The sequence below is a fragment of the Diplotaxodon limnothrissa genome, linkage group LG6 (assembly GCF_057381915.1).
Source record: "Diplotaxodon limnothrissa isolate DT_005_m linkage group LG6, D_limnothrissa_male_GT1.1, whole genome shotgun sequence".
Taxonomy (NCBI): Eukaryota; Metazoa; Chordata; class Actinopteri; order Cichliformes; family Cichlidae; genus Diplotaxodon; species Diplotaxodon limnothrissa.
In genome coordinates, this window is record NC_140601.1 from 32,132,974 (window position 1) to 32,264,710 (window position 131,737).

At 39.1% G+C, this 131,737-nt stretch overlaps 4 protein-coding genes and 1 long non-coding RNA gene across 7 annotated transcripts; 1 reads left to right on the plus strand and 4 right to left on the minus strand.

Moving 5' to 3' along the window:
• Positions 1 to 12,364: 12,364 nt before the first annotated feature.
• On the minus strand, positions 12,365 to 13,682 carry adra2a (adrenoceptor alpha 2A). The gene has a single exon (XM_085356179.1). The coding sequence runs from the start codon at positions 13,649 to 13,651 to the stop codon at positions 12,365 to 12,367; it is 1,287 nt and encodes a 428-aa protein (XP_085212305.1). The 5' UTR covers positions 13,652 to 13,682.
• Positions 13,683 to 24,005: 10,323 nt separating this feature from the next.
• Positions 24,006 to 38,065, minus strand: shoc2 (SHOC2 leucine rich repeat scaffold protein). The gene is made up of 9 exons (XM_085356180.1): positions 38,011 to 38,065; positions 28,740 to 29,782; positions 28,095 to 28,232; positions 27,863 to 27,993; positions 27,522 to 27,710; positions 26,648 to 26,770; positions 26,205 to 26,342; positions 25,822 to 25,939; positions 24,006 to 24,812 (listed from the first exon to the last, which is right to left on the minus strand). The coding sequence occupies exons 2-9, from the start codon at positions 29,404 to 29,406 to the stop codon at positions 24,604 to 24,606; spliced, it is 1,713 nt and encodes a 570-aa protein (XP_085212306.1). The 5' UTR covers positions 29,407 to 29,782; positions 38,011 to 38,065; the 3' UTR covers positions 24,006 to 24,603.
• A 2,465-nt stretch (positions 38,066 to 40,530) lies between these two features.
• LOC146630901 (uncharacterized) lies at positions 40,531 to 42,204 on the plus strand. Its single transcript, XR_014906262.1, has 3 exons — positions 40,531 to 40,596; positions 40,941 to 41,005; positions 41,563 to 42,204. It is a non-coding gene; the product is annotated as an uncharacterized LOC146630901 (long non-coding RNA).
• A 478-nt stretch (positions 42,205 to 42,682) lies between these two features.
• pdcd4b (programmed cell death 4b) lies at positions 42,683 to 51,033 on the minus strand. Its single transcript, XM_085356181.1, has 12 exons — positions 50,995 to 51,033; positions 50,439 to 50,544; positions 49,858 to 50,175; positions 47,933 to 48,027; positions 47,678 to 47,791; positions 47,296 to 47,517; positions 46,072 to 46,169; positions 44,323 to 44,437; positions 43,430 to 43,537; positions 43,136 to 43,246; positions 42,904 to 43,043; positions 42,683 to 42,809 (listed from the first exon to the last, which is right to left on the minus strand). Exons 2-12 carry the CDS (start codon positions 50,479 to 50,481, stop codon positions 42,749 to 42,751), a joined length of 1,425 nt encoding a protein of 474 aa, XP_085212307.1. The 5' UTR covers positions 50,482 to 50,544; positions 50,995 to 51,033; the 3' UTR covers positions 42,683 to 42,748.
• Positions 51,034 to 54,948: 3,915 nt separating this feature from the next.
• rbm20 (RNA binding motif protein 20) lies at positions 54,949 to 105,820 on the minus strand. Of its 3 annotated transcripts, XR_014906241.1 has the most exons (15): positions 105,250 to 105,820; positions 70,748 to 71,792; positions 70,293 to 70,357; positions 69,857 to 69,966; positions 68,286 to 68,386; positions 63,434 to 63,580; positions 62,459 to 62,590; positions 62,296 to 62,375; positions 61,503 to 62,199; positions 61,336 to 61,422; positions 60,655 to 61,243; positions 60,264 to 60,329; positions 57,172 to 57,293; positions 55,525 to 55,760; positions 54,949 to 55,237 (listed from the first exon to the last, which is right to left on the minus strand). XR_014906241.1 is itself a non-coding variant. In XM_085355024.1 (14 exons), exons 1-14 carry the CDS (start codon positions 105,369 to 105,371, stop codon positions 55,692 to 55,694), a joined length of 3,429 nt encoding a protein of 1,142 aa, XP_085211150.1. In that variant the 5' UTR covers positions 105,372 to 105,820; the 3' UTR covers positions 54,949 to 55,691. The 3 variants fall into 3 exon arrangements, 2 of the variants coding, with proteins under 2 accessions (XP_085211150.1, XP_085211149.1); XM_085355024.1 differs by having other exon boundaries at positions 54,949 to 55,760; positions 60,655 to 61,240; XM_085355023.1 differs by having other exon boundaries at positions 54,949 to 55,760.
• Between the last annotated feature and the right edge of the window lie 25,917 nt (positions 105,821 to 131,737).

A 131,737-nucleotide genomic window follows, 5' to 3' on the forward strand; every position in this document is an offset into this window, starting at 1 on the left:
CTTGAAGGTATCATAAACTCTCAAATATTACAACTTGCAGTCAGAAGCCCATCCAGGAACTCTATGTTTGGTTCTGATCAGCGAAATTCTGTTATTTTACTAACCTGTACTAACTGGCAGCTCTTCGCGTCTCTGTGTTGCACAATCTGCTGGAGTCCAGAAACCAATGTGTGACTTCTCAGCACCTACATTTATATCCAATCTATGTTTAAACTGTATCTTTCTAAGGAAATAGTAAAATAATCATGTGACTTGGCTCCAAAACTACAGAACAGCTTACCACCCTCTCTTCACACCTTAAAAAAATAGCTTAAAAGTCATCTGTTCAGAGGTGTGTGTGTGTGTGTGTGTGTGTGTGTGTGTGTGTGTGTGGTTCATGTGCATTCACTTTGTCCTTGGACAATTTGTTTTTTATTGATACTTCTCTAAAGCACTTTTGTAGCTATTTTTTACTTTAACATACAAAGGTTCAAATGCTTACTATAAAACAGTTAAGTGACAACATTTGTTACCCTCAGAGTGAGAACAAGCTAAAAAGAGTGACTGCATTTGCAACCTGAACTTCTTTCATCAACACTATAAAGTAATTCTGCTGTAATTTCAAAATAAGAAAATGTTCATCCATGTTTCCTTTCCAGTTATTGTGATTATAAAAGCTGCCTAAAACACATGCTATTAACTTACAATCATGGTACCATGAAAAAAAAAGATCAAACATGTCCAAATGTATACCGCACATAAAAAGCTGCTATTCATGAACCGACTGCTTTCATTAAGTCATCGTTATTAAGGCCTGCAGCAATGAAACAGCAGAGTGCTCAGGTATAATCTCCTTCAAACGCCCACCGGCCTGTCCATCAGGACACACTAGACAGTCATTATAGACACTACAGCAACCTACTTCAAATGCCCTCTCTGCCTCCCATTCACTCTGCTGTTCCCGTGTCACCGTACAGATATTCTTCTCGGCTGTCAATCACTCATGGAGAGATGGGAATTTCCAGCACAAAGACCTTAAATAATGGTGAGAGAGAGATCAGCCATTTGTTGCTTTTGTCTGTGATAATTAGCGGGCCGCACAGTTCGCGCGGGGCTGGAAAAGTATTGGTTGTTTTTTTAATCTTCCACCCCTGTTAAACATTCTTTCATGAAGCTTTTTCAGCCATCATTTCTTCAAAATGCTACTCTCGCTTATCAGCTGGTTCTCTTGTGATTGATGTGTGACAGGTGCGTGTGGTGTGTCCATCAGGTTAAATAGCTCTTCAACAGGAAGCTCTGCTTGGACAGACAGTATACACATGCACATGGACAGAGACTGCGCAGAGAGTGCTGAATGGATTACACAGGAAATCAATTACAAATACAGAAATATCAAATTTAACAGCTACTTGTTTCATTTTCTCGTGGTCTTGGGTCCTTAACACAATCTTTTTGTGTTTTGGGGGCTTTGACTCTTTGGATTCTGGTTTATTTTAATAATAATAATGGATTGGATTTGTTTAGCGCTTTTCAAGGCACTTTACAATACCACTATTCAGTCACTCTCACATGCATACACTGGTGGAGGCAGCTACTGTTGTAGCCACAGCTACCCTGGGGCAGACTGATAGAAGCGAGGCTGCCATATCTGGCCAACACCAGCAGGCGGTAGGGTAAAGTGTCTTGCCCAAGGACACAACGACCAGGACAGAGAGCCCAGGGATCGAACTGGTGACCTTCCGGTTACAGATGCGATTCCCAACCCCCTGAGCCACGGTACCCATGTGTTTCCACTTTTTTTTTTTTTATTTATTTTTATTCTAGTTTGTATTTGGTTTCTGTTATCATGCCTCCCCTGTGTTCCACACTTCATGTTTAGTGACTCTTGACTTCATGTTTTATCTCTTGTCTCCATGTTTGGTGTTCCTTTTCTGTCTTGTGTCTTTTCTGTTTCTCCCTCAGTCCCAGTGTCAAGCTTGTGTGTCTTAGTCTCCCCCTCGATGTGTTTCCTGTTTTATTTTAACAGTCGTGTGTTCAGCGTGTTCAGTTTTGCTTCCCCAGTTATGTCTATTTGTTGCAGCTGTGTACCCATGTGTTTCCACTTTTGTTGGTTTGTCATCCTGTACGTTCTGAGTCTCAGGTTTTTCATGTTTCTTATGTTTAGTTTCACCTTGTTTGTTAGCAGTGCATTGGTCTCCTTTTCCCTTGTATTTGCATCTTTACTCAGCCACAATAAAACGACTCGCTTGGCTCCCTGCGTCTGCTTTTGGGTCCTCACCACTCTTTGCTCCACACAATCATGACACATTTGGCTGTTAGGATGTTAAGGATGTTTTTAATGTAATGTGTGTGTGTGTGGGGGGGGGGGGTGTTCACAGGTCACACAGATCCATGAGTAGAAAGAAATTCCAGAAATCGAGTGTTTCGAGCAGTCTGAAGCCTCAACCTAATTATTTAACGTTTTGGCTATGTTTAACATGAACATACACCGTTGTAATAGTGTATGTGGCATAGCAGCACAACTGGATACTTACAGAATGAAATTTCCTTTCCAGAGATGAGGAAGTTGAACTGCACAACTTAAAAACCTTGCTAAAAGAAATATAGAATATAATATAAATGTATATAAACATATACATGCCTAATATCTACTACTACTTGTATTGCATTTATATGAATAAGAACATGTGTGGATTTTTTTAACTAGTTTCATCCCTGATGTAATGATGCATCTCTGACATATGTTTTGTTACTTGTGGCGATTTATTCTGTCTCAATTATAATTTTTAATTCATTAATTATTTGTTATACTATTTACTTTAAAACCAAAGTAAAGCAACTTGATTTATGTTAATAAAACTCTTGTACTTGTGTGCATCACAATACAACATCTCTGTCTATGTTTAGGCTCTAGTCAGGTGAGATGAAATGAATATACAGGGTGCACATCATAACAAAATATCAAATTTAATGTGTTACAAAAGTAAAAAACAAACAAACAAAGATTTAATTTAATTTAATTTAAAAAACAAAGTGTAAGATGATATTAGTTTGTATCAGAGAGCATTTAACTGCATGGTATGTTGTGTATTCAAGATAATTATATAATAAATAAATATATTTACATATTGGATGATTTTTCTGTTTGTTTGTTTTTTGTTGTTGTTTTGTTTTGATGAGGAGGGGTTTTCTACATGCTGTATTTCACTGTTACTAAAACTGGGTTTGACTGGCAAAAAATAGAAACACATGTTTTGATTCTGTTGCTAAAAATTGCTGCCAAAATCCACACAGCTGTTAAAAGTGAGATGATGCATGTGCACACTTGTGCACTCTGGCTCAGTATGATTCTTAAATGGTAGAAGCTTAAATGTATAAATGTTTTAAGACTGCTTTTGTGCTTTTCTTTCCTTGACTGCATATTTCCAGTCCACTTTGTTCAAAGATATTTTAGACACATGAAAACTGATCTGCTGCGCCAACATTTTTATGTGCATGACTAGAACACTAAATCCTGCATGCTATCCTTTCTCCAATGCAGACCAAAGTACCTCACAAGTTTAATAACCACGTTGCATATTGCTGTGTGGTCTCTGGGACGATGGGAGCTGATTGCACTCAATCATAATGAGTTCCTGGAAAATAGATTTGTCGCGACAAATTATTCTTCAAGGGAAATATCCATTGCCCTGCGTTGTTTTGTTTCTCCAGTCTGACAGATAATCAGCTTGTCGTTAATGAGACTGGAATTTCATTTTAGATGACACCTGTGAAATTCTCTCTTTCCTCAAAGAGGAGCTGACAGCCGGCTAAGACTGCTAGAAAATATGATCCTTCTCTAGTCGTTTGTTCGTGGTGTAAATCGTAGTTAAGATGACAAGTACAGGCCTCCTGTGAAATCGCAAAAAGGAAAGCAGGCAAATCAAAGTAGGAGGAGGAAAAAAACACAGTGAGTCATCAGTAACACTGTGAATAATCATGTATATTAAAGCCACCTCAAATAGGCGGATGTCACTCTGAAAAAAAGCTGTACAGGTTGTAGTACGTGGGTGCCTCAGCCAACATTCGCTGTCATCATGACCTTTTCACCCCGGCCACCTACAGCATATGTGCACAACACACAGACACACCCATCCTCCCACGGCCACTTATAAGCACTCATCTCAAAACAAAGCAGCCAAGTAAAATGCAACTTTATCCCCACATGCATCCTCCATCTATCACTGATTATTTGTCCTGTAGGATTTTCGAAGCATACTGACATTTTGTTCCTGTCATTTTTAGTGGTAGCTGCACTGAACCACACTTTGCCTTTAGAGACGGATGTGCACTCTAACCTGATGATCCATGCCCTGATTCCCAGAGGCTAAATGTTTGTGTGTGTCTATGTCTGTGTGTGTGTATGTGTGTAGAGGGTCTGCTGACTTCGACAGCTGGCTTCCTCCAATAGGCAGTCAGCGAGTACATCCGCCTAATGATATCACTACTGCTTGTTGATGTGAAAGGTGCAGCGGGAGAGACAGAGAGGAACAGGAGGACGAGACGAGGTAAACACACAACACATATATATTAGTTAGTATCCATTCACAAACCCCTGTGACCTGCTGTGCAATATTTCAGCTCTGTCTCAAAGGAAGAGGATATCACGACGACACATACATTTAAATCAGCTATAATTGATATAGCACTAATCTACACTGTAAAAAAAAACGTGCTGTTTTTACAGGAAAACCCTGGCAGCTGGGGTTACCAGGGACTTCCTGTAAAAACGCTTTACAGATGCAACTTGTAAATTGATTTACAGTGAATGAATCTCAGATTAAAACTGTTAAATCTACAGGAAAAAGAAGTTAATTTCACACATAGATGTGATATATAAATACACTATTTCCTGTATCTTTTACAAGTAATAAATGCTTTTTGTGGATCCATAAACTGCAAAATTAACAGGGAAATATCGTACAAAGAACTAATTTAAAATGGTAGAACTACGGTGAAACTGTGCATATTAAATGGAGCTGCTCTGTAAATTATACATAAAATCTATGCTGAATATTATATGTTTTAATGTAAAATTTTAACCATAACCCAGCAAATTTCTTACTGCTACGCCTACACCCAAACATGCAAAAATACACATGAGAAAACACAAGAGAGGAAAATATCACTTTTGGGAAATTTATTTTGCAGCCACATTAGCAAAATGACAGCAAATGGATCCATTTTTCCAACTAACACAATATGCAAGGCACACAGCAACTACACAATTCAATCAAAATATAGGCTATAAAAGCTGTGGAACATTCCTGCAAAGCAAGAACCATGTTCATGAAACAAGCATTTGTTAGACCCTCCACCAGAAAAAGTTAAATAACCTGTTAAGACTTTAAAACAAAAAACACATATTGTGCCAAAAATGATCATAATCACCGTGCAACGCAACACGCACCCTGCTGTCACCACAACCATGGCCCTGGTCAGAAAACATCAGCAAAACCACGTGGTGAAACAAACCTACACATGTGGTCTAGAAACACTGCAGTAGCAGCATGTTGTTTTTTTTCTTTTCTTATGTAAATAAAGAACATTCCTACAAAGAAAGAACATCTTCATGAATTGGCTTCATGCATTCGACCAGTAAAAGGTTCCAGTACACATTGTGGAACAAAATTAACAAAGTAAAACTAACAGTCCACAGAGAGTCAAGATTTAGGCTTAGCGCCACTCGTGGTCGGCGAGATCCTAAATCAGGGTGAGGACTCGAGGGTTCACACTGAGACGACGCTTTGAGTTTTTGTTCTCTACTTTGGTTCCTTTTTCTGGGTTTATGGAGAAGAAACACCTGTAGAATAACAATCATATAAAAGTTTATTAAGCATTTTTATAATTGATCAGTTAAAATACACATACAAAGTAAGTAAAAATTAAGTATATACATATATATACAGTCATGGCCATGACCACGTTCAAGACAAAGTATAACCAAAATGCTGTGGGGAAGTGAACAATGCATGGTCACCCTTCACGAGTGTCTTCTGCAGTGATATGTCACACTTTAGCATTGTTAAAATCCAAAGCAAAGGTTATAGGTAGTCAGACGTCAGTTGACGCTTGGTCTAGCCCTGAGTCTCGGCCAGGCTTGGACCCAGATTCAGACTGTTAATGTATTTAAAAAAACCAAACAAACAAAAAAAACAACAACAAAAAACAGAAAAAACAACTGAAACCGGCTCCAAAGCCGACCGAGACTCAGAGCCAGACCTGGACTCGAACCACATCAAAGCCAGACTCCAGATCCCAGAGTCTCAGTTATAAGAAATAACAAAGCCATATTTGTTCACCTCTGAAGAAACTCTAAAGTGGAAGCCAGCTCAGATGGATAATGGATGTTGAAATTGTAGTAGCTCCCGAACATGAGGCACAGTGCAGAAATGAAGGAGGATATGTTTGTGCTGACGAGGTGCCGATCAACACTCAGCATGTATCTTCTTGAGGAATAGCAGGACTGTCCTGTGAAGAAATTATTTAACAGGTTATATCAATAAACACGGCAGTCACATGACATTCTATAAAAAATGCACTTAAAAAAAAAAGAGAGAGAGAGAGCTATGAAACAGACTTACCACACATGATAATAGTGGGTGTCAGAGGCACTTGCTCCAGTTGTACCTCATCTGCCAGACATGTATCTTCAACACAGAGAAGCATGGACTCCTCCTTCTCTTCAAAGTAGCTGAGTAGCTGTTTAAGGTAAAAGAGACACATGTTTCTGAGATAAGAATGACTATCCTTCTCTGGCATATCCCTGGCTGAACTAGCAGATGCCATGGTTTCATGTGTGTTTTCTGAATATTCTGTACTGTCATTTGGGGGCTGAGGACGAGATTCCTTGTACATGTCATCAATACCATCTGGGGAACAAGCTTTATGCTTCCTACACATGTGAGAAGTAAATGATGACTTTTTTGTAAACATATGCTTACAACCACTTACTGGACATGACACAGACCTGCCCCCTGCAATATGATCATTTAAGTGAGACACTAGTAGTGATGGGACTTCCGGCTCTTTTTACAGATCCGGCTCTTTCGGTTCGGCTCACTAAAAAGAGCCGGCTCTTTCGGCTCCGAACCGGCTCTTCAGGTTGTTTTGTTGCTTTAATTAATTTATTATTAACAATAATATAAAATTATGCACAAAAGGAATTACTAACGTAAAAAAAGTGGTTTTATTTATATATGTTTATATATAAATATATGCGGTGGCCCCTAGAGACAAAACACGTACAAACTCCAAAACACATTTCTAGCATGAACTGAACTTCCAAAGCAGAGCTACTAGATCACTTAAATTACACAATTGAAAGAATGTGTGTATTGTTTGTGTATTTATACACAGGCACTCATATATATTCAAATAATTTAAAAAAAAGTTCATTTACCTGTTACTACCACACACCAAATCTGGTCGTTGGTACTTGCTGGCTTGTGTAGCCACAAGATAACAAAGGCTCAACACTGCGCCCAGCATCCTGGAGCACTTCTGTTGTCTTTTGTATGTGTTTTGAGTTTTTATGTGCTTCTGAGTTTTTATATGCTTCTGAGTTTTTACGTGCTTCGGAGTTTTTACGTGCTTCGGAGTTTTTATGTGCTTCGGAGTTTTTACGTGCTTCGGAGTTTGTACGTGCTTCGGAGTTTGTACGTGCTTCGGAGTTTGTACGTGTTTTTACGTGTTTTTACGTGTTTTGGAGTTTTTACGTGTTTTGGAGTTTTTACGTGTTTTGGAGTTTGTACATGCTTCAGAGTTCGTACGTGATTTGAAGTTTGTATGTGCTTTGTCTCTAGGGGCCACCGTAAATATACTTTTATTTATTCACTCCACATAAAATGTAATAAATAAATCACATAATACAAAAATCAACTATTCACATTTCAAGTTTTAACTATTTAAATTTTCAGCTTTTTTCTTTTACAAATTTAAAGTGAAAACAACACAAAACACTGCAAACCACAACACAATTAAATATAAATTATAATATGAAAACAAAAAGAACATGCATATTCTCTGTCATATGGGCCTGCATGAATAAACTTTCTGAATCCTTTATCATCTGCAACCGAAAATAGTTGTGGATGATTACTATACCTTTCTAATGTTGTTGTCCCTGCCTCTCTTTCTCTCTCTCTGGCTCTGTTCCTGTGCTACTGAGTGTAACTACCGCCCCTCCCCCCCTCTGCCCAGCGTAAAGCACAAGGCTCGCTTGCAGAGTGCAGCGGAAAAAAAGTGCGAGAGAGAGGCTGAGAGAAAGAAAAAAAAAAAAAAAAACAAAAACACGTGACGGCTCGCGATAAGGAGCCGGCTCGCGTCGTTCACGTCAAAGAACCGGCTCTAAGAGCCATTTCGTTCGCGAACGACCCATCACTAGACACTAGCTCTTTCACTGTTTGAAAATGGCGGGCACATAATGAAACTGCACATTTTAAATCTGCAACAAGAGCTTTAGGAGTAGCTTGAAGTGCAGGTGCATTGTGCACACGATAAAAATGCCCCTTGAAAGCAGAGTACGTGGTGAATGTTTGGCTGCAATTGGCGCCAACACATTTAAAAATACAACAAGGCTCATTCTTATGCACTCTGCAATGTAGTACATAGCCTCTTAATGTGACCAATACCTTTTTACAAAAGACGCAGATGATCATTTTTAGTATTTCTAAAGTTTGCCTGTGCTTTTCAGCTGAACTAGCATGCTAGCGCTAGGTTATGAGCCTTGGTCTAAATATCAACTGGTGCTTTTATCTCGAAAAAACGTCGCCAAGATATTGAACTTACCGTGCAGACTTTCTGACGAACAAACACAGATCCTCAAAAAACACTTGAAATCGTATGTTTGTAATTTGTCCTAACAACGTAGTTGCTGAAAGTTCGATGTTTTCTTCTCCCGTCTTCTCTCTCGTGCTGGCTCGTTAGCTATAGTCGTGAACTAGGCGCTCTTCTCCTCCCGCCCTCACGTCATTATCCAATCAGAGACGAGCTTCAGATGCACATTCAAAATTAGGCGCGCTCAGTGCAACTGTGAGTGGCCTGAAGTAGCTTACAGCTCTGTGGAGATGAGGCACCATAGAGATCCTATGGGAGGCACTGTAAGTTTGTTTAGCCTTTAATAATGAGACATTGCTGACCTAACCCAAAAAAGTATTCTAGTCTAAGTATCACATTGCAATTAAAAGAAACATAAAGAATACAAGCATTATGACAGAAGCATTACTTAGTCGTTAAATAATAATTTCTTATTGGTTACCCTACAATAGGCTGCAAATGATTTAAGAAAAAAACATGATGTAAACAATTTTAATTGTATATTTTTATATAGCCTATAAATGGAGAGGCAACCTCTCAGGTTCACAATGACATCTTCTGTGAAAACATTTTTATTAGTCCAATCCATGACTTTGCATCATTTCATGAATCATGTTAAAAGTAGGCCCAGTACATCCATGCAGTTGTAAAGTGACTTACATATACGTCATGTGTTTTTAAGAAAAACTGACTAAAACTGTGATTTTTACAGTATTTGCATGTCAAATTAACATGATTGTTTGGTTATGAGTATTACGGTGTTTCACTGTTTTTATTCACAGTATTTGTAGTTTTAACCAATAAATTTGATTATAATCACACATTCATGTTGTAAATATAACAGGAACATTCTGTTTAAAGGTTTACAATAATTCACTGTGATCGAAACAGGAAAGTTGTGTTTTGGGGTTTACTATACATTTCTGTAGGGGTTTTACATGGTTTTTATGTCAATTTCACTGCCCTTTTTTACAGTGTATAAAGTGACAATACGAAAGCACTGCAATCTGCTCAGCGCCAAAAAGCAGATGGATACTGTAACTAGTGATATTTCTCTCAGGAGTTAGCTAGAATCCAAAAACAGAGCAAAAACGACAGTAAATATTGGATTATGTTCATCAGCTGTTCCGCAACCCAGCTTCAGTTGAATCATGTTCCTGTCACACAGCTGCCGTTTGCATAAATAAGCAACTAAAAGGGTTGCCATATCAATTTACAGGGCAATATGTTGGTTTTGTTTTGACCTTCCCACTTATTAATGTCAGTAATTCCCAGTTTAGAAATTTAATTAATGTTTATGTTAAGCAAAATGACTTTAGTTACACAGGATTGTGTATCTATTAATATTAGCTCATACCAGCATGCTGGTCACACCACATCAGTGTATATATACTGTATATATGTTACTATAGCAGTGTGCACACTGTCCATATACACCAGCAACAGTATGCAGTATTTATAAAAATCAATATTATGGTAATTATAAGAAGAAGCAAAAAAAAAAAATAGCATGGTTCAGTTCAATTTAATTCAATTTTATTTATATAGGGCCAAATCACAATAATAGGTGCTTTATACTGCAAGGTAGAGACTCAACAATACAATATAGAGAAAACCCCAACAATCAAACAACCCCCTATGAGTAAGGACTTGGAGATAGTGGGAAGGAAAAACTCACTTTTGACAGGAAGAAACCAGAACCAGGCAGAACCTGGTAAAGTTTTCTTTTCTTTTCTACAACATAACAAAATCTCCCAGAAAATTTCTCCTCACATTCAAAATGAGCATGGAGTATCAGCACGACTGCAAACATGTCTGTCCAGTGGGAGCTCACCCCCTGTGTTTATATGTGCTGCAAATACACTTGCACATTCTCACACACATGCACTGCCTTTTTCTCACAGACTCACCACACTTATACATGTTGTAAACGTGCAGAGAAACACTCCCCCGGCTAAATATAAGTGTACATCAGGCTGTGTTGGATAAGGTGGATACACAGTTAGAAAAACTCCCAAAAGACCATTTAGCTTTCTGAGGACTGTGCTGCTCAACTGCCTTCCTGACAGTCAAAAGGAATCCATTTACATACTCCTCCTCTGCGGGGAAAAGCTATGCTCTCTGTTTTCGATGCACAGATTATAGTTACTCAATTGTTTTTTTTTCACCTGCTCTTCGAAGTCTGATGGAGGGAAGACAGTGAAAAGACAGAGAGAGAGCAAAAGAGAGATGAACCAGTCAATCAGGATCTGGTTTGACAGGCTGCGTGTCTTTATTTAATGACGCATACTGTGGTAGCACAAGACAGCAAATGAACCGTTACTTCTTATCATCCAAAACGAACTCTGAAATCTAAAGCTCCACAAGACAGACTTGGGATGGGAAAAAAAGATTAGAAGGGTAATTTAATTTGACATCTTCCCAAAAAGAAAAAAGTCGAGCATCTTATCACAATCTTTGTTAATTCAAAGCGCAAAAGAACATTTGCACATGTTCTGTTCAGGCTCATTAAGAGCTAAGCTCTTTGTTAATCTCTTGCAAAGGTCAGATTCAACAGACCTGCGTATTTGCACTTTTCTGTTGGAGTATCCAATTCACTGTACAAGAAGGTTTTCACACCCTTGCACGGGTGGCACGTAGGACCGCTTTATTTTCTCCTTTGGGAACTCTTTAACCTGTGATCATTTTCTGAGAACAAATTCAGACGTTTTCTTTTGTTCGTGCTGCCTTTGTGCCATTTTATTACACGCCTCTAGTGTGGTTTGTGTGAAGTAAACACACAGTAACATACTGTAAATTATAACATGTCATCACCAGTCTGAAGTTTTATATGGCTCCTTGAGACTGCTTCAGGAAATGGCCTTTATTTACTCTTTAAAAGGGTCTGCATTTTTTCCCACACCGCCATCATCATCATCATTATCTTAACCGTCATCGTCATCAACATCATATCATAAAAAAATGCAGAATACTGTATCCATAACAACAAAAATAGAGACAAATATTCAGACAGATCATTTTGTACAATACACGTTCATAAAATACAATACATATCATGGACTTCACTGTGTTTGTTTCTTTTATAAAAATACAAAGAGCAGTTACAATAAAACATGTTCTCGCTGTGGTGTTTGGTACTTTAAGCCTCTTTTTTGTGTGAACTTGGTCAATGTTGAGGCTGTGGGTGGCAGACGTTTCGAAAAGATGCTGCAAGACATGAGAGAAGTTAGCCTTCAGTTCTTTCTGTTGTATTTCATAGAATGTTTCTTAACCCAAACAACAATCTTTCTGAAATCTTACCAAATATTTGTGTTGCTCAAACCTAGAAAAGCATAAAAGAAAACGAGATTTTCTGCCAGAAAGTTCTAAAGGCAAATTTTTCCCACTAGTGCACAGGAAGCTCATCCTGGCAAAGCTTTTCCAAGCAGTAACACCTAGAGCAAACTGGTGATCCATGCACAAAGATCAATGTCTTTTACAATTTATGTACAGGATGGCAAAAAAGAATATATGTACAAGATCAAGTCCATCATACATATCTCCTAGTGTCCCTCCTGCACAGAATCTTTTTGAATGACCTCCGGAAGTCGTTGTTGAAGATGGTGTAAATGATGGGGTTCAGTGCACTGTTGCAATAGCCGAACCAGAAGAAAAACTTGAACAGTTTTTCAGGGACACAGCAGGACAGACACAGTGTCTTCAGCATGTATGTAAAGAAAAAGGGAAACCAGCAGATCACAAATGCTCCAATGACCACTGCCAGGACGAAAGTGAAGCGTTTCTCTCGGTTCTGACGGCCTTTCCAGCGGCTGCCTTTGGTGCTCGGCTCGCGCTTTCTGACATCATCTTCCCCTGGTTTGATTTGACTCAGTCTGGGTTTCCCCTTGGTCGATTTTTTTTTAATTGAGCATGGATTGTGCATATGATGATCAGAGGAGGATGAGTCCTCAATGTCCACCCCGTTGGCCTCACCTTTCTCATCCTCTGCACCATCGCCTCGTTTCACTTCCTCCTTCAGTTTGATGACCTGTTCGCCATTCAGCTTGTCGTGATCCTCATCATCCCCCATGCCGTTCTGCTTCTGGTTGGAAGCAGCGACGGTGGCAGCCTTTGGCAGATCCTTTCGCTTTCTGTCTCCGGGTGGTGCTCGTGTCCTCTTTTTGGCAATCTGGTAGATCCGAATATAGACCAGAACCATGATGATGCAAGGGAGGAAGAAAGACCCGATGCAGGAGGAGATGACATACCATTTCTCATCATTGATCCTACACGAAGGTTTAGTAACATTAGTAAAACTGTTATTATTGTTATAATCATTTTCAGTATTCTTGTCTTTCTTCATGGTGATTAGAGGTGGGAAGGATATAACTGCTGCAATAACCCACACAATGAAGATGATGCATTTGATGCGACGCGGTGTCCTTTTCAGGTTGTACTCGATGGCCTGGGTGATGGACCAGTAGCGGTCTAAGCTGATAGCACAAAGGTGGGCAATGGAGGCAGTGCAGAAGAGAACATCAAGTGCAAGATAGATCTCACACCACACTCCACCGAAGTACCAGTATCCCATGAGCTCATTGGCCAAGGAGAAAGGCATCACAAGGGTAGCCACTAAAATGTCTGCTGATGCCAGAGACACCAAGAATAAGTTCTGGGGAGCCCGCAGGGCCCGGCTTGTAAACACAGCTATGACCACCAGGACATTACCAAACACTATCAACAGGATCATGATCGCCACCAGCACTGTGAGTGGCAGGGCAATCTGGAGGGTGTAAACTTTCATGTCTGTCTGGTTGGTCTCCATAGCACACTCCATTGGAGCAGGTTGACCCACTGCCTATCTGAGTTCACCTGAGGTTAACAAATATCATCCACCAGGAAGGACAGAGCTTGTAGCTCACAGCAGGGATGAGGAAAGGAAGCAAATGAATCACTCCTCTGGGGCTTTCCTCAGCTTTTTCTCTTTCATTGTGCACTGCCTCCTCCAAGAATTAGCCCTTATTATTTATAAGGCTGACAGTTCATCTGAAAATATGAGGCAACACAAAGAAACAAACATCAGATCCTTCAGTGCTAACAATTCTGTTCTCGCTTAACTATGACATGACTTATGTACTAATTTCACCTGTCTGAGACATTAGGGAGTAACACTGAGAAAAGAGCGTAAAAAAGAGCGGAGCAGCCTTACCTGAGATGAAGGGCAGTGGCACAACGTGTCCAGTGCATGAGAGGCACAGGCATTAAAAAACTGTCAGTGGGTAACTTCTTCAGGCAGACCGTTTGAAAGAAAAGAGGCTCCATGAGGCAGATGAAGCGTTTCCTCTGCGTCTCCTCTCTCTCTCCTCACACAATGATCTCTGTGCTGCATCTAGTTGTGCTCAGTAGCGGACCTAATAGAGCGCTAATCACGTTATCCCGGGCGCTGCAGTGCTTCTGTCTGCGTGTGGAGTTTCTCTCCTCAGTGTTAACCAGTGCGCCACTCCCTCTCTTTATATTCCGCACGCTGCAAAAAGTGTCCCCATCACCGGGCCACTGTGCTTCCGCGGAGTGTCAACACTGGCGTTTTGCCATGCCATGTTTACCTGGCAACATATCGCACACAAAATACGGTCTGCAAGCTTAGTGCAACGGGGAGGCGGAGATGGAAAAGAAAAGAAATGAAAAGAAAAGAAAACTTGTGCAACTTCTGAACGAAATAACTAGGGGTGGGTTTTTATAATCGATTCATCGATTAAAATCGATTCTGGCTTGGATAACGTAAAATCGATTCATTAAAATCCTGAATCGATTTTTTAATATAAATTTATTTTGTCCGAAATGCCAGAATCTCTGGTGACATCTCACAAAATTTCAAGAACCACCAAACAGTAAATGAGAGCAGGTACAGGGATTCTGCACATAGACTTAAACACACAGCGCAACCCGCGGATCAGAATCAGTTAGATGTCGCCTTTCTCACAGTCGGGGCTGAAAGCCGACAGCTCGCTGATCCGGGTCCGCGCTTTGTGTTCACGCCCTTTATGCGCTGATTCTAAAGCTGTTAGTTTGATCTCTCTCCAAACAATATTGACCGAACCAGCAGCAAAAGAAGATCCAAACATCGTCATGAATTCACTCTGTTTTGCTTCCATTGCGATGCGCAGCTCTCTCTCTCTCCCTCTCTCCCTCCCCCCCCCTCTCTCGAACAGTTTCGCTTTCTTCATTATTCGCTTGCTTGTTTCACAAGTCTACTGTTGTTTACAGCGCTGTCGGCCGCTGTTTTTTTCCCTTTTACATTCTTCCGAAAAGAAAACCTCATTTCTGCTGTTCAATACTGAACAAATTTAAACTTTTTAATATTATTCAAAATGCAAAATGCTTAGCCGTGTGTCTAATAAAACCGCTGTAACGTCAGAGGTAATGTTCATTAATTAATGGTTTTCTTTCGTTTTTGATGTACTGCAGAATATTTTTATAAAATCCCAGGCCAGGAAAACCTTCATGTTTTTCTGTGTTTTATCCTCAGCTACTTTGACACAAAGGCATCTGCTGTGATGCTCACACCTTGGATAAAGTCTTGCGAGTGTCAGCTTCCTTTTTATAGATACAAAAATATGTAAATGTTCTGATCTGAATTATACTTCTGACTGTCAAAATTTCCCAGATTTAAATCGAATCGAATCGAATTAAATCGAATCGTGGATCGAATCGATTTGGGACCTTGTGAATCGGAATTGAATCGATTCTAGAAATCAGTGACGATACCCAGCCCTAGAAATAACAGGTATATCTGGATCATGCGATGTTGTTACATTTTTGTTTAATTTAATTTGTTCCCCTTCAAGAATTACTGCTCCAGGTGTTTGACATGACGCCTCGCGATCCTGATTTTTAAAACGAAAAAACAGCCAGAGTAAATAGATACTAAAGGCAGAATTACTGCAAGAGAAAGAACGCTTTTTTGTGGCAAAGTTATGGAGGTTTTAATTCAGGTCACTGAGTAAGAAGCCACATTTTGCAGTTCAAAAAGAGACTATTGAAAGCGTAAAGTACAGGCCGTGTTGGGACAGATATTTTTTGCAGTGCAGCTGCTAGACTCTGTTGCTAAGCAGCTGCCATGGACACACCATGTGGATATCAGAGAAGCATTTTATTACCCACCAAACCTAATTTATTTGGCCACCTTTCACACTCCATGTAGAACACACAAGGGAGTCCCCAAACTTTTTCGAGAGCGGACCTCCGACTGACTCACAGACCTGTTTGCCTGAAGGATACATATAACAAAGTGGCCAATGGTAGCAGAGGCTCAGGCAGATGTAGAGTATTAGCTCTGTATTCCCAACAGAATCTAAAAAAAATACAACCTGTTCTATAAGGAGTCCTCTCTCTGTGTGTGTTTCTCTGTGGCCACTTATTGAAGCAAATTCAGTGATTAGCAGAACTTTTTTTTTATTGGCACAGACGATCTTATCAGTATCTCGTGATATAAACAGATTGCTGCCAAGTAATATTTTTCTTCAAACATGCAGGTGGTTTTCTTCTTCAGTGTAATCTCATGGTGGCTGCTGACTTATAGGGCATTAAAAGTGGATAATGAGGATAAAGCTAAAAATTAAATTAAAATGGTTCAAATTAAATAAATATCAAACATATTTTTGCCTTTCTATTTATTTTCTAATGTGTCCTGTGTGACTGTCTTGCCATGTAATGAGAATCGAAAGCTGTTTCTTGTGAAAAAGTTGTATAGTGGGACATGTATCACAATACAAGCCTATTAGGAGTCACTGTGCAATCCACTTTGCAAGACAAATCCTGCAAAGTGATAAAAAGTTACCCAGTGACCTGAAATAAACCTGCCCAAATATTCCTTTTCAGCATTCTGACATCATGACAAACCTTATCTCTCAACCTCCTAATTAACAGTCACTCCGAGTCACACCCAAACACGCAGAAATTTGACTATAACTATGAATAGAAACCCTTTGTCTCTTTACATGTCATGAACTCTGTTCAGTAGTTCACCTGATGTTTGAATTCAAATATTTAACTTCACCTGATGCTTGCATTACTCTGCCCAGTCCAGTTTACTTAGACTATATTTACCTGTCATATGATGCATTGCGTCCATAGACTAAGGATGTGCCAGGTAATCACACAACAGCTGCAACAATTTAACACTAAAAACATATTTATCAGTATGAAAAAAGGATAAAGACTGGATCTTTACTGAACTTTAAAATAAACCAACAGTGCGCCGAAGCCGGAAAATGTTTTTCATAAATCTAAGACAGCAAGGGAACATTTAAAAAGAGAGTAATAAAGAGTCAGTTTTAAGTATTACTTAAGTCAACTAGAAAGTAGTTATTTTCCTAAATCTGACACATACAGTGTGGGCAGTATTCCTCTGACATTAGATCAAAAATCTCACAAGACTTCGCAAACCCCACAAATGCTAATCCCCTCTTTTTATGTATACAATTTATAGCTGGAGAAGCCTGCGCTTTTGTTTGGTTTGGACACTTTTAGCATTTCTTTAGATTTCATCCACTGGGGGATTCATTATGGTCCAAACTCCCAGACTCTTCTCAGAAAGTCTTTCTTACCACAGAAACTGTGCTGAATGCATTGTTTGTGTTCCACTAAAAAAAATCGCTCCAGCAGGGTGACTCGAAGGAGGGAAATCTCGAAGAGAGGACACAGAGTACGCTGCTTATCATCAGTGTGTGCCGGGCGCGCTCAGAATGCAGGAGTCAGCAGACACACTGAAAAAAGTGTTGTGATAATCTTGACTTCAGTTGTGCTCGTCTCTCACAAACTAAAGCTGCAACAGTTAATGGCGACTTCAGTGGGTTTAACACCCTGTTGGTGTCTATGCTGTGGAGCGGCTAAAACTACAGCTCTAATTATGAACCAACCATATTTTAGTTTGTAATTTTAGCTAATAATACACTGATTTTTACAGTCACGTGCTTACATGTAGTGTCAAATTTTCTGATGTTTTTTCCGGGGATCTTTTATTTTCTATTCACCGTTAATTTGATGATTTGGATCACGGAAACAGAAGTGTGTCTTTGACCCTGTTCACTCCAAAGCAGGAGCAACAAGATGTGGAAGAGAAAATTGACATGATTTTAGTCAGAAACATGTAACCCAATAGCTTAATGGATTATTAGAAATTTTGGTTGCTCTGTGAGTGTCTTCTGTTGAAGCCATAAACCACAAACTATCCGATAAATGTGCGGAAAGCTTTTAACGGGAAGTCAGTGAATATTCAAAGTGCCCACCTGCGAATCGCTGCTCACAGGCAGGACCCACAAAAAAGCCTGACAATCCAACTCTTATCTGTCCTGGCTGGTGAAATGATAGCAGCCGTACAGGGAACTGGCTGACTGTTTTTGGGTAAACATTGTCTCGTGGCGCCGGTTGATGCATGAGGGCGCGCACAAAGCGCAAGGATACAGTGACACCTATCGTCTCCAGCAAGAGCCTCCCAGCTTCGGGAACCAGCTCCGTGGGAAAAAAGATATTTATGGACAACACAGACGATGAGGAAGTGGAGGAGTTTATGATTTCCTTTGCTAAAGACAGATATGTGGGAGACAGCACTCTCCCACAGTACATACTGTAACTAGACGAGTTACAGTAGTAGTTACAGTACATACTGTACATACTGTTACATAGTAGTTACATACTGTTACATACTGTAGTTACATACTGTTATAGTAGTACATACTGTTACATAGTAGTTACAGTACATACTGTAACTAGTTACTAGACTGTAACTAGACGAGACGATGAACTCGGTTGATCGGGTTGATTTTCAGATGGTGTTGGTAGCTCCATGGTGACATCATGTGAGTATTATTATAGATTTATTTAAAAAGATGAAATGAAGACAAGAAAAAAGAAGAAAACCCCGTTTCGAGCTTAAGTTAGAAAACAATTTCATCTCCCCAGCAGGGGGCGGTGTTGCACTGGACTGATGACACCGATACAGCTTCAGGCCGTTAGAGAGACTGTGATTACTTAAAAAACAAACAAACAAACAAACAAACAAACAAACAAACAAACAAACAAACATTGTGTAAAATGCACCTGCTGCTCTTTTACCATCTTTCGTTACACATTATGTAGCATAAATGAAACCGTATTAACCTCAAAGGCAAGGTGAAAATAGCCAGTCTGAAAGTGAATTATAGATATATGGTGAGAACATCTGTGGCAATGCTGCATGTCATCAACCTGACAAGTGAGAAATGCTGGATGCAGACAAACCGCGGGCAATACTTAAGATTAGAGCAACCTATTTCTTTCCGTTATCATCAGTGGCGTTTGCAGCTGTATTCTCTGCACAGGTGAATAATGAATCACATCAGCACTTCCAAGATGAGCTGTGAATGAGAACAGACTCAGCTCTGGCACAGGTCAGCAGCGATGCAAAACAAACAGGAAACGTGTTGTGCAGTGAGTACTGAAATCGTCCCCGGGGGTGACACACAAAGACTGCTTCCACTGCTTAAGTGGAACCAGTGGAAAAACATTTGTTTATTTCATTTAGAACATTAGAAGAGTGTACTTTTATTACAAATTAATAAATAGATTTTTCTTTCTTTGTATTTTTAGACGGATTGCATTTTGGGCTACGATAAATCTTAATGATTTGTTATTGAAGAAACTACTAGCTCTTACAAAAGTTTCTTATCAAGGCAAAGTCCCACACCACCAGTGATGAAGCCCCAGTGCATGTCCCACTAACTGGAACTGTTTCTCTGTACAGCTGCTTGCTGTTGCCACATTTTAACAGCACAACCACCTCTTAAAATTGCCACTGTGGTTACATAAAAAAAAAATTTGTGTGTGTTTATTTGGTTGGTTGGTTTCTGCTATTTTAGAAATTATTGATGTTGTGTTTTAAAGGTGAGTAGCCTATAGTAAGTTTTGATTTTCAGAGCATGATGATTGATGACGATTAAGCACGATGAGTTTTTACTTGCACTTTCCTTTAATAAATCATGTGGATGTTTTGGATTTGCTCTCATGTTTTTTCATCATGGTGGGGAAAAAAACAGCTTATTAATTTCAAGTCTCTTTTAACTTCTGATTACTGTTACCCTTTAACATTAGGGAAACGTTAATATTAACTTAATATTCCCATGCTGTGATGTCTGTCTGGAATACAAAATGGAAACAAAACGATAGAAAAATGGGGGGGGGGGATCCTGACTCTAAAAAAATTTGAAATTTAAATACAAGCACATGAATTTGTAAATATTTATCAGTTTATTACAGTTAAAAAGATGTATGTACATACAGAACATCACCAAACATGGTCATTTTCACTCATTTGCAAAGTAGTACTCTGCAGCTAGTTGGTATCAGAATAATTTTCTTACAATGGGGCGGCATTGATTAAGTTTGTCATTTACAACCAAGCACAAGAGTCGGTGTATTTCTCTTCTTTTCCAATTGCCAAATAATGCTTAATAAAGGCATATATATCCAAACAAATAAAACATCGGAGGGGGGTGGGGGTGCTTAGTAAAACAGACTGTTGTTTAATTGCTGGTCCAGATTTCCTGTTTCAAACACACAGCTGTACACAGGTGGAAACACCTCAGACTGGATCTTGGTCACTGGTTAGCAATGAAGACTCACATAGAGGTAGTCATGTCTGCGTCTGCTCGTCCAGTCAAGAAACAACTCATCCAAAATCTGTTATGTCCAAGGACCCGCATCTCTTTACTGGCGTAAAAAGGAAATAAAAGAAAAAATGACTGTTTTTGTGGATTAAATCAAGCGGTCATAAAGGTTTTGCTTGGTGCACATAAGGCAGTCAAGTAAATGTATGGAGATACTACAGGAGGATGTGTCAGTGGCTGGGTGCGATTCAGATAAGTATGCACTGGGAAAGATTGGACAGCTTCACATTAAAGGGCCATTCCACCAAAGCTGACTCGGTTTATATACAAAAAAGATGAGTAATTATGAATCCATGTTCCCTCATGTGGAAACAAACCTGGAATTTTTTTGTTGTGTTTCTGAAAACATGTCCAAAACTACCTAATCTCAGTATAGATTTATTTTTAAGAAATTAAGTTTAGTCTCTCTGCAAAACTCCTGAATTAAACCTGATATAACTGCAGAGATAAGATATTAAAAAAATAAATACGTTGTTCTTTCGCAAAATAACAATGCAAGTCAGTGTTGGTGGAATTCCCTTTTAATGCCAAAGACAAGGGAGACGTAAGCTAATGCACATCCACTTGGTAGCATAATGGCATCATCTTCCATTGCGCTGTTTTCTTGAAAAACTCATCACATTACAGATTTTGTAATACTGAGCCTACCATAACGTCAGATTACTGTACAGAGTAAAAGGAAAAATAAGACAGAAGAAACTAGACCCAAATTTACATTGTAACAACCAGTTGCTTGTCATCAAGTACAGTCAGTGGCCATAGACACAAGGAATAGCCAAAACAAACACATAAAAAAAGACCATTAAGGCTGCTTGTCAATGTAGATTAAGTAGGATAAGCATTGCCACACAATGCTTCGACACCCTTTGCAATATACAAAAAGGGAGCATTTGCAGATACACCAAATAGCCACTAAATCGAAATCTTCTATGCAAAAACGCCCGATTCTGACCCAGACAAATCATGTCAAATGTGTTCAACATGCTTGTTTCCTGTACAAAATAACAAGGCAAGAAAATGATGACTCATGATCCAGAAACAAAAAAGCAAAAGGAGCAAAATGACTGATTCTGTGATGCTCTCGATGGCCTAAAATCACAAACGATAGAAAAATAAACAAAATACTCCAATTATTTTGGATGCACCAGTACGCAATACATCATCACCACCTGCAGCAACAAGTCAGCACCTGGAACTGAATGGACAGGTCGGTGATCTCCATCTCCTCCTCAGAACATTAAAACTACATTCCACGATCTGATAAATGCTCTCCAGTCGATCAGCCCCGCTCAGTTCGTGCCTCACCTCCCGTCATCTCGTCTCTTCATACCCTGGCATTCTCAGCCTTGCAAAATGGCACATGAATAAAGTAAAACAGAGAGACTGAATGTAAAAATGGGTCACAGCGCTCACGCTGCATACCTAATGCACATCTCACTTTTGAGTACTCGTTGAAGGCATTTTTCACACAATTGTTTACAGCTAAAAGTAAATACACACACAAAACAAAAGAAACTTCCAAAGCTTTTATATAAAACCCAGGAATGCAATGCCTCCGGTGTGTTGTTGAGCGTGAACACAGAAAGCCCTTTTTACAATTTTTTTTGTCTTTTTCCGACAGTCTTGTACTGTAACTGCGTTAAGCTCAAATATGCACCTTGTGTTGTCTCATCGTTGTGTCCGAACGATTTGATCTGTGTGAAAACCACCGGGCCTGATGCTTAACTGAAAAGGTCAGTGGATTTGTCCCTTGTCAGGTTTTCGAGTGAAGTCTCTATCGTTCTTGGGAGTGGATCGTTTTCCCTTCTCCTGCCCTACTCGGCTCCCTCTGTCTCGGAACAGCATATGTTTAAGTCCATGAAAAGCAGCAACAGGTTCTGCTGGTAAATTAGAAGCAGCGTTTCATTGTTCCCCCAACCCTGACCCGACCCAACTCCAACGTGAGCTGTGGTGCTCACGTCACTTGGGCTTCCTGTTGAGAAGAGTGGCCAACACAACCCACTAAAACACACCAAGCTGCTGCAGAGAAAGTAGGCCCACACATGTCAATACAAAAAAAGATCCATGATTGAATATAGAATTGGGATGCAAAACATCTTAAGGAAACAAAAAAGGTTTGGTTTGATTTCCTTTTGTTGGATTCTTAAAATGCACAGTCACAGGAGATAATACTAACTGAAAGCACATTTTATCATTTTGAATAAAAAAAAACAAACAAAAAAAACCCCAAAACAAATTGATTTAAAATAAACTGGGCTCATTTGAACTGCAGTTAGCTGTTATGCTTGCAACAGAGAAAGCAGGATATGTGAATATTAAAACTGTCTCACACCCAGAGACCTTTTTTTTTTTTTTTACAGTTCAAGAGAGCAGGTTCCTTTGCGACTGAAAGGAAAACCTTCCCCAAAGAAAGTTACCATTTATTTTGAGCCAGTGAAACTCAGCATTTATATTTAATTGATACAAATTTACAACCGTTTAACAAATAAAATACTTCTGAAACAAAATGCCCCCATTCAAAAATAATCAATGAGAGACTACTGATTTTTTTTTTTTTGTCTTAATATAGAGAATGCAAATAAAAAGTGCATACAAGCAGCAGCATTGCTGGGACAGTGTGGGACAACAAAGATATCTTTAAAAAAAAATTAAGTTACAAATCAATACAAATCAAGGGAATAGTTTGCATGATGCTATTAAGATTCTTAACTCGACCCTGTGAAAACAAACTACAGAAAATTAAAGACATCTTTTAAAAAGAAAAAAGAAAGAACTTTCAAGAAGTTACCGGCCAATGTTTTATTATAAATGTTTTTCTTCTTTTTTTTTTTTTTAAACTCTCATACACTCACCACTTGCTCCAGAAGCTCAAAACGTCTTTTAAAAACGCTTGATATGTTGGTCAATGATCAACTGGATGACAGCTATGCAACCCAACACTGAAGATAATATCAAACAAGTAAACATAACTAAAAATTGCACTCAAGGCAACAACCAGTATTTGTATTAATATATAAAAACATCATTTATCCCATCACCTATGTATGCGCTGATGTTTCTCAATACCTTTTTGTCACATAAAATCAATATAGACAGGGCCCACAGCACTGCCTGCTTTGGAGAAAAGTCCAAGTTGCTTCTGTTTTTCAAGCATGTGTGATTGGCATTTCTCTATGTATGCATTTACTATCTCCTGCTGCTATTTATTTTAAAAAAAGACCCTAAAAAAGTAAAAACAAAAAGTAACAGCAGTAATTTAAAAAAAAAAAAAAAAAAGTTACCGAAATAATTTATGTCTTTGTACTCTTGTGGTCAACCGTGTTTAGAAATAAACCACTGGTTCACTCTAGACATAGGCACATTTAAAAAAAAATTAAAAGGTTAAAAAAAGAAAACAAAACAAAATGCCAAAAAAAAAAAAAAAAGAACACCATCATTAGACCTTTGTTCTCTATAGTCAAGAAGCAATTAACACAATTTATGTCAAGGGAAGATGAGGTTTAAAAAAAATGTTTTAAAAATGGGAGAGTCAAAAGAATATATAACAAGATGACGTTAAAAATCACGGCAGCAGCAGTAAATTAAAAGTTCCAAAGACTTTTTGTTTGTTTTTGCATACAATTGTATCCTTGCTCACATAATAGATGCTTGTAATTACCGTAAATACATTGGCAATGGGAGCATGGTTTATATGGTTGAAAGACTTGCCACTTAGCTCACAGTTACTCAATATATATAACTTTATATATCTTCAGTTTTGGCAAATAGATGGAAATAATTCCTCTTGTATGATTCGGAATGAAAGACGAGTTACGGGTGATGGACTGGCGTCCTAAAATGACCGTGATAAACTGGAGAAACACAGAAGTCAAGTCTCCAAAGGTTTGCTTTGCTTCTGCCCAAGGATGATAAAAAGAAACATTTTCCTCCTCAGTATCCTCTTTTTATTTGCCCCACCGACACCTGTTGTGACGAGTGTGTTTTCTTTACAGTGTATGATACACATAATGAGGGTGGGCAGGCAAAAGGGTGCAGAGCAAGTGGAGGGTTTGCAGTTAATCAGGACTGGCATTGAGCTGCTCTTGGCTCAGACCATGGCACGGTATGGTCCCTGCATCTTGAGGAACTGAATGATGAAGGAAGGGCCTCCTGCGACAATCTGGGGTGGCAGATGGGTGAGGGGACAGTTCTCTATGCTCATGATGGACAGTTTACTGCAGAGGGCCAGCTCAAATGGAAGGCTGTGCAGGTTGGGGTTGTCGTTGAGGTACAGTTCCTCCAAGTTCTCCAGTGTGCCTGAGGACAGACATTATGCAGTGTTAGTTGAAGCGTATACTGTCATCCAGGGAAACTGTGTCAATAAAATAATTTTTTTTCAATGATAGCTCCTTTATTTAGTATATTAGATTTGATGCACTTTAAGCACTCATGAAATAGCAAATGAGGTACGCATAAGTGCAATTAATTCCAGCGCGCCAAAAGCTCAGGTCAGATTAGGTTCTGGTCATCTCCGCTAGACACCCCTGGCTCTGAGCAAAACAGCATCACCAATCTATTGTTCAAAGAGACAGCCAATGAGAATAAACTTGGGCTAAAAGCAGGGCACCTAAGTGCAGTTAAAGATAATCCAGGATTATTAAGAATGAAACTGTGCAAAGCTGCTGTAGTAACTACCACGTCAAGAATAAAAGTATTTTATTTATATTGCAAGAGGTTTCCTTGTAATGTTTTGCAATAAACTTTACTGATCATGATACCTAATGCTGCAACTAGTAATAATACAAACTGCCAGTTAGTGTCCTTTTGAAAGGCTTCACATGTTAGTGAATATGAAGGGCAACAACATAATTCATTCATATTAGAAAGGCCAAATTAAACCAAGCTCAGAAAAAATCATTAATGGCCATTAAGATGGTAAGGGCAAAACCTCCAATCTTCATTAGCTATACAAATTTTAAGTCTTACAAACTATAAATGTTGCACTGTTACTTCTTCAAAAGAAAATCCAAATACCTCTATACCACATCTATAACCTACTTCTTCTCTCTGCCTAAACACTCTAAAAATACACTAACCTTATCTTCTTTCCCCACTCATTTTAATCTCTGGCTTAACGCAACACTAACAAAGCTATCCAGATTGGTCCAGTCACTGGGAGGAAGGGTCAGAGGTGGCACATACTGTGGACTGTTAAGCTCTTGAACTCTAATGGTTACGCTTAGCCTTTATGGAAAAAAATAATGGTTACATGTATTTTCTTTGTCATAAAGGAGATTTTCAGAATGGGTATAAGAGGAGTACTGACCAATCTCCTCCGGAAGGTGTTGCAGCTGGTTCTCCCCCAAACCCAGATGAGTCAGGTTGAGGAGGTGGCCGATTCCTCTGGGTAACATAGTCAGCTGATTATTTGTCAACACCAGTTTCTGAAACGAAGGTAGAGACAGCACAATGAAACTGTAAAAAGGCTTCTGATTCCACTGTATGCCACAGCATTTACCAGCTGGAGACCAACTGTGGATGATTATCTAATGTGTAGACAGGCTGTGCTGCATCTGCTCCTTAAAACTAAAGTGATTTCTATGATAAAGGATTAGGATCTCAGTTTTTAAGATTGTTAAAACAACTGATTCTGATTCATATACAACAGAAATCAGAGCAACCAGACAATTTTAGCAATGGTAGGCTTACCTGTAAATCTTTCAGATAAGCGATTTCATTAGGTAGACATTCCAACTTGTTTTCCTCCAAGTCAAGCTCCCTTAACTTTCTCAAATTCCCAATACCATGTGGTAACTTCTTGAGAAGATTATTGGACAAAATTAACACCTGTGAAGACAATGAGGGTTTTTTTTAATAAGGAACAATCAGACAGCTTGGCACTATTAAATATAATGATTCACAGAATTAAACAATTAAACATCACAATTAAACCAAAAAATAAACCCAGAAAAAGCAACAGCGGCTGATATGAGTTTATTTAATAAATCACTAGCCTCAAAGATAAGTTCCCAATGTTCATAATTTATTATAAATCTGTACCAAATATCATCTCTTAGATATTGTGCTGAGATACTAAAAAAAATAAAAAAATAAAATAAAAATCACCCAACATTTATGTATGAAAGACTCACCTCCAGAGAAGCAAGACCACAGATATCCTCTGGGATCTTAGTCAGCTGATTGGTGGCCAGGTTAAGTTCAACCATGCTAGTCCATGTACCAAAATCCAAAGGCAGTGCTGTTAACTGGTTGTCCTGAGCGAAGACAAAGGAAAAGCGTTATTAGCAATATAACTGACTATTCAGTGAGTCAACAAAATAGGGTGAGCAGACTGATGGATTACATTAGATATGCTTCTTACAATAAAACATATTCTTTTGAAATGACACTTTAAGAGTACTCACCGTGTGTTTTTTTCCACGTAACAGATATTTGACTTCGATATATTTAATGATTCCATGAACTTTTATCGTTCTACCTCACTTTTATTAGAACTACTGTAAAAGCAAACTTTCCAAAAGTGCAGAATGTTGATTTGTTGCTTTGTTAAATATCAAAATTTTCTATGAATTCACAGGAGTGCATAACTTTTTGTATGTGACTCCATATTGCTCAGGTATAACAAAGCTTCAGTTCAATACCTGATGTTCCTGTGGTTTTTCTTCTCTGAAGATATTTTAACATGTCACAGCACAGATTCAATAATGTTCAAATTCAATTTAGCTCCCTCAGTTTCAGCCTCCTAGTATTGCTCATGCTGGCTCACAGTCACAGCTTACTGGAACACTTGACAATAACAGAGCCATTGTCCACCTGGACCTTTCTTTTTACGACAAGTCAAATATGTCTGCGGTAAAAACCAGGCTTAATATTCACCCGTTTTATCCTCTTGTGATACCTTACTACCACCAGACTTTGGCAAAAATAAAACAACAGCAGATAAAATGGAGATAATTTAACCAAAAGATATTAATTGTATATTGTATTACAAGCGTGTAACTATACCTTCATGTTAAGCTTGCTTAACACTTTTGCCCTGGAAAAGATGCCAAAGGGTATCTTGTTGATACGGTTGTGCTCCATGTTGAGAGAGTAAATGGTTGAGAACTGGGATGGCCCACCCACAGGGTACGACTGGAAGCAGTTTCTTGCCAGTGTTAAACTCGTCAGATTGACCAAACTTGACAGCAGACCCTGGCCAAATACAGAAACAGTAGCATGGCAGGAATCATATGAGCAGGACAAGGCTGTTGGTATATGCGGTTGGGTTTTACACTGGATATATTCACAAGTAGACCACAAACATATCATATTACATTTGTGATAAAAATCCATGGTCTACTTACCTCTGGCAACACTGAAATGTTGTTGTTTTCAAGATTTAGCTCCTCCAGTTCTCGACACAGCGCTAAAGATCTGGGAATAGCTGACAATCTATTGTACCTCAGACCTAAGCGATTTATGCTTGCCAAGTTTCCTGAAATAGTAACCAAAAACATTTTTTGCAGTCTTTTTGTATCATTATTAAATGTAGCTGGATTCACAAACTGATGAATACAAATGATGTAGTTATATTACCTATAGTCTCTGGGAGGTCCAAGAGCTCATTGTGCTGCAAGTCGAGGTTAGTTATCTGTGTGCAATTTCCAATCTCCCTCGGTAGGTGTTCCAACTGGTTATGGGCAACGTCCAGAGTAATGAGGCTGCATAGCTCCCCTGCAAGAAGATGCATACAAAATACAAAAACTACTAATTCAACAAGGGTGTTTTCAATATTATACACTGGCCTCACTGACAACTTCTAAGCCTTTTGTCTCATTCCACATAAAGAGAATTAAAATACAGATTTAAATGTGCAGAACAGATTTTTTTCCCCCCGAATTGGAACAGCCAAGTTAACAGCAACAATTTTTAAATGCACTACAGTACGTTAGAGAGAACATTGACAATTACAACGCTGTTATTAGTTTGGGATTTTGGAATTTAGTAATGGTCTATGTAGTACTGCTGGAGCTGAAGGAGACTGTGTATAGGGGTGTTGTAGAATCATATACATTAAAAAAATGGCCATCACAACGTACACCCTGATTGAAAATTAATACAGCTAAATATTTCAAATCCATGGTCAATCACTCCCTTACACTGGAATCTTCTTACAGTCAGTGAAAAAAGGCTGTCTTTTGTCCTTCCTTCACCTGAAAAATTCATTTCCATTTTACTCACCTATCTCAGCGGGTAGCTGTTTGATCTTGTTCTCACGAATGCTGAGCATGGTGAGTTTGGATAGGTTTCGGATGTCCTTCTCCACTGTTGTAATGCGATTGAAGCGCAAGTACAGCGTGGTCAAAGATGTCAAGCGATAGACGACTGGTGGTATCTCTCTTAGCTTGTTATGTCGGAGGTCAAGCATTCGAAGCTTCTTCAGGGAGTCCAGGGAGTCAGGCAAACTGGTCAGGGAGTTCTCACTGAGGGCCAAAGTGACCAGGCCTGATAGGCAACCCACCTCAGCTGGCAGGCTCTGCAGCTTATTGCTGTATAGGTAGAGTTCAGTCAACTGTGTCAACTCCTTAATGGAAGTGGGCAGAGTGTGAATGGACCGCTTGGACAAATCCAGTCTCGTCGAATTCTCCTCCCGACATTTGTTAAGCTCTTTGATCACCTCTGCATTACTGGACTTCTTGCGTGTACCTGTTGCTGGGTTTGGCCGCTTTATCGTATTGTCAACGGAGAAGGCAACACCTGGTGTTGAGCTGCTGGTGTCCTTCTTTCCTTCTTTGGCATCTTTCCCTTTGGTCTTCGGGTCTTTGCCCCCATCCTTCACTAAGCCGGCCGGACCACCTTTGGGGTCCTTTTCTTTCGTTTCTTTATCTTTACCTAAAGTACTACTCATGTCGACGTTATCGGGGAACCTACAAGATTGCTCATGGGAGTCTCTCTTGTCAGGTCACTTATTCCAAAAAAACAGGACAGACAGCCAAAGAGGCTTTTAAAAAACACATTCCTGTGCAGGCCCACACATTTACAATTACCCTTGGAATAAAGGCCTTTGGATCCAAAGACTTTTTGGATACTTATGATACTTTGTCCCTTTGTTAAAATGCCATGGGAGAAAAAATCCTTTGAAGTAGCTGGATTGTGGCATCCATAGGCCACATGCTTAAGTGTTTGAACAGCACACGATCCCAGGACCTTCGGATGGAAGCTCTTTCCCGTTGCAAAGGTTAATGAAGGTTTGTTTTTTTCTTTTAAAATTCCTTCGACGTTTGCTGTGGGAGAAAAACAGAAATTTTGTTTAAATTGGCAATTTTTACACTTTACAAATATAACACTTTGGATTTTGACAGTAAATTTTAACTAGCTGTCAGTCACTTTCTCACACAATTTTTGTTTTTTTTAACTCTTTCCTGGCAGTTCTGACAAAAAGAAATACCCCTTTTTGAAAGAACTTCTAAGAACAAAATGTTTAGAAATATTTTCTACTCTGATGATGAATCTTAAAAGTGTTTCCTACTAAAAGAATGCAGTTCTCATTACCATTTAAAATAAATCTTTAGTCCTCTTGTAGTGGGCAAAGATCAGAATATGTGTATATGAAAACTGAGAAAAAAAAAGAGAATAAAATGTAAACATGCTCCTTAGAGTTGTGCTGATATATGACAATGTCGAGATCAAAGATTGTAAAAATGAGCGGCGATAGCATAGGTAATTTTTATTGCATTTCCTCTTTAATGCATTAAATCATTATTACCATTATCATCATTATGAAAGTTTAATAAATTGGATCTGCCTTCACTATCATTTCTCCATAGAATCAACACATGCAACACAGAGATGTCTGGGTTTGCAAAGGCACGAAATTAATGTGAGTGAAGCAGCTGTAGCGAACCATCATCATCTACTGACAGAAAACAGGAGGATATTTCTGACCGCCGTACTGATTTTTGAATTAGAGCTTAATGTGACTACTGAGATGCTCTTCTATCTTATCTCATTAGGCCTTAGTCATCTAGGTCTAGAAACCAGGCAGTGATCCCCTGAAAACATCTGGCTGCTAGGGAGAAGCGTGTATTCCCAGACCGTCTGACAACAGGCTGCTGGCTGCCAGTGTGTGAATTTGCAAGAACTGAAAAGAGGGTGATTGATTTGATCACTAGCAGGTTGCTGCTGTTAACGAGTGTAATACAAATAGGAAATTCAGACCACTCACCCTCAAAGTAAAAAGTTGCAATTTTTGAAACATGGTGGTTTGAGTGTTAAGGACTTTTATTTTAAATGAAAAAAACTGTCCATTTCGAGTTTGTATCACACTTTCACAACCGCTTGAAGGTCAGCAAATGTTTTCAGACATATTTGTGTATTTCATACAAACTACAAGTGACCACAGCAACCTACTGACCAAAGCAATTGCACAGAGGGTTTCAGTGCAGCACCGTATAGCTCTTTGCAACCAATTTCACTTGGCGATAGCAGCAAGCAGCCTCCTGAAACCACTTGCCAATGGTAAGGAATACTTAGTCAATTTCACAGAAACCTCACGCAACCAGTCAAAACCGGTTGAGCAACCCTCCACCCACCTCCTCTGTATCTTTTATCAGACATAACTGGTTACCGGGAGATTGCAGACCAGTCTCTCAACTTATGTGATTGGAGCTGTGACTTTTTTCTTCATCTGGTTTTTCTGTCAGTGGAAAAACTCAGCTGTGTGAGAAGGGTATGGAATAGAGGTCAGGCGAGATGGGTAAGATAGGTGAAATGTTTTATTCAAGGGGGGGAGGATGATGGATGCTACTACAGCTCTACGGTTAACAAGTCAAGAGTCAGCAAAGGTTGACTTTATACCGTTTTAGCTGTTCAGCTGATATCTACCCACTTAAGTTAACTACTTATAGTAGACTCATTGTTGTACTGAACATGCGACATTGCTAGAAAACTGCCGGAACATGTTTCTCTTATTGTGTTTCACTGGCATTTAAACAAGATACACTGACAATATTCTTCCTTAAAAAAACAGGTTTCATATGCTGTCATTATAATTAAGATATTGAGTGTGCTCTGCCAGATCAAGAAATCTGTTTAATTCACTCAAGCATAACCTCACACCAACTACAAAACAAACATTGCATTGTTCTAAGTCTAACACCCCACTTAACCACCCCATACAAAATTTACAACGAAATGATCATATTGACTCCTGAGGCAATACTTATGCCCTAGATGTCCAGAGCAAACAAGAACGGATGTTAAAGAATATACATGTGTGGTACTTGTCTCAAATACTCCCAGACAAAACACAGTCCTTTGGATCTTTATGTGACAAACTAAGACAGCCTCTCTCTGGCAGCCGTCTCTGTTTAGCCTCTTGCTGGTGCACCTTGATGACTGTGTAAGCTCTCCAGCACTAGTACAGGCTAAGCTGCAGCAAAAAGAGAGGCAGGTTTGGCTCAGGATCAGAGCTAAGTGAAAAGGTTAGGACTGCTGAGAGTAATCTTTAGAAGTGGTTTTCAAAGCATGAAGTTCCCACAACAACAGGTCATATGACCTTTTGGGTAAAAGAAATGTTTGGTCAATAGTAGCACCCCTTACATGAGAGAAAGCCTTGTAGTGTGTTTCTGTAAATAATAAAATGATGTATCCACTGCTCTTTTTCCCTGTCATAAATAAGTTAAACAGCTAATACTGTCTCTAACAGGCATACCTGTGTACTACATATTTAAAGAAAATGAGAATACCCAGGCCAGTCCAACTCCTAGAGCAATGTAAACCAAACTGTGCAAGCAACTTCCTTTTATGGTTGTACTCTCTGTACCTGTCCTTTTACTTCTTTATGGCTATAACAAACTGCAAGTAAAAAAAAAAAAATTATCTGTATAGATTTGAATGCAGTTATAGACTTATAAGAGTTGTTGTATGTTATGCACACAATATGCACACTGATTTCAAATCAGTGCAGTTAAGAGTCCAATGCATTCTGCTTTCATTTAAATCTGTTTCTCTCGTCTCTGTGAATGGTAGACATGAGCATTGATCAGTGGTCACGACTATTTGCATAGTAATGATCGTGAAACTGAGCTCATGGCTCACTGTTAGTCAGTGGTGCTAGTTTTCGTCATTATGCGAAAGTACTGTTTATAAGGTTAGGGAAACCTACAGTGAACTGAGACTGAAGAAGTCACGTGAATGTGTAACAAAACATTTCTCCTGCTACATCCAAATGAATGGAGAAAACTTTCTCTGATTTTTCTCCACTCCTTTGCTTTTTTTGGTTCACCATGTGTGTGCCGATAAAAAAAGAGTTTAAGGTAACTTGTCACATTACTGGAAATGAAATTCCAGTACAACTGTGGATGCTCCTTAATCCAAAAATGAACCAATATCAACCCCAAATTTTTGGAAGACAGCTGCCAAAACAATCCTGAATATGATGACAAAGGTCAGAATGCCACAAGCTCTGCTGCTGATAGTGGAGTTAGTCGTGTCCGAGGCACTGGCTGGTCTCTTGCTGATATAGTTGAAGCACAAGAAAGAGATTAGGGCAACTCCTGGCTCCATAAGACCAACATTTAGGCTACATACAAAAGTAAAAGAAAACGAAAATGAAGCCAAGAGAGAAAAGCAATGTTGTCCCCTCCCTTTGAGCTTTGCTCCACTTGATTTTACCTGAATACAGTCAACTAAGGAGAAATATACTTTTATTTCATAGGTATTCTGCTTAATTTGTCCTTGGGACTAAGCACCAAAGAACAGTTGCCTCATAGATAAGGCAAAGACTGTGTCTCATTTATGGCAATCTGATCAACTAGAATGCATTTTATGCTTCAATGAATGAAACAGTCAAAAATATTTTTATTCAAATCCTGGAGCATTTCCTTTGGGAGTGACCAAAACCTCTCTGGTGGGACCAAAATTCTTTGTATGCAGGATAAACCCTGAATTTGTGATTATCGTATCATCATTGTCAGTAGCAATGACAGTAAAACATTTCCCTAAGCAAAACAAGGGTATTATGATTTGTATGTGTCAAATAAATGCAGTGGTTTCTGTAAAAATCACTAAGTGGCTTAATATTTAAATGAGCAAATACATTATCACTTCAGAAGGATAATAACAGAACACATTAAGAAGAAGCACCAACAGGTAAGAGCGCTGTTGAACAACCACAGATTCAAGATATTCAGCCACTAGGTTAAGGCAAGTCCCTATTTGCATGAATGTAATGGTTGGCTATAAATACTGGAGTCCTGCTCAATTTGGATCATTTTAACATTGGCTCTAGCAGGCAGCATTCAAAAGCCCCTCACTTGGCTAGGTTCCTGCACAATGATAAATGATGATAAATAGAATCTAACAGCAATACATATATTCAAATACTAAAGACTGACAATATGTGACACAAACCTTTCAAGTGGGGATATGCTATAGCCAATACGGGTGGGAGAAAAACTGACACAAATATGAGAGATTTTGATATTTCGACTGCCAATACCCTATCGATACAGGGACACCAAATATCAATAATGTATTACAGAAATTAAAATACTCTTGTGCACCACCAATCCTGAGATAATTTTAGCCCAACAATATTACATTTTGTTACAAGGAAACTACAAGGAAACAAATCTGAACACACTCAGCTTGACAAAGCTACCTCCTAATTCAGAACAAGCTAACAGCTCACTCACAAGTAAAAATAGGATAGCAACCTCACTGCATCTACTAAAATTGGTGATGGCATCAATTTTTTTTTGCATACTGTAGTGTCTGAATGGTTGCTCAGATTTTGAGAGTGTTTCACAATCACAACCACTTTTGATCGCAAGGCAACTGCACAGGTGGCCAGATAGGAGGCAACCTTTCTGCAAACAGTCACAGTCTTACTTAGACTTACTGCAATCACTCAAGTGAGACTGCTAAAGGTTTGCAAATAATTTCTAAGCTATAAATGCAGACACATTGCCAATATGTTACCACCAGTCTGAATGCGTTTCCAGGAGACTCGACTCAGCTGGCTTTGAGCTGGATGTATTCTGGTTATAATCCTTTTTATTAGGAAAGTTGTTGAGTGTAAATGTAGCAGTTCAATATGAATTTCTGATAAATGATACAAATATGTGATAGCAATAGATATTTGATTTTTGACCATTTATCACAGTTAATTGTTGTATTAGCATAAAAAGATTGCATGCAATTGCCAACTTGAACCATTTGAATCACACACTGATAGCAAACTGACTCCACCTTAAGATAACATTTCTGGCAGTGTTGATATGCCTGAAATCTCATTTTGCACCAAAAAGAAAAATAACTTATCAAATAAGGTCATCTTATTGAATGAAAAAAAGATCAGTGATATCTAGAGAAAACTGCTGTTACTTGAAATCTTTTTTTCAACATAAACTTTCTCAACAAATAACATTTAAACTCATCTCTCAGAAGAAATTATATACATATTATTAAGGCTTATTACAATAAATATTACATAAATTAAAACACTCCACTGTAAACTAATATCAGAGTAGGTCTTCAGCTGGTTTAGCATGTAAGACAATGTCCTATCCTATCCAAGTCAACCTAATTGTATTTAAATAATGCTAAGTCACAACAACAGGTCCCCCAAGGTGCTCCTAAAAGTAAAGAAACTCAGACACCATGTAGAATGATCAGTGTAACTTTTCTTCTCTATGTGCATCACTCTAATTTTGCACTTTGAACATTCCCTCACATCAGTTCTGATAGTTTCAGTAATCTACATCCAGCAATTTGCTGAAATCTGTGACTCCTTATATTGATGTTATGCTTATTATTTTTTATTACTGAGACAATGATTGTTATTCTCTCAATGATAAATATAAAACCTGCGGTGAAAAAGTAGCCAGAAATGCACAAGAGATATTGCTGCATCGACGCAAAGTGTAGTTACATTTCTAGGAAGGTACACGTCAGGTTATGGTGTAGAGTTTCAGAAGGGTTTGTGGTTATGATGTAGCTACAGAGCAGATTTCCTGCTGAGCCATAATTTCCCAGTCAGCAGTTAGCAATAAGCTAGCTAGTTTTTTTTTAGCATCTGTTACCCCATGGCTCACTATAGTACCTTTGTGTTAATATAAACACATTACAGCAGACAATCTCTTTCTAAAAAGACTTGGATAAGGGTTCATTTGTTCTTAAACAACAGGAAAAAAAAAAGTGCATTTATATTCAGGAAGCAGACACTGAAAACAGACAAATCATAACCAGGTTAGCAATTAATATGTTGTTATGTGGTCTGAGTTATGTGTAACCAAAAGGTTCTATATCCCAGGCTTAATCCTCATAGTGAAACCTTACTTGGCTCATCTGTAAGCCCCAAGGCTCTAGTATACACAGAGATTATTGTTATTATTTTACACCTCATTCTAAACATGTTGTACACATACTGAAGTCTAAGAAAAAGCCATAGAACATGTAAAATGACAACATAATTCTTGGGGGACTGTTCAACCTGAAGACACCACACACATACGGAAAAGGTTTGGTCGGTTGTCAGAACTAGGTTACTGTTAATGCTGTGGTATTGGGTGTGCTTAGTCAGACCAAGAAAGTCTAGTGTACCAAGGATAAACTCAAACCGACTTGCTCCTGCTACGCAAACATGGCCCAGTGGGTGTTAACATTGCAGTAAGCCTACAACCCCATCTAAGCAATCGTTCAACTACTTAGCTAAACCCTACAAAATCCACAAAAGAAAGACAATTTTAACTAGATACGTATGACTGGAAAACCTAATAAGTCAACAAAGGACATAACTCATGTGAAATTATGCAACTACTCAGCCAAACCTGTTTGACCAGAACGGTAAATTATGGATGAGCCTTTAGATCACCCTTCACAACTGACTGATATGCTCATGTGTGACTGTGTGTAAGCTGAAACTACTTGTTTAGCCAATGTAAATATGAGGCTGAACTCAAGCAAGGTTTTGCAGAAAAAGCTAATGCATTTGTCCATCAACACAACCACAACACCACCATAAAGTGCTATTTGAACTTCCCACATAGACTAATGAAGTTATCCATTAAGGATATCTTGGGCCCATCTGCTAATGTCAGTACATTCAGGCATGAGTGGAACTGTTCTCCCTTGTTTGTCCATTATAATCCCTTTAGGATCAGATGATACATGTGCCGATATATCAGCTAATTAGAGAATGCAATAAAGCACGTCCGAAGCAAAGAAATGTTTCAGAGTCAGATTCAAGAAATATTCAGTCATCTGCTTGCTGGTACTTCACAGTAAGTTGAGGCCTGTCAATATAGAATCTCCGTATGATAGAAGGACGCAAAATTGCACAACAGGGGTGAGGTGGCAGCTATCGCTGTTGCCGCTAAACAGAACTCCACATGACCCCACTAGGTTGAGGGGGGTCATGTAGGCTACGTGTGCAAATGGCAAACCCCTGGAAACAGACTACCGACAGAAACGGTAGCTACCAGGTCGAGAAGTCGCATTTCAATATCACCCAATTTCCATGATATGAACACCTAATATGGGTATGACAGTGTATTATCAGTAATGTGAGTGTAACACCTTGACGCTAATAATGCTACGTTGTGACTGTTAACCTAACTGCACAAGCTAGACAACTATTTGTCGTAAACCAACTCGAGTAAGCTAAAATGTCTTCTGTTAGCTAAGCCACTTATAAAACTAAGACATATAATACACGTCTCAAAGTCTTTTCTAAACTGGGAGAAACTGCAACCTGCTAAGACGACTGACAACAAGGCAGGAAATAAAAACAGCTAAGCTGAGCGTCAACGGCACGGCAAACGTCAGTTATACCAGACTGCTAAATTGCTACCGTCAGCTAGCGAGCAACTTAGCTTACAAGCTAACGGTACTTTTTTTTTCCCAAACAAGGAAAATCAAAACAGCTGTCATTAGCACATAATGAAATAAAGGACCATTGGTGGGTGTTTGCTAGACCGTGCAGAGAGGGTGTCGAGATTTGCCCTTAATACTCACACCTAGCGCTTAGCTTAATCATTAGCAGAGGTGTGTGTGTGTGTGTGTGTGTGTGTGTGTAACGCAGGCCCGAGCGGAGCGGCTGTCGGACGTAGACCGACCCGACCGAAGGGGGGGAAATCTCTGCTGTAGCCAGCTGAGTGCATACGGGTAGCAGATACCCAAAGAGAACATCCTGTGAAGGCGTGAAGGCAGCTGATATCCCGACCCGAGCAGCCACGCAAGGCCACAGAAGAGCCGACAACCTGTAACGCTGAATCTAAGCGCCGTTCCCGTTGTGAATATGAGCCGAGAAAAAAGAAAACAGTGAAAAACAGCGGCCATTCCGAAGCTGAACAAAAGAGTGCGTTCGTACTCGCCACCGCAAAATGACACATCGCTGTTACACACGCCTTAACGAGAGGCTGACAAGTACGTTACATCTAGAGCAATGCGTTTCCGTGCTGTGGGGATAAAAACGTCCAATGTTAATGTACTAAAATAACTGCTTTACCTTCAGAGGTGTGACTCCGCCATCCTTGCTGCTTCCTCCTCTTTTCCTACACTGCTGCTCTGCTCCCCTCCCTCCCCCGGTCACCAAACTGCGTCATTCACACGCCTAACCAATGTTATCACGAGACTTTGAAATGCAATCAAACGTCCATTATTTTACAAACATTTATCTGTGAAAATCAATCTGAGACAATAATAATGATTGATTACAAACCGGAGCATTAAAACAATGTATTGAAAAGAAAATTAAAAAAGAAAACGAACTCATACAAATCTCTGACTTTTATTAACTGTAAAACTGTGCAAATACATTCTACAACTAAAAAGAGATGAATGTCCTTAAAAAAGCAAGCGGATTTGTTTTCTAATTTATGTCATGTCTCTTCTTCTTTTTTTACACTTATGAAAGTTTTCTGAGTTTTCAGCTCCTGAAAACGCCCCCTCCTGAAAACGCCCCCTCATAAGTGTAAAAAAAAAAAAAAACCTGCAACCACTTGGGGCTGTGTCCAAAAGTTATTCGCTCCCATGTTAAAATACACACAGCAAAATGTGTAGACTTGCAAAATAGATGCAAAATAAAATCCAATGAATAAATAAAATTGTTCAATGTACATTTAAAACAGTACTACAACAGGCAATTCTATAATTATAACCTATACACTGGGCCACCTTTACAAATACAAGACAGATTCAAGCATCAGCAATCTAATTTAAACCACATCATGAACCCATCTGCATAATAAACAATACAAGCATGGTACAATCACAGAGAAATATAGTCAGAGCTATAAAGGTGCAAAAATATCTGTAGTTATGGCTTAGTGCACAATATATGAGAGACTTTCTCTGCAGAAATGGGTTAATGAACTCACCAAACACTAGGATACTTGTGAATCCAGAATATATAAAGGCTGCAGTTTGTTTTGCAATCTTTGACTGAGCTCATGCTTTTAAACCTTGTTGCACAAGCTAAAAAATTGCCTCTTTTTTAGTCTAATTTAGACATATGGGGGTTAATCCAAACATTCCGAATTGCATAAGCCCATGCCCCACAAAACCATTTCTAGTGCAATTGCTGTAGATCCACTACGGAGCTACTGTTAACCAAATAATTAACATGAGTGTGATTGTTACTGCAATAACTTACTAGTGATGCGAGGGGGCAGAGGCCACACAGTTATGGATGGGACTGATAATGCCACCCTTTCATTCTATATGATAACTTCTGGCTTCAAAAACAATAACATGGCAGCAGACAAAATGCTTATGTTAGCTTTCATAATGGGGAGTACAAAAACCAGTGGTCATGTCCATGTTTTATATACAGTTTGTTATCTTTACACATTTAATTTACAGTGAATACAATTTACAGATGACAGTGGAAATACACTGCTCAAAAAAATAAAATTAAAAAATAAAGGGAACACAAAAATAAGACATCCCAGATCAGAATGAATGAAATATTCTTATTAAATACTTTTTTTTTTTTACAAAGTTGAATGTGCTAACACCTGTGGATGTCGGGCCCTAATTTACATTGTGTTGTTTAAGTGTTCCCTTTATTTTTTTGAGCAGTTTATAAAAGATCCAAAACCCATCGTTGTGTTGAGTTTTTGTGTTGTATATATCAAACAACTTGTCTAGCTCTAAAAATATTTTTAGTTTCATATAGATCCTAAGTGAGAGTAGATCATTCTAGAACATATTTTCACTTCATGTTTATTGTGGCAATAAAAAATAAGAAGAAAGAGATTATGCACAGACAAAATCATCTATATATTTGTTGCAACCATGACATCCGTACTTGAGAGTGGTTATACTACAAACTAATAACGCTGTCAAGTATTCATTCAAAATTGTATTTTAAGGTACTCATTTTTTATATCCCACTGAAACATATATAAAATACTTGAAATATATACAAAACTCTGAAGGTGAAATAATGCTTTTCATCTGCAGTAATTTCCCCTGACAGATCTAATATTTTTTGTTTAAAAATGTGAGTACTCGACACACCCCTTAGCTATTTTCAAGCCAACCAGAAGCCATCTCTCTGCATATACAGAAACATTACCAACCTATATCAGTGCAATAAGTGCACATAATTATTTTCCTTCTCTGGCTGGTCCCTTTATGGTTCACCATAGTGGATCATCTGCCTCCATCACATCCTACGCCTAGCATCCTCTTCTGTCACACCAACTATGTCCTCCTTCACTACATCAACAAATCTTCTGGTCTTCTTTTCTTTACTCCTGCCTGGCAGCAGTCTTGTCTCTATAACTTTGTCTCCAATATGCTTAAACTCATCTACCTCTGCTCCTTACAGCTACACTGTCACACATGTGTCTCTCTCATCCATACACATGTTCTGTCCAAAAATAAAAGTACAAAAAGACGCTCAATGACCCTGTAAAGCCTGCTTCATAGCGTCAAACATTATTCAAGTTATTGAGTTTTGCTATTCTGCTAGCTGCCTATAGGTGCCAGTAAAACACTGTTCAAATTAAATAGACAACAGAAGAAAATCACGTGATTCTTGCGGACGCGTTGGCTTGACAACTGTAATCTTTACCTGGTGCTGAAGGTGAGAAAAAGATTTCCATTTTACACATGCCCGAGTGGGTGAATAGTATTGATTTGTTTATACTGTTGTGCATTGGTGAGACATTGTGTCTTTGGATTAGAGAGCGTTCGCTAAAAGCAAAGCTATCGTTAGTGTAGCTAGCTAGCTAGCACTGTGTACTGACCTGTGGCTAACCTTCTGACCAGTTTATTATAAACTATGTAATACCCACTATAAAACTTAACAGGCTCCTTGAATTTTGCATTCCCTCTCGAGCGGAGAGCATTTAATGATGCAAAAACTATTCGGAATTTATGAATATGTGTCAAAAAGTCGTGAAATGTCCAAATATGCTTACCTTTCAGCGAGCACTCAGAGGACACCATGCCAGAGATCAAATCAATATTCAGAGAAGTTCTGCCTAAACAAGGTTTGTACCAAAGCTATGTGGACAGCAGTAGTTACAAAAGGTTGTTTGTGTCTCTCAAGACAACACGTGAAGTGAACTGAAATTTCACAATAGCTTGGAGATTTAATCAAGATATGCTCTGTGGTCTCTCCTGAAAGTCTTTTCTGGCTTAAAAATATAATTCGGGTCAACATTTGGGACAATATTGCTTTTCTTTAGTTAAAGGTGTACGGGTTGTTAGTAAGAACAAGCTGTTCAGTGGCTCACAATCAGATGTGTAAGATGCCAGATTGGTAACTAGTTGACCAGATATCAAAAATATTGTTGAATTCTTCCGGAGTGGTTGAAAAGATATAAGTTTATAGATGTAGCATCGTATATTTGAAACTCCTTTAAATAGAACAGTAGCTCTGTTTGCAGTACTATAAAGGTTAAAGTGTAAAGAGAACATTTCTCACAGCTAATGTGCTGCAGACTTTTATGAGAAATAGCAGACATGCTAGGTTTTTACATAATATTTTCATTTATGCTTAAATTAAAATTTAATCATTTGTGGATTGTTTGAATGCACCTCACAGGACAGCTCTCCATGGAAGATGTCCCTACTATGGTTTTGTGTAAGCCAAAGCTGCTCCCACTCAAATCAGTCACCCTTGAGAAACTGGAGAAAATGCAAATGGAGGCTCAAGAGGCTGTTAAACAACAGGAACTGGCAATGAAGGAGCAACTACAGTAGATACCCAGTGAAGGATTGGAAAAAAACAAATGCCTAAACTGGCAAAAGTCCTTCAGATGGATCAAGCAAACACACTGATTCCAAGCACTGGAATGTATTTGTATGGACTTGGAGGGAATCTGGCGTTACAGAGTTAAAAAAAAAAAAGTGTTTAATCCCTCTTTGTCCCTTTTGAAAGTCTTGCTGTTCTGTGGTTAATGTTGAATGATCTATAGCATGGAATTAGCAAAGATTATATCTGTTACTTGCCAGTAGGGGTAGTGAGCTACTTAGGTACTACTTTAAAGTGTTATATTATCATTATTATTATTATTATTTTATATTTCAGATAACTGCTTATTTAAGTTGCAGTATGCAGTTAGTACTGTGTGTTAAACAGACAAAAACAGATTAAATGATTTCATAGTGATTTAATCAACAATCAAGGAACGTCAGGGTGTCTCTCACACTCCTTATTCCCCAAATATAAAAATAAACACTCTTAACACACCACTTTGTGAAGTTACCTGATTGGTATTCGTTTTTGCACAGAACTCGTGCCACGGATGTGTGATTAAAGACTGAAAACCTAGCACAGCATAGAAACAGTAGCTAGTTTGGAAGCTAATATTGCATTGAACCAACAAACTCTCTTTTATTTTATTTTTTTTTTAATACATTTTTATAAAGCTCTTGACACAAACCAGTCATGTCAATACAAACACTGCTTTCTAGAAAACACAAAAGGAGTGGCAGTGAAAACAAGAAAATACTGTACAAAACAATGTGGAATGACTGACACGGAGAGGTGTGGCACTTTAAGAGCTAGCTTATGTAAATGTTTATATTGAAACACCTTGGAGAGAGTGATCTACTTTAGTTTCAATCACAAGTGCATTTTTGTTTAAATTACCCTTACCTCAATTTTGGAAATGTACCTTATTTTGACCATTAGAAAGGAGAAAAACCATTTTTCAGGTACTTTGAAAAATATGCAAGTAAAAAAGTAGCTTTATGTTTTTTGGGGTAATATGGCACACAAAGTCTTCTCAGTAGCTTTCAAGTTTGACAACACCACCGTCTCCCTCGCTGACATACCTCTTACGGCCCCTGAGAGAAGATGAGAGCAACAACATGATTAACAAAAACAGAAGCACATCTCTGGAGACGAGTGTCAGATGTGTGTGAAAACCAGCGTGCTTACCGACAGGGACAGAGATCCCTCAACTTTACATCAATGATTCCCATGCTGAAGCTCTTGTCAACAAACTGCTCCAAGATAAAGTATGCACGAGGGACATCAATGTTGATCTCAGCGATGTCCATGTAAACTCTTTGGTAGCCCTACAAGAAAAAGACAACCATTTTACAGGGCTACAAAAAAAAAAGAAGAAAAAAAAAGCAGTGCATAATTCACACACCAGGTGGCACCATACCCTTCTCATTTGGTCCACAGTAATCACAGAGGACACAGAGAGTGACTTGAGTAGCTGCAGAACCATTTTGAAAGTTTTCTCTCCATTAGACTCCAACACCATCACTATCGCCTGCGAGAAACATTCACAATCCTGTGTTTAATTTAACTGAAGACCACACAATGCAACATTAAGGGTGTAAAGCTAAAGAAATCCCCTCAAAACAGATAAAATGTTTCAGTAGTTTTATAACATTTTACATTTAGACTGCATTTAATGTGTCTGCTGCTACATCAAATGTAGCCATGAATTTACCTCATAGGCAAACTCGTGATGGAAATGGGGAACCTCAAGATCTCTGAGGCATCGCTCAGCCTCCTTGCTGTCACCAGATAGGATGTACTCCTTCAGAAGAAGGTTCATCTGGCATGACAGAATACAAATGAGAATTTTTGTTATGGCAATATCCATACAGTAACAAAGAGCTACACAAAGAAAAACAAAACGCAAGTCTGCTGCCATCTGCTTTCCAATTTCACTTGAAAGTGATGAAAACAGACATATTTTATGGTAAATGGCCTGTATTTGTATAGCGCTTTACTAGTCCCTAAGGACCCCAAAGCGCTTTACATATCCAGTCATCCACCCATTCACACACTGGTGATGGCAAGCTACATTGTAGCCACAGCCACCCTGGGGCGCACTGACAGAGGCGAGGCTGCCGGACACTGGCGCCACCGGGCCCTCTGACGACCACCAGTAGGCAACAGGTGAAGTGTCTTGCCCAAGGACACAACGACCGAGACTGTCTGAGCCGGGGCTCGAACCGGCAACCTTCCGATTACAAGGCGAACTCCCAACTCTTGAGCCACGATCGCCCATGTGCCCATTTTACACACAACTGCTCAAAAGTTGTGAAAAGTTTTTTTGGGATACTTTTACTTCACCAATTCCTCGCTTTCAGACCTCTTAACGTTTCTCCCACATATGACTGCTATTTTGAAAACAACAACGAGACCAGGCAGGACCGGTTCATCAACATGGCACGGTTTGCATTTTAGGAAGAAGTTCTACAACCCCCCAAATACATGATGAAGACTGTACAGTGCTGCTTCAATTTTATTCGAGCTTTATAATAAGAACCAATTACAATTCAGAAAAACTGCTTTCATTTCAGAGTGTACTTGATTCTGCTTCATATAACCTACCTCTTTGATGAGCTGTATGACTGGTTGCTGGCCTCCACCTGTCCCCCATTGGCTATCTATGCGAAGCCCACCCATACTCATCTTCAGTAGCACAGCTGCTCGGTCCAGAGCCGCCCTGAGAAGAAAGCGATACACACAAGGTTTATAAAACTTTAACCTAAACTCTCTCTCCTTGTTTTGGAGAGTTGCTTGTAATGTTTAAAAGAGGTGGTGCCTGAGTAGAGCGTGCTGGAGTCAACACACATGATGCACACTTCCTCATTGGGAACTTTAAATCCTCTACCCTCAATCTACATTTCTCCAAATAGCAAGCTAGCAAGGAAAATTGGACATTTGCATTCTTAGATACAAATTAGACAGGCAACATGTAGTACAAACTCTTAACAAGAAGAAGGAAAAAAAAGAAAAAAAAAAAAAAAAAGAAGAAGAGTCCTGCAACAGATGGTCTGGTCCTAACAGAGCCCTGATCACAAAAAACAAGAGTCAGTCTGGGATTACATAAAAACATGGGCACTGAGGCAGTCTTCATTCAACCAACCTGCCCCAAACACCTTGTACACTGTGAGAACTGGTGCAGTTTCAAAAGCAAATCATGATCCCAACATTTTATTTTTATTAGATATTGTTTTGTTGTCCTTTTTTATAAATGCACACTTTTATTCAGTTTCTAGATAAACAATATAAATGGCAATATTTTTGAAAGCATCCTCACATCACTGGCAAAAACGTTTTAAACAATACTGTTCGTGTTAACCTGCTGCTCTCCAATTAGAGGACAACAAGAACAGCTGATCACAAGGCTAAACTAAATCCTCTTTTCTCATGAATCACATTGACTTATTGCATTATTCCAACAGCTATAATTACCCTGATCTCTCAAAATGCAAATGGTGCAGACAAACATGTAACTAACCATTAAAGCAATATAATAAAAGCAACCTATTGTGGGTTTGAAATCAGTTTATTGCTAAAAGATCTGGCTATATATGAAGACATTTTTAATTTCTGTGAAAAAACACAAAACAAACATTCCTTTTTGACTCCATGAACTTTTTAAAAACAAAGTTAATGATTTGGACATCTTTGTGCCATTTAAAAAAACAATAATAAAAAACTAAATTTTCAACCGTCCATCCTAACTATTACCCCACATAGGCTACAGCTGGCAAATATTATGAGTTTCAAGAGATTTATACAAATTTATTTTCTGAGACAGAAAAAAAAAACAAAAACATTTTTGCTATCATTTTATTCGAGCTCCAGAGTAAAACCCAAAGAAAATTTTTGTAAAATATTTACTGCCTATTTATTTAGCAAACTTTGATCTAACCCAAAATCTGAAATACAGATTTTGTATACAGTTTTTCGTATAGAATTACATATGGTATAGCTAAAATACAAACTTAACATGTACCCTGATCCTTTCAACAGAAATTATTACGCTCATTATTATTTATAGTTAGGTGCTCATATTTAACATGGTCAACGTTTAAAATAATGAGGTCAGTGTATGAACAAGTAATCCCTGTGAGCCAAAAGCTTCAGACTCGCCAGATTAATTGCTCTGTTTCTGACGGCAGAGAAATGTTCCTAATGTGGTAATACCAGGCCAACAGCTCCCCACCTACTGCCACAAACCTTCTGTTTGCTAAGGCTAGCAAATTAGAAGAGATTATTTAAAGGGAGAAAGAATAAAACTCCTTGTTTCATCATGCTAAGCTATTGTGGTGGAGTCCAAGAATGACATACCTTGCATATTCACAGTCAACTTTTCCTTTGTAGCCTTCGATGTAGGTCTTTGATAATATTTGGTCACTTACAGCTCGTGCAATGAATTGACCCACCAACTAAAAGAGAGATACAAAGATGGGAAAAAAGCAAATAATTTTAAACACTCTTGCACCATGTTCCTGTTTCTTAGAGCTGCTAACCCACTAAATCAGGAGATATGATTGGCTGGTCATTTATTTTCGGCATAAATAAAGTCGGCTTTCCACAGCCTGCAACAATAAGATTATTCGTAGTTTACAAGCTTCAGTTTGGAGGCCCCACAAAAACACTGACTGGACAGATGACTGACTGTTGCTTCACTTGCACGTGTCTCTTTGTTTACAGTAGTGTGAGCACGTGTATGAGGAAAATGAAAGAGCTGCCTTTGCTCTTCTGGCCTCCACAAAGCCTGGGCTCACTGTTGCTCATTGTTCCTGTACAGACAAGAGGCAGCTACATCTCAGCTGACCCACTGCTGTGTCTAGACCGACAGGCAAATGAGGAGTAAGGGGGCGTGTGCGGGCTTGTGTGTGAAACTGAGAGAGCGAAAGCGCGAAGGGAAGGAAGTGGGGGCAGGGCGCTATCATAATGTCCCTTTAAACCCACTGAGAATTTGGAGAGTGGGACAGACATGACCAGCGAGACCCAATGAGATGGCGAGAGGAGGGGTGCGGGGGGAAGTACGCAGAATAACCCTTTTAGCGTCCTTTGCTGAGCTTGCTTTTTGCGAGCACAGTTAGACAATAGCCACAGATCTCATGTCTGTGCAGGCCGAAAGGGAAAGAGCTCTAAAAAACACACCGGCTCTCTCTCGCACACCAACACACAAGAAAAAAAAAAGAAAAGAAAAACCCCACAGCGTTGTTCCCCTGTGCTCAACCACAAGCTATGTTAACACTTCAAACAAAAAGCATACTTCTAGCTGACGAGTGTTAAAACTGTTATCTTCTTTAAAGGGACTGACTTGAAATAATTATTCTTCAGGAAGTCAGTTTGTTAAATGTCCTTTACCACTTGTTTTATCTCGATTATCTTGCTCCAATTATCGCTGAAAGCCAGAATTATAACTGAAGTTCTTTTGTTTAACTGCAAAGACCTAGTTTGGACTCATATCCTCAAGAAACAAGTAACTAGAAAACACACAAACAGAATAAGTTGCTATCTGGGGACTAAGTATACACACATTTGTCTCCAAACACTCACCTGAGCAGCCCCAGGTGTGTCTAGTACCAAATCAGGCAACTCTCTGAGGAGTTTGTCAAATGACTTTTCCATGTCGCCGTGGGATAAAACAGGCCCACAAAGGTCAGCCAGCAGCCTGGAGGTGAGCTCTCGGTGGCTGGCTTTGGCCTCCAGGGCCAGTGCTACAGCCAGTGAGGGCACCACGCTCCGCATAGGCCCCAGGTTCAGCTCTGCAAGCAGCTCCTGGAAAAGGAAAAGGACACCAACTTGTCTTAGAATTCATGGTTGTGTTAATATCAGTTTTTTTTTTATTTTTTTTTATTGTGTGTTGATCTCAGCTTCTGTAATAGAGTAGCTCACCTCAACTGCCAGTATGCATCTACATTAACTTGGTAACACTCACCGCTACTTCATTTGTGTCTCCATGTTCAAAATACTCTTGCACTATGGGGGTAACAGTCTTCTCGAAGTCCCTTTCATCCAACGGGGGGACCACCGTCTCATACACACAGTTTTCCTGACAAAGCAGAATCGCACTTCAGTCACACTTGTTTGTGGAACATGTATCCTTTTTTTTTTACATTTGTAGAAGAGCCTGTGTTAATAATAATAATAATAATAATAATAATCATCCAGGTGATGTCAGCACAACAATTACCTGATCTTCATCATAGTTGGGGTCTCTTTCATCTACTGCCTCTGGTTCATAAACTTCACCAGATCTGCCCCATACACCTTTTCCTCCAGCCCCACCTGGAGACAAAGGGCAGTGACAATATGAATTGTGATGCGTGACATTGTCAAAGTGCTTTCTTTTTCTCTTTTAAAAGCTTTAGTGCCCCACATGTAGTGGCAAATCTTATTGTTTCATTATCAAGTGTACAAACAGGTTTGACAACAGGACTGAATTTAGTCATAAGCTTAAAATGTGAAATGCATTTGGTGCTCTACTTTGAACTAAAACAGCTACTGATACTTCATTTACTGCATGTTTCCTGAATATCCTGACTTGCTTTGGTCATAGAGTACAAACTTCCTTTAAGAAATGGGCTTCTAGTCATAAAAAAAGGGAAAAATACTCTTGTTTTTCCATTAGCATTTAGTCTAAATTTAATCAATCTGTCTGCATAATTTGTACCAATCCAAAAATCACTTCACTCCAGTCAAGTTCCTGTATGTTACATGCATCACTGTGTTGGTATATGGGGGTCTACTCGCTAAATACTTCCTATGCAGATACATGCAGAGAACTGAAGCTGCTGCCAACATGCTTCCCAGGCTACATTTTCTGTGTAGACACAAGCAGCAAACATCTGCCAGTTCTGAGGTCAGCACTGGCAGATTGCAGACGGTTTAAGAAGCTGAATGCCAAAGCAGCTTGTGAGACATCCCTTAAAACCTCCATTAGTCTCCCACCCAGTATGTGGCATACGACATGTCACTATATTTAGCAGAGTCCACCTTGGTTGTGAAAACCGCCAAGCTTTAGCATTTAAACATTACACTTTTTCCAAACCTTAAATGCATAAAATTTTCCATGCAGGAAAGCTACAAGCTCAAATTGCCAGGCTCTGATAGTGTGGCAGTTCTGTTACGCAATCGAGGAAAAAAAAGAAAGAGAAACAAAAGAGGGCAGGCTCTGCGCAGGGAGAAACTAGACATGCCCATGGGGAGAGTCAAGTGCCTGAACTGTACTGCAGTCTGCAGGGACACATACTGTAACCGAGAACTGTATGCTGACATCACTGAAGATCTGCAGCGAGAGGTGGCCGAAGGATTGGAAAATGCTGACACTTTGCTAAACTCTCATCTACTTATAGATCAACAATTATCTATACAACCTATACAAGAGGCAAAACGTTGGCAGGTCAGAGAAGCCATTATGCAACATTTCCAGCTGATTGAAAAAATTATATTTTCAATAGCATAATTATCTATAGCGTTAATGTTGCTTTACACCCAAATAGATAGACAACAAAAACACGGGAAATCAGATGCTCTATAAGCCTTGTGACTGTAACTTTAAACAGCACCTGTGCATCCAATAGTTATCTTAAAGATGGACTATTCATGTCACATCCTGTGCATTAATATCAACAACGAAAGCAGTTAGTGGTACATTATACACAAAATGGTACCAGGATTGTTTTTATTTTAACCTTCTCACAACAAAATAAATAAATAAATTAGACCTCCTATTAACAAAACTAGTTACAACGAACGATTATGTTACAATGCTATTTTTGGGGAAGGGGGGCATTCACCATTCTGCAAAGAAGCCTGGAAATTTCCAGAAAGGCTTGGCTGAGCAGATGACAAGGGGAAAAAAAGGATACAAGTGAGTCGGAGCCATTTGTTTACTTGTTAATTGGTTTATGGCTTCCATAAAATAAAAAACAACAACGACAACAACAACAAGAATGGATGACAGCACTACATGAATGTGTGGATGTAGCACCTTCCCTTTGAAGTCCGGGAATCTGAAATACAAATGGCTCTTTGATAAACATTCACATGCCTTTGATAACGACCGTGCTTTGGTTACAACTGTGCTACGTTCTTCATTTAATAATATGCTCTTACCTTTCTTTGGGAGGCCTCTGCCCTTCCCGAGCCGGGACTTTCTGTCTAACAGCTTGCTCTTGGGACTTGTGGGTGCCACTGAAGTTCCCCTAACCACATCTCCATTATCGCTGAGCGAGTCCCCCCTGCCAGAGTCCCTGGAGGAGTTCTTCCTCAGCCTCCGCTTGGCCTTGGCCTTCAGACGTGCCTCATGGATGCTGTTGCTAGAGGAGGCCACCCAGTTGCCATTGATCTCGTTGTTAATATTTTTATTAGCGATAATGAAACCTCCATTGTCTTCCTCCCCAGATACAAAAGAGTCACTCAGGTCTCCAATCTCTGTTGGTTTACAAGAGAAAATTGTGGTGAGTTCGTGTTTGGTTTGATTTGATTTGATTGACAATATGCATGCATGCAGTTAATTTCTATCTGCACTTAAACACAGACTACAGCTGAGGGGGAGTAAAAAAAGTAACCGAATCTGTACAGTGCAAGATAACATACTTTCACCCACTTCCGCATGAAAAAAAACCCCCACTGCCCCACATCCTATCCAGCTGATGAAGCACAATACTTAAATGGCTCTAAATGCTCACACTTACCCACGGGGTTTGCGTTCAGCCAGGCCTCGCAGTCAGCTGCCATGATTTACAGTAGAAAATAAGCTTTTGCGACAGAACGGCGCAAAAACAGAATTTCAAGCGATACCTGCAATAACGAACAAGAAACTGTCACCTTATGTGTGGACGTGCGTCGATAACAAGCCCAGACAAGATTCAGTAACACCACGCCTCCCCCCTCCCCCTGTTCATTCAAAGTCGCACTGTTGATAAACAATGCCTAACGCTACATTAGCTTAAATATTCACTGCTAGGAGATGTAACTGCTTTAAAAATCTATCTCCGTGCGCGTATCAACGAATAAAACGCCCACACCGTCCAATATCCGCACTTTTGTAGGCGTTTTATGCGTCGCTAACGGTTATCTAGCTCTTCTTCTCGAAGCCCGAACGTCAATTAAACATAATGTCAAATTGCAAAGTCGCGAGCTCGTTCTCCATCTTGAAATACATCTATAAAATCCTAATATCTTTATCTACGCTGTCATATAAATCACAGCATTGGGAAAAAAAAAAACAACAACAGAAAAATCTCCGACCGTCTGCTGTGTCCAAGCTCCAAACTGTGACACGAACACTGTTGTTTTTGTTTTACTGACAGGTAACGCTGGCACTTAGGCCAATGTTTTTCCTTTGCTCATTGGCTGGGGGAAAGGTTTTTTAAAGAAAGAGCCAATCAGCATGCAACACGGATTTCCTTCTCGCAATTTCTGTGAGGCCCGTGTGCTTTATTAAGTGCTGCCCTCTGTCGGCGATGTCGCGGAGCTGCACTTTCTATACATAGAAGTCATTTATTGGCAAAAATGGCATGTACTGGCAGCTGCAACATGCAGGTTTCCAAAAATAATAATAATAAAGCTATGGTCTTATTGACGTTACATTATCGATAGCCTAGGATAAGACATTATTAAAATATAAACTATTTGTGTGGTACTTTATACATTTATATTTGTATTTTTTTTTAAATAAAGATTAAAGTATATGTCTAAATTTATATAAATGTCTTTTATTTTCACCAAAATCGTCTAAAATCAATAATGGAGGAAGAATATTGAGATGCTAGTGCTAAAACTTTTGCTTTTTGACAGTTTCTAATGCAAAATATGCATAAATTCTCTACCATTAAATGGCCCTTCTTCCTCATCAACCTCTCTATGTATCAGAGAGAGTGATGAAAAAGAGCATAAGGCTGTGGTGGACAACTTGGTCACAAGGAGTGAGTAAAACCATCTGCATCTTAATGTGGCAAACACTAAACACTAAAAAGTGGTTGTGGATGAGGTAGCCACGAACACCAGTGACCCTTATTTTCATCCACTGGGTCTGTGTGGAGAAAGTAGATGATTACAAATACTTTGGTGTTCATGACAATAAACTGGACTTCATCAAAAACACAGAAGGCCTCTGTTTCTATTTTCAGAGATGACTGAGCTCCTTTTACAGCTGTTCAGGATCTTTTATGAGTTTGTGCTGGACAGTACCATGCTCTTTGCTGTTGTGTGCTAGGGCATTACACTGAGTGTGGTGGAAAAATAACAGATTCAGTACACTAATCCGAATGCCAGTACCGTTGTGGGTGCGGAGCTTGACTGTCTGACAGAGGCTTCAGAAAGGAGGAGGCTATCCAAGTTACAGTCAGTATTGGAGAGTCTGCAAAATGTGGCCACCAGACTTTATAATTCACATTTATAATTCCTTACTTTCATTTCTGAACATAAAAATTGGTTTAAGTGATTGAATGTTATACTTGTTCTGGCTAAGATTTGAGTGTAGAAACATGAATTCATTTTATATGGCTAATAAATACCAATATAATTTTTAGTTTTAAACAAGACTGTGACAGCTTTCAAAAAATGTGTTATGTTTTTTATTGTTGGTTTTTTTTCATGTCAGGTGGTCTAATAAATTTATTACGTACTGTATAGCTCACTTCCAGTTTCTAGTTCCAGACCTATTGATATAAAGGGATGATGCATTACTTTAACAAAAACGTTTTGTATGTTAACACCAGTTACATTGGGACAACTGATGTTTAATTGATATTAAAAACTGATTTTTTTCCACCATGGCAATATTATACTTAATTTAATGTAATGATAATTTCACTAAACGTTATAAAAAAAATACATGTAGTTGAAAAGTGGGGTACATGGCCAATCTTCCATTTTTAAAATTGGTATTTTAAGTGAATAACTAAAATTCTGAAAACCTCGTGTATGAACAAACTTAAATTATCATTACAACATTTTCATTATAAGGTCACTCAAAAGGATTTTTGCAATTGACAGCATTTCCAGTTTTTGTAGTGCGATCCGGATTTTTGCATATTGTGAGTAACCAGCAGATTCAAATTTATCACAGTAAACAAATAATGATGAAATAAAAAACACGCATCTGCATTTAAAAACTTTCTCTGGGTTTTACATTTCTGTTTACAGCAGTAGATTTATTGCAGAATTACATGGATGTAGTGGGGTTTTTTTTTTTTGCCTCAACACTTGGTGGAGCTCTTTCACAGCGCTGCCTTTCAAGGTTATTACACACAAAAAAGCTGCTAAAGCAAAATGATCGAATCTGTTTTTTGTTCAAGAAAGGAAGATGGCTAATTTGAGACATTCACATGGTTTATTCAAGTGTTTTCCATCAAAAAGTCAAGAAGTCTGTCAAAGAAAAATAATACTATATTGCTGAAGTCACAGGATCAGTATTCACAGTATACAAAAACAGAGTGTGAGCTTGATAATCCCTCCGTAACAAATTGTCGTAACATGAAACAGTTCATGTTTAAGTTAAACACATGGTCCAGTTGAAGTTTCATATCTAAGGCATTACATGTCTTGGCAAATATGACTGGGATTGTCCTATGAATTACATTCAACATAAAAGAGAAAATAAAGATCTTTTGTATCACTGAAACATTATTAATCTAAAGGACGTATAGTCGTATAGTTGAAAGGAGGTGATCCATCGGTGTTGACTAATTATAGGCCAATATCAAATTTGTGTGTTTTATCCAAAATCCTGGAATCTCTAGTTTGTGACCAGTTGAAAGAGTTTTTGTACTCTAATAATATTGTCTCCAAATTTCAGTCAGGCTTCAGGAAAAAACACAGTACTAACACTGCCACTATGAAAGTGATAAATGATATTATTGTGGCACTTGATAAGAAATTGTACTGTGCGTCACTCTTTATTGACCTCTCAAAAGCTTTTGACACTGTTGATCATGCAGTCCTAAAAAACAGACTGCTCAGCCTTGGATTGTCAGAACATGCATTAGCGTGGTTCTCAAATTATCTGAAAAATAGAACCCAGTGCATTAAACTTGAAGGTCTTTGTTCTAAATTTGTTGCTGTCCACAAGGGGGTGCCACAGGGCTCAGTTTTGGGTCCCCTTCTGTTCCTTTTATATATCAATGACTTGGGTCAAAATGTCTCAGACACAAATTTGCATTTTTATGCTGACGACACAGTTATTTACTGTTATGGATCATCTCTTGCTCAGGCCATTGAAACTTTACAGAAAGCCTTTGTTGCTTTCCAGCATTCACTTATTCAGCTAAAATTAGTTCTCAATGCTGACAAGACTAAGCTAATGTTGTTTTCCAAGTCAAAGAAGGTCCCGGAGCCTATTCCAGTGGTGTCCACCCTTGAAGGAAATGTCATAGAGATAGTTCATGAATATAAATACCTTGGTGTCTGGATTGATGACTCCTTCACCTTTAAACCACATATAGAGAGACTAGTAAAGAAACTGAGACTTAAACTTCGTTTTTTCTTCCGTAATAAACAGTGCTTTTCTTTTGCAGTAAAAAAACGTCTTGTCACTGCAACCTTTTTATCTGTGTTAGATTATGGTGACATTCTGTATATGAACGCTTCTTCTTCATGTCTTCTAATGTTGGACACGATGTATCATGCTTCCTTGAGGTTTATTACCAATTGTAAATACCTGACCCATCACTGTGATTTGTACTTAAGAGTAAAATGGCCTTCTTTGGCCATTAGAAGACAGGGGCATTGGTACACTTTTATTTACAAAGCTATGCTTGGATTGCTGCCTCCTTAAATTTGTACTTTGGTCACAAGGACAAATAGTGGTTCTTACTCCTTGCGCTCAAATGATCAGCTGCTGTTGTCTGTTCCCCTTGTCCGCACAGAGCTGGGTAAGAAAGCCTTTGTCCACTCTGCGCCTTTTTCATGGAACATGTTACAGAAAGACTGGAAACTAACTGAATTGTTGTCTTTAAATGTTTTTAAAACTAAACTCAAAGGCCTACAGGCTGCCTCAATAATGTGTAATTGTTTTGTGTAATTTTAACTTTGTTTGTTCGTATGTATTTGTCTTGAAATGTGCTGCCTCTTGGCCAGGACTCCCTTGAAAAAGAGGTCTTTGATCTCAACGGGACATTCCTGGTTAAATAAAGGTTAAATAAAATAAAAATAGTTTTCCCTGACGGATACTGAAGTTCACAATCGCATGTGGGGGGGAAAGGGAAAAAACAAAACAAAAACAGCCTTAGATATAAATAAAAATGTTAATTTTATTATTTATACAGTGAAATTTGTTTAACAAGAACAATAAACCTGAGAATCTGCCTCAGTTTTTAAACCGAGGGGGGGAAAAAACACAGTGGCCCTGAGAGCTCACGTCACAAAGACGTACGAGAAGATAAAACACAAGCAGATGAAGAAAACATCCTCACTGATGATGCCACAAATGCTTTTTGGGTTTTTTTGTTGTTATTGTCCAGTTTTCTTAAATACACATAGCTCTCAGGCTCTGTAACAAAAAAAAAAATCATAAACTTAATACCCAACATATTCAAGTAATTTAGCAGACCTAAGTCTGTCCCAGTTGTTTCAGTGATGACGAGACAAAATTCAAAACACAAACTGTAAAAGACTTTTTTCTAGATAATTTAAGATAAATGTAAATGCACTTTTATTCCAACAATATAACTTAATTTCATTTCACACAAACCATTAAAGTAAACTGTAAGAAAAATGATAAAATTGAAGTTAAATTTTAAAACCTTACTATACATTTCACTTCATGTATGTACAAACCTGAAAGCCTCTATTGCCTGCGCCATTCAAACATTGCTCTCCCATAAACATCAGCATTCTTGTATTTGTCCGCATGTTCCATGTATGGCATTATCCGTGCTTTAGGATCGTTTAGAAAATCCTTCCTCTGATGTTCGTTTTGGAGTAGGTGAGAGGTCGAAGTATCGTCACTGTGCAGCTGGAGGTTCGGTCAGCATGCTCGATAGACTGACCTCTGCCAGCTGGGAAAGGTATTTCTGTTAAAAAGAAATCAAAGCAGATACCTGCTTAATACCTGCAAGTTGTGTGCTAGCCGTCTCATAAGTCGGTCTTGCTCCAGAACATCCCTCAGCACCCTAAAACCCATCCATGCTTTGGTTTTTCTTCAGACACCCTTCACAGGAAAGCACTTCACAATTGATCGATATAATCCCAGGAAGAGACACATTATACTCAGTAAAATTAAAGTAATCTAAATGCTGATATAAAAATCCAGCCTCATTCTGAGAAGTGTCAGCACGATGGCTTAAATCATTTATTTTGTACTGTCTCGAGATGAGAAGAGTAAAACAAGAATCAAAACAAAATCAAACAAAACAAACTGCTAAACACACAGAGCTTTGACAGACAGCACAACTGTTTAAAACTGTTTTTTTCCTCCTTGGAATGTAATGCATCAAATGTGAAGGAAACACGCTCCCCGACCTCGCTTCAGCTGTGCTGCAAAGGACGAGGGAAATGTAAGATGGGTCGGTGCTGACTGGCCAATAACGGGAAACCTAATACAGTCGCAAGTTTACATGCGATGCCTATGTTCGTGCGTATGTGTGCGCGTTAGGACGTGACAGCAAGCTGTATATTTATGTTCGATTTCAATTTACGATTACGATCCATTGATTTTGTTAAAAACTTTTTTTTGTCATTTAAATTTGAGCTGTTATGAAATGAACTTAGAAACTTAGAAAGACTTAGAAAATGGGTTCAACGATTTGTCAAGCCACAAACGCCCATTAGAAAAGTAAATCCTCACATTTCAGGAACTCGAATTAGCAAATTTTCTCTCAATAAACAATAACAAAAGAGACAAAAGAGTTATTTATTGCCAAAAGTGTCTTTGTGCTATCTGATCATTTAATATCTGTTATGTCTTCCAAACGAAATTTTGTGAAGAACATCTTTCTGAGAGCAATGGAGTCTGAATGAATCATTTGCTCCATGCATTGATAGGTAACACAGCCTCTGCAGTGGGGTTAGTGCTGAATTAAAATATAAAGATAAGTCATTTTTATCATTGCAATCCTGTTTGGAGAACAGAATCCTACTTAATAAAAAAAGAAAAGAAAAATAAGTTTTATCCTCATGTGACAAAAGCAAGGCAAATTAATATAATATGCACGTGCTGACTGTGGAACAAAGAGATTACTCTCTAGGCTGAAAACAGCTGGTGTAATCTTTCGTTAAGGCCACAGTTGATGTGGCCTAATGAATCCCTCAGTAAGGAGTGTGCGTCACACAGATCGACTTTATATGGGCATGCGGGAATGCCAGCACACACGGGTTTATGTCAGATACACTATCTCCCGCCATAAAGGCTTGATGTGTTCATATAATTAATTTCTCAAAGACTGGATAAAAGAATGGAGGTGTGTGCCGTCTCGCAGTTTGTACCTGTAGGTTCCTGTAATGGACGGTGCTGCGGCAGTGAGTGGTCTTTGCAGTTTCCTCACTGGTGTAGAAAAGTCCGCAGAGTTTACAGTAGAAGCCGGTTCTTGGCACAACAAACTCCACTCCTATGAGAGAGCGAAAACAAGAATTACAATTTAATCCTTGTCAAAAGACGAGACTCGCATGGTATTTAATAATGAAACCTTTTTTAGAAGGATTTTGATCCAGAACCACAGTCAAGCCTCATCCCACTAATTTGAGTCATTCTACAAATTTGCATACATTTTTTCTAGATAATAAAAAAAAAAACAATTATAGAAGGTCAGTTATCAAACGTAAATTAACTACTCTACTGGGACTGGCTCGTGGGTTTTGCGGCTGACTGAAACCATCATGCTGCTGGTCTCAGATTACACATTTTCTTCTCTCTCCCCCGGGTGCCCTGATACCAAATTAACTTTGAACTAACTTTAATTGTAAATGTTTTTTTCCTGTACTGACTTCTTTCAACTCATAGTCTCCATCATCCTTTCTTTTCTTTTTCTCCATAGAAAATACATAGTATTCTTTATTCTAACAAACATCACAAGGTTTTAAAATTTATTGTCTTTTAATCCAAATGTATCTTGTCCAGACGTGTTTTGTTTTTTTCTGCTTTCTAATATTTGTTCTATTTCCCCCCGTCTGCATAGGTTATAGTAACAGATTTAAGGGCACCAGATGGGTTGTAGCTGAAGGTAAACAGAGGCTTGGTTAAAAATTAAACATGGTTGGACCAATGAGCACTGAATAAAGCACACTGGGAGTGATGGGGTACGTGGAGACCTTAACAGTTGCTTGAATATTCTGTATGTCAGTTGTAAACAACTATGAATTCAGTGGGATTAAGGAACTTTACACTCTCATTGCAAAATGTCTTATAATAAACAAAACCCAGAAACTAAAGTAGTTTTCCGTCATGAACAATGTCAGGGGAATCAATTTGTTTGATTTAGCCGAGGGAGAACCTGGATCAAGTGTATGGAGCAGGACACGTGACATCTAATCATTTGTTCTGACTCCATCGGGCAATTATCTGAGCTATTTGCACATGGGCACAATCAGACATCACGCAGACTGAATGGAGCTGGCAAGGCAACAGCTGTTTAATGTCCAATATAACTCTACTGGACATTCGATGATAGATTTCCAAAGGGTAATGTAATAAAATCACAATCTGATTTTGTGCGGTTAAATTCAATTGAAAGAATGGGATTATATTATCTAACAATAAAAGCGATCATACCCTGCTGGCAGTGAGTTCTTATAGTCTGCCCACTGCATTCATTTCAGACTCAAAGACACGGCAAAGCCCTATTTTTAATACCAGGATTAATTATGTATAACATAACTGTATAGGTTCTCAGTCATCTGTAATCTTAAGAGCTTGCAGAGAAGGTGACTAGACTCCTTTAAGTTTTTTGAAGATGTTTCACCTCTCATCCATGAGGCTTCTTCAGTTCTGGACTTTAAAAGAAGTCCAGTCGCCTTCTTTTCAAGCTCTTAAGAATTATTTATAACCAAAACAACTAAAAAAAAACAACAACAACACTTTTAGTTAGCGGGAATAAAATGATTGCTGGACATATATAAAACATAAGCGCAATGATAATGTGCTCTTAAATAACTAAAAGCTAAATGTATTAAGAATGTTCTAAATGGTTGTTTGAGGCTTTGTTACATATTGACTCAGTGACTCAGAAACCTTTGTAAATTTGTTTCTGACTGGGTCCCACAATGATCCACATTTATTACAAATAAGAAAAAGGCTAAGAAAAAAACTAAATTTAAAAGCTGGAAACTAACAGGAGCCAAGCTGAATTGAAAACACATCCACCACACACACCTATTTTCACTTTCAGGCTGGTAAAAAATGAACAAGATGGAAACAATCAGAAGACTTATCAGTATTCCATTGGTGTTTATGCACACGGTTTTTTTCTGGACACACATGCAACAGAAATAGCTGCACAATGCTTGTGTGTGTGCACTGTGCACTGAGCTCTGTTGTTGTTGTGCCACTCCAGGGCTTTTGTACAGTAAGTCTCTGCACCGCAGGCTGAAAACTGGCCATGTGCTTTGGCTGCGTCATTCTAGCTCTAATGATGATATAAATACTGATCCCTCAGGGGTGCATTTCACAACCTGCTCACAGAAATAGGTCAGCAAGTAGCCAAGCAGTTCCAGGCAATTAGAGTGCTAATGCAACAGATTGTCAGTGCCCTTACTAATGGTGAAAAAGATAATACTTTATCTTTGGGACTAAGATTATGGGCTCAAGACTCCCGCAGCTTTTGTCCACGATAATGAATAAATATAGCTGTGATAAGCAGGTTTTAAGCACACTGCTTTGAAATATATGGACTAAAGAATTTTCAGAACTGAGAGCAGACAAAAGCATGAGGATGCACGCTGAGACTTCTGTTTCAAACCTTATTCTCTGACCATCAGGATATACATTTTTTTAACAGCAACGGGTGTTAACTGGCCTCTAACATACAACCAGGTTAAATTAAATGTAAATCTTTTACAAACAATTGTGCAGTTGATCAGAATGAGGTTGTTAATTATTAACAAACTCGTTAGGAGCAGAGGAGGTGTGTGTGAGCTTGTGAATTTCTAATGCAATGAAATCTGATGGTAAACAATTTTTAAATTGCCAGCTCAATAGTACAAAATCCTTTCTCCTGCGTGCTCTGTGCAGGCTCCCTCACCTAAACCTAAAGTATTTCCAGTAGTGCAAATGCATTTGAAGCTGACCATACCCTGTTGTGTGTTTTATCTGAGCAGCAGATTTTTTTTTTTTTAATTTAATCAGAATGTCACACGTAAGAAGTCTAGACTAGATTAGAAAAAAGGTGTTACTTTTCATTTGATACTGCTGTAACTTAGTGGGTTATCTACCCAGACATCCAGTCTTCTACTGGTGACTTTTTTAGGTTGTGGACTTTATTCCGAATTATTGGAAAAACTTTAGAATGAGAACCGCTCGCTTTCAGTGATTTTATCAGTTCAACAGTAACAGTAACATGGTAACAAAACTGTGTTATGCTTACCCAAAGGAATGCCGTGTTCACTGACAGCTCTATCTTGTTCACGAGATGGTGAGCGGGCCTCAAAGTCTATGAAAGGCATATGAGTTATGAGAAAGAAACGTACTTACTTCTTGTTTTGTTTTTTGTATCTGGGTTAAGACAACTAAATAAAACACTTGTAGAAAAAATCTTCTCAGGTTACCCATCACGTAGCTCTAATTATATTTATAACCATATTGGTGACTTATTCTAATGAGGTACAGAAAGAGGAATAATTTTACAGGTCTCACACTAGCTAGATGCTTTTGTCCAACAAATGATTAACAAAACTGTATAAGTTTAACAAAATAAGCTTAACAGCTACACTTGTTTGTTTTTTTAATGAACATTAATGTTCTCTTGTAAGCAGTACCTTTTTTATGAACATCATCCTGGTGTTGCACTCCATTATTGACTACTTCCATGACCTGTCCTACTTCTGGGGTCTTGCTGTCCTCTAATACACAGATGTGATTTTCCATAGTCTCTCCTGGTGGCCCGTTGTTGGCTATTTCACTACCTTCAAAGCATGTCTCCTTCAATGCAGCTTTAAACTCCTCACTGGGGAATTCACTAAGGTTAGCAACTGGTAACTCAGAAGTCACTGGATTCGTTTTCTGTTCTTCTGGTTTGGCTGAAGTCGTAACAGTCTCTTGTTTCTCAGTTACAGTTGTTGCTGCCTGGTCTCCAGCATCCCCACAAGACTTTTCAGTCTCTGGAGATTTCTCATTAGATGTTGGCTGCACCTCCAAGGATGAGGAAGACGGCAATATAGACTCCTCTACTGATGGCTCCCCTGCTGAGTCTTTGGGGCAGGATGCAAACTCTTCCAGCTCAGAAAGGTCTGGCTCAATAATGGAATCATCTTCTCCTCCCACTTCATCTACAGTGACCAGTTCCTCCATGTTCTTAGGATACCAACACTCTTCATCTGTGTCGTCACAACTTTCCCGATCCTTCTCCTAAGAAAACGGGTCAAGAAAATTGTTTTTAATACCCTACTTCCAGCTGGAACCAGAGCTTATAAGGTGTCATAAACATCATGTTTACTTACAGCGTCCCTGTCTTTACCACCTTCATTAGTTTCTTTTGTCTTACTGATTCGCTGAGGTGAAACTGATTTTTCTTTTGACTCGCGGTCCTGAAAAATTCAATCTCTTTAGTTACAAGAAATATTTGGCAGATGTAAATAAACAATGTACATTTACAGAAGTTACTCACAGTATTTTCAGTAGCATTTTCTTTCTCTTTTTTCTCCGCAGCCGTGTACCTCCTGCTTGTTTTCTTACTCCTGCCCCTGCCTGGTGAACTCTGCCTCTTATTTTCAGGTGTTCTGCAAAGTGTCTGATCAGCCATCTCAAATTCTGAATGCCTGGACCTAGAGTGGTAGTCATCACCATCCCTCCTCTTTGGCTTTGTGTCATGTCGCTGGTATGGAGGTCTGAGCGGCTTGTCTGATTTGTACACTTGTTCCTTGTAGAAATCCTCTTCGATGTTCCTGTACGAATTATAGGATGAGCCTTGAGGGCTTCCTCGTGGGTGCCAGTCTCTGCCCCTCATCCCTTCTCCTCCACCTCCTCGCTCATCTGTAGATCTGAAACTAAGATGATCTAAGGATTTTTGGTAGGTCTTTCGACGGTCAGGCGCCCGTCCACCATTAGGTCGATCATCATCCACGCTGCCCCCATTCCTCCACGGATCATCCCTCTCCCTTTCATCCTCACCCCTTCTTAAGTGTGACGACCACTCCCATGAGCCCCGGTGGGGGCCCATACCGTCTGAGCCTCTCTCCGGACCCCTGCATGGTGGCCCTTGGGGGCTGTGGGCTGAGCTGCATGATGTAAAACTGGGGCTGTGGGAATGAGGACTTAGAGAGTGGCTGATAGGGCTGCGAGAACGTGCTCGCTCTGGTACAAAGCTAGGAAGAGAAGATGCACGTTTTTGAGATTGCATTTTCCCCATTAGCAACTCAAAGAAGTCTGCTGCATGAAAACAAACATTTGAGTTTTCTTACTGTTCATGTTGTTGCATCTCATCCCTTTCCCGCTGTGAGGTAATATCCTGGATGATTGATTGAACATCTTTACCTGGTTTCTAAATTAAAAAGACTTATGGGTTTAGTAAATGCCCAACAGAGTGTATAACTGATTTTTGAAAATGTTTCTCTTTAGTTTTACCTTGAGTTGCAGCTCCTTGTACCTCTTAGACATTCGTATTAGAAGTTTTTGGTTGTTAATCATAGCTGGAGTAAGTTGGTAGTACTGAACCATGGCATGAGCTGCCTCCACATATGCCATTTCTAGAAAGGCCTGATGGAGGAATACAATGTTAGAAAGTTGCAATAAACATGAACCCTGTTACGAGAGGTTCTTTTTTCAGGGCTAATCTTCTCAAACATATATACGTTTCAGATGACAGAGTAGATGGAAGAAAATCTGAACATCATCATCCTCCAGTATCGTATTTCATTAACGTAATAATTCACTGAAACATTTTCTTTAATCTTTGCAACTAATACAGTGATTTTAGAGTGAATGCTTTAAATTTGATAGGGGTGATATGAATGCTGCAGGTCTGTTAAACGAAACCCTGGAGCCTAAGTGAGCTGTCAAGTACTGGTAGTTAAACAGCCAGTAAGTTATGACTAAGTGTTTGGTATCATATAACAGCCGTGGCAGAAAAGAAGATGCAGATAATAAAAAAGAAAAAAAAAGATCATTGAAATTTTACACATGTGCTCCATATAAAGGTAATCATCCAATCCGCAACTTTTCTGGCGGTAACCACTAAAGAAATCTGTGCAAACATAGCAAGATGCTTCATATATTTTAAAGTTAAGTTCGGGGTATAATTAAACACCCTGCCACAGGTATTAAAACCCCAGCGGTCAACTGTATGTATGACAAGCAGCTGCAATCAATCAATAAATGCTAAAATAAAGAAAACTGTAACCATGTGTCCTGCATGGTGCACATTTTAAGCACAGAAGTTACCTTTTTATACTAATGTAACAAAGAATGTACTGATCTGAATGAGCAATGGCCAAAAGTATAGTTTTCTTTTTATATAGACATGTAATTGAGACCTAAACAGTTTCTGATAAACATGAACAACAAGTTACTATTCACTGATAAATAATCATTTTGTTTTACCTGATGTGTAGATCGCATGAGAATGTAATTGGTAACTTTGCCAAAGGGTATTCCCAGGTTGATGACATCAGTCTCTGTGCAGCTGCCCTCAGGGAGGTTGCATATGTGGACGACTCGACCGACGGAGGTGTTTCTGATCGGAAATGGCTGCAAATATGAAACAAAAATGCAATCTTTGAGCAACTTTAAATACTTTATCTGATCTTTATTTAGATCGTCAAACTTTAAAATAGCTTTATTCTATTTGCAGCACTTGTAACCATGACCAGGATACAGAGAGCTGTGTTTATGTGTCAATTTTAGTGTGTCCCACAATGAGCACACGACTTCCCAAATGCAGAATGCAGACACTGAAGACAGGTGTCAGCCATGGAATTCAGTTACCCAGCGTCTCAAAGGTAAATATAAAAGATATCACATGACATTTCATAGCTTTAATTTCCCCTTTGACAAATCTTAGCAAGAAGTTTTTTTTCCTTCCTTCCGGAATTATGTGAAGCTAGGCGTAGGAATTGTTATCGATCCTATCATCTAATTTTGGCTGATAACAAAAAACATATCTTCAAAACTCTGTGTCAATCTCTGCAGTATATGAAAATCATGCATACTGTGTAAAATGAGTCTAAGACTGCTAAGACACTAACAAACAAACAATGTGTAAATTTCCCTCCTTCATACAGCCCACCTTAGCGCATTTATTAATAGATCCTTGGGAGCCATCCAGCAGTAAAAATTACATTTTGTTATTTTTTGGCATTAGAGACATGTCAGTTTACTAGGCCCAGACACACACATCTCTCCAGGCTGTCAAGTATTGTGACCTGCACTGCTCAGCACCCACTTGTAATTCCTTTTTTAAATCTGACCTGAGAGGGGGTAATACAGAGGCACAATACCCTCTTTTGTTATGGAAAAACACTAGAACGTGCTCTCTCCGGTATAAAGCTGGAGAAGGAAGACAAGTGGAAGCTAAAGTGCTTCCTTTAGTAATTCTCACATACTTAGAGTTTGATAAACCCATCAAATAGAGTTTTATAACACGATATATTGTAATTGATAATACAGATACCTGCAACTCTTATGCACCTTCTTTACTGTGACGGAGAAGAGTGAATCCTGCGTATTGCATCTTGCAAATACGAAGCGCTATATTCACCATCAGACTAGCTGGTGACATGCCGTCATGTTCCTTTGACATCACTGCAGAAAGCAGTTATAAATTCAACTTGTTATATCACAGAGTCTTAATTCTGCAACCATTGTGCTGCAACTGCAACTTTTCCAGCACCCCTCCTCTTCTTTCTGTGTCTCTGGTTGACAAACCTGACCGACAGTTCCATGTGTTAGCCAGACCGGGGTCTCGATTCGACCCGGAGCATTTTTAATTTTGTCCAAGAAAAGCCCAACAATAACAAAGACTTTACTTTGCTTGAATCTAGAGTGTATATAAGTCTTCGTAAAAAGTAACCTTTAAAATTTACATGTCAGTTTGGTGCATATTCTGTGCATACACAAACAGCCCAAACACAACATGTGCCATGTGACTATATTTTAGACAACAACAAAAAAACATTTGATAATGCTATTAAAAAAAAAAAAAAAAGATATTATAACTTAATAGTTTCTGGCCAGCACAGTGACATTAACAACTTCAGATGCAATTATGATAATTCTATTAACAGCCACATGCCAGTTCCACCACCAGAACACATAAAGGTCAGTTCAGGATGGGCTCAATAAACAGATCCAGGAATAGGCTGTTTATGTCCCTGGGATATTAGTGAGAACAAGAGGCTCAGTCGCTGCTTGCTTTAGTCACAAATGTGTGACCTGTAAAAGTCAGGCCTGTGTCTGATAGGCCAGACAGTTTGACCACAGCATTAAGATCACTTTCAAGGTTGGCTCAGGCTTTGAACAGTAGCCGTTTCCGTGGTCCGCAAACCAGAAGTGCAGAGTTATGCCGTGTCGTTGACTACTCACAAGGAGACACTTTACACACAGCCTGGACCTCCTTAATGTGGTTTATTTATTTAAAAAAAATAATTTGAATAAATGACAGAAGACCTTTGGTAATGTTCAGTGTTCACTAAAACTTAATTATCAACAATTAAAATGCACAAATACATAAAGAACAGGAATGGAAGGACTTCAAATAATCTTTTAACTGAACTGGCAATCAACCCTGACTGAAATTGTTTAATTAAACCCTTGCGAGTTTCTTACAGTTTCTTACAATTCAGCGAAAGGAAACAGTCCTAAAAATATAGCTTTGCAATGTGTTCAGTAAATTGCAGTGGAATCTCTTCTGAGGATACGTCTGCTTTTTTTTACAAATCAGGGTTCATGCTGCAAGACGGTCAGTTTGGTTTCACAGTTTCTCCCCACGTTCCTACGCAGAGTGCTCACAAGCCGATTCCTCAGATCACTTTACCAGTCTCTCACCAGTCTGAAACTTAACACTGCTGCCTGGGGGGTGTGGCCCTAGGGTCTTTAGGTCTGTGCTCCATGCAGCGGTTAGCTGTAATCCTGTGTTTATCTCTGTTCGAGTTCTGTCGAAAGAAGCTACTGTGTTACGTCAGGCTGGACAGCTGACACTGCAGTGCAGAAGAACAAAAGTTGTGCATGCTTCTAATGTATGTATGAACCCACATTATTATATGTTGTGGTATCTTCACAGTGTAGTGGTTTACAAATTCCCTCACAAGCAAAAGATCCCTGGTTTGAGCCTTGGATGGGGCTGTGTCTGGAGGGACTTTGGTGAAAAAGTGTCAGATCCAACATTTGGTGGTACCTAAATCCCCTTTTGAATATAGAGCAGCTGAAAATAGCTTTCATCTTTATACTGGTAATTTTTTTTCCTTTTAGTCTGGTTTGTATCTGAGTTACTGTAGTTTTTATTTTTTATTTTTAATTAAACTTTACTCACATTTCAGTTTAATTCCCGTTTGCTTTTAAAGCGACCATATCAGCTTAATTTGTGTTACTTCTAAATGCTTAGTTTTTATTGTAGTTTTTGCCTTAATATGGTAAAATGGTGCACTTTTGCATTTTGGTTTTGTGACTCTTGCCTGTGAAAAGCGCTTTTCAAAATTTTTATTCACTTACTAAAGTGTAGTTTTTATTTTTTATTTCAGTTAACTGCAACCACAATTTTTTTTATTTAGTTAAGTGAAATTAATGAAAACAATTTATGTAACTTTTAAATTTTTTTCTGTGCATATCTAACAACTAAATTGCTGTTACACTAAAAATGACACAGAATATCAAAACTTGTATGCGTGTGTGCATTTGTGTGATCCCTGGGATCTCGCAGGGCTTTAAAAACAATAAAACCTCACATGTTAGGCTTGGACAGGTGTGTGTTTATTGCAACCAACATTAGCTCATGTAGCACACCCTATAAATACTTCCACGCTAATAAAATCAAATCCTTTGTCAAAAACCAACCAAGGACGCACACGGCTTTTTCCATCACTTACTTCAGCATTCTGTTATACAGTTACCCTGGCAACAAAGAACAAACAGCGGCTTTAGCGGCGAAGGAATCTAGTTTAAACATTAAGGCATCCATCTCTGGATCGGCCTGTCTTGTCTTTGAATTTGACTTTGAATTTGTCACAAATTAACTTTAATTTAAAGTTACAAATTTAACTTCAAAATTTAAGGGAAATTATAGAAAGTGAGAAAATATAATCTAACAAGTTGAATGCCATGCTTTATGCATTATAAAAAACTGAAGCTAAAATAAAGTATAGAGCACACGAGTCTGTATAGTGTGTTTGTGTAACCATATTAATACATATCCATGCACTGGGTGTGTGTTGATGCCCGCAGACTGTTGAAAGCTGCATGCTTGTCATAAGTGTAGGCTTCCCGAACGTTTGCTGGGTCTAATTTTGGTGTCCTTTCTCTTCACTCATCATCTGCACTGTGCTTTTCAAGAGACCTGTCTTCATGATGGACGCCTATCAACAGCTGCTGTTTTTTTAACCCCAGTCAAACACAGGCTCTTTAACTCAGGCAAACTCACTGCAGGACCACAGTTAGGACAACTATCCTTCATCTATACTCTTAGAAATACTTTAAAATCAGTGTTAGGATTAGTTTTTGCTTTTGCAACCCATTTGGTAACCCTCTACATTGCTAATATTAATTATGTTTGAATCCTTCAGTGTCATCAGGAGGTTAAATCTAAGTGTCTTTACATATTAGGGTGCATAACCAGAAAACAGAAGTAAAAGAAAAAGTGTTCAAGCAATTACAAAAAATCTCTTATTCTTAAAATATAAATGTATTCTTGAGTAAATCTGGATAAATGTTCCTATGTATGTATTTGTATTTATTGCTGTTGTGCTCTTTTTTAAACCTAGGGCTTTCGTAATTCATGCGCTTGATAGATTTGGAAGTAGTCTTCTAACTATTAAAGTTCAGTGGAAGAGCGCTAACATGAAACTTGGTGTTGGGCCTGAGCGTCTGTCAACAAGGTGAACTGAGTCCATTCAATAAGCAGCACACATTTGGTGTTGATTCTTACTTATTCACTCTTTCTTGATGTTTAAATGTCACATGAAAGAAGTGTAGCAGAATAAATGCTCAGAAAAACTAAATGAAGAGATCATGTCAAAGGTATAAGAGCCCTTTGAACATACTGTTGGATGTTCAAATGTAATTTAAAAAATCAAATTTGAATTATATATATTTTTTTTATAGGGAGTGAAAAATCAAGAATTTCAGCTGCTTCTTTGTCACTAGCATTTTTTCCAACTTATCTTAAAATTTGATTTATGTGCTCTGGGCAAGCTCTAACAAAGAACCATGTATCCAATCCAAAAAACCCAAACATTTGTCTGACCTTTGACTCTGGCTGGTGTGAGGCAAATCCTGTGTCTGGCGTGGGGTAAGTCTTCATGGCTGTAGCTGGCAAGTATGACATACTGGCTCCTGAGGATACATCTGTGGAAACAATTTGATATGGGAACTTACAACTGTCCTGAAACAGTAAACCCAGTGCGAGGGAAGAACTTTGCTTTAGTAAAGTACATTTTCAAACTGTTAAATATTTTGTTCAAAATGTTTAATATATTTTTTTATTGTTGCTTTTTCTTAATTTCCTCTTTGTTCAAAGTCTTTTTTTTGCCCCAACCAGCACCTAGCTGGAAGAAAAGGCTTTGCTAAACACGTCACTCTTGAGAAACATCTGGGAAACAGTAATGATGCTCCACTGTGATGCAGATGTAGTTGCAGTTTCATTTGCATAACCCATTTTCACACAAGCCCTGTAGCTTTATAGATATTACAGATGGAGATGCAGCTGAGAATGAAAATGTTTGATGAGTCAGATTGGAGTCTTCATTCTGCAGTTTTCTCTGCACCACAACATTCACATGGTGTCTGATTAAGCAGATTTCTGCCATTTTGGCCGATGTGAGAATCGTGCAGGCATTAGTCCTAGCTAACTCGTGGTGATTATGTTTTCTTGTCTCTTTCCCCTCATGCTTGAGCCAGTTGCAGCAGATGGCTGAACTTCCCTGAGCCTGGTTCTGCCAGAGGCCTCTTTTTGCTACACGAGAGCTCTTCCTTCCCATTGTTGTGTAAATACTTGCTCATAAGGGACCATCCAATCACTTGGATTTTAGCTCCAAAACTATTTAAACCAGATGGTTTAATCTTAAGTGCAGAGTGCCTCCACAATAGATATCCAAATGTTAGCTTCAGATTTATTTAAACCCTAAAGAGAAGATTGTCTAAATTTAAAATCGGTTGAATGTGCCATAGGAGCTGTAACTATGATGGAATGACCTCAGAACTATTGGAAATTGGCACACAGTACTAGCATAGTTCAAACAGCTACCCAGTCTTGGGTAGCTCAAAACACATTGTTTCCATTTTATTTAAAGACATTTCTTCACCACCCTTCCAAGCAATGGGAATACAATACTGAGACAGAGATCTTCTAACAGATTACTCATCCAATAAAAATTGTGTTAGGTCATTAATATATATTAATGCTGTATGGGCTTGTTGGCAGTTTGTAGTTAGTAATTATACATAAGTGAATGCATGAAGCATATATAATAGGATCAAGAGAGTTTGTCAGAAAAGCAGCGCGTAGAAGTCTTCGGCTTTGTTGTGTTTACTGCTACTCCTCCAGCATGTACAAAAAAAGATGACTTGGCACGGTGCAGCACTGTTTTAGGACTTCAAAACACTTCACGCTAACTGCACGCAGCACTTCAATGTGTTAAAATAAGAAGTGTTCAACTATAAAAACATGCTGCCTCATGTCCTAAAAATACCCCGTTTCTCATAATCAAGTGATGAGTAAAATATCACTCTTACAGCAGGAGTTAAGACTGATGTTTTACACTTTGTGCTAATGTAAGGAGATACACAGCTGGTGGTGTTGGTGGTGGGTTATCCTACCTTGACTCGCAGCAGAACAGACTATGTGGTTCGTTCCTGCGGGGTTCAGACCTCCATCAGAAGGCCTGCTGACAGCATAGTGAGTAGCTCCAGCTGATACCACCGCTGAACTGCAACAATCAGAGACGGCTGATTTTAGCTGCCTCTCCCCTGCCTTGCTCGCTCATATCTTATGACAGAGCTCATATTCAGAGAAAGATTAAGACAGCTGCATAAGAAGTAAGGAAAAGGAAACTAACATATTTCCAACTGCTAAAAGAGGTTTGCTCTGAATTGATCGACATCGTTTTAAAGCTGTGTAAAAAGTCTGAAACTCAGCAAAACAAAAACCACAACAAATCACATCAACACAGAGGCTTACTGAACGTCCTCAGTCATCAATGATAGTCTAATTTAGACTGTGTGCAGTGAATTTTTGGAGTTGTAAATGACTCACCTGTCATTTGCATACAACATTCGATTCTGGAGGTGTAGCTTTCCCTTCACGTGCTGTTCCCAGTCCTAAACACACGTACACACATAAACACTGTCTGAACATGTAGACTCAAACAGCTTAGGCACAGGAAGCCCAATACTTGCCCTCCCTTAGTGGCTCTTAGCTACCCCTTGTATAACCTCATGGCTGAAACCAATTAAAGAGACACCATCATGGACTTAGAGGCCATCGAACAAAAATACTTAACTACTGTATATTAGCTATTCTTAATATCTGCTTAATGCTCATTCAGAAAGTCAGGACTTGTTTAAATTTTGTAAAATCCTTCAAGCAACGCACAAACTTGTGTTTTAGTTCAAGAAAACTAACTTTGTTCTGTTCCTGTTTCAAATATACAAATGCATAGATTCATATAATGGTCACGTGCTAAGATTTACACTCATCAATTTGCTCACCTTTAGGTTGTAGACCTTCTTGTCACAAATGCTACACTGGTGTGGCAGCTGAGTGGGTGTAACAGCATGGTAATCATTGACTTGATAAAGCTGAAGTGTCCTGGTACCTGACGATAAAGCTTCCTCTTTTCCGTGCAGGTGCTGGTAGAGTCCTAAAGCCTGCATGCCACTTGAACCAAAAGAGGAAACTGCTGCACTATTGCAGTTTAACTTCGTATCATGGGTTGGCTCCTCTGGGTTATATAGTTCAGTCCTAGGCCGAGCCGGCTGTCCAGCTGGTGTCCACGCAGGGGGAGGATTAGAACCCACATCCACCATACCGGTGTGAGACAAGTTGGTTTGACCTTGCCATTGCTCTTTATGTCCCATTGAGTTAAAAATGTTCATTTTCTGCTCACTAAACCCAGCTTGTTGTACTTGCATATCCTGTCTATAGAAATCTCGCTGAAGACCAACATTGGTCATGTTATTTGCCTGAGTATTGATAACTGTGGACAGCCCGTTACCAGCAGTGGCTGATGCTGCAGATGTCCCTCCAGATAAGTTGTACTGAAGTCGTCTGTCTGTGTCAGAGGGGTAAGTCGACCCAGACTTTTTCCCATACTCATTGCCCTGTTGACCCATCGCGTCTCCTCCACAAGGATGGTTCAGCCTAACAGTGCCTGAATTTTGGTTGAATCCCCCACTGACCAAGGCTCCCAAGGCTGAATTTGAAGAGGGGAAACCTAGCACTCCTGTGGGGAAGGCACTCTGTTGACTTCCAACCATAGTTGAAGTCCGTAACTGATTAAACAAGGGCTGAGACATGTTGATATTGGAGAGAACCTGATTGAGAACAGTGGCCGCAGCAGCTGTGTTGCCTTCCTGAGCCAGTTTCAGGCGATGGAGGGTAAGCTGGGCCTGGAGCTGAGCGAGTTGGAGGCTGGCTGGAGTCAAGAGGAGCTGCTGGTTTTGCTGCTGAGGACCTGTCTGCGAACTGCCTGGGAGCTGGACACCCAACTGGAGACCCTTATTGTCAACACCGTCCAAAGGTCCCGAAGTGATGCTGCAGGGTACAAAAGATCACAGATGTTTTTCAGGAACCTCAAAGATCTAATCTATTAACCTTGCCTATGATTCTAAGCCTGTTTCTGAAGATTTGGGCAAATTTAACTGATACTTATAGGCTACAGAACAGATCTTTGCTCTGTTCTTCATTAAAAATGGTGGATTTAGTCTACAACTGTCTGTAAAGTGTCAATTACACATTACACATGTTTTTCATTTCTTTTTTTTTTCTTTTTCTTTTTTTTTTTCTTGGAAGTGACATCAGAAACAGCAGCATGTGACATCACGTGATGGCTTTCATTTCTAATAAAATATGTGGCCAATACTGTGATTTGTATGATATTTTCAGACCATTTTCTTTTATAGCTTCATAATTATTTACTAGTGATTTGCAATACTGCAAGGTTTGGTAGCAATCCAATACCAAGTAAAGACACAGTGAGTTTTGCTAATACCAAAAACCAATATATATACTTTTAACTTAAAAAGCAGCTTATGTAGAGCAGAGAGCTGTGTCATGATTTATGACATCAATCATCACCAGTTTGCAAATTCTGAACACATTTTAAATATCACTAAAGCATTTTTTACTTTCCAGAATATTTAGTTCACAAAATAAAACACAGCTTTCACTAAACCATCGATTCAATCTTGCTAGTATTACTCTGATAACAATACTGGCTCAATATAATGATAATAATAATAATAATAATAATAATAATAATGGATTGGATTTATATAGCGCTTTTCAAGGCACCCAAAGCGCTTTACAATGCCACTATTCATTCACTCTCACATTCACACACTGGTGGAGGCAAGCTACGGTTGTAGCCACAGCTGCCCTGGGGCAGACTGACAGAAGCGAGGCTGCCATATCGCGCCATCGGCCTCTCTGGCCAACACCAGTAGGCGGTAGGTGAAGTGTCTTGCCCAAGGACACAACGACCAGGGCAGAGAGTACGAGGATCGAACCAGCGACCTTCCGGTTACAGATGCGCTTCCCAACCCCCTGAGCCTGGATTGATATGTGTACACATATTGTTTCCCACACCTATATATAAGTAACAACCAATTCTCTACAGTTTGCATCACACAGGGTCTTGTGTACAGAGCATTTTTTTTAAAAATTTGATTTGCAAATGTTGTGTACTGATACCAAATAATGACACATTTTGCACAGTTTGCACAGTCCTTTGCAACAGCTTAATAAGCACTGATATTGTGCTTGGCTTAATGCCCACCGGCAGCTAATTTCTGGTTAGCTTTCATTACACTAACTAATACCATATATCGCTGGTATTACAAAGAAAGATTTATCAGATACTTCACAGTTTTCCTTTTCTTGCTGATATTGGCTGATTTAAAGTTTCAAAGTTTCAGCTTTAAATTTTTACACACTTAAGTGCCCCACAGCTAATATCTGCACACATGGAAAATCTCACAAGCAATAAACCAGAAAATGAGAGTTTAGCACTGCCATTAGCCTGTTGTCATTGCTGCTGGGATTATGGCAAACCAAACAATGTAATTACACAGCATTTTGCTTCTGATAAGCAGATTCCCATCTGCTTATGCATTGAAACAATGTCTTAAATCAAACATAATTCCCAAAGGTCCCAACCTAAAACTATCAGGTCTCCTGCCAGGTTCATTTCCATACCCCAACGGGTCACAGTTGTTTTTCAGGACCTACACAGTATAAACATTGTGGCTAATCAGTGTGCATATGGACACAGACACTATGTTTTAACCTGTTAAGACCTGTTCATCAATTTAATTTTGAAACCTTTTGAAAGTTTATTACATCTCTATGGCACATATACTAGCATTATTAAAGCAATGTTATATCCATCTAAAGCAGCATATATTTGATCCAGTATGGTCAATACTAACACATCTCCAGTCCATTGTTGACAGCACAGGAAATGTCATGTATTCTTTAATTAAGTCCAAGGTGCAAGGATGAAACAGAAAGGTAAGAAGACAATCCACTGAGGTATTCCCATGACGATGGCCACGTGTACTGACACATCTGCACATCTCCTGAAAATCTCCCTGTCATGTCTCTTTGTCAATTTCTGAAGGCTCAATTCTTCATATTTAGCAGCTTTTACAGGTGATAAAGAGCTGATAAAGTCTAAAAATCACACTGTCTTGGTACTGATTGTGTTGTCCCCACATAAGTCAGTTTGCTCCATTTTGCAGTTAACCTGGGAGCTCATTTCATGTTCATGCTCACAGAACACAGAAAAACCCTTAAAAGGTCTCTGCAGACCTCCATTAGCAACCTGTGATATCCTACTCACAGCATATGAAGCGAGCTCAGTGTGTATCATGAGTGTCTCCTAAAGAAGTTAGGTATTGTCCGTTTGAATACAACTTATGCGTTCACATTCTCAATCTGCCCCAAACGGGATGTAAGCAGCAGCAACACATGTGAACTCCCTCGACCAATCACACGATTGGAGCCTCGCAGCAAGCAGTTCACATTAACATGTCTAGAATAACATCATCTGTTAATCCTACATCACAAGTACTGCAATCCTCACACATTTCCTCTTGCCAGTCTGCCTCTGTGTGCCTGTTAGATCTGAAAACTGCTGAGTATGAGTTTGGAAGATTTTCCTGCAAAACTATCTCAGTAAAGCACGTGATCCTACAATCCCAATGTCCCTCTGGGTCTTAGTCAGTGCAGCTATCATCTCAATTTTGTCTGCTATAAGAAATAAACTGAAGAAAGAGATTAGACTTTCTAGATCTTACTCTCCATCTTGGCCGCAGCCTTGCATTCACAGGGTATTATCTTTAACTCATTGAGGATTTGGGATCTTGCAGTGTGGCTTTGTAGACCTCAATCAGCTGATTACTTATGTAAATGATGTTCCACCTCCTGATATTATAGCATCACAATGCAAAGAAAAAGCACTGGGAAAAGCAAGAAAAATCAAAGTTTGGATAGCCAGAGTTCAAACGCAAGTACAAAACACAAACATTGAAATGAGCTGTAGGAAAATGAAGTCCTGTATGATTTTTAATCGTAATATTTGCATATTAATATTTGATTTAACATTATTCATCCATGTAAAACATAAATTCCATTTAATTTTGACAAAGATGTTGGAAAGTTAGCACCTGAGCTATTTATTTACAGACACAACAACACAACACAAACTGTTGTAATAGAACAACACAACCCACAGGTGCCATGACCCTGTTTCACTGGCCAGCCTTTTCAGTTTCTGATGAATGCTCTTACACGAGAGCTAAACTTAGTCGACTTGACTATTCATCACATTATCTATGTTAAGCCCTTGACACCGGCCTGCCTGGCCACTGCGTCAATATTTGTGCAAATACTCTGTCAGAGACAAATAAGCGACAGCCATAAATCTTTGTTCACAGCAATTATGAAGCATTTGAATCTGGATTATTTGCAATTTTTTCATAAAAGGTAGTACTGTGCCTAAGAAGTGAGAGATTATAAAATGGATTTTGGTTGTTCTAAACAAACAAAAGTCAAAAGGCATTTTCAAATATTAATTTATGAAACAGAATCTTGCAGAGGATTATCACCTTCATGTCTGTCATCCTGTTGGCTTTTTCAGTTGTGATATGGTCTTGTGACTACATCGCCACATCATAAACTTGTCATATCATATCCATCACTCACACTTCAAGTGAGCCATAAATCATCTTGCTGTATATACTGTGGTCCTAAAATCCCACCTCTCCAAATGAAACATCGTGAGTTTGTTTTGGACTTTGAGAATATTGTAGTACACTTTGTATTGAAATATTGTATTAAAGGTTGTGTATTTTCTACAGTATAAGAGTAATGGCTGATGTATAACACCATCAAATCATAAAAAAAAATACTAGTTCAATCAAATCTGATAATAAAGCATTCATTTAACTTATTATGTGTCCAAAGTGGTACATCACAATGAGTTAGTTCATCAGCAGAACTTTCTGTTTCCAATAATTGGTCATACTCAGTGTTTTGGCTTATTACCCTAATTTAGTCAACAGTTTTTATTGTTCTTTGTCTGTAAAGCTCTTTGGAACTTTGTTAATAAATAATTTATGTATTTGCAACATATACAAAGCAAAGTAATCCAGTACAGTCTGTGGAGTTATAATACCTGTGCGTATGATATTTTGCTCATCCTGGACAATTCACAGCTCCCAGTTCTTCTTAAGTGAACAAGCATGCTGATGGAGAGATACACTTACACCATTCCAGCTTATGACTCAAAGCTATAAATACTAGAGTTGCCCTCTGCCATCATGATACACAGTGTCCTTAATAGGCTAATATGGACTCTTGGGCTCCTGGCACAGTGTGCCAGACACTTCAAACTAATCTTGTTATGACGATAGGGAATATAGGTGTCAAAATAACCTCAACCAGTTGTGGAAGGGAAGGGTTTAACACTATGTATGTATACATATATGTTTCTGTAGCTTTCTCATAGATAGATAGATAGATAGATAGATAGATAGATAGATAGATAGATAGATAGATAGATAGATAGATAGATAGATAGATAGATAGATAGATAGAATAAACATTCAATGTGACTTTCTATATTTAATTGAAAAGTGGAAAAGAATATCAAGAATATTTAATAACTACAGGAATGGACAGGAAACGTAAATAGGAAGTTATAAAGTGACAAACAAATCTAATCTGAAGACAAATCATTCAAAACAGAAAAACAAACAAAAACATGCATTTCTGTTTAAAATAACCAATTTATCGAACTTTTCAAATGGACTAGAGAGCTTAGATTTGAAACATGCCTGTGCAATTTTCAATCCTAACACACTCTGGTACTATAGTATCCAAAAGAGAAAACAGTTGCAAATCATATATAAAAACATCACACGTGTATGAAATACAAATATAATATTGATATTATACATTATATAAATGTAAGATGGCGGCACGTATGCAGCTGCACAGCGCCCCCAGTCCCACAATTTGTTTTATTTTTATTTTGAAAATAAAGGGCTATTCTATTCTTTTCTATTCCATATTTGAATATTCAAATATAGAATATATTTGAATCATCTGCCGTGATGTGTTCTTATTTTGTTTCAGGTGGTGTGCCAGTGTGTTTTTTGGTGTGTATTTGTTACAGTTCCCTGCTCTGAGTGACGCGCTGAAAACAGCCTCTCACAGTCAGAGTCGCAGTACAGATTCATAGCAGACAGCATTAGCTCAGTCTTCAGAATAGCTTCATGTGTTCTTAGCTACATAAATACATGTACAGGTTTCTATTTCGTCCCACAAGGTTTAATTTTAAAAATACATAATTAGAGAGAATATACATCAGAATTACGGCTGTTTATAAACTTACGGAGCAAAGTGATGGCAGATGGTATCAAACAAGAATGTCTACTTTCTCATATGGCATCATTTACAAGTTAATTTGCTGCTAACTATGCATGCTCACTTATTCATTTTTTTCTGATAGGGAACCATAAGCTGTCACAAAAACATAATAAAGACTCATAGTGACCTTTTTGCTAAAGAAAAAAAAGGACAATAAAAAGAGGTTAAAGGCTGAGTGTCATCAGCATATTTTAAAATCAAATGAAAGTACATTCCTTAACAACAGAAAATATGATGTTTCTAATAACATAAACCAATATAAAATGCCAATAACCAAAACAATATAAATCCATTTTATTAAGAAAATCTCCCCCCCCCCCCCCCCCCCCCCCCCCCTTGTGGACAGGGGCACATACGTTGTGCATTATGATGTCCTCCCCCATATTTTCACTGTAGTTCAAGAATCTAATTATTTCTAATTATTTCAGTGAAAAATTCATATGAATGTTAAAAGAAAAAACACCCATCTATTTCCTTATTCAGAAAGCAGTCAGATAAGCTCTATTCTGCACCTGGAGCGCTGATTCCTTTTAAATTCAGCTCAACAAAGCATTATACAAATACAAGACCACATCCTAATGTCCAGTTAAAACTTCATTCGTGCATACTGTATTATGAGAAGCATACGTAAAGCAGCAGATTCATAAAAATCAGCCAAAAACAGCTGCCAAGCAACTTTGACTGATAGTTGCTTCCTGTTCTATTTTAAAAACAATAATAACACAGTCGTTTGGGGGACATGTCAAACTACAACAACCACATTCTCTCTGCAAAACTCGCAAGACAGCATCATAGTCAAAAACTTGAGCGTTGATCTGGTCTGTCTACAAAGCCTCATCGGAGGAAGTAACAAATTAGAGGAAGGGTTCAGGTCCAGTTTGGTTCAAGAATAGTCATCCGCTGAGTCCAGTAAAACATCCAGCAAAATGCAACATTGTCCAAAACAGTTGCATCTTCACGATTAGCTATAAATTCTGCTTCCGTGCAGCTGACAACACTTGATGCTATACACCCAACGAGCCAAAACTGACAAGCAAACCTTGACGTATTGGAAGAAATGCACAAACCTTGAAAAGTTAGGCAGTGAAGGTCCGAGTTACACCTCTGACGCTAAATTCTGCACTGCTTCTTAATAATCTGACCTTTGCCCAGCAGCTGAGACGGCATCTTTGTCCACTAACATGTTGACTAATGCTAGCACATGTACACTAACATAACATCACTGCTAGAGGTCTTTACCCCAGCGTGAGTGACGCTGCTTCCCTGTGTTAACGGGACAGGCAGAGGCAGAGACGCGTGTGATGAAAAGTCACAAGTGGTTGGCATGTGTGTGTGAGGACGGGGCAGACCAGCACACAGGAGGAGAAAGTATTTACAGAGAAGGCATTTGGGTAATGCAGTGCAATCCTGAATCTGTTGCCTCCACAATAGCAGCTGTAAAGTTTGGTGTGGAGTCAAGTGTCAGGTTCAAAGTCACAAAAAACAGTAAAAGCTGTCACAAGACTACCAACCAACTACCTCGTACGTGTTTCGCACCAGCAAACCCACAATCAGGAAGTTTTGCGACGCAAAACACGGATGTAAAAAAGCCCAAAAAACCCCCAAACAAAACATTTGATAAATCAAAAAAGATGCATATTCAAATACCTCCAATCTGAAGGGTATGCATATGGTGTGATTTTAACAATAAAAAACATTAGCTTCTTGAAATATGGGGAAGGATCAAGGCATAATGTGCACATACGAAAAATTAGTTTTGCCTAAAAAACACCTCATTGGAAAAGACTTGTCTCTAATTTCTGCTTTCTCCAAAAGATACCAGGAAAACAAGTGAAGTATGCGTGAAACTCACGGCAACCACAAAAAACATATACATTAAAATACATATATAATACATACATACATAATATATGTAAGCCTACTTTTTTTTTATTGGGGTTTTATGTAAAGTGCTGTCAGTACATTTTTTTTACAGCTGCAAATAAAATCTTTACTTAAGCATACATGCATTCAACTCCCAAGGAGCCTTCAGTTTGAGAGATTTATAGTCACTCCATCTGTTAGCGTCACAACCAGATGGCAGGGAGAGAACAAGCTGCTTGTTTGACTGCCATACTTTATGACTATCAAGAAAAAAAAAAACAATTATTTTTTTAATACCGGTAGTAGTAAACGTATTATTATTATTATTAAAATTCACCAAAATAAAGTTGCAGAATATCTTTCAAGTACTGTTTTCTAACACATTTAAATCAACTGCATTTTCTGACTGGATCCAGCAGACTAATGCAAAAACAAATTGTGTGTTAGTGAAGAAAGAAAGCAAACTGATAATTATACTAAACATAGATTTTATTTTGTCTCCTTTAGTTTTTGATTTAGCTTCAGAACGTTTTCTGTAAGTACTTGCAGCTGCAATGTCTTGTAATGCTGTTTTCTTAAAGTGTGGTACAACTTAGAAAATCAGACTTTTTAAAAACTGTAGCTGAAAGTACACGGAAAAGCCTGAAGTATCACACAAAAGGTTGTGAATGGTATTTATGTTATTCCTCTATTCACAGACGATTTTAATTCCATTAAAATGCAAAAGTAATGTTTATTCTGCATATTATCAAAACGTTAATTATGTTTTTTGTCACTTCTATTTTTTTGTTTTACTGATTAGAAATTTCTTTAGCAGTTTAGGATTAGATCCACATTAAATCATGTCTCTACTGCTTCACTGACTTGTATTAATTTCCTGATGACTGTACCAACCGACAGGGTTGTCATCTTTTTTGCCTAATTCCACTTACACACAATCTTTACCATAAAATGTAATAATTTACAACATTTTGACTAAAAAGAGACATTATTTTTGTCCATACACTGTTAGTAAAAAGACCTACAAGGTAGGTTCCTTACAAAAAACTATTTCTGCTGTCCACTAGGTGGTGCCACATATCAACATATGTAGCCCCAGGTGGTCTGATAAGGATTCATCATTTTGCCATATGAGGGCACTCTTTTCATTTTAATTAACAGGTCCTTACCAGGTTCCTAGAATATGACATACAGTGTTTACATTTGCAGGCAGCGATTTAGAAAGTGTGCCTCATAATGAAATGCCATGATGGTGGTATGGTAGCCTTGGAATGGGAAACAAAGGCTTTCCAATCCCTTGCACAGATGTGACATGCAGACAGAATGTGGAGAGATGCGTATACGTGGATACTGCTGAATGCATGACTCAAGACACTAATCAAGAGGAGCACGTGTAACCTCTGCTCTTCCTAATAGGGCAAAAATCGTTACTGACACTCCAGAACCTTAATTTAACTTTTCAACAAATGAGACACATAGCTGCAGCCTATCAAGCAACGAAAGACGGTCACATGGTGAGATATGTGCTAGGAAGCGGGGTCAGCTTGCTTTCATCCACATTTGATACAGACGGTAGTTCCTGATTTATAGGTTTCTAGCGACGGGTGAGGTATCTCGGCCACAGAGACATAGGGTCTGGCCCATCGCAACCCCCGTAAAGCTGACACATCCACTCAAAGGCATCACTTTGATCCATACCATGTTTCTCTGGTGATGCTTGTAAAATGGTAAGATTTATGCAGGGGATCAGTCACAGGGTTTTATGAAGTCATATTAAAATGTAAACTAAAGTTTGTGAGGCAACTTCAATCGCATGCACCCCGCCCAGGATAATCAGCAACAAACAAACCTTTAAATCAATGACTTACACCAAAAGTGAACAGGAGATATGCAACTACACGTTAAGAGAGTTAGTTCTCACATGCACACGGTAGCTGAAGGTGATCTTGTTTCAAGCATAGGCTGGTAGGATACTGGAGTCGTGGAGAAACATGCAGGTCAAAAGTCTTACTTGACAGCTGTCTCCCAACTGTGGACTTTTAAGAGCCCTCCAAAAAATATGTTTCCTAGCAGGAAATCCGCAATTAGTTGTCAAAGCCCCCATGGCATGGTGCCCACTTAAGGACTTTAAAGGGACACCTGCTTAAAGCGAATGCAAAAAATTTTTTACTAGCCAACTGATGACAAAAAATGTGCTCGCTATTCACTAAATTTACAAAAAAAAACCTATGACAAGTAACCCATGAATTGTAATGCCAAACCTTTATCAACACTTGTCCATTTTTTCTAGTCTATCGGATGTTCTGTGGTTAGTTTTGATTCAGCAGTGCTGGGTGTGCACATAGACACAGACCTCCAATGGAGCTCTAACACCTCTGCGGTCTTAAAGAAGGCCCAACAGCGTCTCCACTTTCTGAGAATCCTCAGAAAAATGGACCTGAAGAAGGAGCTGCTGACCGTCTTCTACCGCTGCTCCATTGAAAGTGTGCTGACATATTGCATCGGTGTGTGGTTCTCCAGCTGCACCACAGCACACAGAAAGGCACTCCAGAGGGTCATCAACATGGCCCAAAAAATCATTGGACATCCTCTTCCCTCCCTGAAGGACCTGTACAGCACTCGCTGTCTCAAGAGGGCACGCAGCATCCTACGGGACTGCACACACCCAGGACACCGGGTGTTTAAGCTGCTGCCGTCTGGCAGGAGGTTCAGGCTGCTGAGGTCCCGAACAAATAGACTCAAGGACAGCTTTTACAACAGGGCAATAGCCCTGATCAATGTAAATAGCTGACCTGACTGGATACCTCCCTGGACTTTTTAGGGGGAGGTAACAATGTTTAAAACGATAACAATAATATTTATATTTATAACAAGGTGCAATAATAATTAATGTGCAATAATAACAGTGTGCAATACACATACACTTATTCTTCTTTTTTATACTAAGTTAATATACTGTGTTGTGTTGTTTGTTACGTTGTGATGTGTCATATCGTGTCGTGTTGTGTTATATGTAGTGCCGACGTAGGACAGTTTTTCCAATTTCATTGTACTACTGTACTATGTATGACTGTGCAATGACAATAAAGAGTTATCTTATCTTATCTTATCTTATCTTAAGAGCTAAGAAAAGCCCTTCGGTTACCTGGGATCTGCTAACACTGAGTGTCAAACTGGGTGCTGAGTGCTGAGGGCCAGGTGAGTCAGCTTTGGACAGAGTGACATCAGCGATCCAGCTGGCTGTCAGAGCTGCTGCTGGCGAAAAGAAGGAAGGCAACCTCATAGGGAAAGTCTAAACTCCATAAACTAGCACCAGTTAGACAAAAAATGATCCATTTCCCTTAATTAAAATAAAGATATATACTATGTAAGAAATACAGTCAGCCCAAATAGTATTTTTTTTCTTCTTGGCGAGTTAATCCTGTCTAAACTGGATTAGTAAAATATTTGTAATGTGGGAATTCAAGCACAGGAACTGTCACAAGACTCAGAGGTGAAGTAATATGAGGAATGGGGGTGTGTGTTGGCTTTGACAGCTGAGCTTTACCAGCCATTTTTTCTGCTGCTCTGAAATAGTTATTTATAGCTGCTGTCTGGGTGTAGACAGTAAATTTACTTTTCACTGGAAGCTGCTGTGCCGTACCACATTCATGTTTCTTTGTGAAATTCCCAGTGTAAACATCAAAATAAAGCTTAACATGTCCACAAGCTTACTGATTACTTCTGTTGATGTGTAACTGCGGGGTAGAGTAAGGAACACGTAAGTTTAGTCGTTCCTGACTGTGGTCAGCAACATCAGAGCTATATTGGTGCGCAACGTGATGTAGCGATGATTCCTACAACCCCTCCTTCATTCCTTCTCTCTTTCCTTCCTTTCACCCTCTCTCCACGGTCTTACCTCACTCCCACTCTCCTCCATCTCCTTCCAAAGCCAGCATTGCATTTTGCCATCTGTCACTTCTGCCAGCCTCACAAATATCAATTGCACCCAGCTGTGTCATCCCAGTCTCTGACCTCTCAGCCAATGGCAGTGCAGCTCCTTTCTCACCTCCCATCATCTTTTAAAATTACTCCATCTACCCCTGAGTAGCACTAATGCAAGCCACAGTGTTTCCTGACCTACATTATAAAATTGCATCTTTTCAAACTAAGCTGAAATGCACCATTAATGATTCAATAAATTCCTTTAGAGCCGATAAATAGTCCAACCAGCAATGTAATTCAGTAAAACCACTGCAAACCAAGTGAAGCATGCACAGGATTCCCTGCAGGAAGGTGACTGCACAAAGATCAAATAAATGGTAAAAAATGGTAAATGGCCTGTATTTATATAGCGCTTTACTAGTCCCTAAGGACCCCAAAGCGCTTTACATATCCAGTCATCCACCCATTCACACACACATTCACACACTGGCGATAGCAAGCTACATTGTAGCCACAGCCACCCTGGGGCGCACTGACAGAGGCGAGGCTGCCGGACACTGGCGCCACCGGGCCCTCTGACCACCACCAGTAGGCAACGGGTGAAGTGTCTTGCCCAAGGACACAACGACCGAGACTGTCCAAGCCGGGGCTCGAACCGGCAACCTTCCGATTACAAGGCGAACTCCCAACTCTTGAGCCACAATCGCCCACAAATAAAATGGGTGGGAGAGCTACGAGTATTGATCGTATTGCAATATGCAAAATCTCTGTCTGTCTGCGACAGTCCTCATACACAATCAGGAGTTCAACAACTAAACTTGGTACAAAGGATGAGCTACAATCCCTGAAGATTCTTATCTGTATCAGAAACTGTTGCAACTGCCTAGCAACAGACTAAAGAAACCTGTTTTAGCACTCATGCACCAATAACACATTATAAAAGCTTCGTATCATTTTTACTTGGTAGCAACAACATCTATAATTTACATCCATAAATGTGGAATTAAACGTACTATAAAATGAATTCATTGTGTTGCCTGACAAGAACATAGCAATTGGCTAAAATGAATGCTTTTAAAGCACCCACTACTTTAAGATCACTACATTAGCATCTCATTTATGTCCAATTTGAATGATAAATGCCTACAAACTACCTACAAATGGGCTAAAACTGCCCAAAATTTAAGCAATTAAACATCTACTACCACTTTTACTTCTCACAGTGTGATTAAATATATCATTTTTCCAACAGTATGGGCATTTACTAGTATTTTAAATACAAGGTAATTCAATAGTTTCACTTGCTATGGGTGGGTTGGGAGTCGAATTCAACAAAAGACATTGAAAGTGATTGCACACATAGACATTTTTCTTGTTTTCTCTCTTTCACTGGAAATATTGGTCTCATGCAAAAAGAGGGATAATCTGCTATGAATTTCATGTTTTATTAATAGTAATTTATTAGCTATTTGTAGCTCATATAGTCTAAACTGCATGTTGAGTAATGGTTCAGTCACCTTTTATTTTACCAATAAAATTGGCTTAACACGGTTGTCTCATTGTGATATTGAAATACAGTCAAGACACAAACCACATGGCACAGCAATAAAAATGAGAGTTAAAGTGAAGACGACAGAAGGATAAAACAGCCAGTCATACTGTTTTACCCTAAAAGTAAAACAGCGGTGGACATAACACAAAGCTGACAGTGATAGAGAGGCCATTGCTGCCATATGGCTCAATATATCTCATCTCAGGAAACTGCTGGCATCTCAGGCTGCTCAAAGAACCATTAGTAGAAATGAGCCTAAACAGGGAAAGCAAGCGATTTTACCACCTTTTCCAACAGCTGCTCTGCAGAAACCCTAAAACGACAAACGAACCGAAGGGGAAAGAAGAGACAGTCGTCCCCGTGTAAGTGAGAAATCCCCCTCAAAGCCAGTGGACAGAATGGGTTGGCTATGCCCTGGAGTAATGACCATCGAGGGATTTCTCTGCAGAGCTTAGTCATTGGAGTAATACATACTAATAAAACTCAAGCGATAAACTAAGACTTGTACTTTATCATTTTATAGCTACAAATTAGGGTTGCCAACTCCCTGAAAAATAAATAAGGGACACCTCGTGGCCAGGGCCGGGCAACCCAGTTGTCTTCACCCTTCCCAGCAAGGCTGGACTGGGACAAAAAATCGGCCCGGGCATTTTGACTAGAGACCGGCCCACCAGGATAAAGATTGAAATGTGACGTCATTCAGGGATAAAACCGCAAAGGATTCTGGGAACTTGTGGCAAGAGGTACTAGCGCACGCAGGCTTTCAATTGAACTCAGTTACACAGCGATAAAAAGAAACCCAAAAAATGGCAAGAAGCTGTTGTATTATTAACTGCAATAGCCGGTCGCATGACAGCCACGGGAAGCCGATGGGTAAAGAGATCGTTTTTTTTTTATCGGATTACGTCGTTGAAGTGAAAATTTTTAAGCCATGTTTCCGAAGTAAGAGCCGACGGATGGTCTGGATATACCAAATATAACATCTCAGAACACTCCAGCTCACATGTTAGTCTGATCCAAGCATTCCCACAAAGGTCAGAGTTTTGTAGTAGTTAATGCGTCATTTTTCTTAACATAATTGGTGATATAGATTACAAGCAAGTCTGGCGCTGAACAGAAATTGTTGCGCTATGCTCCTTTGTTTATTGTGCATAAATAGTGAATTGTCCTGACACAATATTGCGTTTCGCTTCTGTTATAACCATGGTACACTGACAAAACCATATACTTTTATTCACAAGATAAAACAGTTGTTTTGTATCACTAATTGTCCATTGCGATTACAACATACAATATTATTGTCACTGCTACATTTCTGTAATGCTACTGTAACCGGTTTCTGCTTCATCCCGCTGCAACAGTTCGGCCCAAACAGACTCCTCGACTCTGCGTTGTGTAGTGTTTTTAAAAAGACAAGGAGTCTCTGATCGATCGTTGCCACTTTATTTCCTGAATGGAAACAACGGTGTATTATCAGTGCACAGGCTCGCCATACACCACTCCGCACAGCACACTCTCGTATGGCTACGGCAGACTGGCAGCGATTACTGCAGCAATATTACAATTTCTAATATCCAATAAAATAACAGCAACAACAAATGATGTACCTGAATGGAAACAACGGTGTATTATCAGTGCACAGGCTCGCCACACACCACTCCGCACAGCACACTACGGCAGAACATCTCATTAGCATTCCGCTTTAGCATACAGTTTCACACATTAATAAACAAATGAAAAGTACATAAAACTGGTGTTGGACATGTGTCCACTAAGCACTTATTACACTCGGTGCTCTTCAGCTAATCAAACATGTTTTATGTGTCTGTACTACTTAGCTATATTGTGTGCGGAACAATACAACTCACCTCTCGTATGGCTACGGCAGACTGGCAGCGATTACTGCAGCCAGCCACACCGAGAGGGGGGGCGCTGTTTCCCCATTACACTGATATTTGTGGCAAGTGGAATAATACCACATAAACACTGTTACACTACCAGAAATTATTTCCACTACTAATTAATTACCGTTGAGCTCAAAGGTCCTATTAATAAACTGTTAATGAATGTGTATTTATGAAGACGATTTGTGAGACTGGTAAACTTATGATATGTACAATAGTCTTTCGTTCTACACGGTGCGTTTCAAGGTCCTGTACCCATCCGTCGGTAAACTGTACCTGGGCTTGTTGCAGTGACCTGAAGTTACTAAACTTCATGAGTGTATGCACTCACTCCAAGAACCGTATAATTATAAATCTGAGCGTGGTGAAAGTTGGGCAGCACGCTGACGTCTTTTGTCCACTCTTTCACTCCTTTGATTTTGTCCTCGTATCTTTTCTTTGTCTTTTCGTCGAGTCTGTCTTTGTACGGACCGGCATTGTTCTCCTTTTGTTTTGTACATTCCTTTTTTGTGCGGCAAAGAAAAAAAAGAAGGTATTGGAACCGGAGAATGAACGTTTTGCGGTGCTGCAAATGTTTGCATTTGATGCGGTACTTGGATTGTTTTGCCACGAGTTCCCGGCATGCAATGCGCGAAAATCACGTGATTGCTAAACAAGGGGGAGGGTGCATCCAGCCTCCTCGGCTGTAATTGGTCCAGCCCAGAGTCGATCATGACCAATTGGCCAATCCAACGCCTTTCATTATATATACCCTTCCTAAAAAAAATAAAAAAAAATAAAAAAAATCCATCGGCCCATAAAAACAAAAAATCGCCAGCGGCCCACCGGGCAAATGCCCGGTATGCCCGATGGCCAGTCCAGCTATGCTTCCCAGTGTGGTAGCTCTTTTTTTGTGTGTGAAATTATTTTTTTAACCATTTGACTTGAAGTTGATTTAAGCAGATGCATATTCTTTGTGATATGAACACATGGGAAACAAATGATCATTTAGCCATTTATTTTTAGCTCAAAATGACAACATTAACACAGTAAAACAGGTCTCCTTCTTAAACAGAAGCCTGTCATGCTTAACTTTTGAGAATATAAGTAAATCTTTCTTTAAAAGAACTCTGTCCTGCTTAACTTAAAATTATATAAATTAATAGAAAACAATAGAAAGAAAAATATTCTTGTAACTGTGCACATATAGTGCATTTAGTACAATTGGCTTCAGTTGAGGTATTATTTCAGCTTTTCTAATGCTAATCAGCTGCTCCTGTTTGTAAACCCGCTTGTTCCCATGATTACGCATCATAACTCATCATCATTATTCATCTATGTATTACTTTTATGTATTAGTCATCTATTTGTTGTAATCATCTATCCTTACAGATGTTTATTACACAAAATAAGTTATATTATCACACTTCTGGCCACATAGCGCTGATATTCACTGCACATGCCCATATTAACTTTTTCCAGCCAGGTGTTTTCCTTTTCCCATTCCTCCCTGTGCTTTTGCAGCCTATTTTTCTTTCTCTGAGCGAACAAACATTGCTGCTCTAATGCTGGGCTCACACTGCGATTTTTGGCCCATTTTGAGACGATTTCTGAGTCGTGCGACGGATTTGGTGATCAGACCGATTTTGGCCTTCATCGTGCGTCGTGTAGTATACGTGGGGTAACGAGAAGCGATTAACACCTCACGACCAGCTCCCGATCATCAATCGCTCGTGAGGGTGTCACCGCAGCCGCTCACACTGCGCACGCGCAAACACGTAAACGTCGGTGAAAAAGACGGAGCAGCACAGCTGTGCAGCGTGTGATCTGGACACAAGCCATGGAGGCACAACTTGTAGAACTTTAGAAAGCTCATCCGAGCCTTTTCGATGTGGCATCACAAAATTATCACGACCACAACAACCGTGAAAATAGTTGGATTTACACTGCTGCTTAATCACAGCTGCCTGATCAATGTTTTTCATTAGCAATTTAGCAAAGTTGATGGTGGTGGTGTGTCTGTGTGAGTGAAAGACAGAGAGAGCGAGCGACAGATTTTCTGTTATAACCTTCATGTTATGGAGGCACAGTGTGAGCTCTCAGGTCGCATCAGAGCATCGGGCGGTATAGTGTGAGACCTGCATCGTGACCTACCAACTTCTAACCCCTGCGAGTCAATCGTGCAGTTTGAAAATCGCACAGTGTTTGCCCAGCTTTAGGTGTACTGTCATCCGAGACTTGCACCGCAGTGTCGCCGTTTGTTTCCCTGTTGGCCATGCTTGTTGTTGTGGTCATCTGTTGTCTTCCGGTATTTTCTCTGTAAGCGACCTTTCCTCGACCAATGAGATGAGCGGTAATCTGAATTGTCATACTCGAATTGTCATAAGTGTGCTGTCAGCTCATTGGTCACAAAGCAGGAGAGGGGCTGGGAATTATGTTTTCAAACAAAGCGTTAATTCCATTAACATTTATAGACTACTTTTGATTCTCACTATATTACGGGACAAAGTGCGTCCCTTAATAGCTCAATACGGGACGTGTACTTTTGTTTCGAAATACGGGACGATTCCGTATTTTAAGGGACGGTTGGCAACCCTACTACAAATACACAGCGCTGAGACACGTCTTTCCTTTCAGTTGCATAAACTAAATCAAAGTCAAAGACAAAAAAATCCACACAGCATCTGTGACAAGCTTCAGTGTGAAATTCTGAAAAAACTGCTATGCGCACACACACACATATGTCTACACATATATTGAATAACAAAAAATTGTGTTCACAAACTGACACATTAGTCATGGAGCAGAGAATTATAGTCATATTACAAAGACTGACTTAATATGTTCACAGATTTGCACAATATACAGTTGCATGTACAGAAAGTCGCATCTCTGTATTTTTGAATGCAAAACGATCTGATAGCATAAGGCTGATGATGCGCCTCGATCAGCAGCAGTTATTGGGGTAGTCTGTGTGTGGTTAGCACCATACGGTACGATAACTGCAATGCAAAAACAATCTGAGATGCCACGAGGCTACAAAAACTACTGTAAACTTAGTCTGGTAGAAACAGCTCTGGGAGGACTAATGAAAAAAATTACTATGAAATGTCTACTGGGTTCGTGCAAACATTGTTTTGCCACAATATACAATAACTTTCAGAAACTTCAAATTAAATTTTTAATGCTTTTCCTTATTTTCTGTAATATTTCACATTACCAAAGTTTCAAATAATGCTCTTGGATCGGTACAATATCAAAGCCCGTCTCTTTAATATGGTTGTGCCCGGAATATAGTTCACAAAACATTTTTGTTTACGAATGGCAGTCAATCTGAAAACTGAAAAAAGGCGTCCTTAAAGCAAGAGTAGCTGGCTCAGACACATGATTACGTAAGAGGCTCCACCAACCTGCAGCTCAATTCCAGGGATAAATATGTGATAAATACAAAAACAGCAGGTCAATTTTAAATAAATGTACCATATGCTGTTAAGCCCTACTAGGAGCTTTCTCTCTGTGTGTTTTCAACTTAAAAAAAATGTTACCATCATTTCAAGAGAACCCTCATAGAAATATACATGAAAAAGCATGCCTGCATTGCAGCACACTGCAGTTAGAAATTATGTGTAACATACACACACAAAGATACATATAAACCAGAGAGGTTTTTACTGAGAACACAACGCCTCAGCGGACTGAGGGAGTTTTGTCTTCAGTTTACCGCCTGCGAAGGGGAACAGGCAAATCCACACACACCACAGGGAGTCAGGAAGGTTACTGCCCTGCTATCTTCACACTGATGAGTCACTGACAGCTGTGTCTGAGCTGTTCCAGACCCACACACAAAAACACCAGAGTAACTTTTTTTTTTTTCCTCGTGCACTGCGCTGACAGTCCGTGTTTCTCAGACAAATGAAAAACAGAGAGAACAAATTAAAAGGAGAAGTGCCATTATTATGTCAACCCACCACCTCTCCCACCTCCCTGTGGTGCAATTGATTAGCTGGGAAGTTAATTGGCAGGAAGCTCTTTGGCATGGATGCTGACCTTGTGGTGACAAGCAAAAATCTTCCAGGTCACCTCCCCCTTATGACACTGGATATTTTAGGCTGCCCATTAGCATGCTTGTGTGTGAATGGGTGAATGACTGAATGTAGTGTGAAGCGCTTTGGGGTCCTTAGGGACTAGAAAAGCGCTATACAAATGCAGGCCATTTACCATTTACCATTTGATTTCTAATCCCTTCCTCAAACTCCTGCTTGCTATGTAGCTACACCCCCATCTCATTATTTCTTCCTGTTTGGGGCTGTTCTGTGCTTTAGCCACTGTTTACCTCCCATCACCACCACTGCCACCTCCCTCCCCCATCCCAGACATCCACACAGACATCTCTTTATCATCCCTGTCTGTCAGTCGGTGATAGGGGATGGAGAGCGGATGATAGCAGACGCCAGAAATAGCAGCCTGACGTATGATTGTTTCTGCCTTGGACACAGCACTGTGGAGTAATTGTTGGACATTGTAAACACCTGAAAGCAAAGTTGCCATTACACAAAAAGGAGTTAGCAAATTTTCTAGGAAGAGCCACAAACTTTGTCTGTGTTAAAACTGTGAATGTGGTTAATTATTTTTGATTTTAAAGGAAATAAGATAAAGAAATTAAAAACCCAAGCTGCAATTCTACCTCACCATCACCACTCGATCATACCCTGTCTTCTCTAACGCCCACAATGACAGCCATCGGTCTTACACAGAGTTGAGTGGACTGGAATAAGACTCCATCTTACACCACCCTCAAACAAAGTTTCAAACCAAGAGCAAAGCTAAAGAAATGAAAACATACAAAAACATTATGCCAACCTTTCAGATGAGGGTAAAGAAGAGGCGTGATCAAAGATCTATGCTGTAATTAAACCTAGTGTGGGTGAGTCAATCTACATACACACAAATGTGCTTCTAAAAAGGTGATAAGATGATGGCACAAAAGAATGTGTACAAAGAGTTACATAGCAGTGATGAGTCAAGTGTAATGACAAAATGAAGATGATCTTTTTGCTTTCAGCTACTCATTTGTCATTAACCTACATATTATAACGACAGATGAACTACAAAGTAGCATCTTATTAAAGCTAAAGAGCTCAAAGCCTTTTAATAATGCTACCCACACCGATAAAAAAAAGAAGAAAAGTTAGATGTTACATCAACACAATGACGATGACCTGACCTAGTTTGCCAAGTTGAGTATTTAAAAAAAAGACTGTTTTAGTGTTATGTAAGGTCTGTGCGGATAGACAGGGCAGTGACTCATTCCAGGCCCCAAAACCTCTCCGTGACTCAACACTACACCAAAAATACTGTGAGTCCTGAATGCCTGCTGCTCCACACTTTGGGACAATCAGTAGGACTTAACTTGAAGAGAAGGCTGAAGTTTTATAATTGATCAAACTCTTACAATTAAGAGAGAATTATAAAGTAGAGGTAAAACCTCAATGCCAAAAAAGATTCTGTTGAAAATACAAAAGAGCAAAATTAATGACAGGCAAATAATTTAAACTACAGCCCTTGAAAATCAGAGCTAAATTCCCACTTTTATGCACATTTTTATATCATTTGAGAAAGCATGCAAATACTGGTGGATAAACCATGACAGCAATATTAAAAAATGAATAAAAAACGAATAAAAAACGTCGGTAATTACCAAAAATGTGGAGCAGCCGTGCCATAATCCTCGCATTGAGTGGTATGGATGGTATACTCTATATCTGTCTGAACACAGTGCAAAAACATGTACGATGAGGAAATTTATCCTAATATTGAATTTGATGCCAGGAGCATATTTTCAACAGTTGGAAAAGGAGCCATTTATCCTGGTGAAAGATTAAGCCTTGTTCAAACACACTGTATGCATTTTGAACCTGAGGAGCACAGCTGCAGTAGTTTTCAACATGTTTTCCCTTTCTTGGGTGACTGATTAAGGATCTGCTCCACAGTTTGGGCCTCATGCATTTTTTGCAACATAATGCGCTGATGCATGTCAGAAATGAACTTCAGGCCAGTTTAGCATTCTGATTTACCGATTCCACAGCTAAGCTTTTGTTTTTTTTTTGTTTTTTTGTTTTGTTTTGTTTTGTTTGTTTTTTTTGTTTTTTTTTGTTTTTGTTATGACGGTACTATCTTGCTTAAATAAGCAAAGTCTTCCCCTAAAAAGAGGTCATCTGGATGATGGTCATTCATGCTTCTGCATCACATTGTTAAAGCTTACCATATAATGCTTCTGAACTGGCATTCTCCTCCTCAGAAATTTATATACACAGATTTTAAAGTTTATGTGATGATATATAGTCCTGCAATATAAAATGTATGTGGTAACATAAAAGAAATACCGTTGCTTACTACCCCACTTGGATGCTCTTAAGCAAGACACTTATCCTTAACAGTTAGCAGATGTATTGTGCATTTACAACAAACATGAAGGTACCTTGTCTTGTGGTGTGATTACATGCAAACACTATTCAACTGTGCCGGCCAGTGCAAGTAGTTAAGATAGTTAAAATAGTTAATATGTGAAAAACCATCGGATTGGAGTTTCCTCATACACAATCACACACTGAGCTCAAGTATGGTGCCTGGAGTAATATGGGCAAAATTGCAGGAAGTTATGGTAACTTCTGAAAATATGTTACTGCAACTTGGTAAATGGCCTGTATTTGTATAGCGCTTTACTTAGTCCCTAAGGACCCCAAAGCGCTTTACACTACATTCAGTCATCCACCCATTCACACACTGGTGATGGCAAGCTACATTGTAGCCACAGCTGCCCTGAGGGGCACTGACAGAGGAGAGGCTGCCGGACGCTGGCGCTACCGGGCCCTCTGACCACCACCAGTAGGTAACGGGTGAAGTGTCTTGCCCAAGGACACAACAACCGAGACTGACCAAGCCGGGGCTCGAACCGGCAACCTTCCAATTACAAGACAAACTGTCGACTCTTGAGCCACGATCGTCCCACTTGGTTCTAGCTTTCAGTGGTACTCCTCGTTGGCTTTTAGGGGTGATTATTTCTTGTTTCAAAAACTTCAAGTCATGCAGCTGTACTCATGGGAATAAACTAAGGCAAAACTTCTCTTCACATTTGGTGTGAACACATCATTACTTGTACTGTCCCCTCAGCAGTGCCATCATTTCCACTTCACTTCAAGACAAAAACTTTTCAAAGCTTGGTGTAAGGGCCTGAAAGACTTCAGCATTTCTTGGTAGCATACATAATGTTATTTCCGATGTTATTTTACAGAGTGTAGAAACAATTTTTCTGATTTTTTCAATTTTGTCCAAAAGCTTGGATGGTTTTATATTTAGGATAATAGTATACATATACTTCTTCTTTGAGTTTTTAAATTGTATAAAATGTTTAAGTAATATTTATTTACTGGTCTGGTGCTGAGAGTCTGGCAAAGTGCCATGCTTCTGATGCTTACATGAAAGATAACACAAAGGGGGCTAGATGGCAGATAAAGTGGTTCTCACTAGTAGTAATGTGGTCTCATGGGAAACACTCCCATTCCAATATGTAGACAAATTACCAAGTGACTTAAGTGGGGTTATTTTAATGCGTAAATGTAGCTCAGGCATCTTGATTTATTGTTGAAATTTCACTATTTAAAGTTAAGGGAGGCAAAAAGTGACTTTAATCTCCAGGAAAATAAAAAATAATTGAAAAAAGGATAAATTAGAGTGCTGATGTTGTCAAGTTAACCCATTAAACATGTGTAGCCTTTAATTTTAAGATGAAAGACAATAATTAATAAAGTTGTGAGGAGCTTAAATATTAAAAGTGGTCACAGAAACTTTATAGTCTTTACTGGCCTCTTATAAAGTCAAAAAAATACTTTTTTTGTAGAACTCCACTGCTTAATATTTATACATATAAGTACTGAGTATATGTAATACTAAGTACTCCAGAACTACTCCAAACTAGCTGTGATGTTGGGTTTAATGTAAAGGTTTATGTGTTAAAAGTGATCTGATTACAACTATAGGATTAGGGACACTTTTCTTTAGTTAGTTATGTTTTTATTAAATCATTCATAGACATCTTTAACAGAAAAGAATTGAATGTTTACTGAACATTATGTCATAATGAAATAAAAGATCTACCCATTAAATTAAATTGTGACAGTATTATAGATAATCTAATAGTACTACACAATATTTATGTAATGATGTTACTAAACAGATAATAATAAACAGATAACGTGTGCTTACTCACTCTCTCACAGAAACATTGGAGGCCTGTTTGTTGGCTGCAGTTCAGCCACACACAAACTCAAACAGTAAGCTATTCTGTGATGGAGAGTTTATCAAACACTGTTTAATTATTTAAATTTGAATATGGCTTTTGTCCAAATGAGTTAAATTTATTTAATCCTTATATCATCTTCAGGGCTCCATTTTACAACTACTCCACTAAACTTCATTATTCTCCCAAACGGGTTATAAGCAAAGTCCTGTATTTATTGTAAGATATCTTTCATTTGCCTCCATTTCCACACAAGAGCATTCATCATTTTTCTTGACACAGCAACCTGTTCTCAACATATATACTCTATCAGCTGTTCTGTTCACCTGCTATGCCAAACTCCAGAGTGGATATCAGGCATTTCCCCATTAACATTTGTGCAGACTGTATCTACAATTACAATTGCTGAGTTGTAAAGTTGTATATTAGCTCTAACTATAAGAGTCCTCTCTCCTGGCATGTCTGATAATTTATATATTGCCCACCTGGTGTCCTCCACATATCCCAGGGTCTGAACGTGCCACACTGAGAACAGCTTCTGTCATCTACTCCCTCAGCCCAACTTTCTCGCGCCCCTCGTGAGGGTGAAATAAATAGAAATGGGTCAAAAAGCAACATGAGCCAACCCTATTAAATGTCCAACTCTATCTTAATTCCACCACAAATCATCAAGCTTCTTCAGGCTGTCACTCATTTCCACATATAGTCAAAAGAGTGTGAACAGTGTTGAGCTGCCTTACAGATGAAAGTCCTGTCATTTGGTAAAACACATGGTAAAATACAAAGATAGAGTGAATTGTAATGAGAAAGTTTTTTTGTACAAGTTTGTTTTGTATTTTCTGGACTTTTGAGAACGGAACTAGATTAGTAGTGACATTAATAATCAAAAATGTTCAGAGAACTTTATCTGAATACACTAAAATGTTCAGTTGGAGATGTAAAGGCAATACAAAGAGCCACAAATTGCCTACACCAAAACTTCTGTGTGAAATTCAGCAAACAAGGGCAGATATATAAACATAAAGACAGGTAAACAGGTCTAATGTCCAAACATGTCTCTATGAATGAAATACTGCACTCCTTTTTGTACCTTACAGCAAAAAGGACCTTGTGACTTGTGATTTTTCACTATATAAATAAAACTGAATTGAACTGAGTTATAGTTTCCAGACTTCCATTAGTTTGAATGCTTTTCACTATTAGAAAATATGTCAACAGTTCAAGGAAACATGGTGATAGTCAGAAATGCTGAAAAGACTTTGAGCTGTAGCTTCCAAAGTACGTTGGTCATGAACTAGTTCAAACTACTAGTTACAAAAGAAAAAGCTAAATTTTGATATAAAATCCTGAATTTGGTCAAATGAGGTTTGATAACATATCAGCTTTTACAGTTTTTAAACTTCAATTCAATTCAATTCAATTTTATGTATACAGCGCCAAATAACAAAAACAGTCGCCTCAAGGTGCTTTATATTGTAAGGTAGACCCTTCAATAATACATACAGAGTAAAACCCAACAATCATATGACCCCCTGTGAGCAAGCACTTTGGCGACAGTGGGAAGGAAAAACTCCCCTTTAGCAGGAAGAAACCTCCAGCATGAATACCAGCTAATCACAAACAGATGGCTTTCTTCAAAAAGCAGTTATATTGCTATATCTGCAGACCAACTGAGTGTTTTTGTCTATTAATCATTAAAATCAGTACTGAATAGATTTATTTCCAAATATCTATCACTGGTTTAGAAATTAGGGAGACATATAACCTTATAAACACAGAGCATCTTCACTATATACATAACCAAAACCTGACAAAGTTATTAGTACGCTTTGGATCATATTAACCATTAAAAACCACTTAAGCCTAGACCACCTGACTTTCTGTGGGGACTTTCTGTGGTCAGCCAGACATGTAAACATGTCCCTGGATGGAAAAAAAGCCAGCAAAAACAATCAGGCACCGCTCCACTGCCTGTGACGGTCAAGATGAATGAATCCAATTTCACACGCAGTTCATTTATATGGTGATTATAAATAATTATACAAAGGTATTTATCACCTTTTGCCTTCCTTCTGCTTGCCATGGTGTTCCCTACTGAGCAGCCCTTCTTTTAACGCAGAGAAGCTGAGTGTGGTATTTCTGCTATTAAGGACCTATACATAGCCAAACCCCGGGTAATGGGACGGGGGCCACTTGCTTATCCCTACCCAGATACTGACAGAATTCAAGTCCAAATTCAACAACCAGTAATAGACTAGCTCTTTTAATTTACATAACCAACTAATTTTAAATCGTAAGCACAAGGTTAGGCTAAATCCTTAACATAACAGAACAGTCTACGCCCAACGCCGCCTATTTATCTTTCAGCGGTGCTCTTTTTCACGATACAAAGAGACTGCATTAGCAGACATTAGCACCATGCAATAACAAATCCATTGCTGGTAATATGTTGTGCCAGATTACTTTGCTCTATAATGACAAGTATATAATGAGCTACAGTAGTACATAGTCACACAGCATAAGCAAAAGCACGCTAACACATAAAATAACAAAAATACACCCACACACCAAGTGCGTAGACACAACGAAACAGATAAACAACACCTAAACAAATTGATATATCTGGGATTGTAACAAGCAAAATATGATATAAAATGTCTTTAAAATATATGAAATGGAGATTAAATGTATGTATGTCTTTAAAGTACACTTCACAAAGGATTAGATTGTCTTGGCAAACCCACGGACGACATAGTGACATAATCTTGGTGTGCACATGTGACATAACGTTTAAAAAAAACTGTCCTCATATAGAACAAAGATAAATCAACAAATAAAGTTCTTATCTGCAGGTATTGTCTGTGTATGTGTGTGCGAGCTCCACCTGTGCATGACAAGTATACAGAGAATTTGATTTCCTGGATTCTGGCCTGCTCACTATGTGGATGAAAGGAAGATGCCTTTGGGGTGAGCACACGTGCTACAATCTCCACTGGCCTCAGCTGTTGATGCCGGCCTAACAGAGCAAAGCAGAGTGGCTGTGTGATACTGTGTGGGTTTATGTGTCACTTAAACACCCGTACTCTCCTTCTGTTAAACCTGTAGGGCAACATGCATTCAGTACATTCTCCCAATTCAGAACTGAGCTGCTTCCTCTAACTGTGTGTGTGCAATGTGTGACCTTGCACTGAAGTCTGACATACAGTAGCTGCACTGCAGGGTGACATTTATTTATATTAATTAGGACAATCAGAAGAGCCAGTCTACTCAGACCTTTCCTGGTTCGAAAAATAGTTTACTCCCAGGTTAAACTACAGCTTTAAAGGCTGAGAAAGACAAACTTATTCATTTTAATTCCCAAGATTTTAGACATTTCGAATATTTTGCAGTGAAGGCTTTTACTGCAGCTGAACAGTGCTATAACTGGCTGACAAATCCTGTAAATGTTCATTTTAACTACTAAAGCCAAAATATTAATTTTGCCACCTGCAAAACAGGTTACTGTAAGCACCAATCATGCATGCCTCTGCAAACAGAAAAGCTCTCTGCTAACTTGACAGGGACTTCTTTATCCGTCAAGGCCCTACATGTGAGAAAAGTTGAAAACAAATCAATATTGTGCTCAGCATTAATAGTAAAATCGTCTAACTTTGTGAAAAACTTTCACATTCGGTATTAAACTTTCTGACTGCTGGTTTTGGATAGCAGCAAATTTGTCAGTCGAGTTTTTATACACTACATAGAGCGTCAAAAAATGAACTATGCTTGTGGCATTAGCCTTTAATCCTCCCTCTTCCCTCACTTTACTATATCTTGAACAAATACCACTAAACGACTGATTGACAACAAGCAGCAGAGGCCTCCTACTCGCGTTAGCCTTGTCAGAAGAAAATAGCACAGCAGCAGCAGTATTGACAAAACCTTAAAACAGTATCTGACTCATTTATGACTCATTGAATCCAATGTGGGGTTTAATTATGCTCAATTCAAGCAAAGTGCCCACGTACCCAAGCTTACATGCAGCACACTACCTACGCGCTACCTGAACAACAAAATACAAAATTATGAAAAACTAAAGTTATTTGATTACTGTCACGGACATAAGATACAAAAAATGTATTCAATACTTTGATGATGCAACCCCCACATCTGCAGAAGAGCAGCAGAGCTGTTGTCCCAACATAATTTGTTATAACAAGGAGGAATGTCTAGTCCAGCAGCAGATGGTTTGATAAAAAAAATGCATAGTTTATTTAATAACAGTGATTATGCAAGGACTCATAAAGATGGAAAACAAGCCATATAGTCAGCGTTAAATAAAAAGTGCCCAGTTTAGTGTTTGATGAGCTGCCAGTGGATCATGACGAGAATGTGTCCTTACTAAACTTTTCACATAATCTTCCCATTTTTGTTTTTTGGAAATGGACAAAGGCTTATTTATATTAGGATAGTGAAATATTATCCCAGGCCCAACAAAGGCACCATCACAAACATATAAAAGCAGTCACTGTTCACATGCACGGAGCAAATCTTACAAACACGTTGAAGAATTTATCCGAAAAAAAGAATGTTGCAGCCCCCGCTGGGAAGTACACTTCATCCGTTTCAAATGAACAACCCTTTAAATTTAGATTGTGTTCACATCGAGACCTTTAAACTCTGCCAGCTCATATTTAAGCATTAAGAGCTGGAAAGGTAGTGATGAAGAGCTGATCCCAAAGACAACTGATTGCCTCTTGTAATTAGAGCTAGGATCAACTGCTCAAAAGGTTCATGCTATGCTATGTAACTGTAACTAAATAATTTTCAAGAAGAAATAGTCACAAATTTAAAAAAAAAAAGTAAAAATCTCAAACAGCTACTGGATACTTTAAGCTCTACGCTGAACAAACTGTAACCATCCTAACAGTATGACTGTCTCTCTGAGCGATCCTGCTAATCTTTCTCAGTTTTGTGCTCATGGTGCTAGAATTACAGTCCATCCATTGAAAGAGCAAAAGTCTGTGTGATTCTCAGTAATGTGCAGCTGATACTGTGTTACTGATGAATCCAAGCAACTGCAATCAAACGTCACAAACAATTACCGCCTCTCATTTTATTAATATTGTTCGAGCTGCGTCTGTGATTTTTTTCTGCATCAGCTAAGAAGACCATCACAGCATCGGCGTCATATTACCGCTTCATTTATAGAGACACCAGAACCAAACTGAAACTGTGATGATTTCGGGATTAAGTGGTGTATCCCTCTCAAGCCCGTCTAAGTTGCGTGCAAATCTCATTGGTAAATATATACAGATGCAGATATTTGACAATGCTCTTTTATCATTGCTGTCTTTTAATGTGGATACCATTTGTAAAGACATTTAAACCCCTTTAACTAGCCTTGCTAAGTCTACCAACTCAACGCCTTTAAACCCTTTCCCACCAGGACATAACCCCATGTGCTGCAGGAGAAGAACCACAGACATGAATTTACTGTCACAACCAGCACAGACTCCGTATGATCATTTCCTGTTTTATTTTGAAACTTTCTACCAGTTTATTGTACGTGTTCCTTTGGTTTCTGTTTGCCCCCAACACCTGTTTCCCTTGACTTAATTACTCTTTATACAGCCATGCTGCCATCTGTTTCCTGTCAGACTATCTCAGCAATTTCCAGTATTTTCTTGTGACTTGTTTCGAAATTTCCTGTAAATCTTCCTTGTCTGAATTTTTGGATTTTTGCTCTGTGAGTCTTTTATTTAGCCTTTGGATCTACTGTTTGGTTCAGCCATTAAAGCTACAGCATACTGCTGGAGTCTGCCACCACCTAAACTTTCTTTCACCATTGTGGCATGTCACAAATCCTGCTTGTAACAATGTTTTTCTAAGGCCTTTTCACAGACTGTTAGCTTGAAGAATATGCATTTAATAGTTTTGGCAATGGCTTGTGCTGTAAGAGAATGTGTGCCGAATTAAGTGAAATATTGCAGAGCTTTAGAAAAGGTGTACTCAAGCTTAAAAATCATTTAAATTAGGTAAAGCCCAGCCAAATAAACTGTTACGTGTTTGTTTTTACTGTTATGCTTTATTACTCTGCATTAGAGACACTGATCTTTATGTACAAGTCACAAAGGCTATGTTAAAGTTATAGAGAATGAAACTTCTTTGTTGTGCCGTGGGCTGATATTAATGGTGCATTTTGTGGTAACATCCTCAGCCTAATTTAATGATCCAATTACAGGATGCACCTACACTTGGCTGAAAGTGGACACCAGCGCGGCCGTTGTACCTACGAAGACTTTCTCCGGTGCAACTATCAACCATTTAACATCAGGATTAGCCACAGTTGCTGCCACGTGTCAACAAGGCAGTGAACACATGCTTGAGGTGTTGGTGGGGGAGGTAGATGGTCCCGTGACACAAATAGGTGACACTAGAAATTAAGATTTTCTGTAAGCAACAGAAAGGACAAATCTTCCTGGTAAAAAATGAAGGACGAGCGTAATTAATCTGTTTTGTCAACTTTTCTGTCTTCTTAAGGAGAGACAAGATCTATTGGAGGGGACAGTGATGACTGTATTTTAGTATCAAATGTTATTTTAAAACATAAAAAAAAATTAACTACTCTGTATTTTTTATTTGCTCAGCCTTGTGCCAACCAACATCACGGGTTTCAAAGGGATCCCGCACAATCACAGATCTGCAAAGCGACCACACCAATCACTCAACACTTCTCTGTCCAGACGGCCATTTGGCCAGATCCATTTAAAGTGTGCGAAAGTCTAAATTAGCTCCCGTTAATGACCTTGCAGGGGATTGCAGGGATGATTGAAACTTCAAGTTAACGACTCGGTGCAAAGAGCGCTTTGAAACATGACACACTTGGCAGCAAACTAAAGGATGTGAATTTGCTTTGATAAAACACATCAATAGTTTTCTATTGTTGTCAATTTTCAGACATCTGTGTTTAATGGCTTAAAATCTATGAGATTTAAACAACAGAAAAAGGATGTTAACAACACGTCACCAGAGGGGGACAGCCCGAAAGAGTAAATATCTGTGAAACTTCATTTTCAAAAACTAGATCTCCAGAGGATTTTTGGAGGATGCTTCTGTTTCCCTGAACCACAACATAGTTATTTTCAATATTTTGCTTTCGACAGCTGTGGCTATATACTTTCCCTAAGGCTCGAGCGTGGTTACACATGGCAAAATGGTCCTTCAACTCAATTGGCTCCCCTCTTACACTTACACTGCCTCCACTGAAAGCTATTTATTACATTAAAAGTTTTGAGAACACAGACATTTAGACAGGCAAAAAAAGATCACAGATCAGTCGACGAATAAAACAAAACACATAAATATTATAATTGTACATGTTTATCAATGCAGAACATTCTCTGTCCTGATGAGCTTAACTATGTACCAATGTAACGTTAAATAGAAGAGGAGCATAAAATAAACTATATCATTGCTGTTTTGATTTACAGTGAACAAACAAATAAATATTATATAAATATAAGTACATGATTATAGCTTTATTTATAAATCCATGGATACTCCCAAACGCAAATGCTTTTACAACTAACCCAAAAATCAAATGCAATATATTCACTACTTCATTAAAGACAAAGTTGCTCTTTACAAAGCTGAGTTTTAGACCGTAACGTATTACAACATGTAATGCCTTTGAGTTTTGTTCTGTTTTGTTCTGAAATGTGGCTTTCACAGCACTGAAGAAAAGTATCAGCACATCGATAGAAGAACACCGGCTTTTACCTTTCCTGCTGCATTTTCACATATCAACTTCCGATGCGGAGCCGCACGGTCTGTGGTACAAGGTAAAATTCGCTCAGACACTGAACTTTCCCCTCTGTGACGCGCTGTCACAGTGATATAGAGCCGTGGCAGGTGGGAAAGAGTCATAAGATGAGGAAAGTGAAATGGCAAAATAAGGGAAGGTATGAATGCTAATGCATAGATGGTGTGACAAAGCATGTCAAGCATGCTCAACTGATCTGTTACAGGACAATCCGTCACAGGCTACTCACCACTAAACCACCACAAACATGCAGTCTGGTCACCCGGATCCTTCGGTCCTGTCCTAAATTCTGGCTGAATGTTTTTGTAACGACATGTTACAACTTTACAGTTTCCTTATTAATTGTGCAGATGTTTGCACAGTGGTCCGTATACATTCACGGCAAGTCAGAAAACTGCATACGTGGACATGTTAGGCTCTGGAAAATCCATTTATTTTATTGTAGCCTGTGGTGATATGAAAAAGAAAAAGCTTCCTGATGGAACTAATTCCTTATATCTGTCTTATATCTGGGATAATCTGTCACATTACAACTGAAAAGACCCTGGTAGGTGTTTAAGAAAGCAGCTAAAATGGCTCTTTTCTTAAAGGGGTGACAGCTTTTAACAACAACAACAACAAAAAGTCTCACCAATCTTGTTACAGTCTACTACCCAAAGAGCAGATACTTTTTCTTACTGCACATATTTATTTGCTGCATTATAATGATCTTAGTACATAATTGTACATTCCTATTGTTGCTTTTTTCATGTTTATTTTTTGTACAGCTTTATTCGTGTGATGCAGAAACATAGAAAGTCTGGCAGAATTTTTTTTGTTTTTGTTGAGCCCTAACTTTTCTTGTTTGGCAGAGGTTTGCACAGCAGTTCGAATGCGTAACAGTCACTGCAAGTGAGAAAACCCTGCACATAGACTCACTAAGCGCTGGAAAATCTATTTGCTCCATTAAAAAAAAATAAAAAATTATTATTATTTTACATGTTCAGACATTTCCAGAGCTAAAAGTAAAAAATCGTGTATTTTATTTTAGTCTGAAAAAATATCTGAGCTAAAAGTTTGCCTTATGTACAAATGTACAAATTCCTCATAACTAACAAAATTCAGATTATTATATCTGAAAGATTTTTTCTGACATGTTTAAATGAATGATATCCATGCCTGGGCTGAATATTTGAGAATTAAGAAAATGTTTATAGCACTTAAGACAAGAAGACCTCAGCGTGTCACAGTGTAACTGAAAACACTCGGGTCGATGTTTAAGAAAGCGCATAATGATCTATTAAATTTGAACATTTGTACAATCCTACCGTTGCTTGTTTCTGGTTTTGGAATATTTAGACTTTATTTCCCTTAAACACTTTTCCTTTAATAATTTATCTCAGCTCTTGATTCTCCAGGTTATCCAACAATACTTTTTAGGTAACTAATAAGTCTCGAGAAAAAGTCGTTCTAAGGCTGCACAGTCTGACTACATGTTGGGTTTTTGTTTGTTTTGATGATGGCAGCAAGCAGGGCGACAAATCCTTAACTGAATGACGATCTTAAATAAACAGCAGAATGGAAGTCCATTAAAGTGCTATCGAACTCTTTTACTTTGCTGATTTGCAATTAACCAAATAAAATGTAGCTACTGATACTATCACACACAACAATTTTCATGTATTCATTCAGTAGAAACTCTCTGCCCAATAAACGTTTCCACCAATTCATATTAATATTTAAAGACAAATTGCTCAGTTGTCTCCTCACACACTGTACAGTAATTCAAAGAAAAATCATCAATAAATACAAAATATAATCAATATAATCAAGATTTGTTACAGAAATGATCACATACGTTTTACAGTTTTATTGTAGGGTTGCAGAGCTTGAGCTCAGTGATACTGTGTTGCTGACAAATTTAATATAAGACCTTTCAGTGACTTCACATTGTTTGGCTTACAAATTACATCTAATTTTCTAAATTTAATGGATATGTTTATCAACTGAATTTAGTGATCTTAGGTACAAAGTACATGTTGAAAACAGCTAATTTTCCTAAATTAATTGTTTTGGTTTTAAAAGGTTAAGTAGTTTACAAAATATAATTTATTCCAATTTAAGAAGCAGCAGCAAACGTGTGACGTTAAAAACAGTGGGATTGTTTTCAACACATCTAATATTTTGAACAAGACAACCACAGATTTGAATGAGCAGCGGAAAAAAAAATCACAGCAAGGCCGATAGTTTATTTTCAGTCAGCATTTCTGCTTTTTAATATGAATCCTGGATATGTTTAAAGGGGAAAATGTGTTAGCTCAGTATATTCAGATAAACCTGCTGACTGTACAATTTCCCTTTTATTTAATTTTATATTGCTTTTTCCAAAAAAAGAACCTTAGAGCCTCTTTAAAGTGCAGATATTTTTTAAATAAATTTTAATAAGCACTTTGTTATATTGTTGCATATTGGGGTTTTTTTTATATATATGGTGAGTATAAAATCCTCAGTACTGTAGTAATATTCACTAAGACACATTATAGATAGCCGTATTTAAAGTTATCAAATTCGATTTCATGCAAGAAGACCTTACAGGACAGATGCAGACATTTTTCCAACATCACAACTTTTTTTTCAGGATATTCATGATACCACTGCAAAAACGTGCTGTGGACTTTTTTTCATAGAGCCACGTGAGCACCTGGCATGTGTTTGTACTGTATCCTGATTCTGCGGTTTACAGATTTTGCTCTTACCTCTGTAAGGTGTTGCTTGTTGTCTCAGGGGGGTATCCACTGCTTTGTCCTTTTCCCAGCATTATTATATGACCTGTTTTGTCACTGTCAACGCTGCTTGTCCGATCCCAAACGTTCTGCATGGCAAAACAAACTCCCTAGCACCACCCCCAGCCTTTACACCCTTCCAGTCACCCCCCTCAGAAGTAACCACCTCAGACCAAAGACACCAGATCTTGATAGGGCAACTTTCTCCAGCCTGCTTTTCTTTGTCTTTTTTTTTTCTTTCTCTTCACTGAACGGCCACAGAAATACCAACAGGCAGGAAGAGACTGGGGGCTGAGCACTTCAGCGGGGTCTCTGCTGCTCAGCTACTCCTGATCGACAGCAGCAAAGGCAGCAAAGCCCCCTTTACCCTTGGCTATCCAACTGTCTTTCCCTATAAACTATGCTACATACACTTCCAAGACTTCCCTTCACTTCCTGTATTCTCTCCAGGGGCAAGAGATGGGGAAATCAGTGTAGCGCCTGTTCAAAGAGAAACAGGAGGATGACTGAGTGAAGTTAAAGAGGGAATAACAGAAGAGGTGGGCTCAGGGGACCGCATAAGGGGGGTGTGAGTTAAATAGACTAAAAGGGAGTCCCTGCCCAGGACAGCTCCATGCAGTACAACAACAGGGACGAGAAGGTCTCTCCAGCCACCGCTGATTATCACCTCTACACTGACACAGAAACACAGACACACGCACGCTTGCATAGTCTGGGTTGATGAAGGCATGCACTGCGGTTCTGGGAATGCCATCAGTCACTCAGTAGGTGTCGGGATCAATTTAGCTGCTGAATCATTGGAGAGATCCAGTCTCTAGGCCTGGAACACAGTGTCAGATTATTAACATTTTGCAATGGTCAGACAGGCTGAGGTTTCACATCTGTCAGCCAAAAAGTAGGGTGTGCTTGATAATAAATCACCATTAAGAAAAGGCTCATACAGAGTGACAACACATCAATCCTCCGGGTCTTGTACGTGCTGCATGGTTGGATTTTTGGGTATTTATTTAGATTGCAAAGGAAAGTGTAATTTTGCAGGGGGATTTAAGTTATGAAGACAAACCTAGAAAAAAGTTTCCAAGAAACGAGTCAGAGAATCTGAGAGATGATGTTTGTTTAAAGAAACCTAAACCATGTCTCCCCATAGACAAACATATCATCTAGATATAGCTGCTATTTTATCTGATTGATCACGAAACAAAGATTTTCAGCAAAGTCTTGAAACCTAAATTTATAAAATAATTGAAAAACTTTCACAATATGCTTTTACAAGTGGATTAGAGTTTCATAGCTCATCTGGATTTGCCCTAATAAATCTACTTGTACACAATGAAGACTGGAGGAAAAAAATAAGGAGCTGGAGCTTGCGGCTAAGCTGTTACTCTAAAATGTAAACAGACCCGCTACACTCGTGGTTGTTCAAGGAAGCTGCTCCTGACTGATCAGCCGTTTATGGTAAATAATTGTAGTGCACAGAAACAGTCAAGCAATCAAATTCAAGTCACAGAAAAGCAGGAGGCAATTCCTAATCATCCACGAGATGCCACATTCTCTCCATCTTCGCACTGACTGCTTGAATGATGAATGGCAAAATTGGAAAATATCTGACACACCTTGCCGACAACCGCCAGGAAACTATCGCTATGCGTTGCGTGTGTGCAAGCAAGCGTGAGTGTATATATGCATGTGACAACTCTACATAACAATCCCCCACACTTATTTTTGGCGCTGTGAGAAAGCAGATACCACTGTAGCATGAAGTGGTTTCTATAATGGTGTGTGCCTGGATGGCTCAATGATAAGCGTGGCAGTTAAGAGAGGTGAAATACATTTAAACTGTATTGATTCTGTATTGAATCTTTCAAAAAACAAAACAAAACAATAACAAAGACTTGACAGCCAGTTTTATTTTCATTACAAAATGATTAATGAACATATTTTTGTTCCTTTTTTCTCTTATTTATTCCAGTTGTGATACATCAAGGCAATTTTATCTCAAGAGAATTATACACAACAGAACAACAATATTAGAAATACAGAAAAAATAAAGGCTAATTGCTATGACTTTGTTTTACATGTAGTCACATTAAAACATTAAGTTGGGCACTTTAACTTACACCCAAAGAGCCACTAAACTGCAGCTGGAGCAGTTTAGGGAATGCTGTTTATAAAACTAATACCTACATACGGCTGATAGCTTATCACTTTTCGCCTACATGTGAAAGTACTTCACTTTTATCCATCTGAGTCTCTGTGTACTGTTTATACAAAAATGCACTCTGGTTTTAATGACTATGTGAGGTGAAAGGAATCAGAATATATGTGTGGCATAAAACCACATTTCCCACAATTCACCAATACAGGAGCTAACTTTAGCACCGTCATGTGAACTGAGACGACAGTGACAAGTGATCTGTCATATTCAATGTAGCCAGCTGTGGTTGGAAAGCCGAGTGATGAAAAGTGGTTTTTGATGATAATGAGTGACAACAAGAGGCCTCGCAAAGACCTAATCAGTGACAAAGTGCTGTCCAAGTCACAACGTCACAGCACTTACAGGGTAAAAATGGCAAATGGACAGCGATATATGACCAACCAGTCAGAGCGGTTAAGGAAGCCAAACTGTCTCTGGACACATTTGTTACTTATTAAATGTTTTTTACATGTTCCCAGTTTTTGTATATTCAGATAATTACAATCTTTTTCCGTCTTCAATCATTTTCAGTCCGGTCCTTGTACCTGATCATTTTCAGACTAAAGTGTTTATATCTGTTACACCACTTTGACCTACTGACCTGTCAGTCATTCAAACATAAAAAAGCACCTAACTCAAGGGATCAACCAGTGTCTATCTACACACAGCAGACAATTTAGCTTTGTTACTAGCAGCCTGTCACAAAGACATACAATTTGTTTCAGTTTCTTTAGTTGAATCTACAAAATAATCCTCAATGCTACACCAATGTGATTTACAAAGAGCTATTATATATAGTTACAATATATCCAGCTACGCAAAATAACACATGAACCGAACTGAAAATCAGTGGCAGCACGTCTTATGGAGTGATGAAACCAGAGAGGTACAATGATGAGTATCTACAGCCATCTGTGAAAGATGACTGAGGCACTGTCATGGTTTGGGGCCGTATTTCAGTCGCTGGCTTTGGGGATCTTGTCAAAATTGATGGAATTAGGAACACGGAAAAGTACTGTCAGAGTTAAATCCACCGTGTAATCTGACCAGCAATGATATTTTTCAGTATATGACTTTGTCCACAAAAACACTGTCCATGAAGTAATAACACTCAGTGGAACACTATCAGTCATGGATTAGTCAATGAAGCAGTGTTGGATCATTTTGACAGAAAACGGAAAAAACAAAAGACAGCCAACATCCAAAGAAGAGCTTCAAGAAACCTGGAGAACTGTTTCTGAAGTAAGAACTCTTGCCTAAGAGAGTTCAGACTGTGTTGAAGAATAAAAGTGGCCAAACACTGACTTTCAAGCTTGTGAGAATTGTGCAAACTTTTTTTTTTATAGTGTATATCTATACATTTCAATAAATCACTGCACCTATTTCTCATTTTCCTAGCAAAATGTAAAGAAATGACTGGGTGCCTCAACACACTTGAGGCACCAGAGTTTAAGACATGAGGGACAACTCTGAGGTTAACCTTTCAGCATGTGTCCCCAAACTTCTACGTGCAGATTTGAAACCAGAGCAGTATATTTAATCATGCATGCAGTCATGAGAAAACTAAGAGCGTCTCTAGTTTTACAGGGATAAATGGAACAGGCATGTGGTTTAGCCTTTGTAGAAATCTCCCTGGATGGAAAATGTAATGGCACCACAACTTCTCCGTATCAATATCACCATTAAGTTTTGTGACACAATAATGTAGTGAAACAAAGACAACCATATGCATCCATACCATTTGCGAAATACCCAAGTAATACTGTGCTAAGTAAGAAGCAACTCCCTTTCCAAGCGATCAGTTTTCAGAAAATTCTCCCAGTGCAGCTGAGAATGTCTCTGTGGAGCCGAGCATTCCCGTAAAGACGGGAATGCTTATTTTGCAGAGGATTTAAGACGACATGTGTGAAGCCATTAAGTAGACTTAGACTCTTAATTAAATTCATTCTGTTGCTCTACCTTTGACCTCATTACAGCGAGACCTCTGCACTCAGATGTGAGCCGGCTATAGTATGCGACAAGTAAGCGCTCACAAATTCATTCGCTGCCACATGTGGCACACACACATGCACACTGAAGGTCCAATGTGCTTACAGCCGTTGCATGAGAAGAACGTATCTATTTCAGCAGATCTCTTTGACTGTGTGCACCCCAGCTAGCACAAATAGCAAACACAAACACAGAGGGCATTAGTGCTAATCGTGGTTTGGACTGAAGCTGTTTAAGATATCTTTTTAAATTATTTGTGACTATCTGGGATTCAACGGATTAACGTTTTCCCCCCAATTTTTCCCCCCAACTCACACAGCCACGGAAGGCTTTGTATTTTTCCCAAGTGAAGAACAGTTGCTGCCTAATTAAAGGTCATAAAGGTATAGCAGGAGAGTTTTTTAAGCACTGAAGCTGCTCAGCTTACAAATCCAGGTCATTCATAAACACATGCACACAAAAATGTTAAGAGACTACAGGCACTTTCATCTAAAAAGACTTCAAAAAGGGATGAACTCACAGTTTAGATGCTGGTGCCCTTGTGGCTAGAAGTTATAATCAGTCATCAACATTTGGCCGGAGACCCAAAGAACATATGACCTCATAAAACGAGCTTAAAAAAGGAATGAGCCTGCAACGATCACTGACAACAGCTTGTAAATTCCTTTGTTCGTGGCAGGACGGCGCTTGCATTATTTTATTGTTGAACTAAATTTATACTGTGACACACAACAGCATGATCACTATCTCTCAGTGTTACTGGTATGTACGGGACATAAAAAGATGTCTTCTAAATAGCCAAAAGCAGAGGCAAGTTTATAAACAGATTAATGTTTTATAGACCTGAATGACACTAACACCATTGGTGGAAGCTGCATGGGGTCTGAGGTCTAAACCTGAGAAGCTTTAAACAGCTGTGATCCAGAGAGTGTTTGTGAACATTTTATAGACCTGAGGAGCCCCTAAAGTGCCTGGCAGTGAGTAAGTGTCAAGCCTTGACTTAATTAAATGGTGCCGCTTATTGTAATTGTACAAACAAATACAAAGTAAATACAAACTGACTAAAACTGCACTTAACTTGCACCTATGTGCTAAGTGTACTTTTCCAAATTCTGTCCAAGTGAAAATTGATTTGGATACGCACACGTACCACCAGAAATATGAATAACACCTTTCATCATCTTTACTAATAAACTGAACGAGCATCATTAGTAACGGTAGTAATTCTGAATATTAATCAGCAAAATTTCTTCATACACTTAATGAATCATGAGAATTTGACCTTCAGGAGTCTGTCAACCTCATAGCGGGCACAAGCAGCTAGCCACAACTGAAAAGGCATAGATCAGGCCATAACATTAAAGTCATGAAAAATGTTCCCCATGTTGTATTTATAAGCGATCTCTGGGAAAGGAAATGCAAAATAATGCTGAATATTTAGCAAAAATGAATACCTGAATCTTTCAAATTACTACAAGAGACCGCTCCTGATTTGTCAGCAATTCAGGTTAAGCTAAAGACTGAAAAGTTGTGCTGATCACAGCAATCTATTAAAACAGCATTCACCCATCTGAAGCATGCTACACGCCTGACCTTCAGGTAGGATCATAGGTCACGTTGGTGAAATTTGGTTCCACAGAGTCTTAGTGTGGGCATCCAGCAGCAAGCCAGCAGTGGTAAAGGTCTGTCTGACTGCCTGCCAGGCCAACTGGTGCCATGTAAATAAACACACTCCAAGAAAAACCCTGACAGGAAAAACCTCTCGGTATTTGTATCCATAATTATTACTTGTATATTCAAACATAACTGAAGTAAAGACTCACGCAGATTTCGACAAAATGCTAAGAAATCTGAAAAATCTTCAAAAGTCAAAAGAATTACTTTATTCAAGCTGGTGATTTGGGCAGGTGTAACAGGTTTTGCTAACTAGTAACTTAGTTACTACCTAATGCAATCTAGGTTTTTTTTAAGCACTTTTAAAGCCACAACTGATTTAGTCTAATTGAGGGTAATTGGGTTCAGGGTCCTAACTAGCAGTTATTATCTTTTGCCTGGTAATGCGGAAACGAGTTGGTGAGAACCGCCATGGGATGTCAACATCAGATGCAGACACGGTTGTGCAGCGCGCAATGTGCTTTTATGCATTTTTCACAGTGCTCTGCCCACTGTCCTCTCACCAGCCTCACTCACCACTTCTCCTCTCTGCTCCCACTGTGCTACTACATAAATAGGGGAGGCTGATTAGACAATATTTAACAGGTGTTCCTCCACATAGCACTGCACACTGAACCACCTGCCTCCTCCAACAGTACAAGTTTTTCTAAATCAACACAAGCTTATGATCTGCACTTTTTTTAAGTTTCAGCTCTGCAACCATAATCCCTTCAAAAGCCAAAGATTTTAGTTTCCTAGACAACACGTTCTCACTCCCAACTCGTCAAACGTGTGACGCACGGTCAGGCTCCCTCTGCTGCACTTATGGACGCGCAGGGTACCCCCCTCGCGTCGGGAATTGACGTGAAGGGTCCTCCGATTGAAGAGATTGCCGCGGAAGAGCCTGTTGTCCGTATATTTATATATTTCCGAAATCACTTTGTAGTGACGTATACTGAACACAATAAATTATATAATGTAAACAACTACCTGAAAAACAGGTAGAACGATACTTTTGTATGGTTTATTGCATTTATGGAGGGAGTGATGTATGCTGGGTAATGGCACAGCTAGCTACTGGGTGACTTTATTCACCCGCTTCGGCTGTTATCAGTCCATACAATGGGCGTTATTAGCAGAAATCAGTCCCATAGATATGGGCCATCTCCTGCTAGATTGTTCAGAAGGTTGTTCTCATCCATCCAGATGGAGGATCACTAACAGGAGCGTGGAAGACTCCAGAATCCACTCTGGCTGCAATCCGGTGGATACAGCAGTGTGTACAGGTAAGACCATTTAAACGGACAGCATTTATAGAATGACTGTTAAAAGTCAGCGAGTGTCAGTAATGTTAATGTGGTTATGTTAGTAATACACCGAGTGCTAATATAACAGCTTTAAGATGCATTTGTAGATATTATTACGTGTTTTACCGTCTTTATGGTGCTAGCTTAAAGTTACGGTGTAAACGTTAGCTTATATTGGAGGAAAGCTGTTACTGGTTAAACGATGTTAGCACAGAAATATTAGCTTCTGTCATGACTGATGAAGTTACTAGTTAATAAAGTTTCCAGTAAAGTGTTTAATCGCAGCCACAGACTGACAGCAAATATCTCGATTAGCTTCAGTGCATCTGTAATAAATATGTGCAAGTTTCAGTGCTTCGTTTAAACTGTATGATACTTATACTGACCCAGGGTCAGTGTAAAATACAATCCTAGCTGTGTGAACAAAGCCTGGCTCCTTTAATCCTGCATGACAAACCTCAGGATGCAGGTTATTATTACTCTTTCCTGCTGGCACACCTGTCACACCTGAGAGTCAGCTAGAAACTTACAGTGTAGTGTGCATCATGCAAAGACTGCCAGACTCTGTAATACTGTAAATGATCAGTGACTCAAGTTAACACTAAACTTTAAACGGCACCTCTGTGTCTCTGTGTGCTGAACATTTAGGATTGAGTCAGGCTGCATCAGCTGAAGCTGTTATTTGTATATATCAGTATTTTTTATTCAGGTGTGGGGAAAATACGTAAGACTGCAGTGAAGCGATGCACCAGATTAATCCCTGGCCAAAGGTATCGTACTTAAATCAGACTACTGATCCAGCCACATCAGCCTTTTGTGAGGTCTGTTTAAAGTTGACTAAAAGTCAACTGCAGGTTCCTGAGAGGTGGACTGTGAACACAGAAACACATGTTCATACATACAGCTGCAGCAAACTTACATTAATTTTAAATAGATTTGTTACTCTGATGTCTGTCTCTGTGTTAGTCCTCTGACAGACTGGTGACCTGTCCAGGTGTGCTCTACCTATGACTACTGGGACAGGCTCTAGCCTTTTTAATAGAAATTTTCTGTTATTCTCATTTAAAGTATTTAAGTGCTTATGCATATGCTTAGTTGTGACACTGTTATAGACTGTTCAGGGAAAGTTTCTAAAACTAGATGAACTTACTTCAGCAGTTTGAGAAAACAACTCCCTTTACAGGTGCTGATAAGGCCAAGGGCACCAAACAGCATAACCATTGATCCGTTAGGTTTCATAGTGAGGCGCGTGAAGTGTGGTAGGATCAGTTTGTAACTTCCTCTTCCTTGGAATGCATAAAGGAGTGGGAGCACCACTTCTGTGGCAGCGCTGACATGACTGAACTGTGATGTTTGATGTGTGTTGGTGCAGTAATAAATAGCTTGATCACAGCTCTTTCTGTGTTGCAGACTTTATTTTAAAAATTCCACGACACCCCCCCCCCCACTGTGAACCTGAATTGAATATTCAGAAGACATTTGTTTAAATAGTTCTACAAATCTGAGCTGTTGGTGTGTCCTTGGATTGTGTGGTAATAATATTAGAGCCTGCAATCTTTCTTACTGAAACTCTACTATGAGTCATGTTACCTGAGATTAATTCTATGTTTACCTGTCAGCCTGGACGAATGTGCTGTGTGAAGGAAATTAAATTAAATCAGATCTGAACTGCGTACATTTAAGGAACCTGTTCATATTTAATTGAAATATGAACCAGTGATTTTTTGATTGCTGATTCCAAGAGAGTCTTTGTGGAAATCCTGTTTGGCTTTTTGTTATTTTAATTCTCTTCTCTGTTTTCCAGAACAGTTCTCCACAGTCGCTGTCCACATGGGTCAGTGGGACCAAGAAGCACTCTGCTAATGTGTGGACTCTGACCAGCAACATCCAGCAAGACCCAGACAGCGTTTTCTATCTCCCAGCTGGAGTTTTTTATTTGTCTGTGACTGGAGAGTCAGATTTTTGTTGAGCTTCACACTTGCAGACCTAAGTCAGTTTGCAGAGATCCCTCCCACCCTGGCTTTTATGTGCTAGATTTCTTATCTGAAACAGTAATATTTCAGTGACTGCTGCTTATACCACAGGTTAACACACGCTACTGATCCCTGATAGGAGAATCATCAATTTTGGCAACAAAGAAGCCTGGTGGATGTTTGTTTACAGTCTGATGATGGGACATCATGCTCTGCATCTTCAAAGTTTGCCTCCTCATTATTATTCATACCCAGTAATGTGAAGTATGCTTATATCTACTATAACTGAACCAACCTGGTGCTCTTCATTTATGGAGGCTGTTGAGTCTGAATGTTGGATGTTGTGTATCTCGTGTTCTCTGGGCTTTGTTGTCCTCAGTCTTTTCGCAGGATCAGAAAACAAAACCAGGAGGCGCGTAAATGTTTCTTCTCCATGATGTTTCTTCAAATGTTTCTTCTGGATGATGATAAGACTGTGACACTGGATGCCACCTTTGGTCTTGTGATGAAGCAAAGCTCAGGAAGAAGTGGGATTAAATGGTACCCACATGTGTGCTGCTGAGAAGGATGTACAGGGGCACCTGCAGCCAAATCCAAGCTTCAGGTTAGTTGTAGTTGCAGAATGCTATAGGACTGAGACAGCTGAGGCATCAAATGTTTGATTAAACGGATGAAAAAGAGAAGTTTCTTCCCCATAATTATCACTTCTTAAAATCTGTAGCAACTTCAAGTCTGTCAGTGTGCTGAGCATGCTCAGAATGTGACAATATATTTTTGTTCAATATTTAATTTCTTTCATTTGCAATAGTTAAATGAAAAAAAAATAAAAATATATTCTTATAATTTAGCAAACTAATTTATCAAAAAAAATATACATATATCTGTATTAGTTTTAATAAATTAATTTGACACCTGTATTGAAAATACCATATTGTATTCATACAGAATCAGTTTGGTATCATTGTTTGTCTGCTCACTGATTGTTGAAACTAAGAGCTGCTTTGATCTGTTTAGATCTAAATTATCCAAAGTTGAGCTCTGATGTTTCTTCACCCCTGTGTGTGATATGTGATTCCTACATGCTGGCAGAGCAGAGCAGCAGTTTGTGCTCACAGATGGTGACGGTGTGGAGAGACGGTGGTGTTTCCTCAGAAGAACCAGCAGAGTCACAAAGGGCACCAGTCCATCTCACCACCGTGACTTGCTGACTGATGCTCGTCTGCACTGCACAGAGGAAATCAACTGACTGAGGTTTGTCCAGTGACGTGTTATGAAATGTATATTTGTTTTATGCTTACAGTTATGTTTTTCTTGACAGAGGCTCTGCAGAGGTTAGACAAAGCAGAGAAAACATGTGCTTTACATTTTACTGTGATTTATTGAGATATTTGTTGCCTGATGTTCAGCAGGAATGAAGAAATAGAATCAAAGGGAGATGTTTTTGCTGTTTTTGTAATGATGTAAGTAAATCTTCAATATTATTTATTTGCTTGGTTATATTAGGAGTGTTTCTGAGTGAGGGGGGAGGAGTCATCATCCAGGTAAAGTGACGTAGATCAGTGGATACACTTGTCTCCCCTTTAAAGGAGACGATCCAAGTCATCCTTAAATGTTAGTGCTTTCAAATACACAAACATTTTTAAAGGACAAAAATGAACATCCAACTTTGACTGTAATACAAAATAAATCTTTGCATGTGTGTTTTCAAACTCTCAGATGGGCAGCATATCAGTCTTGGACTGTCTAACCTGCAGCACTGAATGACCACCACACATGAGCATGTTCCTGCAACATTCAGCATCTGATCCTTCATCTGTGTGCTTCTGCTTTTGGTAAGTAGAGTTACCCAACTCCAGTAACTCTAAACACATGCCATCCATTTCTGACGGCCTGGTTACTTCCTGTCAGTTACTTTAGAAACCATGTGGTCACCTGACCTAACACTGTTTCTTCTTCTTCCCCTTAATGTTCAAGTGTCACATGTCAAACAGCTGGAGAGGAAACTACACCAGTGTACTGAGATGTTTCACCAACACGTGCCAGATGCTGTTCCTTCATGGTGACATCACCAGAGACAGCCCCGCCCACCTCAGGACCTCGCCATTGATCATGATGATTATAATGATGACAGCGAGCGGAACTAAGACTGTAAAAATCCACGACCAGAATGTTTCTTTCTAATTATTAATGAATAGTGAGAGCCTCTTTCTGTGTTTTGTCTGTTTTGGTTGTTTTTTTTACCTCATTTGTTACTAACAAAGTTCACCAAACTCACACAGTTTACATTCTGTATGTTTCCATCTTTACCAGCCACAATCTAACTGCATTTAAGAAAATAATCCTTAGAAATCGTTGTTTTTCTCTTTTGTAATTGATGATAATTCAGTGAATATACTGCGCTGCTTCCTTTTATTGCGTCACACATTGCTTTATGTTTTTCAGTGTCCAGTTATTTTTTACTGCTGTTTGAATTCTCTGAATGTTTGACCCTGTAGACTGTTTGATGGACTGCTTGTCTTCCTGTTTGTTACCGCCGCCTGTTTTTTAATAAAGATTTGGATTTCTGACTTCAACACAGCCTCTGCGTGTCCTCCCTTTGTGTCCTCTTCCTCTGTGAATGTGTTGCATGTGTCACAGATTCCTTTTATTAACAGCTTTCCCACAGTGAGTTGCATCAGCATTCATTCACAGCACATTTCAGAAGGATTCAGATTAATACAGTGATCTTACAGTCAGAATGATCCTGACAGAGTGCCACTGTAAATGATCTTTCATCAGGTAAATTTTAAAGTTCAGGGGCAGGAGTTATGAAGAATCATGCTGGCATTAGGACTAATAATATGTACTTAAAGTCAAAGTTTTTTAATTATGCTAGAATATTGGAAGACAATCAACTTTTAGTGTTTTCCGCATATTAATTATTCTGAAATAGAGACGGTGACCCCAACTGTACAGAAGCACTAAACAGCTGACAATCTAACAGACATCATTGGCCTGAGCTGTCATGCACAGTGAGTCTGATCCTTTGCTGTGAGAGTCTGACAAGCATGTTTCTGGTCAGTTTGGAAGAATTAATATCACAATGTTGATCTTTTTTCCAATATTCCTTCTCTTTTACAACATAAACTGTGATCAAAGGTACTTATGTATGTAATAATACTGACAGTCCAGGGCATTGTGGTCTGTTGAGCTAGGGTTAGGGTTAGGGTTTCAGACATATGTAATCAATATTAAACGATCTGACGTGGGCCACTGTCCGCAGTGTTGGGAAATCCATACCAGGCTGGAACGAGTCAAGGTAGGTGAGCATCCACGAGAAGACACAGCAGATGCATCCTACTGACAGGACCAGGAGACTCCAGAAACCGAGCATCTTCTCTTCAGTGCCATCCTCGCCTGTCACCCTCTCTGCCCGCAGCTCTTTGAGTATGGGGTAGATAAGGGCGCAGAGAAACCCTTATTACTAATTCGTATTATAATTCAATTTTCATGAAATATTCATATTCAGTATCGGCCCTTTTATATTATAACCACGTATCCACCCAGGCTCATGGTGGGGCAGGGCTCTGTCCTGGGATGCTTGAGTATAAGGTAATGTACACCCTGACAGTCTAACTGTAAGCAACAGTCTAAATGTAAAGTGCATTCTAAACTCCTCTTCAATAAATTATATGCAAAGAGTCATTCAGGACTGTAAAACCTGAACTACAGAACCCAGAGTCTTCATCATTAAATCTCTGGTTGCTTCATTTTTCTATCCTGTATCAGATACTTTAAGGTTAGGTTAGGTAAACTTGCATTCTCATGGTGAGGCAAAGTGCTTTATGTGTGTGTGTGCGTGTCATGAACGGCTATAAAAGGCCTATAATTAAAGAACAAAGCGGGGTTTGAGTTCGAGTTGCGGCAGACTGTCACTACTTGTAAATGGAACGCAGCCTTCCTACGGCGGACAGCTAATAACAGGAATCGGACGCGGTCCAGCCAAGTCCACAGCAACCACCATAGCAACCGCCTAGCATGACCTTAAAAACATATTCTGTCTTCATAACTATCAAACACGTGAAATGATTTGCAAAGTGTTTAAGTGTTACAGCTGCAGAGAGCTATGGCGGTATCTTTGGAAGCTGTTTGCATAGCTAATAATATACGATGTAACCATGGAGACAGTCAGTCACGTGAGCTAGCGGTGCACGTTTACTACAGTGAATAAGGTGATTGTGTGCACAGCGTCCACACGCTGCAGAGGGTAAAGACATTACTTCAATATTGTTTTATATTTGCCTTCTGTTGACCATCACCTCAGGTTCACCATTACAGTTTCAGCATACAGATGCACACTGTCTAAATATGAACACATTCAGAAACTCATGTCTCAGAAATAAGCACAGCTGTTCATGTTTGTCATTAGAGTTTTATTTGTAAGAAAATTATGAACTTCATATTGTGCATCAAATAAAAGAACATTTCACAACTCTGAGTCAACAGAAATGTCTCTAATGTAGACGTGTACAGTGTAGTGTAAGCATTAAAAGATCATAAAGGAAACACTAACATTCATGTGAAACTAATTGTAATAAAAAAAATGAACAGGTGGTTTATAGATGTAAAAGAAAGAATCTGACAACAACACTTTTTTGGTCTAAGTGATCAAAGTAGAAAACAGAAGTGATGTTCAAGAACAAACCGTAGCTGCACTAATATTACACATCTCCATTGTTGTGGTGAACAGACATGTTGCTTTTAAAACCACATGCAGTGTGTGACCGTGACTGTTCACTGAGACCATGAACGCCACTTCGCTGAAGCCTTCGCCTTCTTCTTCTAAATTGGAAGCAGAAGGAGCACGAGCTGCTTTGATCTACTGAAATGAAAAAGCAGAACATCTGAGCTGAAACCAGTCAGCTGAAATCATTAAGACAGGAACAAATTCAATGCAGTGGCTCAGGTGGCTTAGCCTGTTACAACTGTTGATACAAGCTAAATACGGTTAACACACAGTGTCAGGGAGCTCCAGTGTGGGAACTAGTGGCTTTACGTTTGTAGTCATTTAACTTTCATCCATTCATTCATTTAATTCAGGAGGAAGAAATGCCAGGTTGATGCAGGCTGGTTACATGCATTTGGTCCCATGCTGTCTTTAACTAAATGACTTGGTTCATTTTATGGCTGGGCTGTATGTGGGGTTATATCATGTTATTTGGGCAGGAGTACCTGTCCCCTGTTAGACTTACAAAGTTTCTCCATAAGTAGAGTTTCTAACTCTTCTAGCACATCTGTGGCTGACAGCTTTTTGGTGGCTCTTTTTACCCCACACTGGTTGTGAGTGTGTAAATAGCCCCACTAGTTCTTTTGGGTTGCAGTTAACTTGGGAGGAAGAGGTAGGTCTGCCATGACTAGATGAATAACAATTATCTGGGATACATAAATTTCATAATGCATGCATATGTCTCTATAAACCTGCCTGTGGGCTGCCATTTTTTACATTCAGTTATTTCTTTGTTGAATCTAAATAATGAATGTGTTACAGTTAAAGTGACACTGGTCAGTGTAAATGGCTCATTGGGACACAGAAACCTTTAAATTAAACACTATCACCTGATATCGAGTGTCAAACAATATCAAAGCTGTAAAAGCTGTTTACAGTCAGAATTTATAAAACTATGATTGTAAATAAATTCAAACAAGTGAGCTTTTCTCTTTGTGCTGAATATCAACACTGTGGTTTCTTAGACTGTAAGCTTTACTTTAGCACAACCAGTTGTAGAAGCCGTCACTCCAAATGTCTTTGATAACAAGACAAAAATACCTTTTCAGTCCACGGCCTGAAGTTCTTCTCTGACATCTTCTGCCATCAGCTTTGTCTTCTGGTTTGAAGACAATAAACCACAAAAAAGATGATTTAGTCACTTTGTCTGCGTCATGCAGCTCGAATGTGTCGTGTAACGATGTTGAATAGCCGTCGTTATCCCTCTGCTGCATCAGTAGGATTGTACTGTACAGCATCTCATTGATATGTGAGGAATGCTAATGTAACACGATAACAGACTTACATCATTAAAACATAAAGGGCAGGAGATATTAAGATATTTTTATATTTATATTACATTTTATAGCTGACGGATATTACTAAATAGATAGAATTTACTAAATAGCTGGATGAACATGAAAAATATGTCTATAATAACAAATGACCATGAGAGCCAGTAGAATTAATTCAGCTGGACACTCAAACGACGTCCTTAAATGCTCTTTAAGTGGCAGAACAGATAAACAAACAGTTAATTGCTTACTTGAGATGAAATCTGCTCAGCTACTTTGAAAACAGCTTCTAACTGGTTCCTCCTTTAACAGGATGACTGCTCAGGGGTAAGGCCATCATGCAGTCCAGCAACCTTTATGGTTCTGCTTTGATTCACCAGGAACTATTAGGGAAACCTTCCAGCGCCTCCTGTGAAAGACACAGGCATAAACACACAAACATTTATTAACATGTTCCACAGTCTTCCAGTTTGATTTTCTCATCCTGTGGACAACAACGTACATGGATGCAGGTTTATTGTTAACTTTTGTAAGGTTTATTTAGTGAACATATCCAGCTGCAGCTCCACTGTGATCCTGAGCTGGATAAGCACTTAAGAAAATGTGTCAATAAATGGACATACATCAGCTTACTATATTTATCCAAACAGACGGGACCAATAATGCTTCACTGAGTTAGAGACTTTAATGTCTCTTCTATGTAAGAATGTCTCGTGTTGATATACCTGCAAACTTGACAACAAAGGTTTTTCAGACTGCATGTAGCTGTCCTCTATGTCAGCTCACACATTTACATTTATGTCACACTTATTTCTGCTTTCCCATTTTATAATTATGACTTACATTTTGATTAGATACCTTGAGTTTGTAAATGATCAGATTACATAATTGGAATACAATGTATCCAATTCAGGATTGCGGGAGGATGAAGCCTATCCCAGCTGATACAGGACAAAGACAGGCTGCCAGTTTATTGCAGGGCTAACACGATATGTGTAACAGAAAATCCACTTAAATGTTTGATATTTCTTATAATAATCATAATTATGACTATTATTTAAAGGTTTCTTTATAAATACATTTAGATTTTTTTATAACCTCTAAAATATAAACCTGAGCTGTTTCAGATTCTGACCTCTGACCTCACTGCAGCTTCCTCTTGGAAGTACGTCTGCTTCTTGTCTACCCCCAGTGTTGACCGCCTGCCCTTGATATCACGTACTGTACCTGAGGAACAAAAAAGGACAAACACTTGCCTTCATTTAAGAAGTACATTCATACAGAGGTAATCTATGGAAACACACTAGTTCAACCTTTGGGAGGAATCAGTTCCTGTGAAACATTTCTGTAAATGAACATCATGTGGAGAATGAATGAAATGAGTTCTTCAGGTGACTCAGCAGTCCCACACTGACAAATGAAATCTAGTTAAACTATTAAGCATATTTGCTCTTCTGAAATCTGTGTTAAACAACAACAAACATAAATTAGTAACAAAAATACAGCTGAGTAGAGGCTTTACAAACCACCAGCAGCCATAATGCTAAATTTTGATCTTCAAATGTTTCTGAGCCGTCTTCAACCTGCTTTTAACACATTAAAGTCCCACAGTCAATGCAGCCTGACTCAATCCTAGATGTTCAGCACACAGAGACACAGAGGTACTGTTTAAAGTTTAGTGATAACCTGAGTCACTGATCATTTGCAGTATTACAGAGTCTGGCAGTCTTTGCATGATGTCCACGTCACTGTAAGTTTCTAGCTGACTCTCAGGTGTGACAGGTGTGCCAGCAGGAAAGAGTAATAATAACCTGCATCCTGAGGTTTGTCATGCAGGATTAAAGGAGCCAGGCTTTGTTCACACAGCTAGGATTGTATTTTACACTGACCCTGGGTCAGTATAAGTATCATACAGTTTAAACGAAGCACTGAAACTTGCACATATTTATTACAGATGCACTGAAGCTAATCGAGATATTTGCTGTCAGTCTGTGGCTGCGATTAAACACTTTACTGGAAACTTTATTAACTAGTAACTTCATCAGTCATGACAGAAGCTAATATTTCTGTGCTAACATCGTTTAACCAGTAACAGCTTTACTCCAATATAGGCTAACGGTTACACCGTAACTTTAAGCTAGCACCATAAAGACGGTAAAACACGTAATAATTAGGGGTGCAACGATATTCGTATCGATATTGAACCGTTCGATACAGTGCTTTCGGTTCGGTACGCATATGTATCGAACAATACAACATTTGTAATTTATTTTATCAATTTTCCTTCTGACGATGCTGTCTGTGTGGAGCGCTCAGTGAATCTGTGTTCGACTACTCCGCCTAGGCTGCACTGTCGAGCGCAGATCCACTGAGCGCTCCACACAGACAGCATAGTCAGAAGGAAGAGCACAGGACAAGCTAGCGAGACAGAAGTTAAGCTCTCCTTGCAACAGGCAAATTGACCCTCATTCAGATCTGGCGTTTGGAATTATTTTGGTTTTCATGTGACGTATGACCCTGAAGGTAAGCGAGTCATGGACTAAAGTAAAACAGTATGTTGGATGTGCCATGCAATGCTCAATTACATTGGTGTGAACTAGTGTGTTAGCGCAGTTAGCTCGTTAACGTGTTGGCCGTCTAGCCCCATGCACGGAGCGATCGGCGGTAGCTCGTTAACGGAGATTTGCCGTGTTGTGGCGTTAAGGTCATTTCAACGAGATTAACCTGAAAGCACTAGTGGGAACACAACGAATATGACTGCACATTTACACCGACATCATCCTAGTGCAAAGACAAAAACAACAAGCATGCTACTAACTTTAGCCGAGTCATTTAGACAGCTGTTAGCACATGATTCTCCTTATATGTTTAATATGCTGCTGAGAATATAGCCCAGAAGAAGCGGATAGTATAGCTTTTATTTTGGAAAGAGCCATTTCTCTGTAATAAACTCTCTTTTCCAAAGATGAGTGATTCCTCAATCAGATACAGGGCTTGCAATATCGCTAGCCCGACGTCCCGGAGCTAGCGATTTTTTCAGTCGGGCTACCAAATTCTCTCTCTTCCCTGCCCGTCGGGCTATTGTAGGAAAAATATATGTCAATGCTTTTGCATTCTTTCAGAAATGTAGCTGGGTAATTATGTCATTGGCATCGGTGAGCCACTGTCAATATGTGACATATTGAAGTCGCGTTTGAATTTGCGCTTGTTTTTTTGCTTTCACTTTGCAATCGTGCGAACTGTGTATAGAGAGCGACAGCACTGATCTGTGAGTGATGATAATTTGTGCACCAATTCCTCTGACATCGTCTTATTAATCGTTAGCTTACTATGCAAACATGACAAGTGAAATCTCCCGCAGCAAGCTTACACATGTGAGAGGTTGATCGCGCAGAGAATCGCTGAGCTTATGTGAGTGCATGTGTAAAAGCATTTCAGTTCTGCTGAGCCAAATAAGACAGGTCAGGGTGAAGAAGTGACAGCCAAATAAAAGCTTACCACAAAACGGAGAAGTTATGACAAATCAGACTATAAGGCAAAAAGAAAGTGCAGCTTTATGGTTTCATGGACAAAATAATTTCTGTGGCTGCAATATGACGAGCTATATAACCAGGGCTGCACATAAGTGGTCCGCAGGTGCGCATTCGCTGTCAAAATAAAAAACGCGCACAAGGGTTAGGGTTAGGGTTAAATTTAAAAACTGTACTTTTGAGTTAAAATATATATTTATAATTTTAATAAATGACAAATTAAAAATGCATGAACATTTTTTTTGTATCGAAAAAATATCGAACCGTGACACCAAAGTATCGAACCGAACCGAACCGTGAATTTTGTGTATCGTTGCACCCCTAGTAATAATATCTACAAATGCATCTTAAAGCTGTTATATTAGCACTCGGTGTATTACTAACCCACATTAACATTATTGACACTCGCTGACTTTTAACAGTCATTCTATAAATGCTGTCCGTTTAAATGGTCTTACCTGTACACACTGCTGTATCCACCAGATTGCAGCCAGAGTGGATTCTGGAGTCTTCCACGCTCCTTTGTTCTTTTTACCATATTTTGCATCAGGATGCATTATGTTGCAGGCTGTGAAGACTGTTAAATTCATCTGAACCAGAGTATTACATCAGTACTACAGCTTTCTTACTGATGAAGGCAACAGGTGGAAGAGTTACTGATTAGGCAGATGGTCAATGTCTCACACTGGCTTTGGAATTACAAATAATGTATCAATGTTCATTTTAATTGGATGAAAATGATTAAATTATATTGAAAAACTGATAAATATAATCATTTAATAATTCATTGAATGTTTAGAATATACTTATACTTAAACAGATTTGACTTTTTAAAATTAATACTATTATGCAGTTATTTTCCTTGTGCAACCCACTTGAGGCACCGCTGGACATGTAGCAGCAGTCACCATTTAAATTCCTTTGCTGGCTCAACATCCCATCCTTTGAGTGAGTGGCAGCTGTTGTCTGATGACTTAAAAAATCTAAAGCTGCCTTGTCACTAACAAAACCATCTCTCTTTTTTTTGTTATTGCTGAGTGAGAGATATATTATCCCGCGTTTAGGATTTCACATTTTGCCAACAGTGTGCTTTGTTTATTCGCTTCAGTTAGGGTTGCCAACTCCCTGAAAAATAAATAAGGGACACCTCGTGGCCAGGGCCGGGCGACCCAGTTGTCTTCACCCTTCCCAGTGTGGTGAATTTTCTAGCTCTTTTTTTGTGTGTGAAATTATTTTTTTAACCATTTGACTTGAAGTTGATTTAAGTAGATGCATATTCTATTCTTTGTGATATGAACACATGTGAAACAAATGATCATTTAGCCGTTTATTTTTAGCTCAAAATGACAACATTAACACAGTAAAACAGGTCTCTTTCTTAAACAGAAGCCTGTCATGCTTAACTTTTGAGAATATAAGTAAATCTTTCTTTAAAAGAACTCTGTCCTGCTTAACTTAAAATAATAGAAAACAATAGAAAGAAAAACATTCTTGTAACAGTGCACATTTAGTGCATTTAGTACAATTGGCTTCAGTTGAGGTATTATTTCAGCTTTTCTAATGCTAATCAGCTGCTCCTGTTTGTAAACCCGCTTGTTCCCATGATTACGCATCATAACTCATCATCATTATTCATCTATGTATTACTTTTATGTATTAGTCATCAATTTGTTGTAATCATCTATCCTTGCAGTTGTTTATTACACAAAATAAATTATATTATCACACTTCTGGCCACATAGCGCTGATATTCACTGCACATGCCCATATTAACGTTTTCCAGCCAGGTGTTTTCCTTTTCCCATTCTTCCCTTTCTCTGAGGGGAACAAACATTGCTGCTCTAATGCTGGGCTTAAGCTGGGCTCACACTGTGCGATTTTTGGCCCATTTTGAGACGATTTTTGAGTGATCGGACCGATTTTGGCCTTCATCGTGCGTCGTGTAGTATACGTGGGGTAACGAGAAGTGATTAACACCTCATGACCAGCTCCCGATCATCAATCGCTCGTGAGGTTCTCACCACAGCCGCTCACACTGCTCGCGCGCAAACGTAAACGTTGGTGAAAAAGACGGCGAAGCACGGCTGTGCAGCGTGTGATCTGGACACAAGCGATGGAGGCACAACTTGTAGAACTTTGGAAAGCTCATCCGAGCCTTTTCGATGTGGCATCACAAAATTATCACAACCACAACAACCGTGAAAATAGTTGGATTTACACTGCTGCTCAATCACAGCTGCCTGATCAATGTTTTTCATTAGCAATTTAGCAAAGTTGATGGTAGTGGTGTGTCTGTGTGAGTGAAAGACAGAGAGAGAGAGATTTTCTGTTATAACCTTCATTTTATGGAGGCACAGTGTGCGCACTCAGGTCCCATCAGAGCATCGGGCGGTATAGTGTGAGAGTACATCGTGACATACGAACTTCTAACCCCTGCGAGTCAATCGTGCAGTTTGAGCAGGAGCTGAATAACGTGACTGAAAAAAAATCGCACAGTGTCTGCCCAGCTTTAGGTGTACTGTCATCCGAGACTTGCACCGCAGAGTCGGCGTTTGTTCCCCTGTTGGCCATGCTTCTTGTTGTGGTCATCTGTTGTCTTCCGGTATTTTCTCCGCAAGCGACCTTTCCTCGACCAATGAGATGAGCGGTAATCTGAATTGTCATACTCGAATTGTCATAAGTGTGCTGTCAGCTCATTGGTCACAAAGCAGGAGAGGGGCTGGGAATTATGTTTTCAAACAAAGTGTTAATTCCATAAACATTTATAGACTACTTTTGATTCTCACTGTATTACGGGACAAAGTGCGTCCCTTATTAGCTCAATACGGGACGTGTACTTTTGTTTCGAAATACGGGACGATTCCGTATTTTAAGGGACGGTTGGCAACCCTAGCTTCAGTTAACATCAGGGGCAGATCCCAGGTTACCCTGTTAACCCCACCACCAACCTTATACGGCAAACCTGTGACTTTATATAACAAGTGCCAGTCTAATTATAATCTTGGCCAAAATGTTCAAAAGCAAAGTTATCCAGAGTATAAGTACAAACCTTTGGGGTTTTCGAGATGTGGCTGCACCTGTAACAATACATTAGCCATTAGCCATGTAGCTAATTAGTCATGTAGCACACATGCGCAAAGTTACAGGCATGAAACTAAAGCCTGATACAGTGTTAGGTTAGTTGTTCAAACGACTATATGGGCCTGAACTAGAGCAGGGCGATATGGCCAAAAATATTTATCACGATATATATTTGAAAATTTGCGATAACGATATAACCGACGATATAATTGATGTGAGACAAAATACAACTCCACAACATTACTAGCGCAAAAAGACAACCTTCCATTTATTTTCACTTAAACAAGAAGCTGGTTTTTATGTACATTAAAGCTTTATAAAAATGTAACAGTGCAAATGCAAATTCCTTGCTGAAAGTTTAACCAAAAGGCATTTCCAGTAGAAATGGGCTGACATATCCTGAGCATAACCATGTATAATATCCACTGAAGTTAAAAAGAGGTGCTTTGCAACATTAAACTGCAGTGTGCAGTACGCATTTTTCGGACCATAAGGTGCACGGGATTATAAGGCACATTAAGCGAAACAAAGCAGTCAGATAAATCAAACTTTATTAAACTCATTCTTCTTGCTTCCTCCACTTCTGTACCATTGATTCATTAATGTTGAATTCTCTGGTAGCTGCTCTATTCCCATGTTGTTGCAGTATATTAATGACTAACCTCGTATTGTGGATGGATTATCTCAGTTGTTCTCCTGACTGAAGTTTGGTCCGTTTACAGCATCCTGCCATGCGATTGCATTTGTCTCTAACCATGAAGAACCTTCACGTTAACTTTTATAAGTGGAAAAGTGTTAGTGTTCGTCCTCCAGCTTCCCTGTTTATGTTATGCTAACATAGCTGTGTCGCTAGCGATCACGTAGCACATCATTATATACCAGCTAGCCAAACTTCAGTAACCCTACAAACGTCACTGCTGTTTAGTTTCCTGTCTTCATTTATGTTGGAAGTGATAGCAGAGCTGTACGTTTGAATTTTTTCAGAAATCTCTTAGTCAGAACATGCAATATCATGCTTAGGTAACTAGCGAAACTAGCGAGCTAACTTCCGCTAGCTTCCTGCTAACTTCTAACTCCGTTAAATGTAATACATTTTGTTTTCATGGATGCCTGGAAGTTAAACTTTATAGTTACACCTGGTAAAGCAGCAATGCTGATCGTTTTATTAAAGATGAAAGAATTTAGACAGTTTTTAACTCTAAGTGATGCTGCAGTGTTGTTTGACCTGAAGTATACGGAGTTTAGGACCCAGATTACTCCCAGATTTAAGAGCATCTTAGAACGGCCGCTTGCATGTTCTGCAAAAAAATGTGCTTTGTTGTGTATCTGACGGACAAACACCAAACCAGTTCCACATCACGGAAGTTGCACCATTTTTACAAACCAATTCTGGTTCATCTGTTTCACTCAACAATCGGCCATGTGCGTATGAAAACAAAGGCACTGCGCATGCGCGTTTTACTCATATTCTATCGCGATATTTCATTTTCCTATCGTTGCCTAACATTATACCGGTATTACCGTGAACGGTATAATATGGCCCAGCTCTAGCCTGAACATAAGCTCTTTTTTTCCTTACCTTCTCGTTTGCAGAGAAACAGGTAAAGGCGCATGCGCACACCTGTGTGAAAGTCCATCAGATCCGTCCCTGCTTGCTGAGTAGCTGTTCAAGTTGATTGTTGCAGAACAAAAATCAACATAAGTTACCCGTGGTTAAGATCAAGGAAGTCAGCTACCCATTTCAAATCATCAGCTAACATAAAAAAAAATATTAATAAAATAAAAAAAATTAAATGTTTTGAAAAAAAGAAGAAGCAGTACATTTAGTAAATTTATAAAATAAAATATTTAAAAAAAGTTGGATGTGGCTGCATTTACAACATTAGGAAAATTGGGAAATTTGGGTTTACATAGTAGCTCCTTAGAATTATAGCATGTTTACATACCTATCTAATACATACATATATTAGAAAGGTATGTAGGAGATTTCACTAGTATTTGTGTTTTATTTATTCTAAACTTGTAAACTTACTCAGAGATATTTAATTAACTCAATGTGCCAAATGAGGTGTTGTAGCTGGTAGCTATATTATCTGCACTTTATCCCAAGATCCATCCAAAAAATCCATTTGCAGAGTTACCGCATTACAAATGTTGGTCCAGGACTTCCATAACTTAGGATTTTGTGAATGTACACAAAGCCAGATTTATTTTTACAATTTGTAGCAGGATATACTCACTGTGCTTACTGGGATCTAATAAATTAGTTTTCTTTTCTCCTTCGGAGAGCAAAAGTCTCTAACCCTTCTGCAATTCATCTCTCACCACAACGTCCAGGGGCTTCAGGTCAGGCTTTGGATCAGTTACATGTTTATGTAGACCACAATCACATGTCTGTGATGGGAAAAACAGTGAGACAAATAGACAGATGACAGACTGACTGATCAGCTGACAGGCGCTTAAAACAGACGGATGACTTTGGAGCGGCCGGGAGGAATAAGCAGTCAGAGTGTTGGGCCTACATGGCAGATGGACCACCATGAAGTGCAAGGACAGAGCCAATCTTTTCACATGGTTCCCCCCTCCTCCTCTCTCCACTGCAGTTAATAAGCACCTGTTACACAACAAATTAACTTGACTGAAAAAATACCCGGACAGCTTTATGCCTTTTCTATGATAAGGAGCTTGATTATGGGAGCTGGTATTATCTGTCTATTACTGTACTCCATATTTTGATAGCAGGGAGCAGAGGGGTGAGCAGATGGCTTGAAAGGATATGGTGTTTATTGTTTGACTATGAGAAGAAGCTTGATGCCGGGCGAGAGGTGGTGCTGGTCTGATGATTAATCTGTTAATTAAAAATGAAATTCAAAGCTGCACAAAGTTTTTGGCTTATAAACATGTCAGTATTTTATATAAATAAAGTTGACATCAGCAGATTCATGCATCTGGCTATTCATGCTGGCTCATTTATTAATCCAACCATCCATTTTCTTCCGCAGCATTTTCTTGGGCAGCAGCCCAAGCAGAGAAGCCCAGACCTCCCTCTCCCCAGCCACCTCCGCCAGCTTATCCGGGGGAACACCAAGGCGTTCCCAGGCCAGCCAAGAGATATAATCTCTCCAGCGTGTCCTGGGTCTGCCCCGGGGCCTCCTCCCGGTTGGACATGCCTGGAAAACCTCGCCCAGGAGGCGCCCAGGAGGCATCCTTGTCAGATGCCCGATCGAACCACCTCAACTGGCTCCTTTCAATGTGGAGGAGCAGCGGCTCTACTCTGAGCCCCTCCCGGATGGCCGAACTTCTCACCCTATCACTAAGGGAGAGGCCGCCCTTTGGAGGAAACCCATTTCCATCGCTTGTATTCGCGATCTCGTTCTTTTGGTCACTACCCACAGCTCGTGACCATAGGTGAGGATGGGGGCGTAGACTGACCGGTAAATTGAGAGCTTTACTTTTACATTCAGCTCTCTCTTCACCAGGCTCCGCATCACTGCAGCCGCTGCACCAATCCGTCTGTCGATCTCCCGCTCCCTTCTCCCATCACTCATGAACCACTCCCCGAGATACTTAAACTCCTCCACTTGGGGCAGGCTCTCGTCCCTGACCCAGAGTGGCGTGAGAGAATCCTGCAAATAAACCAAGTAAAGCTTAATGAGGATGGGATGGATTTGAATTTTACTTGCTGTCTTTGCTGTTTACACCTGTGTGAGAGGAGAGCAGATCATGCTTTTCTATTGGTGGAATGAGAACGTCAGTGTGGGTAGGTACGTGTGACGCTTTTTGACGTATGTCAGCTGACGTGGTGACAGAGAGCATGCAGAGTTGTTAATATGTGACACATCTGCATCCACGGGGTGAGGGGGGACAGGCGGATGAGCTGTGCTGACAATGAGGTGAGGTATAAGCAGGTGTTTTTATTACAGCTGTGGACATTTAAGAGGGAATAACTGTTCTGGATGAGGTGGGATAAATGGTTGTTATTTTCCAATTGTTTATGCCAAGAGTGTGAATTAGATTTAGAGGCACTGGCTCTTAAATACAGAAAACCTGTCATGGCTGGAGAAAGTCAAAATTTATTCCTGTTTGATTTCTCTTAGCAGTCACCCCCACACACCAACTTCAGGCCAGAAATATATTTCTGTTTTAGATCACGACTAACAACAGAAGTGGAGTCATGAAGTGGAGGACAAAGCTCCTGGTGCTCTGCTTTCAAAGGGGAAAGCACTCTGACGTAAGATACCACGCGAGTGCTGGCGAACGCCGTGGACCGAGATGCTCTGGAGGTCTGCAGTATTACAAGAGGGATCTAAGACTTGATCTCAAGAGGTCACAACCTTTTAAATGCGCTGCCAGAGCAAGGTGATGTTACACTGGAATGGCAGCCATGCATGGGTGACATGCGGGAGCTCCCCTGGCACAAAGTAATTCAGGATCATTGCTATCAAAAAGAAAATATAACACAGGTGTAAGGGCTGTGTAATGTGTGCCAGACACCGACCTTGTTGCTACAGTTGCTGACCACACTGTGCCCTGTGTCTGAATCTACAGCGGCCGTGGATTAGGTTTCCTTCTCAAATTAGATTAATTTGGTGTTGAAATTAAGGATTAGACACAGACAAGTGTTGTGACGGAACACAATCGGGTGTGAGAATATACACGGGCTTTTCTTTTTGTAAATACATCTCTCTTCTTTCA

Excerpts from the sequence above, each read along its gene's own strand:
- rbm20 (XM_085355023.1), bottom strand. The coding sequence starts at position 105,371 with ATGCAGAACGTTTGGGATCGGACAAGCAGCGTTGACAGTGACAAAACA. Across the intron at positions 71,793-105,249 it reads ACAAGCAACACCTTACAGAG|CATCACTTCGGGACCTTTGG; the intron begins GTAAGAGCAAAA and ends TGTACCCTGCAG. Across the intron at positions 62,591-63,433 it reads TCATGCGATCTACACATCAG|GCCTTTCTAGAAATGGCATA; the intron begins GTAAAACAAAAT and ends TTCCTCCATCAG.
- adra2a (XM_085356179.1), bottom strand. The coding sequence starts at position 13,651 with ATGGAGTGTGCTATGGAGACCAACCAGACAGACATGAAAGTTTACACC.
- pdcd4b (XM_085356181.1), bottom strand. The coding sequence starts at position 50,481 with ATGGCAGCTGACTGCGAGGCCTGGCTGAACGCAAACCCCGTGG. Across the intron at positions 47,518-47,677 it reads GAGACACAAATGAAGTAGCG|GAGCTGCTTGCAGAGCTGAA; the intron begins GTGAGTGTTACC and ends TTCCTTTTCCAG. Across the intron at positions 46,170-47,295 it reads ACACACCTGGGGCTGCTCAG|TTGGTGGGTCAATTCATTGC; the intron begins GTGAGTGTTTGG and ends TCTCTCTTTTAG.
- shoc2 (XM_085356180.1), bottom strand. The coding sequence starts at position 29,406 with ATGAGTAGTACTTTAGGTAAAGATAAAGAAACGAAAGAAAAGGACCCC. Across the intron at positions 28,233-28,739 it reads ACAGCTACCCGCTGAGATAG|GGGAGCTATGCAGCCTCATT; the intron begins GTGAGTAAAATG and ends ATCTTCTTGCAG. Across the intron at positions 27,711-27,862 it reads ACATTTCAGTGTTGCCAGAG|GGTCTGCTGTCAAGTTTGGT; the intron begins GTAAGTAGACCA and ends GTATTTGGCCAG.